General features: G+C 38.5%; 12 protein-coding genes across 32 annotated transcripts; 4 read left to right on the forward strand and 8 right to left on the reverse strand.

Moving 5' to 3' along the window:
• Positions 1-8,060: 8,060 nt before the first annotated feature.
• Positions 8,061-10,550, forward strand: LOC135626158 (cationic amino acid transporter 6, chloroplastic-like). Its single transcript, XM_065131261.1, has 5 exons — positions 8,061-8,463; positions 8,547-8,769; positions 9,066-9,396; positions 9,519-9,750; positions 9,970-10,550. The coding sequence occupies exons 1-5, from the start codon at positions 8,073-8,075 to the stop codon at positions 10,548-10,550; spliced, it is 1,758 nt and encodes a 585-aa protein (XP_064987333.1). The 5' UTR covers positions 8,061-8,072.
• Positions 9,906-18,290, reverse strand: LOC135626159 (trihelix transcription factor ENAP2-like). 16 transcript variants are annotated; one of them, XR_010492281.1, is made up of 6 exons: positions 16,999-18,290; positions 14,731-14,866; positions 14,084-14,184; positions 11,412-11,529; positions 10,889-10,974; positions 9,906-10,622 (listed from the first exon to the last, which is right to left on the reverse strand). XR_010492281.1 is itself a non-coding variant. In XM_065131262.1 (2 exons), the coding sequence occupies exon 1, from the start codon at positions 18,122-18,124 to the stop codon at positions 17,003-17,005; it is 1,122 nt and encodes a 373-aa protein (XP_064987334.1). In that variant the 5' UTR covers positions 18,125-18,290; the 3' UTR covers positions 14,466-14,866; positions 16,999-17,002. The 16 variants fall into 16 exon arrangements, 2 of the variants coding, with proteins under 2 accessions (XP_064987334.1, XP_064987335.1); XR_010492282.1 differs by having other exon boundaries at positions 10,889-10,982; XR_010492279.1 differs by having other exon boundaries at positions 10,889-11,256.
• Positions 18,291-20,716: 2,426 nt separating this feature from the next.
• LOC135627659 (uncharacterized) lies at positions 20,717-67,480 on the forward strand. 4 transcript variants are annotated; one of them, XM_065133802.1, is made up of 36 exons: positions 20,717-20,952; positions 21,036-21,099; positions 21,176-21,270; positions 21,356-21,843; positions 21,972-22,179; positions 22,261-22,605; positions 23,155-23,308; positions 23,421-23,558; positions 27,298-27,379; positions 28,768-29,033; positions 29,143-29,256; positions 29,805-30,058; positions 34,397-34,439; positions 34,536-34,630; positions 34,715-34,870; positions 37,320-37,457; positions 37,588-37,830; positions 37,965-38,089; positions 42,200-42,320; positions 43,252-43,416; positions 46,930-47,077; positions 47,189-47,289; positions 51,308-51,457; positions 52,887-52,934; positions 53,047-53,154; positions 58,615-58,689; positions 60,188-60,238; positions 60,306-60,452; positions 60,538-60,668; positions 61,584-61,671; positions 61,857-61,916; positions 61,989-62,238; positions 65,028-65,179; positions 65,281-65,351; positions 66,834-66,990; positions 67,077-67,480. In XM_065133802.1, the coding sequence occupies exons 1-36, from the start codon at positions 20,758-20,760 to the stop codon at positions 67,245-67,247; spliced, it is 5,397 nt and encodes a 1,798-aa protein (XP_064989874.1). In that variant the 5' UTR covers positions 20,717-20,757; the 3' UTR covers positions 67,248-67,480. The 4 variants fall into 4 exon arrangements, with proteins under 4 accessions (XP_064989874.1, XP_064989872.1, XP_064989873.1 ...); XM_065133800.1 differs by having other exon boundaries at positions 34,397-34,630; XM_065133801.1 differs by lacking the exon at positions 52,887-52,934 and having other exon boundaries at positions 34,397-34,630.
• A 713-nt stretch (positions 67,481-68,193) lies between these two features.
• Positions 68,194-75,082, reverse strand: LOC103970040 (RNA-binding KH domain-containing protein PEPPER). Its single transcript, XM_009383671.3, has 6 exons — positions 74,572-75,082; positions 73,188-73,446; positions 69,858-70,006; positions 69,506-69,760; positions 68,720-68,914; positions 68,194-68,630 (listed from the first exon to the last, which is right to left on the reverse strand). Exons 1-6 carry the CDS (start codon positions 74,974-74,976, stop codon positions 68,439-68,441), a joined length of 1,455 nt encoding a protein of 484 aa, XP_009381946.2. The 5' UTR covers positions 74,977-75,082; the 3' UTR covers positions 68,194-68,438.
• A 3,031-nt stretch (positions 75,083-78,113) lies between these two features.
• On the reverse strand, positions 78,114-85,472 carry LOC135626581 (protein ORANGE, chloroplastic-like). The gene is made up of 8 exons (XM_065131996.1): positions 85,110-85,472; positions 83,792-83,906; positions 82,878-82,994; positions 82,707-82,793; positions 80,841-80,917; positions 79,755-79,882; positions 78,802-78,938; positions 78,114-78,357 (listed from the first exon to the last, which is right to left on the reverse strand). The coding sequence occupies exons 1-8, from the start codon at positions 85,328-85,330 to the stop codon at positions 78,280-78,282; spliced, it is 960 nt and encodes a 319-aa protein (XP_064988068.1). The 5' UTR covers positions 85,331-85,472; the 3' UTR covers positions 78,114-78,279.
• A 1,506-nt stretch (positions 85,473-86,978) lies between these two features.
• Positions 86,979-90,997, reverse strand: LOC103970043 (replication factor C subunit 3-like). Its single transcript, XM_009383673.3, has 11 exons — positions 90,353-90,997; positions 89,791-89,901; positions 89,682-89,714; positions 89,336-89,504; positions 88,982-89,160; positions 88,749-88,885; positions 88,020-88,115; positions 87,822-87,891; positions 87,615-87,695; positions 87,415-87,517; positions 86,979-87,288 (listed from the first exon to the last, which is right to left on the reverse strand). Exons 1-11 carry the CDS (start codon positions 90,992-90,994, stop codon positions 87,224-87,226), a joined length of 1,686 nt encoding a protein of 561 aa, XP_009381948.2. The 5' UTR covers positions 90,995-90,997; the 3' UTR covers positions 86,979-87,223.
• An 8,182-nt stretch (positions 90,998-99,179) lies between these two features.
• Positions 99,180-102,346, forward strand: LOC135584682 (transcription factor bHLH96-like). 2 transcript variants are annotated; one of them, XM_009383675.3, is made up of 3 exons: positions 99,182-100,189; positions 100,650-101,114; positions 102,105-102,346. In XM_009383675.3, the coding sequence occupies exons 1-3, from the start codon at positions 99,791-99,793 to the stop codon at positions 102,207-102,209; spliced, it is 969 nt and encodes a 322-aa protein (XP_009381950.2). In that variant the 5' UTR covers positions 99,182-99,790; the 3' UTR covers positions 102,210-102,346. The 2 variants fall into 2 exon arrangements, with proteins under 2 accessions (XP_064989841.1, XP_009381950.2); XM_065133769.1 differs by lacking the exon at positions 102,105-102,346 and having other exon boundaries at positions 99,180-100,189; positions 100,650-101,282.
• Positions 102,347-104,524: 2,178 nt separating this feature from the next.
• On the reverse strand, positions 104,525-108,581 carry LOC135626259 (pentatricopeptide repeat-containing protein At5g16640, mitochondrial-like). The gene is made up of 4 exons (XM_065131447.1): positions 108,553-108,581; positions 105,653-108,457; positions 105,498-105,569; positions 104,525-104,888 (listed from the first exon to the last, which is right to left on the reverse strand). Exons 1-2 carry the CDS (start codon positions 108,579-108,581, stop codon positions 105,781-105,783), a joined length of 2,706 nt encoding a protein of 901 aa, XP_064987519.1. The 3' UTR covers positions 104,525-104,888; positions 105,498-105,569; positions 105,653-105,780.
• A 636-nt stretch (positions 108,582-109,217) lies between these two features.
• Positions 109,218-114,372, reverse strand: LOC103970045 (uncharacterized protein At2g38710). Its single transcript, XM_009383676.3, has 5 exons — positions 114,055-114,372; positions 111,190-111,309; positions 110,237-110,351; positions 109,971-110,064; positions 109,218-109,666 (listed from the first exon to the last, which is right to left on the reverse strand). Exons 1-5 carry the CDS (start codon positions 114,156-114,158, stop codon positions 109,464-109,466), a joined length of 636 nt encoding a protein of 211 aa, XP_009381951.2. The 5' UTR covers positions 114,159-114,372; the 3' UTR covers positions 109,218-109,463.
• A 1,572-nt stretch (positions 114,373-115,944) lies between these two features.
• Positions 115,945-125,868, reverse strand: LOC135627660 (uncharacterized). 2 transcript variants are annotated; one of them, XM_065133805.1, is made up of 6 exons: positions 125,362-125,868; positions 119,155-119,417; positions 118,240-118,357; positions 117,823-118,031; positions 116,539-117,076; positions 115,945-116,362 (listed from the first exon to the last, which is right to left on the reverse strand). In XM_065133805.1, exons 1-5 carry the CDS (start codon positions 125,740-125,742, stop codon positions 116,623-116,625), a joined length of 1,425 nt encoding a protein of 474 aa, XP_064989877.1. In that variant the 5' UTR covers positions 125,743-125,868; the 3' UTR covers positions 115,945-116,362; positions 116,539-116,622. The 2 variants fall into 2 exon arrangements, with proteins under 2 accessions (XP_064989877.1, XP_064989876.1); XM_065133804.1 differs by having other exon boundaries at positions 115,945-116,378.
• A 5,823-nt stretch (positions 125,869-131,691) lies between these two features.
• On the reverse strand, positions 131,692-132,861 carry LOC103970817 (transcription factor MYB30). The gene is made up of 3 exons (XM_009384745.3): positions 132,611-132,861; positions 132,391-132,520; positions 131,692-132,303 (listed from the first exon to the last, which is right to left on the reverse strand). Exons 1-3 carry the CDS (start codon positions 132,741-132,743, stop codon positions 131,865-131,867), a joined length of 702 nt encoding a protein of 233 aa, XP_009383020.2. The 5' UTR covers positions 132,744-132,861; the 3' UTR covers positions 131,692-131,864.
• Positions 132,862-137,297: 4,436 nt separating this feature from the next.
• LOC135627169 (cytochrome P450 709B1-like) lies at positions 137,298-139,310 on the forward strand. Its single transcript, XM_065133167.1, is given in 6 exon segments — positions 137,298-137,342; positions 137,344-137,491; positions 137,593-137,816; positions 137,900-138,150; positions 138,220-138,580; positions 138,674-139,310. Coding segments are annotated over 6 exon segments (1,461 nt in total). The 3' UTR covers positions 139,106-139,310.
• The last annotated feature ends 2,683 nt before the right edge of the window (positions 139,311-141,993 follow it).

The following is a 141,993-nucleotide window of genomic DNA, read 5'->3' on the forward strand; positions in this document are numbered from 1 at the left end:
TAAGTCATCACCATCATTACAAGATGAGTATGATTCGATGATATACCCTCGAGGGACTCGATTAAATATATCATGTCCTCAGGTCATCGGTAATGTCTCTATGTCGTAGGAAAGATCTCAAATCACAATATAGGTGGGTCTCGAGGGACTTGACTAACTCAACCTACATCGAGAATCAATTTCTTCCTATAATTATGGAAGGCCACGTGGGTCAATCTAATTGTCTCATACTTACCGACTTAATATTATCATGGGAGAGGTTTTGATTTGGTCTCCTAAAAATGACGTGTCACACACATATATATATCTACATTGCATGCAAATATATATAAATATATAGTAGGTATACAAACATCCACGTATCACACATAAGCAATCACACCAAATGATCATTGACCATAGCCTAATGTGATCGAGCCGGAGCTAGTGGACTCAATCACTCACAAAAGAATATGAGAATCTGTGTGCATTAGTGCATTTCCATGTCCTATGATCATCCATCTCCTCCTCATCGGTCCTATCTACACCTCGACACATCTCCATATGTAATGATCATCCGCTTTAGTCTCTTGGATCCCGTTGGCATCTCTATACTCTCGTCAAGTAATTATGACATAATTACATGCACGCAAGTCCAATAACAATAATCACATGAACGAGAGAGAAAGATGAGGCTCGTAAGTCCTAATAATAATAATAATCACACATACACATCACACATCATACATCACATGACATGTACATCATACATCATCCGTCTACATCACATGTGTACAATATATAGGACTACTAATATCATCTAGTGATACTAAAACTCTCTAAGAAAATATCGTAGTCTTTCACACAGATATATCAATACGGTGATTTTGCATGTTTAGCTTTAGAATCTATTTATTTTCAAGTTGAAAGAAAAATGGGAGCAAGCAATGAACTACAAACTATTGAAAAAGAAAGTTAGTATATTTGGCCGAGGAGAAGTAATAGATTCAAATAAAGTGTACAAATCAAAGTTTATTACTGATTTAGTTGCAAAGGTATGCTCAAATTTTAAGTATCAATTTTTCAAAAACTTTTTCCCCAACGGCTTACAATTTATTCAATATTAGCATTAGTCACCTAGAAAAAAATCATAGGTTTATCGATTTGATATTAAATCAGTCTTTTTGACTAGAAGATAAAGTATATAAATTAGACAAATCATTATACAGCTGAGAGCATGTAATAGTAGAATTGAGAGCATGTAATAGTAGAATTAACAAGTACATTCTTCAACATAATTTTTAAAAAAAGTTTAAATGAGCTAACTTTATATATAAAATCTCAAGATATGAAAATTTTTATTATTTGTTTATATGTGGATGATATGATTTATACTAAAAATTCATTAGATATGCTTGTGGAATAAAAAAATATATATGATGATAGAATTTGAAATAACTGATCTAGGGCTTTTTTTTTTTTTTGGGAATGAAATTCATTAGATATGCACATGGAATTACTTTGTGCCAAGAAAAATATGCTAAAGATTTATTTAAAAAGTTTCATATGACAATTTATAAGCTAGTGAATACTCTAATGAATACAAATGATAAACGTATGCTTGTAATTCAAGGCCACATAATGTATTATGTTTGTAATTAGTTTGTTATCTAAATTTATGTACAACCCTAGCAAGTAACACTTTGGAGTAACTAAAAGAGTTCTTAGACACATAAGGAAACTATCAATTATGGCGCTTTAGGATTTATGCTCAACCTTGCTCAAGTGTGATTTCATATACAAAAAAAAAAAAAAAAAAATGTATTGTTCTCTCAAGTTGGAAGGCAAAATATGTTGTGGCTACAAATACATGTCAAATAATTAGATCTCCAAGAAACAAAAGGTGGACCTACTAAAATTTACTACGATAACAAATCTACTATTACAATGATAAAGAATTATGTCTTCTACGAGCATACTAAACATATCGAAGCTTAATTTTATTTTATTCATGAACCGATCGATAAAGAATAAATTTAAATGGACTATCAACATCTTTACATAGACTTTCATAAAAAAAAAAAATTGTTTTTTTGGAAGACAACTTCAAGTTATAAATATTTTGAATTAAGAAGGTGTGATAAGATTAATTCAAATAATTAGGATTCTATGAAATAAAATATAAAAAATTAGATTATAATAAATAGATATTTATTCTTTATCTTTTGGGTAATATAAATCGATGCTTTTGGGATATGATAGCTTTTTTTATTATTTCAAAAAATTATATTTTATTTTTTGATTAATATAAATAAATATCTTTCCATTAATCGAAAATACTGTAAGATACTCTCTTTAACATTTTCACTGTAGTGACGAAGAAAGTCAAGACTGTGTCTGCTCTCTCTCTCTCTCGTTCTCTTTGGGTCTGTCAGTCCCTTATGCCCACCCACATCGCGCTCTCTCTTTCACCCCCAAAAAACCACGTAAAATCTTGTCGAGTTTTCGCCCTTAAAAAAGTGCGTCAGCTTTTCCGGTGGCTCCAAAGAGTTGCTGCTGCTGCTGCTGCTGCTGCTGCATTATTTTCAATTACAAATCCTGTGGGGCTCATGCTTTAAACTTGCACCCCCTATGGTGCATCTTTCCTACCTAGCATCCAAGCAAAATATTCCTACCATCTTTATGATCCTTCTCGAGGAAGTTGTGTCGAGCTAGGAAGATCTTTATTCTCCCTTGTGCTTATAACTATGTTGATGCCTTTCGAGTCTTTGACCAAGGAAACCTCTCTCAGCCTCTATTTCAATTCCCCTCCCGTGACAAATTGCGTCAATGGCGGCCAACTTAAATGCCTTTTGTTCTGTCTGCGAAGAAAAATGATGCCATGCACTTAAAGAAATCAAAAGCAGGAGGGAGAACAATGTAGTGACACAGTAACAATACAAATCAAAAGAGGTTGAGAAACTGAGGAAATCGGTAGGCTTAGACTCCTCCTCCATTTTAATTACTAGTGTGATATTAGGATGTTCTACTTTATGGTAGAACTGATCCATCTGTCTAAAGAATAAACATACTCACTTAGATTCACAAAACTCAAATTGGTATGCACGCATGCCTTGCAATGAATGCTTGGTCATGGAGGTGCAAACCAGCAGTGGTGTGAACTAGCTAGGGCTCTTAGGCCCCTCCCCCAACCCCATTTCACCATCATCATAAAGATTGGCTGTGATCCATAGCACATGCCGCCGGTTGGGGTTGCTGCTTTTTGGAGCTGCTAATCTATCTATAGTACACGCTAGTTGAGTTGCTGCTTTTGTTGAGGTGCTCGGGCATTGGTAAGGCTTACTTTTGTGATGGCAGACCCATCTCACATTTATCAATGGTAGCCATCAATATTGTCACCCATGATTTTGTTCAGATCAATTTTGTCTTTTGGCTTTTTGTCTTCTATCTTCTTCGGTAGGCCTGAAATGGGCACCACATCAGCAAAGTTTTGCTCCTAATTACGTTACGTGGATTTTAGACGATAAGGAAGTAACAAAAGTGAACGACGACCATACTAGGATATTATTAGATATAATCAATCCTTTGTTTTATCATAAATGTGACAGACAGGCAGGCAGGTAACTTTGTGCCTGTGTTTGATGATCCAGACTATCTCAGAAAACTCTGTCGCCTGCATGCATGCAAACCAAAGACGAAGTGATTATTAGCCTGGGTCTTCCATCTCACGTTTCATTCGAGTATAAAAGTATCACTCCAAGGAACTTTTGTTACGATCACACAAGAGATAGGTTGTCAAAAATAGAGTAGATGTTGTTGCATGCAGATGGGGAGGAGTCTTTTGCCCTAGTGGAATCCTTGACCTAAACTTCTTCTGCATGTTGTGAGAGGAGATAGTTAAGGTAGTGATGATGCTAGAGAGGTTGGTCTCCATGTAGTGAAAATTTATTTTTGCTTGCGGATCAGTCATACTATACCAACACAGGAACTGATTCTGCCACCAATAGAAACTCTAACTCTAGGTGATTGATGGGACGTAACATAAACCAGAAATCCATACATGTGTTGTACCTTTACCAGGTGAAAGTGGATAGTATCAGAAATATATACAAATGCATCATATCTCATCATTTGGCTTGAGCTTTTAGATAGATAGATAACCAAGAGTTAAATATTTAACAATAGCAAGGTACTGTGGAACTTGCCATATATTGAGAACAGATAAGCAGAACACAGAAAGATTAGGATGAGGATTGACTGACTCTTCTTTCTTGGGTGAGCTTTCCATCCGCATGAGAGGGCCTGAGAACTAAGCCACCCTTCTTAATCAAAGCAGGGAATAATGCTGGTTCTTTTTCCATGTGATGCCAAGAAAATAGCCTATCATGAGGAGGAGCATGATAAGATTTTTGAGTATTAATAATATAATGCATCTGCTCTTCCTTGGAAAAAGGAACTAACAAAGTCTCCTTTATGCATGATACTGAAATAAAGAATTATATAAGAGAAAGCATATCGATCAAAGCTTCTTTAGAGATTTGCAAGTCTTAAAGTCAACCCATTTTTATCACCGATAAACTAGAAAGAATGCTGCTGATGGCCAAGATGAGCCGAGCCACTCAAGCCACCCGAACGGTCCGGCAAAGTTGTAAGGATTTCGAGAGGCTTTTGGCTCTCTGTTTCCTATGTTTATGATGATCACCATGATTATGATCGTGAATAACTTACAAAATATACATATGATTTTTATGGATTTATAAAATTTACAATAAAGTTCTTAAAATTTTATTACGATGAATTTTAAAGAAAAAAACTATATCCAACACTAATTATAATTATACTGAGGGTGTCTTAGTGAATTTCCTATGTTAAGCATAGGATTACATCACGGATTTGTATTATGTTTCTATTTTTTCAAATTTATAATGATCTGATAAATATATTAGTTATTTACAAGATAAATATATCTGATATATATTATTTATTGATGATATTATCTTAGTTAGTTAGTTGATGAGAATCTAAGTTGAATTAATTATAAACATGGGATATGAAGACAATCTTTAGAAACTAAAATTGAATATATATAAGATATAATTTTAACAATATTAAGAATAGATACAAGAAATTCCTTTTAAGTAAAAATTTTAGGTATCATAGATCAACTATTCAACAAGATCAAGAGATCAATAAAGATATTATCTATAGAGTAAAAATGGATATCATCACATATCTTTTAAATTAAAAAAAATTATAAGATAATTATGAGATCATCAACGCTTTATAGATCTAAGTGTTGATTGTTAAGAAGAAATAGCATATGCAAAAAATTTATATTATTGAGATAAAAATGGTGAGATGGATGTTTTGAGTTATTTAAAAATATAAAAAAAAAATATTTTTATTCATGAACAACTATGTCTCGCTTAGACGGTGGATAAGATAAGGGAGAATCATTCAAAATAATAGTATAAACATATATTTATGAGACTTATTAGAAGATGATGTAAAATAATTAATATTAATAATAAAAAAAATCATAACAAAAATTTAAATACTTTAAGCTTAACAAAATATATGACTATTAACAAATCTCAATAACAACAAAAAAGATCTTGGAGTTCATGTTCAGCTCGAGTAAATATTATGCCATTTTGGTTTTGGTTTCAGATTGACAAAGGCCATGCACGGGTAGAAAAAGCTTTTGGATTTGGCTTTATTCCATGTGCAGTAAGAAAGAAAGAAGGCAAATCCCCCCTATCATGTGTGTTTACCTACTATTGTGAAGTTTGTCGGAAAGAAAGAACGGTCGTCCTAAGTTGATCCTCTTCGGACCTCACATCGACACAAGTCTCATGCATTCGACATTCTTTTTCGAGAATGATCACCATCACCGAAAAGGTTTAGGTAAATCAGTTTATATGCCTCCCTAAAATTCCTAGAAGTGTAGTTAGTACCTTTGTTCTTGCCAACAGCATTGAGGTGCTGCAGTGTCTCTTGAGCCTCTCTTTGGCTTGTCTTCTCATAAAGCAGCAACCCATGACTAAAAAGAGGGGCACACAATGCCATGGATACTGTTGCAGTATTCCTTGGAAAGACTGGGACGGGATAGCTTCGAGTAGAATCCACTTTTTGGGCCATCAAAAGTCCCCACTCTAACATGTAATTCACCAATCATATCCACGAGAATCCACTCTTGCACTTGCTTTGTTCCATCCATCTAATGATACCCTCATGCTGATATGTTCCATATTCCTTCTCGAAAGCTGGTGTAGTTAAAACAAGGCGTTGCTTGTTGAACTACACAATTAGTTTGCAAGTTAATCGAGATTAAATTAGCTTATCTAGCTAGCCAGAACCATAATCGACAGTTCACTGATCCAAACGTTACCTTTCTTTCTCATGGTTGCCTGCACTTTAGCACATGACGTGGAGGTTTCGAGAGCATAACATGGTCCATGACATGTACAGAAAAAACAAACAAAGGCAAAGCCAAAGCCAAAGCCATGGTATTAGGGGTGCTAAAACATTGTGAGATATGATGATGCTGTGAGAAGATAGTAGTGGTTTGCTTATCTAGATAGATAGATGATGCTTCAGAGTTGGGTGAAGGTAAAAGATAATAATGATCATAAATCATAAGGGTGCCATCAACTATGTGGATTAATTAGCATAATATTGTATTGACCACTGTCCGGCACACCAATGTTTGACATTTGACTAGCTATCTCTCTTTGCATAATACATATGGTCAAACAAATGGTTTAAGAGAGTAAGATGGCATCTTAAAAGTGTTAAACAAAAGCTTAGAACCAACCGCTATCTTGTCACATTATCTAGGAAAGATCATGCTTGCTGATAAGTGACGACGCACCATTAATCAATCGTCTTCCACCTTGACTCTCGATAACAAGTTTCAGAGACTATTACCGAGAACAGCCATGCTTTTATGTCTTCCAAATACACATTATTTTACACACCTTTCCCTCCTTGATTAGCCGCTTTAGCTGTTAAGGAAAATAAATTAGTATTGGGAAAAGTTTCTCTCTGCATCTTCACAAGGAAGATTGTGTATACTGACTGATATCATGTGGAGATAGATAGATCGATCGATGTAAAAACTCAATTGTTTATGTTGGTGATATTATCTTTAGATGACAGGCTTTTTGCTGCACATGAAGGAAGGTTACTTTCATCTGCATCTATCTATCTTGCTGCTATGCACAATATCCCCAGTCCAGCTTGATCTTATCACTAACCTGGATGACTCTACTTTCATTCTAAGGGAGTGAGTGCCTATACTGGAAGTAACTAGATGTTAGTATATATTCTTATTCTTATTGGTAACTAGATCTCACTTTTCTCTTTGTCTTTCCTTTTGAGAGAAACATTGAGAGAGAAAAGCACCTAGGAAGGAGTTGCCTGTGCCAAATTCCTTTGTTTTTTAACTCCACTTGTTTGATTAGGCTTTCTTTATAACCTCTTGCATCATCTCTCCACCATTAGTTTGCTGTAGCTGACCCGGTCCGATGGATATTATTAACATGCTTCCTTTTTGACTTGTAAACAATCAACAGTGGTGAGTTCAAAGAGAAGGAGTAAGAGAAGTCAATTCTTAGCAGTACCTGAAAACAGGAAAGGCAGGTCTAGTAAAACCTAAGACTGGCTGTGCCAACAATAATGGATAAGAATTGGATCGATATGTATTTCAGATATGAACCAAGAGTAACGACTAAGGATATTGACAACGGGAGGATAACTTGGAAGATTCAAGCAAAAAAGGAGGAGGAGGAGGAGGAGGAGGAGGAGAAAAGAACAAGAATAAAACAATATAGGATAGGATAGGAAAGGAAAGGAAAGGAAAGGAACCTGAGGTAGGGGCGCTTGCGATTGCCTTAAAGCCAAAGGACAACAATTTGTAGTCGTTCCACGAGAAATCTAAGGGTGACGAACAAATGCCATCCAAATCTCGGGGACACTCAAGATTCCATCATTGCTAAGGGTAAAATCTGAGTTCATAACGAGTTGTTTTATTTCAGATATCCTCCCACGCTCATGTATAAAGCCCTGCAGAGAAAGCCTCCATCGCAAGCATGGCCACCGCCCCTCTTGCACGCCCCCACCACCTCTCCTTCTCCACCATCCTCCACTCCCTCTCCCAAACACCTCACAGACTCCGAAAGAGAATGTTCGTCACATGGAGCCCGGACCAGGAGATGAACCAGGTGAGGCAAAGATCTGGAGCGGACATGAAGAGGAAGCTGGAGTGGTACGATCTCGTGGCACTGGGCGTGGCAGGAATGCTCGGCGCCGGAGTCTTTGTGACCACCGGGCGCGTCGCCCACAAGGTCTCGGGACCAGCCGTCTTCATCTCTTACATCGTCGCCGGCGTATCGGCCCTTCTCTCTTCCATGTGTTACACTGAGTTCTCCGTCGAGATGCCCGTCGCTGGCGGCGCTTTTAGTTATCTAAGAGTGACATTTGGTACAATACGAAACATCTGTTTTCAATTAGCACCGAGTAGCTTTTAGATTTGCGCTTGCTTTTGCTGAGTGATATATATCCAGGAGAATTCGTGGGCTACTTCGGAGGAGCAAACATACTGATGGAGTATGTGCTGTCGAACGCGGCGGTGGCCAGAACCTTTACGGAGTACTTGAGTCACGCATTCGGCGTGGATGATCCCAAGTCGTGGAGGGTACAAGTGGATGGCTTGGCACAAGGCTACAATGCACTAGATTTCCCTGCTGTTGCTCTTATTATTCTCATCACCCTATGCTTGTGCCACAGGTATGCATCGTTTCCTTTTGTCACATATGGCCGTAGTTCTTTTCCTGCTTTGGTTCTTCTACTTCTTCTTCTTCTTCTTCAGCTCTTCTCTTCTTATCCTTTCTCTCGGTGACTCCAGCACTTGGGTCTTCTGTTTGCTTATGAGATAGTGGGAGTTCACTCAAGAGGTTTTGTTTCCTTATGCAGATTAACATGGTCTTGTTTGTGTGTGTATGTCAAGGTCTATAGTTCATGTCATACTATGTACTGTTATCGTTCTGATATCGCTGTTTCTTATGCTGCTGGAGTGTTAACAGTACAAAGGAGAGCTCCATTGTGAACGTTGTAATGACGGTGTTTCACGTGATCTTTTTCGGGGTCGTCATCGTCGCATGTTTCGCAAACGGCAATCCCAAGAACCTGATTGAGCCCAAAGGCTTGGCTCCGTTCGGTGCTCGTGGTGTTCTTGATGGGGCGGCCATAGTATACGTCAGCTATATCGGCTATGATTCCGTGTCGACCATGGCAGAAGAGATCAGAAACCCCTCGAAGAGCCTTCCCATAGGTATTGCCGGCTCCGTGCTCATCGTCTCCGCGCTTTACTGCTTGATGGCCCTGGCTTTGTGCTCCATGATTCCATATGATGAGGTGCGGGTGTTCTCTCTATCGATCTATCAATCTCTCTCTCTCTCTCTCTCTCTCGATATATATATATATATATATATATATATACACACATGACGCCAAGCTTGTTCTTCTGCTTAACGTAGATATTGGACGACGCTTCCTTCTCTTCGGCCTTCAAGAACATGGTAGGCTGGAGATGGATGGGCAACGTTGTGGGAGTGGGGGCAAGCTTGGGCATCGTGGCGTCGCTGCTCGTTGCCATGCTGGGCCAGGCGAGGTACTTGTGCGTCGTCGGCAGGGCTCGTCTCGTGCCATTCTGGTTGGCCAAAGTCCATCCTTCCACTGGAACTCCCATCAACGCCACCATCTTCTTGGGTAAGTGGCGCCATATATTTCCTACTCATTTAACCTACCTAAAGACTCACTTCATGGCTTCCGCTGTCCCCAGAAAAAGTGCCATGAACACCGAGGACACTTCCACTTAGAAACATAAGAAACTATTTATTCCAGTCATTCTCTCTCTCTCTCTCTCTAATCTATGTCATGTCAATATAATATATATGTATATAAGAAGATTTCTCCTTCATAATGCAGGGATATGTACAGCGTCCATCGCACTCTTCACGGACCTCGAAATAGTAATCGAGATGATATCGATCGGAACGCTGCTAGTATTCTACCTGGTGGCCGGCGCACTCATCTACCGACGCTACGTGAAGCTCGGCGTCAGCGGCGGCATCAGCAGTCCCCTCCCCACTCTCCTCTTCCTTCTGCTGCTCACGTCGACTTCGATTGGCTTTTCCCTTTCATGGAAGCTCAACGGCGGGTACTGGTGGGGACTAGCAATGTTCGGCACGGCCGCCATCGCCATCACCGGGATCTTCCACCGCAAAGTCCCATGCAACCGCAGCACGGCGGAGTGGTCGGTTCCGCTGATGCCGTGGCCGGCGGCTGCCTCCATCTTCCTCAGCGTGTTCCTCATGGCTAGCCTCAAGAAGAGGTCCTTCCTGAGGTTTGTCTTGTGGAGCTGCTTCATCACCTTGTTCTATGCGCTGTATGGCGTTCACTCCACGTTCCACGCGGAGGAGATGGAGATGGAAAGGGGGGCTTCCGAGGGCAACCATGGCGAACCATCTCCGCCGCAGCAGGGAAAGCTGGAGGTACAGGGGCCGTAGCGCGCCAGTGTTGTTGACCTCTGTTGCCCTTTTGGGGTGGCTCAAATGCCATGCCATGCCATGCCAAGCAACCTTTATAGGAAAAGACAATCAATTTTTAAAAGGTCAATGAGGAGGACAATAACAACAAAAATGCATGCTTTCTAAAAACCATCTCCACATTGTTTCCACAGTAATCCATTAATCATCATTGTCTTGGTTTGACATCTATCTATTCATCCTATGAGAGTTAATAGCCATCAATACTCAACAGAGGTTATTACCACACCAAGGATAAACCATGAAAGAACACAATACTCCACCAAACCTCAGAACAGAAGCACGAAATAAGATTGTACCTAATTCTCATGCAGAACACATTTTTGTTGGATTGTGCGGCTTTTCATGTTGGGAATACTCTCAAAACATGTCTCCAGAAAAAGATCTGCATTGCTTGAATAGATGGAAGATAAAAGCATGTAAATCTACATTAAAGTTTTCAAGCGATTGAACGAGCAAAAACAACTAAATCACTTTCATGCTACAGCAATTGAACGACGGTCCCAATTTTCCTCCAGGACCATGGAATCATTTGAATTTGACAAGGACCACCATGCATTGGCCACGAAAGAATAAAAAAGAAAAAAAAGCCAAGCATCAAGGAGGAAATTTCCACTTCCAACTGGATGTGCACGAGTAAGTCAATGGGATGCCATGCTTTCAGTATCTGTAATCACAGGTGATGATCCAACTATAGCAATCAATGAATCTATTGCCTGGACCACTGACTGCCTCAGCAGGTGGTCCTCAAAGCAAGAAATGTCAAACAGAATAACCAAATGGCTGTGCTCAGAGTAAAAGTCATCAAGTTAGATAGCTTACATTAAGTTTCCATGTGGACTTCCCATTGGATGTCCAGAATCTGAATTGGCAACCAAGTCGAATGATTGTTCGACCGTCATGGAACCCATCATCACTTGCTCCAGTTCTGTGGCAGGACCTGAATAGAAATACAACAGAAAAGCAAGATCCAGAGAAGATCATCATTAAGGACATGAAGGGAACAAATCATCATCTAAATTCTGAATGCCAACAAGATTCTTTTTAGCAGCTAAAAGCACTTGGATCCACCTCAACTTGGCATCCACTTCCTAAGTCTCTGATAAAGCAACACCCTGAAACAAGAGCAATCCAGCTTTTGAATAAGCCAGAAAGAACATCTGAGGTCTCTTGACTTCCCAGATTACCCAGACATAAACAGGAGTAGTATTTTCAGAAACAAAAAGATGTAGGTTTCCCAAGACTAACAGCAGAACATGATGATCACTGCTACAGCAATCTTAGATTTAGAGAAACAAATAAACAATGAAACGGTAACTCATAATTTGGTTCAAGTGAGCAAATTGATGGCCCTGACTACTACACTTCAGCTAATGAAGCCCAACAAGACATACAGAAAGTTGTATTAGGTACTCAAACTGGTATCTTTTAGCTGGCTTAACAATGAAACCACCTTCTCATGAAAATCAAAGTAACAACCACCACAGTGTGCATCTAAGTGCATTATATTTCCTTAACCCAAAAGGGGCAATGTGACTCATCTAGCAACAAATACTAACAAACGAGATAAAAACAAATATTAACAAATGAGATAACTCTGGCAAAGCTGAGAAGAGGGCTCTCAGACAAATTGGCAGTTGGTGTCTCATGTCAATAAGAGTTGATATCTTCAAAATAAGAATCATGAAACAATCATGCATATACCCCAAAAAGAAGCTACAGATTCCTCTCCAGATAAAGTACCAATATTTTCAGCTTTCTTATTATGCACTGATCTCCCTTTTACTTTAAGTACACTTCTATACTCTTCATTTCAGACAGCCCTGCACAAGTTTCTTGGCACAGCCATGTTCGGAAGGAACAAAACAAAAATATGCAATCTTGAATCAGAAACTTTCTAATTGACACCCATGAAGCCCAAGTAGTAATAGAGGAACGTTACCATCACTTACAAATTACTGTAAAACTGCATTATCCAACAATGTATTATTTGCAGATATCCTTAATGGCAAACTCTTTTACATAATATAGACATCATCCTTTGTATTCCCTTACAACCCAAGGTGTTCCTTTCTCTGCTAGCGATGCACGAATGCTATTACTTTATAGTATATAACTAAAAGCTGTACGAAGAACCTAGTTGGTGAAATCTTCTTAAGTATACCATAAGCCTTCACTAACAACAAGAAGACCAGCCACAAGGATGAATGTTCCAACAATAGGTCATAAGTTAATTTCTAAGAGTGAAGCTTCCACTTAAATTAATCGACTTATCTATCTGTCGGTCTTCACAAGACTAATCAGAACAAATGAAATTAGTCACAACAAAAAGTGGGCCTTGCTTGCCAGCCTTTAATTATAACAGCATCAATCTGGTCCATCTTCATAAGAATGAAATGTTTCATTTTAATTGGCAACTGATAAATATATAAGAAAATGTTATGAGATCTGTATTGACCGAATTAGTATAAGATCAAGACATATAAGTGCTCCAATTATGTTATAACCTGTGATCAATCCATAGAGGCCAATAGAAAATTAATAGACATTAGAAAGAAGCGAATGCTCAAACATCATCGACTAACTTTTCTTACACAAACATTAAGTTGAGAAACAAATCCACCTCAAATATTCAGCAGTAGTAGGCTTCTATCATGTGTTAGCAATCACAAGACTATCTTTAATAATTAAATTAATTCAATTAAATAGACTCATCTTTAGCAGTCATGTTATCACTATCAATCCACTGCCTACCAAAAATGATGTTGAATATTCTCATCCAAACCAATCATTTGATTCTAGAATGCTTAATGAGTTATCTAAGGCCCTAGAAAACAACATAAAGTTTTGGTGCCTTGCCCTGATATGCAATGCACCATGTAACTAGAACTTCTTCTATTTTGCTGACAAAGCAGTTAGCATGTCAGAATCTTTAAGCCTTAGTGGCAGTTTGTTCACAAACCCAAATTATATGATCCTCCATTATGGTTCATGATGATTGCACTGCACAACATATTACTAGGATTTAATCCATTTTGTTGGTCCAAGATCCAAATAACAAATTTTAGTTCTTCCTAGACAAATTGTACTCACTGAACTGGACTCCTTCAGTTGCACCAAGACATTATGTAACATCCAATTTTTAAGATCTTAGACATTCCAACAAGTCATTAATGCATAAATTTATATTTATGCAAGAGCCAATAACAAAGATAGAAACAACATACAGAGGTGAATAGAATAAATGCTCTGCAAACTTCTGTTGCACATTTATCATTGAAAAGTTTGGACATGGACATATATGCATACCTGCATATCATGACATTTATAAAATTTCAGTTTGAGGATGAAGGTGTCAATATCTCCAGAGATGGATGTGCAATTTTAACAATTCATATGAATAAATTTGCACATACCAAGAAACATAACAATGCAAGGGAGACAGAGTACTCCAGAAAATAAGTCATATATTGTTAAATATATAGCTCAATTACCTGGCAACGTGCTAATGGAGCTTTAACAACAATAGCTTTTCCTCGGTTAAAAGGTTGCATATGGCTAGACAGCCACTTTAATAACTTGATCCAAAAAATATCTGAGTGACACCAGTGTTGCTATAAGTGCAATATACTTGCATAATATTGCATGATGTGCATGTAAAAGTTGTAGAGTTTCTTTCTCTAACAAGATTTAAGGTGTGTTATAATCAACAAGAGGATCAAGATCAGATGAAAGAAAAGCATGAGGAACACATCCAGCATATAGCATTTTTTATAAATTAGAGGCATGCATAATTTACATACACTATATACAGAGATTGGCACTTGAACATGTATGTTCAAACTTAAAACATCAAAAGAAGTTCCATCTCAAGACTCAGCAGAAGTCTTCTTGGAAGAGAGACATTCACATAGAAAACAACAGATTAGCAACAGATGAAATATTGTGTCCACATCTCTTCCAACATTGGTGTACAAGAATCAATTTATTATAAACATCAAATTAATATCAAATCTCTAAAGACTTTAAAAACGTCTCCAGATTTTCAATGACAGAAATCATGTCCTCAAACCTTTAATGAGATTCAACATCATTAACATGTTTACTACTGTAGTAGGGAATCTAATTTGATATATCATACCTACGAACCTTGCATCCAAAGAATATGTGATTTCCTTACACCGTTAAATAAATAAAGAAACAACAGCTCAGCTGGCAGACTGCATCAACATATCTCAATCATGGATGTGGATTCCCCTTTCTGATATGAATGGAACCTGGTTTTCATAATGAGATTATTAAGCATAATGCACTTTGTCCTTGATAACGGAACCAACTGTCAGACATACTCTAAGATATCCAGTGTATGCATTCATTACCTCCTAAATCTAGATATAACTTTCAAAATAAAGAAAAGCAAACAATAGACATTCATTACATTTTTGAAAATCTACATGTAGCTTTCAAGATAAAGAAAAGCCAAAATATAGTACAATCGCGTAACAATTTTTTCTATAGCAAAGATAACAGTTTTGAATAGTAAATCACCTCGAATTATTCCTCTAAAAAATTCCAACTCAAGTGTGAATATGCTTATGAACTTGAAATGCAAACTTAAATTGTTCAAGAGTTGAGAAAAAAGAACCGAAACAATTGAAGATAAAGCTTATTTTTCATTAATGGAAGGCACTAGTATGCTTACATATTCCCCCACCTGCATGTAATCACCTATTTATTATTCAGTTATGGGAAGATTATTCTTCAACTACTAATATCTCCCTCAATTTTCTTTCGATATTTTCCAAGTCTCTCCTTTTCTTTTGTTATTTATCATATTCAGCTCTACATCTATGTAGAAAGTGATAAAGCAAAAGCTAGGTTGGGCTTCCAAGGAAAAAAAAACTTTTTCCTCCTAGTGTGACGTTTTCAAGTAAAAGATCATTTAAGCACTGACCAAACACCAGTAAAAGAAGCAGAGATAAATGTCTGCATTAACCCATTGGTTAAAGTTGTCCTTTCCATAAAGTAAATTGCTCACTTTTGGGCATTCTGAGGCCACATATGTATTCCATGCTTCTTACAACATTGCTTTGGAATCTTATACACCTTACAATATTTTTCATAAATATCACAAAGAAAATCTGTCTCAAATAAGATATCACAAAAAAAGTCCAAATTTCAGAGAGATTGAAGAGGCGAGGCCATCAACGAAAGAAAGAATTGCTGAAGGAAGGACACATGTTTTATGGTAAAGCAAGATCCTAAAATAGAAAATATGAGTAACAGACATCAACTAGGTTATTCTTCAAAGAAGCTAGCAAAACAGAACATGCAGAACAGAGTAAAACCATTCATTGAAGTTTGAGCAATTCTTAATTCAAAAAGAAATGATAACAAAGTCTCCTCTTCATTTACTGATGGTTAATGCTTTTAAGAGAGTTCAAAAGAGGATGCAGCATTTAAAAGTTATAATAGATGTGTTCCCTTGCATGCATAAATCTTAATATAGTTGATGAAAGTGAAAACACAAGGGTGGGCAAATCAAATAAAGCAGAAAGTGCAGCTGCTAAAGTTCATAAGAAGAAGCATCAGCTTCTGAAATGCCAAGATAATTTCTTTCTTAATACATCTCCACGGTTCAAAGTTCTGGAAATGTGAAGACAACTTAGTTGCTGCTATAAAGCAGAGATAAGGTAATATAATAAAATCCACTGGCTTTTGAAAGGCCAAGATATTTGCTTTATTAATACATTTCATCTGTATAAAGCAGAGTCTGGAAATGTGAGGAGAATTTACTTGCTACTCACTCAACTAAATTCCTGCAAGAGAAAATAGATAAAAGAAAAAGGACAGTAAGGTAACACTGCCACTCTCATTCAACTAAACAGTAGAAGCATGATAAAGAAGCTGTAACATTCCTACATTTATATATTCAACATCAATCTGGCTTCAATCATTCAGCTCAGAAATTATTCTTCAATTCAGGATAATTTTGTTTGTATTCTTTGAGTCAAGATAAATTATTGTGATGCCATGATGAACCAAATGATAGAAAAGCAAGGAGACCATCACATGCTGTTAACAGTGATTCACTTCTGAAATGCACAAGAGAAAAGCGAGAGGCTCAGGAACTTGTTGTAGAAGCTTTCCAAAGCCAAAATAGACAAGTTTATCAAATGCCAGCTCAAAACGAACCAAACTAACACTAGTTTACCTTTACTATCTCTACATAAGAAAGGAAAAGCAGAAAAGAGAGAGTGGACACTCAAGCCATAGTTTAAAACGTCGTTTCATGACCCGAAAGCAAATAACAGCACACGAAGAAAAGCCCACAAGTCACGCTGTTCCTACATCAGGCATCCTAAGCTAAATAGAAGAAACAAGTCAGAAGCAAAGAAGGTGAGAGGACCTTGTCAATCCTCGGCCGACACCTTCGCCCGCTTCTTCCCGGAGAGACCCTTCAAGAACGCATCGAGGATGCGGCGCTGTGAGTCGAGGATAAGCTCCGTGCGCTTCAGCTCCATCTCCATCCTCTCCTCCTCTATCTCCCGCGCCATCTCCATCTTCCTTTGTTCCATCCTCAGGCACCCGTCACCCAGCATTCTCAGCGCCGACACCATTTCCCTGACCGCACTCGACTCCATCTCCAACCTCCTCCTCCTCCTCCTCCTCCTCCTCCTCCTCCTCATCTTCTTCTCCATCTTGCGCCGCATCTCCTCCTTCACGGGCCCCACGCCGCTGAAACCCTTGAAGAAGCGGGTGGTGGCGGCGTTAGGGTTCGGCGCGACCCTGTCGTCAGCTCTATAGACCTTGGACCGGACTGCCTTGGGGATCGTGAATCTGAGCTCACCGATCGCGCAGCCGCCGTTGGTCATGAGGTGGTGGAGACTTTGGGTGTTGCTCCCGCCGCCAGCGCCGCGGTGCTCGAAGTCGTCATTCTCTTCGTCATCGGAGGAGGGCGGGTGGGGCGGGACCGAGGATTGGCAGGCGGACGGTCGGTGGGGTTCGCCTACTTCTACGCTGCCACCGTGCTCCGTGGCGTGCATCTTGCGGAAGTAGACCCAGGAGGAGGGAGGGAGGGAGGTGTCGAACTGGAGGGACTTGCGGCGCTCGCTGCGGTAGCGCTTGCGGAGCTTCTCGACCTTGTGGCGGCACTGTATGTAGGTCTTGGGCGGGGAGGGGCCGGAGGGGCAGCGATCGGCGACGTCGTCGGCGACCTCCTGCCAGTGGGAGGCGCGGAGGTTGCCGCGACGCAAGGCGTACCACTTGTCACGGTAGGCGCCGATGAGGGCAAGGATCTCCTCGTGGGTCCATATGGGGGCGGCCAGCCGGCGGGTGGCGGAGGAGGAGGGCAGCGGTGGCGGGAGAGACGCCGGTAGGGGAAGCAGGGAAGCGGATCTTTCCGGCGAGGGGGACGGTGACGGAGAAGGTGACTGACAGCGGGACGCCGCCGCCTCTGCTGCAGCGGAGGCGGCAAGCACTGCGGGGGAGGGTGGGTCCTTCTTAGGGGAGGAAGCGTCGGCGGAGAAGGCCATCACGGAAGAGGAAGTGGCGGAGGTGGCGGTCGCCAGAAAGGAGGGGTGGTGGTAGGCGGAAGGGAACAATGGTGTTTTGTTTGGTTATGAGTCGGGGCACCATCCTGAGGTGGGCGGCGCGCTCGCTAAAGATACTACTAGTGCACCACTCCCAAAGTTAGCAAGGTCTTAGTCTTACGGGTGTGCTCGAGCGTGGGCATGGCAACAAACCCTGTTGGCGCTTTATGAGCATTCGATCCTTGGAAAAGACTAATGGTATGTGTTTTAATTTTAATAGTTATTACTAAGATGTTCTAATTTGATTGTGATAGAAGATCTGTCTTTTCCATTACAATTCTCTCCCTAAAAACTCTCATTCGAATATTTTTAGATTAATAATAAATGCTCTGATTTCACTTAGTTATGCTATCATAATAACATTTATCTTATATTGTATTTATTAAAAATTAGGTATAAAATAAATAAATAAATGATGCATGTTGATTTAGATCATCTCTCTGTCGAGAAGATGGTTAGTAAAGGGTGAAAAACAAAGATGGTAAAATATTCTCAATAAGATGGATGATTGTAAGTTAATCATCTCTCAGTCACATCACTCAACTTTGTCCGGCATGCATCGAGTTTGATGTTTGAAGTTATGCATCAGATGACTACTTCATAAAATTATTTCTGTGTTTCATTGAAAGTATCTAAATTATCTAGAAAACTGAATACTTCATTCAGAAAAGGATATCATAAGTATTTTAAACTCAATGACATTCGAAATTAATAATACAAAATTATAAAGATTTATTCATTTAATACTATACATGCTTCGATGACACTTTAAATGGTTTACCAACGTGACGGTAAGTCATATAGTGATTCAGTGAGGGCTGCACAAAACTAAACGAGGATACGATGATGAACTACTTATTATTGAGACTCTACAATATTTTTGTTAAAGGTGATAATAACCGACAGGAATATGGGGACAACCACCTCCAAGGACGTTAGTGTCCACTATGTTATGGCTCCGTTGCTCCACCGGTTACTAAGGCTCAACAAATGACTTTATTGATAACAAATGTGATAGGCATTAGTGAGAAAGAGAACATCAACATTAGCAATTTCTCATCACCAAGGCTCAACGGGTGACCATCGTCACGTTGACTAACATGAAGACGAGCGATCACAGTGACCAATTGGCGATGGCTCGATTGCCTCGTTGATTACTAAGGCTTAATGCTCAATCAATTACTATGACGATGATGACCAACGGAAATGTTGATGTACTATTGGTAAGAAAGCGACGAGTAACTCTTATCTCATTTTCAACTACGACTACGATCGCCACGATGATAGGATGGAGGTTGACGACGATGGCACCACTATCGAGGCTCAACAGGACACATTCCTTTACTATTTGACAATGACAACTTTTTAGCACTTTCGCTAGAGCTAAGGCTCGTGCTAGGTTAGGTTAAAACATAGTCCTTGTTAGCAATGACAAGGAAGATCGCCATGATGACAAAATTCTTATTAGCTATGACAAGAAAGACCGTGATGACCACCGCTAGCAAGAACGGTGGCAATGATGATTTTTTTGATATTATCGTTGCATTGATCCGATGGGATAGCATAGATAATTAAAAAATAATAATAATATATGATTTAATAGAAAATAAATCAAATCCCTATATCTTGATTAAATTGATGTTATTACGTTCATGTCAAGCAAATTAATTTAACAAAAAAAAGGTTAATGGTTATTTTTTAATTTTATAATAGATATTTTGATCTAATATAAAAAGCCATTTCATCAAAATTAAATATGAAAATATCATATGATAAAACCCTGGGCTTCTTTTAGGTAAATTATTCTTTTTTATTTTTCACTTTTACCAATAGAATCTAACCTCGTCAAATCTATGTTTTTTTACCGTAACATCATGGATTACTCTATAATAAAATATAAATCTTGTGGTGCTTTTTCCGTAGAAGCATCAAGAAGAATAAACACACTCTATACCGTCTCGCGGAGGTGAGATGATCATATGATCCTTTAAATCTCTACGGTTGAGTTCTCGGACCATGAAAGCTTTCGTTAGAGCATTCCAATGAAAACGTTTAATCATGTGACAAATCTAACGAGACATTTGCTCGAACGATTCTAATAGACACATCGAAGGTATTAAGTAGAAACATCATTCCATGTTGGCCGACAAATATAATCAAAGAGTAAAATATATGTGTGTATCACTTTGTATAAAAGGTGTATATTGGTTGCCTCTTAAAAAAAAAAAACAATGAAAGGTATATGTTATCGTTTTTAATTTTAAAAGAATAAATAAATATATTAAAAACCATTAAAATAAGTTTATGTTATAACCTACGGCTTATTTACTACGCATAATATTATATTCTAAAATCATATAATCGAACTTTGTATATAAATGTACTAAAATAGTTTTAAAAATATAATTTTTTTTGTAATTTTGTATACTAAATTTTTGAACTTTCTTTATTAAAGTTTACTTTATAAAATAAATTTTAAAGATACAAAATTCACTTGAATTGGTTCGTTTGCGTTAGGGTTTTACTATCTTTCCCCAAGAAAAGCGGAAGAAGAATAACGGTCCACCAAGAAACCTATGGAGGAGCAAGAGACCCAGCAGCAAGTTTCGTCGCCCGCCGTCTCCGCCCACATCACTTCGCTCCTCAAGAGCCTCGCCGTCGTCCCCTCCGCCGCCGCCCCCGCGATCATCGATTGCGTCCTCGTCTCCTCCTCTTTTTCCCCTTCGGCCCTCTTCTCCTTACTCCTCGAATCATTCGCAGGCGCCGCGGAGGTGAGACAAACCGAATCAATCTATCAATTACTTCTTCTTTTCGTCGACAGATGCCGTTCTCGGCTGATCTTTTGTTATCTCAGCCGCTTCAATCGAATTACATCTTGTCGTACACGAGTTCTCTTTGCCATCTGATCAAGAAAACCCGTAAGTTTAAGGCTTCTCACGGTGCTGCTATTGTTGTTCTCCGATCGTTTCTTGAAATCGTTATTCCCTTTTTCAGGGTTTCAAGATGGTTCAATGCGACAGCTTATATGGAGAGTTTTCTTACCTCTTCTCAAATCTATCAATTCGGATGACTCCGAGTTGTTCAACCAGGTATTCAGGATGCTGCTTATTAGATGCCAATGAATTTATTTTCTCTTTTCCTGCTAGTTCCTATAATGTGTTCGTTTTACGGCAGGTTAATGGTTTGTTCTGTGACCTTGTGTCCGAGATTCAGTCATGGGATCTTTTGGGAGCCACGTTGGTGCCATTTTGTCTGAGATCTTTGGGACTTATCATCGGAATGCCTCAAAATGAAGATTTGGCAGCTTATAAATGGACAACGAGTGATGTCGTAGTCGAACAAGGTTCAGACGACATCGCTTTAGGAGTTTTACCCTTGCGAATTGTATCACATATCTTGATGTCACTACTAGAGTCTGCAATGACATGCAGGGAGGAGATCCAAAGTGTTGGACAAACCTTGATTAATGGGGGTGACTCTTTAGAATGTTTTATCAATAAACTAACATGGGACTTGTCCAGATTAGCACTTGGAGTGCTTATGCAGGGTTCAGAATGTCGCTCTTGTGCTATGCACTTGCTCCTTCCGGTTGTTTTTAGCTCGCTCAGTAAGCTGTCTCTGGTTACAATTCAGGTGCAAGGGTCACAATATAGCGTTTCAAGGTAGGAGGCCAACTTTTTTTTTTTCTTTCTGTGCTGTAGTTACATTTTAGTTTCATAACATAGTTTTAACCTTTTATTGTCATGCTAAGATGTATTAGGCCATTGACACAATTAGATTGAGTTTCCAGGGCTTGTTTTTCTGAAGATCTATGGAACTGCTGCTCATCTTTGTTTACTCTTGGACATCTAGAGCGGCTGGATGCATTTAGCATACTTTCTTTATATTTCTCTAGATTTTATGAGATAGAAGATTTCGAGCTATCAGTTGATAAAACCACTTATGCATTAAATATAATAGCCAAAAAGGAATTTTGGGAGGAAATTCGCAGGGGATTGGTAACATTTTCTGCTATTTTTGTCTTGTTGCAAGCATTTATATTCTTTGAACTGTCCTTACATTTTCTTGATTCCTGGCAGGTGGATAAGGATGCTTTTGTAAGAAAGCAAGCACTTTATATTCTGAAAATAATGTTAAGACACTATTCCTTTCTTGAAGGCCAATATGGTGGATGTTGCTCTGGTAATTCAGTAATGGTAGTAGAGAATAACAAGATAAATTTGAGTCGTGCAACTCCTAGTGCTAGTGTGACAAAACGAGAGAAATGGGCTGATACAGAGGCTAGATCCTTAGGTGTAGGAGAACTGTGCCATTTGGGGTATCAGGATTTAGATAGTCACGGCAGGTGGAAGGTCTTTATACTCCTTTATGAAATGCTTGAAGAGTATGGAACACACTTAGTCGAGGCAGCTTGGAGTCACCAGGTATACTTGCATTTTTTATTTGCATTTGACCTTTCTCTCCAAGTCAAGGACATCAACTATCTGTACTACCAGCTTCAGCAAATTATTAGGCATAGTTGATCTTTCTTGTTCTGATGAATTATAAAATGCAGTCATGACAGATGAATGCACATTGAATATTTTAATAGTCAATATATCTCAAGAAATCTTTTCAATAATCTAGCACACTTTAGAATTTGCTTTAGGCAAGTTATCTCTGTTGTTAATTAGTAAAACACTTGCTGCATTTGGTTTGATACAAAGTAACCAGTTATTGTATACAAAAAAAATACAGATATCTATGTAGATAAGTCTGAGAACTGGTTATTACACTTTTATGATTTATTCATTTATTTGCATATGAAGGTAAAAGAAGGATATTGCTTGAAGTTATTTCTTCCAGTGACTTATGAATTTTGTATCAGCATTATAGGCTATATATAGCATCCAAAATTCTTACCTTCTCTTGGTTGTACATGCATAAGCACATTGTTGTTTTAGGTGGTTTCAAGAATTGGTTGTTCCTTTCAGGTGTCTTTGTTGTTTCAGTCTAGACTACTTATTAGTTCGTCTTCAAAATTGTTTTCTTGTGAAGTCTATGAATCCCAGATGGAAAATCTAGAAGCAATTTTCAGTTGGCTAGCAGTACTCTGGGAGCGTGGTTTTTGTCATGAAAACCCTCAAGGTTACTGCTACATTTTCTTGAACTCTATAATGTATAACCTGTTCTCTGAAATCTAGCCATTATTACTGCCCAACCGAACTTTACACTTTTCATTTTTTTCTTTTGTTTTCAGTCCGAAGTCTAATTATGGACTCATTCTTGTGCATCGATTGGGAGAATCTTGGAACCTATGCACAAAAAATTCCTACAAGCTTTGTACTTGGACCCCTTACACAAGCTCTGAATGATGTCGTGCACCACAAAGACTTTGGTTAGTCTTATAGTTGGATTAGCTGAATATAATAGATAATTGTATTATCCACTTGTAAAACAACTTGTAAGTTATGGTTGTTTTTTATATACATTGTTGTTATAATACATTATCTTAATCTCATTGCTCTTTTGTTATTCATTGTTTTCATGGCTCATTCTTTGCATGGCACTTTAATTGGATATACCACCATAAATATATTTAGTATTTTATATATTGTGCGTAAATAATTAAGCTATAATCAGTGAAGTCATTAAGCATTCACCTAGGCACTCGAGCAAAGCGAGACATGACCCAAGCTCCTAAAGATGACCCAAGTGAGGTACTTGAGCTTGGGTGCTGCCTAGGCAAGCGCCTAGGTTGCCTATGCGAAACTGATCAATTATTAGGATTGGATCAAATTCTGGCTCGACTTAGGTTCAATCCATTTGGTCTGATTTGATCAAGTACAGAAACCCTAAATCTAAATGCCCCTCTTGCCACTCGCATAACAACCCCCTTCCCCCTTTTGTTTGCATCAAAACCCATGTCATGACTGATGAACAGTGAACGCCTCTCCTCCCTGTCAACAACCAACAATCAACAGCCCTCGAGGGCTAACAGTACCTCTCTCTCTCTCTCTCTCTCTCTCTCTCTCTCTTTCTCCCCTTTCTCCTCTTCTTCCTTTCCCAATGGTTGCTGTCGTAGGCAACACCCGCTGCCTCCTGTCTCCCTTCTTTAGCCGCCCTCTCAGGCAGTGCCTACTGCCTGCCTTCTCCCTTCCCAAGTCACAGCTGCCATTGCCCCCACCCCTCTTCTCCCTTCCCTGGCCGCCACCATCCCCTGGCCCCTTCCCTCTCCTCTCTGCCTCTATGCAGCAACGTAGCTCTCCCCATCCCTCTCCTCTTCTTCCTTCTCCATGCCTAGTGCCTTTGACAACACCGGTTCTGATGCTCAAACTTGTTTGCTCCACCCACCACACCCATATCGACAAGACATGCCATGGTTACTGGAATGGAAGGTGCCCAACTTGATCAAAACGACTAGATCATTGGAAATTGATCGATACTTTGTCAAATTTGGCTGATTTGGTTTGATCGCTGATGATTTAACTGACTCCTAACCAACCGATAGGAAGGGAAAAAGAAAGAGGTGTACATTGATTCCAGTTAGAGAAGACAAAAAGAAGAGGCAAAAAGGGAGAAAAATGCCTCTGTTTCCATGCTGTTGTTGTCTTATTAGCATCACTGCTATGCCGTTGTCATGGCATGTCATCACCATTGCCACTTTGTCTTGGCCACACCGCTCCACCCAACCTTGGTCTCATGTGCACCTGCATGTGGGATACAAAGATTGTATTTGCATCCCAGATTTGAAATCCTAGTTAACGAATGGGTATGGTTTCCTTCCATGAGCCCCAAGATTGTATGTGAATCCCAGATTTGAAATCTTAGTTAAAGAATTGGTATAATTTCCTACAATGAGCTTGCTAAATATTTTACATTGTAATTGCTCTGATCTTGGTTGTTCACTTGTGAGAAGATCAGAGGAGAGAGAGAGGAGAAGAGGAAAAATAAAGAAAAAAATTGGGGAGAAAAATAAAAAAAGAAATAGGTAAGAATTTAACAAACTGAAACTTTTAATATAATTATTTGTTCATTTAGCAATGAAGCCATTATCTTAAACATAGTTCTATAGATAATTAAATTCTTACAAAAATAGAAGATAGTTTTAAATCTTAGATTTTTTTAAAATACTAGATACATAATGATAATATTTTGAGATGACACTTAACTAGTCAACCATATAGATCTTAAATACAATACTTCAAATTCATATCCCCATGTCCTTATACTTTCTTTTATGTTGTATCATTTCCGTAATTAGAGCAATGGCCATGTGATGGGAAGGTTTGGTCAGTACCCAATGTTCCATACCTAGGCGAAAGCAAAATGGTGACTAGCATGGATAATTTTTTATTACATTGTGAAAAATACTGTGCTGTTTGTGAATTTCTTGATATTTACTATAATTTATCTATAGTGGTGCTCATAATTGCTAAGTTGATTTAATAATTATTGAAGTCAGTCACTTTGAGTTTCATTTCATCTATGCTGTTATTATTAGTATCATAAAATGAAAGTATAAGTTACAATAATGCCCAAATGAGAACCTTCTAATCAAGTCTTTGAAATTTGTGATATTTAGCACTGAATCAGTATGACTCTTTTAGTTGAAAGAACTGCTAAAACAGTCAGTAATAAATGTGTCTTATTAGCATTAAGCCATTAACAATCTATAAACTTATTTAATTTAATGGCTGATGATCGGTGGAGTGTAAAGCTAATGAAGAGGAGAGATGCAGTGGCGAAGAAGAGCACTGAAGCCCCTTTGAATTCAAAGGCAACAAAATCCAAAATCAGAGCGGAGTAGAGGAAGATGCTATCGTGAAGAGGAGGCGGCAGTTGGAGAGGGGTGCTATAACACATGATAGGGGAACTGAGAATAGGATGTCTGGTGAGTGCAATGGGGGCTTTGTGATGTCAACTATCAGGTGGAGAGCTTGCGATTCAGTGGCGAAGCATGAGGTGGAAGAAAGTGGGGGGCGGGCTACTGATAACAAGTTGTCGACCTTGCCTTGCCCCACTTGAGTGCCTAGGGTAGTTCGAGTACTCATTAACTTCATTGGATTGCAAAACACAAAAAGCTAGGTTATAGCATTGTTGACCATGTCCTTGCTATTTGTGCATCCAAAGTAACAAACTTTATACAAAGATCATTTTGATGGTCAATGATTTCAATTTTGATCGGTGCTGTATGAACTTAGTGGTAGTTTTAGTTATTGGTAATTTTAGTTACTAGTTTGACCGACCACCAAGACATAGACCATGCCAATTTGGATCGATTCATACCCTGTGTAGGTGTACCATTCAGTATAGTTGGTTTACCAATCTTATCGATAGGAATTTTTCTATTATCGATCGGTATCAACACCAATCAATAATGGTTGGATTTGGGCCAAATGACCCAATTCAACAGTTGGACTTTGGATGGGGGGTAGTTGGGACTTGGGAGTATATTTAAACACCCCCTCACTCATTTTTCCTCTTTCACCGTTGGTCATCAAGTCATGTCGTTCATCTTGGTGGAAGGAGCACCACAAGGGTCTCGATAGTGGACTTGTACCGGTCCTAGTCTGAGCATGCATATCTCTTTGTTTTCCATCTCATTTAGTATTCTGTAGACCTAATTCATTTAATAATCATCTAATTTGATTCGTCAGGGAAGGTCTCCTGTAAGCTAGACATGAAGGCTTCAGTGACATCGAAGTTAAATCGATTAACAATGCAATAGCAAGTCTCAACTCTCCATCAAAGAAAGTCTCAGTTTGTAGATGAGGGATTTTCAATAATCTATGTCTCATTTTTCCAAAAGATCTTGATTTGATTGTATATAACCATAAATGGGAAGAAATTAGAATCAAATAAGTTTCTTTAGAATTTTGGATTATTTTATTATATTTACCGAAATTAAGTACCAGTGGACAGACACTTGGTACACCAATATGGACTGGTACTGTACTGATCGCCCCATTAACCAGTGCATTGGTACCATTGAGATTGCATACCTTACTAATGATTATAATGATAGCTATGACATCCACCATGACAAATAATGATGGTACTTGCACTATATTCTTAACAGTTTCTTCTGCTTACGTATAACTTGAATGTTTAAACTTTTGTTTACTTTATTGCAGGTATAAAGGGAGTGTACACTTCAAAGACAATAGAACATGGTATGAAATTCTACCATGAATTTTCACGTCAGTGGACATTGAGGTGACTATTTGTTTCCTTGTTGAAGATATATCTATAGATAAAAGTATATATGGTGCTTATGATATTGCCTTGCCAACTGAGCTGTTTGTTAGTTCTGAGTGCGTGGATTGCTCATTGTCCTTGCTGTTGTTACTCGAGTTATATTCTTTAATGGTTTATGCACATCAAATTTTCTTTTTGATTGTGAATGTTGAAAAAATGTAATTCAGGTACTTACTAAGCCACCCAAGGACCAGCAGGCTTGGTGGCTCGAGTATCTGCTCCATATAGAATTTGCTTCTTTTGCAAACCAACTACAACGACCACTAGTTGCAAGTTGCAACACCACTGAAGTTATGTTTACTCTTAGGATCCAATCTTAAAAACTCATTTTTTTAAAAAGCATACTTGTATTGGCAGTATCAATGATTGAGAGTTAAAACCCAGTTATAAATGTGGGATAGTAATTGGCAAAGCTCAGAATTAGTGTAAGATTGATTAGTGCCGACTGCAATGACTTGTGCTTGATCTGAACCAGGTCAGGACCTAACTAATCACGGTTGAGATTAGTTGAGAACTAGTCAAAAGTGGCCTACTCAGAAGTGGCCTAGAATTAACCAGTCTACTTCACTTGTTTGGAACTGGTATAGAATCAATGGACTAGTTGGATATGGGCACATTCTGCTTTGTTTTAGTCATAGATGAGCCGGCATCTTCTGGGAGCTGAGGGCTTTAGTATTGGACTCACATTGTAGATATGCCTCTGTGAACCATGTCAAATATGCACATGCATTTGAGGTTGTTATTAGCTGACCTGGGCATCCCTTTCTTCTATGGCGGATGTGTTTGCTGATGTTGCTGGGACCATCACAACTATGTAGGTAGGCTACATAACTCCTCTACAATGAGAATCAGTGAAAGTTCAAAAATATGCATGTTGACATAAACATTGTTGATACTTGAATGTGCAGCAGGCCTCCATGTTGTTGCACTTGTGCATTGAGATGCATCATTTGCTTGTCATTGCCCGGTGGTTGTTTCTTGCTCAGGTTGATTTGGTTAGTCAAACAACTTTTATGACTCTTTTATTGGTTGAGAGTTCTTTTTGCGATGTGGGTTGCTCCTATGGAAAAAAAAAAAAGAATGAAGGTGTAGAACTTGGTCATCAATTATTATTTTATAACTAACATCAATTTCACTATGAGATACAATTATGTCACCTTTAATTGCTTAGTCGAGGAAGGTGATAAGGGTTTCGGTCATGTCAGTTTTCATTTTCATTGTGCATTTGTGAATGCTGTCATTTGCCTTATGCTTTAAGTTAACCATTTTAATATTTTCTGTGCTCTTTTGTACTTATGAAATTACTTGCAGATCTGACTACTGATATTTCTTTTATTTTATTACAGTGACCGTGCTGCATTTGTTCGGATTTTGGCATCTGTTTTGTTATCTGATTCATTTGGACGAGCTGGGCTAATGGCTCTTGCCTTGTGTATGGCTTCAGCTGCTTGTCATTCTGATACACACAGTGGAAGTCAAGTATGTTCGGATGCAGAACTAAAATCTACTCAAAGTAGGTTTTTGCCCTGCAGTTCTGCTGATTTGTTGGACTCTCTGGGAATTATTATTGAGAGGAGTAAACAACATTTCAATCCAAACTATCGTCTTAAAGGTCTGCGATCCTACATAGCTTAATGTCAGTGTTGAATTAGATGTTATAGATTTAAGAGAATATTTATAGAGCCATAATATTTATATATTTTTCTTGCTTTGTTGTTCAGTTTGTGCACATGTTCTAAAAGCTGCATCATCGCTGATAAACATTGTGGAGGTTCAACTTGATCTGCTGCTGCATTTTATATCAACAGTGCCTCGAGAGTTCACTGATCATGCTGGTACAAGTTTTCATCAACTTGGAATTGTATATTTATGCTGTAACTAGTTGTCTAGTTCTTCTTTAAGGTCATTAAATTAAGTATTCAAATTCATATTTGTGGTTTATTTAGTTTTGTGTTTGTTGACATGTCCAGAATTCAATTTCTTGTTCCTAAAATTTGGTTATATTTACCATTTTTGTTTCTTTGTTCAATGTTGTTTGTTCATAATCATATCCTTTTTTGAAGATAATTTCTTGGGACATACATTATACATCCATTGAGAGAAGACCATGTTGGTGCTTTATGTAAACCTTTGTTTTTCCAGGCCTTTTGCTTTGATCCTTTGGTGTTGTCTTCTTGTTTTCTTGAATCTTAGATTCATTTTCTTTGTAAAGCTCATACCTATTTACCCTGGCTGTTCTGTTCTTGTTCATGGTGGTTATCAGTTACATGGTGCACTTTGTTGTTATGGTTGGTTCCATTTTTCTCTTTGCATCCATTCATAGGGATCTTATCTAGGTTGCTGGGTCCTTTTACAGGGTACTTAAGTTTTTTTTTTCATGTAGGATCCCTAAGAGTGATGGTGCGACAATGGCTTATGCAATCTGGTGGTACCAACTTACAATCTAGTGATGCCCATTTACATGTTCTGAATAATCTTATCAACTTTCCTTCAAGCTTCATCATGCAGACACAGACATCTGCCTCAGTTGCTTTTGACGATGAAGATGTAGATTTATGGGGAAGAGAGGCACAAAGGTGGGCAAGAGTGCTTTTCCTTGTAATCACAGAGGAGAAACATATGGAAGCTGTATTCATGGTTTGCTTTCTTTCTTGACATTTTTGACTAGTCTATAATTATTCTGGTTTCTTTTGTGCATCTAAATACTTTTTTCATTAATAAATATATTGGAAGTTTCAATTATCTACTCTGTTCCTTGCTTTTTTTGTAATTTCTTGTGATATATCATGTTATTCAGTTTCATATTTTGTGAGGAAGACAACATGTCTTAGCATACTGCAGTTACTTTTGATTCTGTTATTACCACAAGGAATTTGTTACAACTATGCTGGTAACAATTCCCAAAAGGGTTTTCAATATCATTAGTTTTATGATCATAGTTCTTATTCTTATCTATCTTTCAAAAGCATAGGAAATTCGATCATTTTCTAGGCCCAAGCCAAGATGAAGCAATGGATACAATCTTTGTTACTTGAGAGCAACTGAGCAAGAATAAAAAGTCCAGTTGGATGAATCCATATTGACTAGAAAGCCAGTAACCTTATCGGATTGGGTTGTTGCTTGGTATGTTACCGAGTGATAAGCTTACCACAGTTTCCATATCATGTTTTAAAATTTTTTGACAGATTTTGATAGCTATCTTCGTATTTTATTTTTTAGCTTTCCTCGTATGCACCTCCTCTCTATTCCTTTCGTTCACTCTTTATATCTTTTGCATCCTCCCCATTGCCTCATCGCCATTACTCTGTTGCCTCGTCATTGTTCTATTGTGTCACTGCCCTAGCTCCACATTCTTGTTGCTATCACCACTCCACTGTCTTGTTGCTTCACTAGTTTTGCTTCGTTTTCTCACCACTTCATTTCTGCCATCACCTTAGCACTTTGCTATGGCTGCTCCGCCACCTCACATATGTTGCTCGCTATGTTGCCAGGTTATCGCGGACGACTTCGCCTCGATCCTTTGTTATGCCTCTTTCACACCCTTCTCCATGTCAACTCGTCTTCCTCAGCCTCCTCTGCTCCTCCACCTTATCCTCGCTCGTCATCGGTTCTCTTTTTCCTCTTCTCTCTTCTCTTATTCTCTTTGTTTGGAAGGTACCAATCCATGCTGTGTATCAATATGTTGGTCGGTCATACTAGTTTCATGCTGGTCTAGTTATTTACCAGTAGGACATTACACCAAAATTTTAGACTTTGCTTAAGAACATATAATATTTTTATTTTATTTTTGGTATTAGATATTCAACTATGAATTGTAGTCTTTATTGTCTTGAAGAACTTGCTTATTGGAGCAACCAGCTTCTTTAGTTTTGACCATGGTTTAAAAAACTGTCCATACCAATCATTACTAGCTGGTATTTATGTCCTACCATCAACCGGGACATGGTTCACCTTGTTCGAGCTGTTATAGGCTGTATTGTCTGATAAGTTTGCCATACCTGGCTTACATGGTGGTAAAATCAAAACTGAAGGTATCAAGCAGTTAGCTCCGCTGCTATTATCTTTCTCTTCTAAATTTGTGATAACTATCACAATTGTCAATTCTTTTTCTCCTCCCTCTTTCTGTTGCTCTGCCTCTTTTTCTCTCTTTAGCTCTTTCTTCTCCTTTGCCTCCTTGCTATGTCACCACTGCATCCTCGTCTTCCTCTTCTTTTTCTTTGTCCTCCTTTTCCCCTCTTCTCTTTCTCTTTTGTTCAATTCTACTCTCCGTCCATAGCTAGATTCCTACCAGTTGGCAGTTGGCACAGGGGAATTACCCTAACTGCATGGTCTACACAAGGACTATATGGTATCAGATTGAGATTTGGAACCTTAGTTTTAATTGTCTATAACATGACCTTTTTTGAAGGTATAATTTGTTGAATCAACTATCAAGAGTGTTTGATGTGTGAACCTTTTAAGCAGATTCCTACTACCCATAGCTAGATTCCTAGCAGTTAGCAGTTGGCAGTTGGCATGGGGGCATTACCGTTACTGCACTGGTCTACCCAAGAACCATATTGGTACCAGATTGAGATTTGAAACCTTAATTTTGATTGTCTATGACATGAACTTTTCGAAGGTATAACACTATAACTTGTTGCATCAACTATCAAGAGTGTTGGATGTGAGAGCCTCTTAGGCTATGATATTGGTCTTGACAGCATACTGATGGTTTGACATTTGTAATGACTAAAATTGGATCACTTTTAGGTTACCAGTAGTGTTGGTTATGATTGCAAAATGCTTGAAATACAGTTTAATTTCATGTTGGGGTGGTTTGGTGCAGTTGCTCTGTTGGCACTTCTTTTGGACCCGCACGAGGTTCATGATGTTGGCCAAGATCTCCTTTTCTCCTAGGTTTCACCAAATGATCATGGGATTGCATCCTTATCAGTCCTAGTCCCTAGTTTATGGTATGATAATGGAATTTTATGATTTTTTTAATCCTTCATCATCCCGAACATTTCATTTTAGTTGCTACCATCTTAGATCACTGCAAGCATATTAGGGAAAGCCAAGAAATTTGAAGAGCAATTTAATGGACACATTCATTATTTATAATAAAGAGGAGGAGGTTGACGGATAACAGGAATCCGATCTTGCCAAGGCCCAAGAGTATATGAGAATCCAATTTAGTAAGCAGTGGGTGTTTTCTGCTGTCTATATTATATGGGTTGTCAATCTTTAGAAGCATGAGACTGTTTATGAATAGATCGCCTTTAGGAAATATTATTTTCTTCTCTCTGAAATTTTAATCAGGATAATACTTTTCATATAAATGAAAAATTGACATATAGGGTTATGATTTTTTTTGCTTTTTTCATGTGCTGTATGAGCCACACTCATGTCCATATTCAATATGAGAAGAACATAAATATTTGATTGATAGTGGGTTGGGTGATATTTATTGTTTTCTACAATGTGACTTCATTCTATGATCCCATGGTGCCAATTTAGCAAGAAGTTCTTGCAATCGTTTCCCATTAATTTTACTTGTACAACTTAAGTATTCATCTTCAATTTTCTCGTTGAGCTTTCTAACTTCATGCTGGGTCCAGTGATTTAAAAAGCGCTAGGCGCCATAAGGCGCCAAGGTCCAAAAACGCCCGAGGCGCTAGGCGCTCGCCCGAGCGAAGCGAGGCGCTAAAATATAAAAATATAAAATATAATTAATAAATATAATTATTTAAAATTTTAAATAAAAATATAAAAATATATAATATAATTAATAAATATAATCACATTAACAGTATAAATCTGCTGACGGAGAAACGAGGAAGCAGCGGCGAGCGACGGCAGCAGCGACGGCGAGCGGCGGCAGCAGCGGCGGCAGCGGTGAGCGGCGGCAGCGGCAGCAGCAGCAGCGGCGAGCGGCGACAGCGGCGAGCGGCGACAGCGGCAGCGGGAAAGGGAAAGGGAGCGGAAGGCGCGAGCAGCGGGAGGGCTCGCGGGAGGCGAGAGGGCTCGCGGGAGGCGCGAGCAGCGGGAGGGCTCGAGGGAGGCGCGAGTAGCGGGAAGGCTCGCGGGAGGGCTCGCAGGAGACGCGAGCAGCGAGAGGGCTCGCAGGAGGCGCGAGCAGCGAGAGGGCTCGCGGGATGCACGAGCAGCGGGAAGGCTCGCGGGAGGCGCGAGCAGCGACAGCGAGCGACGAGATCGCGATCGGGATCGGCAGCGGCAGCAGGTTAGGGTTGGGGTTATATCGGTTTAGTTGGTTCGATTGAACCAACTAACAACCGAACCAGGACCGAACCAGACCTAAAATTCTGGTTCGGTTTACCCAGGCGCTCGCCCGAAGCGCCCAGCGCCTGGGCTCGGGCGAGCGCCTAGGCGGCGCCTGATTGAAGCGCGCCGCCTGGGACATTAGCGAGGCGCTCGGGCCTCGCCTCGCCTCGCCCGAGCGCCTAGGCGAGCACCCGAGCGCCTTTTGCAATCACTGGCTGGGTCTGATGCTGGTTTTATTTATGGCAATAATTTGTATTTCTGAACTGTTACTAGTTGACAGCATATGTATAGCTATCAATTATTATAGATTCTTTCCTTTGCTTTTCTTGCATAAGAGCTTCAAAAATATAGGTTTATATATGATACTCTTGGTTTTTCCTTGTTTGATGCTGAAAGCAATATGGATTTCTATTTGTTTATTGTTACAAGAGGCATCGGCTTGTGTTCACAAGACATTAATCTATTATCCCCTGCCATCAGAAATAGTTTCATAGTTCATTGCTCCCGTTGCATCTTAACTTCTAGAAACTTTGTTGAGATCCCCCATTTGGATCCTGCTCCTGAACTTGAGCTACAACTATTCTCCTACTACATGCAATTTGTCACTATGATTTTGGTATATGCTGTTTGATTTCGGTTGTCATCTGACAATAAACATAGGAACATCGGTAGATTGATAGTCTGTGAGGTGCTTACCTTTGATTCTTGCAGTTTCTACAAAAGTCAAGCAGTTGTCTTTGCAAACGGGACTCATGTAAGGAATGGGTTCCTATCAAGTTTCTTATTCTCATTTTTGCCTTGGTTGAAGAGCTTCAAGTTGGACGTAGTGACACTGGGTATTCCTCCACAGCTAGATTTCAAATAGATTCTGGAATATCGGATCATTTCTCTTCATTGTTGATTTTCATATATGACAAATCCACTGAAACATTTCTTCCTTTATTGGTAAAGTTGCCAAGCCTCCAGTCAGTAGTTTTCTTATCTTATCTTTGGATTCTAATGGAAGGTGCTTTGTAAATTGTTTTGTAGGAAGAACTTGTCTCTTATGCTAAGTTAGTATCACCAACATTCTGGTCACATCCTGTCGTGAAAGACATGCAATTACCTTTCTCTGTCAAAGGGAAGCTTGGAGGTCCAAGTCAGAGGCGATTACCATCTGCAATGATTTCTAGGGTTCTGCAAGCTGTAAGTGTTTTTGGATACATTTGGTTGCGATCCTTGTACTATGATATACTTAGACATTGATGCCTGTTGAATAATGGAAATGGCTACATGATCCTTGGTGGTGACCGATCAGCCTATGGGCCTAGGTGGAATGCTTATTCAGCTAAGCTAGTACAAAGTGATATGTATACCAATGACATATACTAATATTATGATAAATTTTTTTGTTTATAATGATATCACATAATACTATACACAAAGGTATTATCTTTGGATCAGTTCATATGAATACATAAAATAATACAATATTTTGTTGGTAATGGCATTATAAGAGGTTGAAATGTACATGAGGGAACTTGAGGGCAACTAACAATATTGACAAAATTGGTCTTTTCTTATGTAGAATGTAAGTTGTCTAGAGGAGCAGATATATTTAGAATCTCATCAAAATAAACACTAGCATATGCTAGATAATTATCTGATTGTATTTATGGTTTAGTGTACAGGTGTAGTATTTTGATATTTCTAGAAGGCTATGGCATAGCAAATGAAAACATATTATAATATATATGACACTATCTATTTGTTCAATTTGACTGGATGCATTCAATGTAAGGTAATACTAATAGCAACTAGGGGATTGCCTGGGAGAAAAAAAAACCTTTACCCCTTCTATGCTTAGGCATAAGTAATGATCAATATTGCTACCTACTAGCTGAATAACCTGTACAGAGTGGCTTCCGTTAATGCTCAAGACGAAGATACCATTACCAACACTTATGCCTGTCCATTGCTTCCTAATTTCTAGATATGTAAATTATTGGGGCATCAAGGTCACACCACTTTCAGGTGATAGTGTCCTTGCCATTGCACCACGAACAGCTCTGACTTATCTAGTACTTTGAGCTACTACAACTTGTTATTTTTGGCAACAAGATACCAAGTAAAGATAAACTATTATATATGAATTTAGTTGTTTATTATTGAGAACTTGGATTTACATATTTTGAGTCATCAGTAAGTCTCTATATACAAGTCATTTGTTGAACATATTATGTTTGGATCATTATAATGGTATCAACGAAAGATATCTTTAGGCTCTTAAGAGAGCTAAGATTTTTCACGACGTATTTACTCATGCATATTGAGATTGCAGTCTTTGGGGTTTATCTACATTTACATTGAGATTTTTCAAGTAGTATTTTATGCTAAATATAGTACCATCATGAAGATGGTAGGATTTACCAAGGGAAGATTGTGATGATGGGGAAATTTAAAAAAATCCATATAATTTCTTTGGTCACCTATTACTAATAATTTGTGCTTAGGAGTTTTCTTCATGTTTGGAAGCCAGTTTCGACAAGTGACATGAACCTGAGGTTATAGGTGGTACTATATTTAGCATGATGGTACTATATTTAGCATAAAATACTAAATATAGTACCATGAACCTGAGGTTATAGGTGGTGGGGGTTTTCCATGTACACTTTGACCTTTCACCGTCCAAAGAAATGGAGAGTATTGTATGACATAAATAGAGTGAACTGCAAGATCTTATTTTGCCGGAAAGATCTGCTGTAAAGCATTCCTGGATGGATACATTTTGATTGTAAAATAGCAAGAACAAACAAGGAGAAAAGAAACAAGAAAGAAAGGAAAAGAGAAGAGAAGAGAAGAGAACAAAAGAGAAGAGAAAGAAACTGGAAGAAAGACAAGAGATATCTAAATAGATTAAATTTATTCAATAAATCTTATTAGTTTAAAATAAAATAAGAAGTTGTCAAATGAATTGTAAACTAATTCTTAAAATATAATATTATTAGCTAAAAGATAAAAAATATATGACTATTTTTATCTATGTATTTTTGTTATACTAAACTTTATTTCCATACCTATATTTTTGATTTGGACTCTTAATTTATAAGACCTCATCCCTATTTTTAAGAGACGACCACTTTGGACCCGTGATCTGTGTGTCGCACATGATCTTTTGTACCTAAGTCTAAGTAAAGCATTGTCACCCCTACATTTAGTTAGTGAAGGCATCTTAGTTCATAGACCATTGCTGTAGTCAAGCAAGGCATACTGAGAAACACCACAGCAGCTTCTAATTAAAAATTTGTATGGACTCATGCTCTTCTTTCTTAGGCTACTTCAAACTTTTGGCCTAGGCTATCAAACTTATGCACTCTGTGAAATTTATATTTTTTTAGATTGAAGGAATATGTGACATGGATGATTTTCTAGAACAGCTTAATGTGTGGACCTCTTTACTATTCAAGGGACTATAGCTGATGATGAGCATATGTAGTTCTGGTGTCATTTATTTATTTTTATCTGCCTTTCTGTTGGTGCTTGTACTTGTATCCTGCATGTGTTTTTATATTATCTCAAATAACATAATTTCATATTATACTTGCATACTAATTCTTTTTAGCTGCTTTTGATCTTGTTGCTTCTGTATGAACAGATTTTCTCTATCAGGACCGTTGCTTCTATTTCAACATGGTGTAATGATATGGCAAGAGGCAAAATTTCTGATTCTTCATTTATTTTTTTATGGAACTTTTCTTGGAAAGCTATCCGGTCTTCTACATATGACTCAGAGGCATGTTCACTTGCATGCAGAATATTTGTTTGACATTTAAAAATATTAATTGAATTTTACCCACTAACCTTTCTGGAAGGTGGTGCTCACTGATTACGAACATTACATTGAAATTCTTCTCCAAATGTAGGCTGGAGCAGAAATTTGTTTAGCTATGTATGAAGCATTGGCAAGCGTCTTCAAAGCCTTTTCTACCACTTTCACTAATTCCCATTTGGATTTTGTGATGGAATATAACAAGACATGGTTGCCAAATGGGGAAGTGACACATTTGTTAGATCCTTTGGTTCTTACCTTCCTCCACAATACTAACAATCTGCTTGCTAATTGTCAATTGACACGAAGCCGGCGAGCAGTTTTAATGAATTGGAAGGTTGGTCTGTGTTTTCTTTTGTTTGTATGCAACTTTATAATATTTTATCTTTTCTTATATCTTATGCAAACATTTATAGTTTCTTATGACATATTGGGCATTCTGAGTGGGATCTTACTGATTCTTTGATTTAGTGGGTTTGCCTAGACTCTCTGCTGTCAATTCCTCTTAATGTCATTTCAAAGGGTCACTTAAAGTCTGCAGACTCCTTATTTTCTGATTCAACTCTCAGAAGTGTATTTGTTGATATTGTGGAAAGGTAATGCTTCAGCTTACTCGTACATGTTTGCTGGAAATTGTCATTCTTTGTGAACACATTTGCAAAAGTTAATGCAGACTTCTTAAGTGGTCTGCTTGATCATCTAAACTAGAGTATTCTTTTTCTTGTTTGCATTTTTTTTCTTGATCAGATTAGTCTAGTATCTGGTACATATATCTTAATCTTGTTGGAGCATGTATTTTGAAAATTTCAACAATAGATTAGTTATATCAGTAGATGGAGCCGATCAATGAAACTGATGACTATATGTATTAGCATTAGCATTTCTAGTAGCAGTTCAACATCATATGTTTTTAGCTTCATTTCATTGGTTTCCTTGAATTAGATCTTATATCAGGTTTCAAGAATGTATGCCTCTGTACCATGGTGAAGTCTAGGGAGAACACCTACTCTGTTATGTATCATATGACCTGCCAGTATGAGGTCCCACAGTTCTTTTACTTATTGAATGTGGTTATTGAGTAGATTGTCCCAACTTTTAGGATCTTTTTAAGTTTATTATACTCTTCAATGGTGAATTTATTTTTCAAGTTTTTGATTCAACTATCTTGAATTGATATTCAAGATTTCATTTAATCATGCTGTCAAAATAATTGAAGTCTTGGGTTGAATTATAGTAGCATGCGGCCAATTGGGAAGACAACTAGGTGTGCCAACCCAAGCAAGTCCTAAAGGCATTAATACTCTCCAAGTCTTAAGGGCGTTAAGACTCTCCAAGTCCTAAAAGAAGACTCTTGGGTATCTCTCTACCTATAAAACCAAGGGGGCGTAGCACTTTTTAACAATCCCAAAACCAGCCAGCCTAAGGAAGTCTTCCAATCGAGAGCAAAAGTAGAAAAAAATAGAGGAGGTGTTACCTAGTTCTTTCGGTTGCAACCCCTTTTCCTCGAGTTTCAGCAGCTGAAGTTCTTCATTGAAGCTTCGTCCAGTTGTAAGAAGTCTTTTATTGCTCTAATTTTGTTGCTTAGCCCCTTGTAGTTGGCACTTCAATTTACAAGGAATAGAGGTTTCTTTTGATTTTATGCTTGTTCCCTAGCGATATCTTTCTCCTTTGCCAAAACTTTCCATTCAAGAGGTGGTATTGGATTGATGAATTGTTGAACTTAAACCCCATACAGATTAGGCGGTATCAGAGCAACGATCTGATACAAGCAATAGAGGTTTCTTTTGGTTTTATGCTTGTTCCCTGGCGATATCTTTCTCCTCTACCAAAACTTTCCATCCAAGAGGTGGTATCGGATTAACGGATTGTTGAACTTGAACCCCATACGGATTAGTGGTATCAGATCAATAATCTTATGGTTGGTGCCCACGAGACAAGGATACGAAAAGTCGGGTGAAGTGCTACAAGAGTTGGAGTTTGAGCTGCACTCACCAGGAGGAAAGACCATCGATGGGATGGCGGCCAACACCCCGATAACCTTGGTCGACCTTACTATTTAGATGACTGTATTAACCCAGCAAGTGGAGATCATGATAGGTTGGATGCAAGTCTAAGCTAACCCTTCGACAACCAACAATTAAGCATAGAACATCGTAGCAAAAGAGCAATACGCAACAGCGAAGAGGTTGCTGTCAAATAGAATATTGCAACAAGAACTTGAACTTTTCGACTCGAGGCTTGCATCGACATATCCTCCTATGGCAGCTCAATCAACGCTGACGTATTAGACATAGAGAGATCAACTTGACACTTACCTTGATCTATATGATTACAATAGTGAGAATAAGGTAATGCTTGTGTGACTAAAGTTGACGAGATATGTGCTCACATGGTTGAAAGCCTATCTTTGAACCAATGACGATGAAGACGTGTATGGATACAATTCAAAAGGCTCATACGAGAATAATTCTATCTTATAGGGTATCTCGAATAAAGACGGAGGAAGTGACATTACTTACACTATGGGACCAAATCGTGCAAGAGTACACACCACTGAGTTTCGACCACAAGTAGGGTGTTCGGAATATCCCTCGACGATCACGATGGAGATGACATACACCACCGGCCTCCATACCCAAATTAATATAGAACCGAGTCTCTTTAAAAGCTACGATAGCATGACAACAAGCGTGATGGTAGTGACCATCGAGAAAAGAATCACATCTGTAGCGAGAAGTCATGGAATAGGCCAAAAGGAGCCATTCGAAGGTCCAAGAGAATCTTATTGCTTAGCCCCTTATTGCTGACACTTTAATTTACAATCAATAGAGATTGTTTCTTTTCGGTTTTATGCTTTTATTCTTAACAGTGATTTAAATAGGCGCTCGGGTGCTTGCCTAAGCGCTCGGGTGAGACGAGGTGAGACTCGAGCGCCTCGTGTGCACACCAGGCGACGCGCTTCAATGAGGCGCTACCTGGGCGCTCGCTCGAATGCAGCCGTTGGGCATTTCGGGCGAGCGCTCGATTCAATTAGGTGACCCGAGCCGGTTTAAGGCTGGTTCGGTTTATAGTTTCTTACCTCAAAAGTCATGCTTCACACTAGCGCGACCCTAAGGAACCCTAGCGCTGCTTCTGCCTCCGCCACCAACGCTTTTTGTCGTTGCCTTTGTCGTAAATGCAGCGGACCGAGCCTTCCTTTGTTGTTGATGGACGAGTCCAACGACCCCCGTAGCTTCCTTCCACTATCGAGGGAGAGTACTGCAGATTCCTTCGCCATCGAAGGACGCCCTTTGGAGCATCCATCGTTGTTGTCCGTAGCTTTTGCCGTTGTCACTGTCCACAACTTTCGCCGCTATCACTACTACTGTTTGCAGCTTCCCTCGTTGTTGCTGCAACTATCTGCAGCTTCCGTTGTTGTCGTTTAGAATGCTACCGCAACTATCTTAAACTAATCCTTCTACTATCTCCCTCTGTTACTTTTAACATTTTTTTCTCCCCCCTCTAACTTTAAGTAATATACTATTAATAGTATATTTTTTAATTTAATATCATATTTTAATTTAAATAATTATATTTTTTTAATTATATTATATATTTTTTATATTTTAATATTTTAGAGAATATTTTTTTCTCCTCGTCTAACTTAAGTAATATACTATTAATAGTATATTTTTAATTTAATATCATATTTTTATTTAAATAATTATATTTTTATTATATTTATATATTTTAATATTTTAGAGAATATTTTTTCTCCTCGTCTAACTTAAGTAATATACTATTAATAGTATATTTTTAATTTAATATCAGATTTTTATTTAAATAATTATATTTTTATTATATTTATATATTTTAATATTTCAGGGCGCCTCGCTTTGCTTAGGCGAGCGCCTAGCTGCTTGGGCGTTTTGGGACCTTGGCACCTTTTGGCACCTAACGCTTTTTAAATCATTGGTTCTCAAGCAATATTTTTCTCATCCATCAAAACTTTTCATCCGAGAGATGGTATTGGATCGATAGATTATCAAACCCAAACCCCATACGGATCACTTGCTATGCACCGCCTGAAACGGTTTGGTTCATATGCCAATAGTTGAAAGACCAGTACATACCGCTCATTTCGTAATGCATCGGGTAGTTTAACAAACATTGCTTTGAATTATTCGTACCCTTATCATATATGTGTTGGTATGATATTTCTAGTGTACTTTTGGTTAAATGTTGAATATTTTATCTTTAAAGACTTATTATGAAGACAGGATCACAAAGGGTTTCTTCATGAAAGAACTGAGTTATTCTTAAATGTTGTAACTTTTTATTATGGACGAGATGGATATATGATTATATAGTTATTTTTTATTGTTCATATTTCAATATCAAAATAGTAATATTAAAATAATAATCTTCCTTTATAAATATCATAAGAAATAACCACATATGTTATCACTGTGCATCTACACCAATCTTTACTGTATAAATACATTGAAATATAGTGGAATTTTTTTTTTAATTGATGTGTCCTTGTCTTATTTTATCTTATTTTACATGATTTGCTCCATTGACATCTTGTATCCTTATCCATGTTTCGTAATATATTGAATGCAATGATACTCCCTAAGCAAATTTTATGTTGTTCAACAATCTCAAATGTCTTGGATGTGCTAGAATAAATTCAGTTCTTCTCTGCTGTCTTTGTTTGTATGCAGCCTTGAAAATGCTGGTGAAAGTTCTGTGTTACCTATGTTGAAATCTGTGAGGTTGGTTTTGGGACTTCTATGTTCCAATATGATGCCTCCAATTATCACCCCCCATGGAGTCACTAGTGAGGTATTTTTTTCAACTATTTAATTCTGCAGATTTTTTTCCTTGAATTATTCATATGCCTTCTATACAGCTAATGTGAAATTGCTTGTTAAAGAATTTCATGCTAGAGGCTGTTTATGTTACATAAACTACGAATAGAATATTCCACCAAAGTGTCATGCTCTAGCGAAAAGAAGAAGATAAAGAGTGTGTGTATGTATATATATATATATATATATATATTGAGGATAATGCTTTTTTTATTTTGTTTAGAATGATGAGCAAAACCCCGTTGGATTCCAATCGAACTTCCTAAATAGGCATGATGTTAATGTATTTGTGGTCACAGATTAACAAGGGAAGGAAATAGGGAATCATTAATAGGCTGGGCCGATCCATTCAAGGTATACATTAATTTCCTTTCCTTGTTCCCTGCTAGAGCCAGCATAGTTTTGTTATTTCCATTTTATAGTTGGTTTTTAAGGGTTGGCAAATACTTGATCCTATGCTACAAATAGCAGTACAGTGCAATCATCACCTTAATGTTGTTTGTCTTGGGGTTCCTCTCCGAGTCTTAATCCTTGGATCTAGGCCCACATCATCTGAACCATGTGAGGGCGCATTGGATATCACAGCTTCCCGAAGCCCCTGTGAAAAGCTGTCTCGGACTTATCTCAATTTGTATTTAATGTTCTAGTTTCTCTCATTGAGTTGGCTAGCTGCTTGAGTTTGAAGTCAGGGACCTTGCATCTGAGGTTTAACTGTTTGAAAACTGCTTGGATTTCCATAACTGTAATCTTGTAGAAAATACAATGGACCATTTGAATTGGTATTGTTTCTTTGTCAAGTACTGCTGCTAGTTTGATTGGCAGTAATTTTAGATTAGTGGATGATCTATGAGGAATGTGATAGGGAACTGCTAGGTCTACTAATTGCCACTTGCTTCTTTGTGCAGATGATGCTGCAGTTGGCTCAGTCTTCCTGGATATTACACATCAATTGCAACAAGCGTAGGGTTGCACCTATTGCTGCACTTATATCTGCTGTCTTGCATGAGTCATTGTTCGGTGACTTGAGCATGCATGAGATGGACGACAATAACCCTGGCCCTATAAAGTGGGTTAGTGTTATTTTGTTCTGAATTTTTGGGCACTTTAAAATTTTATTTTTTTAAATAATATATTCTTGAGTTTCTACCTATAACAAGGATTCGATGAAGAACCATATCTTGCATAAATGTTTATGGGTCATGCATATTAAAATTCCATGGATACAATGATACATTTACTGATAACATCATAGAACATGTCGGCGGTTGGCTTCTTTTGTTGTTGTGCAGTAACTGCAAGTTTTCTTTATTGTTTCTATTAGCTCTGAAGAAACTGATACTGGAAATATGAAGTTTGCATAAATTTTGAACATTGATATAGAATGCATACTCAACTAATTTCAGGCTCTTAAAATTTATTAATTATTCAGTAAGTTTCAACTAGCCTTGTCCACCTCCACTTGTCAATGAAGCAGAATCCTTTTTTGTGGAGAAACTAATTTTATATTATGTCACTATGCCTACTAGAATTCCAAAAGAGACAATTCATGGTAATTTGGATTTCAAGGATCTCTATTTGTTAATCTAGATGATCATCTGATCATATTGCAGGTAGGGATCATGATTTTCAATTTGCATTTGGAATTCTTTTGCTACTTTATGCACTTTTGTCTAAAGTATTCACCTAGAAATCTTGCTTTCTTATATTCAGATGTCACTACTTTCCTGCTTATGATAATCCAAGCTATATTTCTGCTCTTTTCGTCTCTGATTGCTCCTTTGTCGAGCATGGCCTATCTATTTATTTTAAGTTTCCTCTTATGATAAGAATTGTAAGGAACTAATCAAAGTAAAGATATGGTAGTTACTAGTTACTTTGACTGGGACAAATTTTCTTAGTCAAAACTCAAAAGAACTTTCATGTGATGAACTTCAAGTTCTAAAGCAATCTTTTGCTGATTCGGGTTAGAAGAAAGGATTAATTCATGGTGATGATATGACCAGTGAGTGTTGCACTATTCTTTGAACTGTTTCTGTCATCATTTTTTCTGGTGTTTTTTGCAGGGATCTGATTCATTAACAGTATTGACAATATGTTGAATTATTTATCTTTTTGATGAAAATTTTAAATGTGTTGAATTTATTGAGATGCCGATAACATATCATTTAAATGATGCTTTTGAATTATATTGATGATTGAACTTGAACTTCATCCGCTTCGTAACGTGACATTGATAAAAAACTTTATGATCATGCTTTATAATGTTCTCAGGAATTTCTAAGTGGTCTATTTTGAAATTTCTTAACTGATTTGGCATGTGTTAAATTTATTGAGAACCTGATCCAATTCAAATGGTGCTTCTGGATTATATTTACGATTGAACTTGAACATCAGCTGCCTCTTGACATGAATATGGTAAAAACCTTTATCATCATGTCTTATAATGTTCTCTGGAATTTCTAAGTGATCTTTTTTGAAATTTCATAAATGATTTGACTTCTGTTGTTGGATTTATTTCATAGATTTTCTGATATGATGGCTATGCTTTTAAAGGCTATTTGTTTTTGTGTGCGGCAAAATTTAACTTCACATGTTGTGGTTGTGTATTGTAACCAAGGTCTGCAATACTGAATGATACCACCCGTACCGGGCGGTACGTATTGGTCCATTAGCAGACCGGTACACTGGTCACCTGCTACCGAGCGGTACCGTCAATTGAGGCGTTATTGTCGTCGATTGAGGCATTATCGTTGACAGTGATCGAGGGAGAAGGGGAAGAAAGAAATAGGAAAAAAAGGGAGAACCTGGAGATCGCCGCTCTCCTCGTTTGTTGACGACTTCTCATCCGCGCGCAAGAGAAGAGGCATTGGTGTCGCGGGGTGGAGAGGCGAAGATTTTATTTTATTTTTCTTCTCTTCTCGGGCGATGTCACCTGAAATTTTTTTTTATTTGCGACGTCGTCGAGGCAACGTCGCCCAAGAAGGGAGGCAATGTTGCAATTTTTTTTAATCTGCGACGTCGCCTGAGAACGTAGGCGATGTCACCCGAGAAGTGACGTCGCATTTTTTTATCTGCGATGTCGCTCGAGAAAAGAGGTGACGTCGCTCTGCATAGAGGTAAACCGAGCGGTTTACCTATATATATATATATAATTTATAATTATATATATATATATATATACCGAGCAGTTAATCGAAATATACTGCTCGGTATGCAGTACCATATCGTACCGAATAAGTCTCGAAATTTTGATACGGTACGAAATTTCAATCCTTGATTGTAACCATTGTCCTACCTCATAATTGTTTCATCCTTTAGTCCTGTCTTTCTGTCTATTGTCTATAAATAATTTGCGTTTCCACCTCTATAATTTTTATGGATTTTCCTCTGTCTTTTCACTATTGTCCTGAATGTTTTGATTGAGATTTTCTTTGTGATAACTGCTGCAGCTAATGTTATAGCAGGACAGTATCATCTGGGATACTATAAACTTAGACTTCGTTCTTCTTCTTCTTAGTTCTTTCCTTGATGATCGGCGTTATGTTTTCTTTTTTTATTGGAATGACTTAATAAGGTTGTCATGTCATGAAGTGGTTTCCGTTTTCCTTTAAATCACTTCTAGATCATGTTAAATAAATCCAATGCTTTGTCCCCTTTGTCTTATCCTGAGTTTGCCGTATCTTTGTGGGCACTGCTATAACTCTGGTTTCTGAATACAGTCCTTTTTTCATTGACTTGATTGCATTCGTTAATTTGGCTGGTAGTGTCATATTCAAGACCTCAACATTTCACCACATTACATATAAGTTTTTTTACATATTTAACATATTCTTGTCTCTTCCAGTGTCCATAAAATAAAAGAGATGAAGATTCCTAGTAGGTGAGACTACACATGCTTACAGTTAGAAATCATATATATACACACAATTAAACATGAGACATCAAAAAGACGAAGATATCTATAGACAGGATGTCCACCTGGATATGTTACTTATCATGGTGTTTCTTAAATATTTCTTAACAATCGTAGCTCTACCTTCTTCCTTCATGATTTTCTGCAATTCATGGGTTTGAAATCTCAAATTCTGATGGTGCAACATGGCGTGATGCCTGAAACATGCTTTAGATACATGTAGGGAAGGTTTACAACCTAGCAATGGTGACCATCTATTAAACATTTAGTTTAAGTATCATTGTATAAGAGATGGTATATATATTTCTTATCAGATATTAATAGATGACACCAGAATAGCAGGCAATCATTGTTGTTTTTCCCTGTAGTTACATTTCTTGATATGAAAATTGTAATACAAGAAGTTTGGCAATGGTTATTGTTAGTGGCTTGATGACATCAAAAACTAATTTTGGGCATACGATAAGTGGCTTAATTACTGTTCCTCTATTTGCTTATATGAGGTCAATTACCAATTTATGGTTCTAGTTTAGTGTATAAGTAGGGAAGTTCTCTCCTGACCTTGACTCCAAGTTTCATGTTTCTCCTCATCATCTGTGTTGCTATGACTTATGAGACTTATGTTACAACAAAACTGATGCAGTTAATCCTATGTTATGACTTCTTACAGTTCATTGAGAAACTTCTTGATGACGGCAAAAGAAGTCCTCGGACTATTCGACTTGCAGCTTTACACTTAACGGGGTTGTGGCTCTTGTATCCTGCAACAATTAAATATTACATAAAAGAGTTGAAGTCACTGACATTATATGGCTCCGGTGCACTTTCTTTTTCCAAATTTCCAGCTATCAATCATTATCTGACTTGTCCTATGATACAAGTTAAGCAAATCTCCTTCTCGACCTTCTAAATCCCTTTCTTTTCTTCAGTGGCTTTTGATGAAGATTTTGAAGCAGAGCTATCAGAGAATCATGAAGCTCAAATTGAGGTTTCATTGCTTGCTCGAAGTCCTGATCATGAATTCACAGAGGTATTCCAAAAGGCATAATCTGGAGATTGTTTGCATTGTCATAATTATGCAGGTCTTTAAATAATATTTTACTTGTGGATAGGTGCCAACTTGAGGTTCTTATGCTCATTTTTAGGATTAATATGATGTGAAAGTTAAAGGTCCTTGTGAACTTTGATTACTAGCAAGATATTTTTACGCTGTGTGTGCCTTTGTAACCTTTTACTAGCACTTGATTTTTTTCTTGATTTGATGCTATTCTATTTCTAATGTTTCATCAACTTTGTTCTAATAAACTTGGAAGAAAGAGAGTTATAGAATATGGGTGAAGTTAAAAAAATGAAAAGGAAAATATGTTCAATTGTGATCCACCAAGACTTCAGAACCTTGTGTTTCACTTCTATATATATATATATATTTATATATATATATATATTTATATATGTATGTATGTATGTATGTATATTTATTTATTTATATTATATTGTGGTGATGGCAAATGACATATGAGATACATCTGACATGGCCATCACATATGCTAGCACGAATACCTTTTCAAGCCCTGGACAAAGATCCAAATGTCATGACTAGACCTTTTGGATCACTAACCCATTAACTTGATAAGTTTGAAATAACATGACTCAATGCTTAAGCCAAACTAATGATAGTAAGCTCATCTATCCTATAAACCAGCACAGTCAATCTCCGACTTCAGATGTGGGGCTCAATTATATGTCGCAATCTCCCTCGAACTAGTTAGCAATATGGTTCTTAGCTAGCTAGCTATTATATTGATATATGTAACTATCTTATTATCCTTTGTTTACCATATTAAATTTTTGATATATTCAAGGTTTCACAAACCAGCCATATCACTTGGTATAATCTGGTTTTAACCAGTCTGTTAGGAATTTGCTTACAAAGCTGGTGATTTCATCCAATTTGATACGGGGTTTAAGTTGGTAAAGAGATCGATTCCAAATAGTGTTGGGTATTAAAATTGTTTTTTTTTAGTTTATGATATCTGTTACAACTCTCAGACACTTTTACGTACAAAAAAATACCCAGGACTCAAAGAGGAAGAAGTAGAAGAGGTGCTGGTGGAGAGAGAGGAAGAAAGATGAGGCGGCAGTGGAGGTAGAAAAGGAAGGAGGAGAAAGAGTAAGTGGAGGAGGAGAAACTGCAATCCTTGCTTATCCTCTTTCTCCCTCTATCTCTCTCTCTCTCTGAGCCTCTCTCTATTTCTATTTCTCTCTTTTCCTTCTCCTTTATGTCACCGTCGCTTCATTATTATTGCATTGTCGCTGTCTATTCTTCCCTACCACCTCATCCTTCGTTTGCTGGTACCTGTTGCCACCTCTTTGTCTTCTTCCTCCTCCCCTGTCTCCTTTGAGTCCTCCTACTCTATCTCCCCTAGCTGGACCCATAGTGGTCAACATAGGTTAATACTAACACATGCAACATCCAATCATACTAGTGCACTTAACGATCAGTATCAGTTTGGGACCAAAACTTTAAATCTTGGATGTAGTATGGTGTTTCTTTGGATCATTGAGTACAAGATTCTCTGCAACTTGTCATATTTTATGCATTTAATTTGCTATCCATTATCTATAACAATTTCAGAACCTGCATTACATTAGCTCCATAGTTTGTCACAGTATGAGCCAATGCTAAATACTCGTCATCAGTTCTCAAGTTACCCAAAATTCTAGATATTTGTGGAAGTCTTGTTTAACGTTTTAAATACCCAACATAGCATCCGATACGATCTGGTATTTACTGGTTTGACAGGGAGTCAACATGCAGATCACACAATTGCACGGTCTGATTTGTAACATTGTGCTAATTGGTACACTCCCTATTTTGTGTGTACTAGTCAGAATATTTCTGGTACACACAAGCGTGCTAGTCTTTTGTTTTTTTTCTCATAAGCAGGTTGGCTGTTGAATTACAAGAAGGCTGTTTACTGTTTTGACTACTTTCTAAATGTTGTTTACAGTTCTAAAAGCTTCTTCTTTCCCTATCTTCCTCCTCTTCTCCTCTTTTTTTTTTTTGTCCTCCATATCATCTAGCCTATAGTCATAAATCGGAGTTATAAATTGGTGGTGTCAGACAAAAACTTGAAACCTTGGTCTTGTTTTGTTAGTTCAGTACTCTTTTAAGCAAGCTTTTAAAAGTCGATTAGTATCAGTTATGACAATCAGTTAGACCAGTGCATTATCTATTTATCGGACAATACACCAATATATTATTGATAGTTACCAACTTGTACAATCCAGTACCAGCCATTGGACTGGTAAAATATGGGCCATTACATACCGGTTTGACCAGTTTTTGATGCCTTGCTTTTAAGTCTGGATGAAGGCTAACCTTCTTGATGTAATATGGATAAATGGAAATTGACATTGAAATTCTATATACTGCAAGTTCTTTGATTCCTTGCTTTTTTGTGTCTATATTATAGGCTGTCTTCTTGATGTAATAGATCAACATAGTTTGAAATTGAATTTGTGTAGAAAATGAATGTAAAACGTCTTCTTTTTCTTCTGAAAAAGGTGCAAGATCCTTGTGGAGCAGTCCATTTGACATTCTATTCTTATTCTTTTTATGATTGTGTTATTTTTATCTTCCTATTTCTTGTTTACTTCTTTCCTTTTAAACTCCCTCTAAATTTTAATTACATTTTCTTCAAATCTTCCTTAACTTCTCCATAGGTTTTTCAGCCAAATTAGCCCTGAATTATACCCAACTGACCATAAACAAGAACAAGATTTTGTTGTTTTTGTACTTCGACTGTGGACATGCAGCACCGTTGTTGGTATCCAATCATCTAGTGTTTAACAAAAATCTCTAGAACAGTTCATATTGCCTCACTAACTTGTCATGACTTGGGTCTGATGGGTTAACTGGCCTATCAACTTCATTTAGTCCAAACCACTGACCAAAATGCTTAACTTCTCCATAGGTTTTTCAGCCAAATTAGCCCTAAATTATACCCAACTGACCATAAACAAGAACCAGATTTTGTTGTTTTTATACTTCGACTGTGGACATGCAGCACTATTGTTGGTATCCAATCATCTAGTGTTTAACAAAAATCTCTAGAACGGTTCATATTGCCTCACTAACTTGTTATGACCCGGGTCTGATAATTTTATTTGGTCCAAACCACTGACCAAAATGCTTAAGCTGAAATTGATAGTAGTATACTCATCAGACCCTTATAAGCCAATCTTAATCTTGCCCACTTTCGATGTGGGACTAATCAGGGGTGTTACAATCACCCCCACTCAAAGGCTTGATGTCCTCGTCAAAGCCCAACATAACCCAGATCGGGCCCTAGCATAGTGCATGTAAGGCATAGCCCAGTGGTGGCTCCACGCCGTGACGAGTCCTCTGACTCCGTCTACGGGTAGCCCTTTCCTACTCGAGCCCCCTCACCATATCCAAATGTTAGGTCGGCTCTGATACAAAATGTCATGACCCGAGCTTGATAGGCTAACTGGCTTATCAACTTCGTTTGGTCTAAACCACTGACCAAAATGCTTAAGCTGAAGTTGATAGTAGTACACTCATCAGATCCTTATAAGCCAATCTTAATCTTGCTCACTTTCGATGTGGGACTAATAAGGGGTGTTACAGTAACTTCTTGGTATACATCGTTATTGTAGATCACATTATGGTGATGTGCTCCTACCTTCAGAGTTCATCATTTTTGCCATCTAGGCAACTTCTGAAAATATAACCAAAGTAGCCTCCATTATTCATCTTGGTAATTCCTTCAATGACTAGCATACACCATATTTTTATTTCTTATGGTAACTTAAAGGGATGACATTGAGATTGTGCAGAAGTTCCAGCTTTTTGCACCTTTATGTTCCTTTTTTATAGCTTCATGTTGCTTTCTTACTGTTTCTTTAACATGCCTCAATTTCATATTATTAGGTCTCTCTTATTTCATAGTTTTCTTAAGCCTATTTAATATGTCAGCTTACATATATTGACATGTTCTATTTGATTGTGCGACACTCTACAGGTGTTTATCAATACAGAGATGTATGCTCGTGCTTCTGTTGCTGCTCTCTTTTACAAACTTGCAAATTTTAATTCTATGAGAGAAGAAAGGGAACAAAAAGATGCTGTTTTAAGTGGCAAAATGTTTTTACTGGAACTGCTCGATTCTGTGGTATGGAATATGAGACTAGCATAGAATAGAGGTTGTTGGAATTTGGATGAGTTGTATCTTGATATTATCTTCATTTTCTGTGCACATACTTGATAAGTAATATCATGTTCATAATCATTCTTTTCCTTAATGTTATTGTACTCCTATAATTGGTATGCTTAGGTGCAATAATTTGTTAGGAGTTTGCTTAATTTGTCTAGATGGTGGGTCTTACTGTTTTAATTGATTCCTCAAATCTGCATAGATGTGGGCTTCCTGCCATAGTGAATGATTTCTTCAACTTGTTAATCATTTCTTTTGAGTGAAAAATTTAATCTTTCAAAATTCAGGACATCTTGTTTGTTGAGCTTCTAAGTTCTATTCTTTTGTTGTCTAGTATCAGATTATCATTGTTCAACTTTTCCTATAATTTCTATACCTCTTTATAGTACGCTTATCTTATATTTTGAATTGAATTGATTAGTTCTATGCGAAGGAAGATTTTATCGAAGTAACAAATAAATTGTAAAAGACTCGAACAATTTCTCAAACTTTCACCTTACGAACTATACTTGGCAAGTCTCAGTTGGTCTAAGCAATCATGAAATCAACAATTGTCATGCTGATTGGCCTGTATCATTTTGTACAGGTTGATATGCATGGTGCTGGAGAGCATTGGCATGTGTCATACAACACACCTACATTTTGATAAAGTAAAGTTTTGGTCGAAGCGACGTGCAACATGCCCCCATGTCTAGAGACAAGAATGTTTGCTTAAAACATTAAGCCACTCCATAGCATGCTCAACCCTGCTATGGTTCACAGATATTATGTTATGCATTACATTTTTCTATAGAAAAGAATTGTTCACCAAACTTGAATAACACAAACTTCAATAACATTTTATAAATATATATGTTTTAAAATTGTAATTTTTTTTGTGATGTTCAAGAATTTATTTTGATTTAATTACTTTGAATTCTGAAGTAAAAAAAAAGCTTCATTAACATAATTTAGCATTAATGTTTTGAGGATGCCATGGTGTAAACATATATTTCAAATTGTCCGTAGATGACACATCATGATAGATCATAGTTATCTACAACAGAAGCCACCAATCTGGAATTCTACTTAATGTGATTATCCAACTTTCTTGGTTGTCTGGCTAACCGTGGTACATGCATACACACACAGAGCAATTGTTGTTGCATGGTCTAGATTTTGTTGCTTTCTTGTTAGATTGGAAAACAAAATATCTCTAAGTTGACCAGACTTTCTGGTATGAACTATCATACAAGCATGTGTAGTTATTATTTTCTTATTTCTTATTCATGTTATGAGGAAAGTGATAATTAAATTCTTTTAGTCCATCAAACTAATTTTAGCTTGTGCAAGTTCATACTTCTAGCAAACTTGGCATGACATGTAGATGGCCTTTCATTCTTTACAGGCTAATGAGAAAGATCTTGCAAAAGAGCTTTACAAGAAGTATAGTGGTGTGCGTATTTGTTTTCATCTTCTTTTGGTTTGTTTAACCTTTTTTACCTTAGTTGGTAGGTAGTTAGCATTATATCTCACAATTTTTTTGACATAATCTATTCTTTTATCAGGTCCATAGGCAAAAAGTCCGTGCTTGGCAAATGATTTGTATACTTTCACATTTTGTTGAGGATGATATTGTTGGGAAAGTTACATCCAACCTTCACATTTGCCTCTATGTAAGATGGTCTATCTCTTATGTACAACAGATGTAATTACTCCCCCAATGCTCTAGGCTTTTTTGTTCGTGATTTTCTGACTCATTTGTTAATGATAATATGCTGATATAGTCTTTCAATTATTTAATTCAAGCTTTTATAGAAAGCTAGCATAAGATATAAGCAAAATCTCATGTCGTGAATTGTGAATATGTAATACTTGATAGTACTACTTGTATACATTCTAGACACATTTTGGATATTGATACCAGACTGACCATCCATGGCTTGACTGGTGTGGGTTCAGTCCATGCCAGTGTATCAATACATGGTATGCTGGAATGTATCACAGGGGGGTTTGGGTTAAAAAGGGAGAATAGGAGACGGAGGAGGTAGAGGATGACGATGCGGCATGGAGGAGAAGAGGACACAAAGGAGGAGGAGGAATATGGTCTGGCAACGGGAGTTGGGCAGATCAGCAGCACAGTGGGAAAGTGGTGTGTGTCACGGACACTTGTGACTCGCATCCTGTTATTTAACTCTAAGCTGCAGTCTGTAGGTTATATAAAAGAACACACTAAAAGGCAGTCTTCATCATGATTACTGCCCAGATTGATAAACAGTAGTCGGTATAGACTAATTGAGTGAAATTGAGTTTTGTGTTCATCATCTACTAACATTCTTTTAAGGTGTCTAATGTTGATGTAAAACAAATAAATATATGTGAGATAAGTGGAAATATACTTTGTGGGATCTTCTTTAGTAGTTCTTGTTTCTCTTGAATGCTTTTATTTCTTTTTTGAGTCAAAAGTCGAAAGAATGTTGATTTATTTCATTAAATTCATGATGTTCCTGAATTTTGATCTTTGCTGATGAGCCAATTGGATATTTCATTATTGGTTTGATGTTTGATGTTTTTTCTTTAAAGCATTAAATATAAGTAATGACCAGTGATTGCAAAAGGCGCTCGGGCGAGGCGAGGCGAGGCCCGAGCGCCTCGCTAATGTCCCAGGCGGCGCGCTTCAATCAGGCGCCGCCTAGGCGCTCGCCCGAGCCCAGGCGCTGGGCGCTTCGGGCGAGCGCCTGGGTAAACCGAACCAGAATTTTAGGTCTGGTTCGGTCCTGGTTCGGTTGTTAGTTGGTTCAATCGAACCAACTAAACCGATATAACCCCAACCCTAACCTGCTGCCGCTGCCGATCCCGATCGCGATCTCGTCGCTCGCGATCACCGCTGTCGCTGCTCCCGCTGCCGCTGCTCGCCGCTGTTGCTGCTCGCGCCTCCCGCGAGCCTTCCCGCTGCTCGTGCCTCCCGCGAGCCCTCTCGCTGCTCGCGCCTCCTGCGAGCCCTCTCGCTGCTCGCGTCTCCTGCGAGCCCTCCCGCTGCTCGCGCCTCCCTCGAGCCCTCCCGCTGCTCGCGCCTCCCGCGAGCCCTCTCGCCTCCCGCGAGCCCTCCCGCTGCTCGCGCCTCCCTCGAGGCCTCCCGCTGCTCGCGCCTTCCGCTCCCTTTCTCTTTCCCGCTGCCGCTGTCGCCGCTCGCCGCTGCTGCCGCTCGCCGCTGCTGCTGCTGCCGCTGCCGCCGCTCGCCGTCGCTGCTGTCGTTGCTCGCCGCTGCTTTCTCGTTTCTCCGTCAGCAGATTTATACTGTTAATGTGATTATATTTATTAATTATATTATATATTTTTATATTTTTATTTAAAATTTTAAATAATTATATTTATTAATTATATTTTATATTTTTATATTTTAGCGCCTCGCTTCGCTCGGGCGAGCGCCTGGGCGAGCGCCTAGCGCCTCGGGCGTTTTTGGACCTTGGCGCCTTTTGGCGCCTAGCGCTTTTTAAATCACTGGTAATGACAATAAAATGGTGATATCCTCTTCCTGCATTAAAAGTTGGTGTTATTTTTTTATACTTTTTCAGAATTAGGCTTTTTAACCTTTTCTTGATAAATTTAGGGTGTCATTGTCTATCATTATTCATCACTACATCTCTCTTCACAAGCTAAACAAGTGTTATGAGTTTTTCATATTATTTCTTATGAATTATTGTGCATTCTTGTATTCATGTTATGCACATTAACTTTCATGATTGTCATATTATCTTTATATCATGTCATATGATTAATGACATGTGCATTACCTAGATATTCATGGAATCATATTAGGTACCATCTAACGAAGGTTCTGTAAGTGATAAAGAAACATGATAAGCGTAGCTTTAATTTCTCTTCAATTATAAATTGTACTTAAGACCCTTTATATATTTTGTAACTTAATCTTGGGTCAAATTTTTGTTAGGACTACTATGGCTAGGATTGTGTTGTTCATTGGTATATGTCAAAAGGTTTATCGATAAGTCAATTTCACTCTATACAATCTAAAGATTTGACTTGGATTTTGATCACAAGTTTGACTCCTTGGCCCAAATAAAAGCCAATCTAATCTAATCGATCGAATCTGTTTATTACCCAATTTGAACCTTAAGTTTTATGTACTTTTATCCAGGGATCATTGTTTCGCACAGACCTGTACTAAATTGGTGGCACGTACGGGTTCGAGCATTGATCGATATGCAGACCCACCTTGGTTTGGTCCGTCACATAAGAGACGTGGGAAACCCTAATTCCCACTTCTCACGTGAGTGTCACAGCTTGTGAGCATCGCCTCCTCCTCTGCAGGGTTCGCGAGCACCCCCTCCACCTTCGTAGGGCTCGCGAGCGTTGCCTCCAATGGTGCGATCGATGCTTCTCATGCAGGCGGCTGTTGGACCGAGGTATGATTGTGACCTTAGTACACACCTCCATGTCTCTGATAAGTCTTTCTCCTCTTGCTCTTCCTCTTCCTCCCTCCACCGCTTCCTCTTCTTCCCTCTTTTTTCCTCCCTCCACCATCCCTTCTTCTTCCTCAATTTTTTTTCTCTCTGAAACATCGGTACTTACCAGTGTACCGTGTGTTGGGACACCGCTACAAATCAGTATGTATTGGCTCGATGAATCTTTGAGTCAGGTCTAATACCCAATTTGGCTAACCTTGCTTTTATCTGTACTAAATGACAAGGTTCGTAATTTTGTATCGTACTGGCGTATGGAGCTTTGCATGATACGGTACGAGTGTCTTGCTCGGTACACACACACACACACACACACACACATATATATATATATATAAATCTAAAAAAATATAAAAGATAAAAAAGGAGGCGTATGCTTCCTCGGCGATGTCACCTCCTTTTCTTCTCGTCCCATTAGACGAGGAGAAGAACGCGGTATTCTCCTCATCTACGACGTTCGATGAATCGTCCAATACGGGGTTGGATTAACGGTACCGCCCGGTATGTGTGGTATCATTCGGTATTGTAATCCTTGCTACATTATATATATATATATATATATATATATATATATCAATTAATATTTATTGGTCCAACCAAGGATTGATTTTGGACCACATGGGTTGTCACCAATTAGTATTAATTTTCTATTATTATTTTTGTGCAATAGGCAATACTGATTTGATAAATTGTTGAAGCCAATATCAGATGACAATTCAATACCTTGATATCTATTTTAGATATCTATAATTCCTTCAAAAAGATATCCGAGTAGTTTTTTATTCTGAACTTTAATTAATATCAGACTTTCCCACCTTGGTTCTAGAGATTGTTCCATGTCACAATCAAGCAATGAAGTGCGATCAATGGTAGACATGGATTTTGATGACAAGAGTTAAGCGCTAGGTGCTCGCCTGAGCGAACCGATGAGCTAAAATATAAAAATATATAATATAATTAATAAATATAATTATTTTAAATAAAAATATGATATTAAATTAGGAAAATCTTGCAAAATCACGATATCAGTCTCAAAATCCAAAAAAAAAATAATAATAATTTTATATAAATACAAATTAACAGTATTAAAATTAAAATAATATATTATTAATCTAATACATAAAAATACTGTTACTAGTATACAGTTAGCAGTAAATTGTTAATATATTGTTAACAATATACTATCGAAGTGAGAAGAGTGCAAGAGGAAGACCAAGGCTACTGATTGAGAGTAGCGGTAGCAGTGAGCAATGACAGCGGGAGTAGCGACAGTGGCAACGACAGTGGTAGCAACGAGCAACGGAAGCGGGAGCAGCAAGCGACGACAGTGGCACCGACAGCGGGAGCGACGACAGTGGCAACGGTAGCAGCAAGCAACGACAGCGGGAGCTGCGATATCTGCAGCAGTGAGCAGTGGCAGCGAGAGCGGTGAGCAGGGTTAGGGTTGGGATGTCGCGAGCAGGGTGCTTTAGTTGTTTCAAGTGAACCAACTAACCGAACCAGACCTAAAACGTTGGTTCGGTCGCCTGGTTTAACTCGGGCGCTCGCCCGAAGCGCCTGATGCCTGAGCTCAGGCGAGCACCCAAGCGGCGCCTCTTTGAAGCGCATCGACTGGAAATGAAGCGAGGTGCTTGGGTGTTGCCTCGCCTCGCCCGAGCGCCTATTGAAATCACTGATGAGCAATGATTATAACAAAGGTACCAGCTTAGATGCTATGTGCTATGCAAATCTTTGAAAGGCAGCTTGGAATGGATGATTTGCATTCCAAGAATGAAATTTATGTATTTTCATGAATTTTGTATTGGGTGAAAGTGGTCATCATGCGAACTCCATTGACATCCTTGCTTCTCTCTTTCCGCTGCTTATTTCTCTCATTACATCCTCCAGCTGATTATAGTTATCCTGTTCTAAGTAATTGATTGGATCTAATGATTCATGACGATGTTGACAAGGCATGTAATGAAAATTTTATGGTCCTGCCCAAAAGCTGATCCAACTTGAGTTTCCTTGTTTCAGTTGTCACACATTTGAGCTCAATTTAAATGCTCAAAATGTCATTGCTTCTTGTCGGTAAGGGCATAATAGGTGGTGATGAGGATGATTGTTGATTTGCATTTTGGATAAGACAAATGATAGAGATGAGCAAAACGGGCCATGATGAAAAGTGGGTTGGACTGAAGTGTTTATTATTTCTTTCTGTTGCAAACGATAAGCAGTGAAGATGGGTTCAAACCCTATGGCCTTGCTCTCAACACTCAAATTCTTTATTGAGGTGCTGATTTTCACAAGAGATTCAGTGTGTTTTGTGCTGATGGTTGTCATGATGAGAGAAGATAAGAGCATAGGTGGAGAAGAGTGTAGTCATGGGTAGTTCTTGAACCAAATGAACGCATTGGACTGCAGATGGTTCAACCTTCCAAGTCTATAATTTCTGACATAGGCCTGTTCTAATCACATGGTTTGGATGGGTTGACCAATTCATGTATATGTTTTAAATTGTTAATGCTGACTTCTATTTGATTATGGACCCTATCTCATGTACTGGTAGCTAGAGAATGTGAAGCTATGTGAATGCATGTTTCTACTCATTTCTTCTCAATAAGAACAATAATTCTCTTAATCATCGCCTAACAATGCCTTTTTTTCTTGCAGAGAAACAACCTACCTGCCGTGAGACAGTATTTGGAAACTTTTGCAACACAAATTTATTTAAAATTTCCATCTCTGGTATGAATCTTGCATGTGTTTCAACTAATGCCTTCGAAGTGAAAATTATGATTATCATATTAAGAAAAAACATATGTATTGGAAACTCTACTCTGCTATGCGTATAGTAAGTTTTAAATTATTTTGTTTATTTTTCTGTATATAATAAATTTTAGGTCATTTTTGTTTTGGGACATGTGGATTATGGCTGTATAATATTGATAGACTGGCACGTGATCAACACAACTGAAGTACAATGCTTTTGTAATATTTTATGATGGTATGACACAGTTTTCAGTTTCATTATTCTTAAGTGCTGTCATTAAAATCTTTGACCTCTTTATGTATGTTATACAAGTTGGTACTTGATGTATCTTATTCTACAACTGTGACCTTTTGGTTCATTTGCAGTTTTCTTTATTGTTGTTTTGTCTCCTCTTTCAAGAAGATTTTATTTCTACAAATTCAATAGGTTGGCAGTTCGTTTAAGTTTATTCATGGAGTTTTGGCTATCACAACAAACATTTTATATAATTTTCTGATTGAGTGAAAATATCTTTGCCTTGGTGTGACTATCTTTCTTTTTAATTTTTCTACACTTTTTCTGCCTTCTCTTCTATTTGGTTGATTAATTCTGTGTTTCAAACTGTAGTAGTAAGTTGCTTTGATGGAATTTGATGATTGGATACTCTTGTTTGTAGTAAGATAACCCGTACATCTTCTCTTGATGTTTTTCTTTGTTCCAAATAACTGTGGTTACTACTATATTAGCCTTTCTTTCCAACAAGACTCATCCAGTAGGTATCCTGGCCTCATTTAACCATATATCATCTATGTGACCTGCCATATATCATGTCTGTGATTCTTCTTTGTTTTCTTCTTCTTTTTCTTATAAAACCCTTGGTCAAATATTCTTAAATGCCTTCTGATGAACTATAGACTAGAACTGTGTTCATATGACTTAAAGTATCAGCTGTTTTGCTTGTGATCTACAAGCACTTCCGCTGTATTTTTATGTCTAATTATCTCGACAGTCATAACATGTTTGCGCAAAAGAGAAATGCAGGTTTTAGGTAGAAATTTGGGACTCCTCTATTAAGATGGTGCAACATAGTTCTATTATTGTTAGACAGTTTCCAATTACAGACTAGTACATTGCTTCCTTCCTTCTCGGTCTTAATTGAGTCTTTTATCTAAGCAATGCACATAAAACAAATTTCTTCTTTGATATTTAGTGAAACTCTTAAAATTTGAAGTTATCATTTTAATTGTTTATATCAACTTTTATTTCTAAATAGGATGCTTACAGCTATTAATTGCCAAAGATATCTGGTTTTCTCTTATTATTCAAAAAAAAAAATTATTTTCTCTTTCTGATGTGCTCTTTTTCCATCCACATGGTTGGTAAGTTCCAGAATGTATACGCTTGAGGGGAAAAATATGTGATATATTTTTTTATCATATAAAATAAAAAATGATTGACCTTTAGGAACTTGTGTCCTTTCAATAATTCTTGCAGGTTGCAGAGCAATTAGTTCCTATTTTTCGCAATTATAATATGCGGTCACAGGTAAATGTTATCACTACATGATGTAAAATTCTGTCTTACTATTACTAAGAGTGCCTTTTCCATGCAGGCACTTTCTTCATATGTATTCATAGCAGCTAATGTGATTCTTCATGAAAGCGAGTTGGCTGTTCAAAGAAAACATTTAAATGAATTACTTCCTCCAATAATTCCATTATTAACATCTCATCATCACAGTTTACGTGGTTTTACTCAGGTGCAATTGTGTTCTTTTACCAAACATTCAAGTATTATGGTTTTTAATTGTGTTAATCTTCATGGGTCTTCATCTGCTTTTTCAGCTACTAGTTTTCCATGTACTCTGCAAACTGTGGCCTACTATGATTATTAATGGTTCAGACGTTGCATCCTTGGAGAAGAAGTGCTTTGAGGAATTGAAATCATATTTAGCAGAAAATATCGACTGTTCTAGGTAACCTTTCACGTTTTTGCCTAATTTAAGTTTGTTGTGTCCTCTTACGCTCCCGTATGAATTGAACATCTAAGTTTGTTCAAATCCATAGAATCTCTCTCTCTCATCAGCTGGAACCATGCTACTATTGCAACCATAGTAATGATACTTCTATCCGTATGAATTGAACATCTAAGTTTGTTCAAATCCATAGAATCTCTCTCTCTCATCAGCTGGAACCATGCTACTGTTGCAACCATAGCAAATATTCTCAACCAGATTATCTCTGTCATTGCTAAACACACCTTCCTTTTGACAACTTGGCCAAGTTCATCTCAACAGAGTTGCTAGATTCTTGGGTCACTAAACTTGAGGCATTGGAGTTCCTAATTTTTTGTCTATTTTGATGCCACCTGTTTACTCAACCCTGGAGATACTTCCAAGACAGCAGGTGGTAGTGCAGCGATGGGTGCCAAGTTTTATAATTTGTGTAACCCACTATGTTGTCCTCTCAACATTCTTTCTTCTCTATTAGGTAGAAACCATGCACTTGGTTTCACCTCCTTGGTGAATAACAACAGTAGTCATTATCTTCCAATCCAAAGTAAGATTGTGGCATGACCTATTTGACGAGGTGTTCAGAATGGTATTTCAACGTTGAGATTGCTAATATATTTGGCAACTTAATATCTCTTGTAAAACTTTATTTAGTTGTTGATTTTTCAAATTTGGAGTGTTAAGATACCAGTGTTGTCAATGTTTTTGTTTCTATGTTTAGATTTTACCTTACTTGAATTGCAAGTAGCTATTGTAGTACATGGGGAGACCAATTATAACAACATTGTGAAGCTCATTTTTCTTTTAACATATTTGTTCATGGGCGTATGGTCATTTCTGTTAATTTTTCATTCATGATTTGTTGTATCTTTCTTTCAGGCTAAGGGCATCAATGGAAGGCTTGTTTAATGGTTTTGATCCTAGGTCATCTGCAACTCCTACGGGTGTTTTTGATGTTCAGAAAGAGGTTAAATATATTAAACTACCTAGACAGTTCCCTTTTTTCTCTTATAAAACCTTGCATTTGTCATCTCTAGTTTCTGCAGTTAGCTACATATGTCATATGTCACAACTTTTATTATTTAAAAAATTATTTTCTTTGGAGAAGCTGCATTCTTTTGGAAGACTTGAAGTCTTGGGCTTTTGATGTAGGGATCTGAATTTGAATGCGTGCCTGTTTCACTGATGGAACAAGTCATGGACTTTTTAAATGTAAGCACTACCAACATTTATCTCTTGTTTTATAATGTAGTTGAGACTTTGAGCTCTAAACCCTAAATACAGGGTGTGAGGGAGGATCTAAGGTACTCCATCGCAAAGGATTCCATGATCATTAAGAATGAGAGCTTGACAAATAATGGTAAGGGCATGGCAAAAAGACCTGATGGCAATGCTGAGGAACCCCATGCTACTCTGAAGGACATCAATTTGGATTTTCAGAAGAAAATTACACTGCCCAAAGAAGCGAGGTCACCCATTGATGCTAGTAATGTAATTACTACAAGTGATGTTGAGTTTCCAAAACTAATCTCTGGTGAGTTGCTGCATGATGATGGCTTTTTTCCCTTAATTAGATTGATATGATCAAATTACTTATTCCACTAACTTCCGCTGGCCTTTTGAAGTTTTGACTAGTCATAGTGCAACTGATTGTTAGGGTTGTCTTGTCCTAGAAATAAGTGCTAAACAAAACCATAAATTATGAAATAATGAACAATGAAAATGCAAACCTAAAATTCAAAGCTTTACTAGCTAGTCTAACTATGTTTTGTAACAAGATATATATTCAATTATGAATCACAGTTTTCAGAAATGAAATATGGAAATTGAGCTAAAATTAAAATAGTTGAATGTGTGACTTGGATAAGTTGCTACCTTGTTGCCTTGTCTACGGCATTCGACGAAGAAGGCAGCAAAGACGTCGTAGGCCGCAGATGTCTCTAGCCTTCGGCGAAGAACGCAGCGAAGAAGGCCACAAAGTCGCAAATGAGGCAATGATGGAGACTGCCTCTTCTGTTGCTCTAGCCGCCACCTCCCTTGATTCCCGCGCCTCCAAATCCTCCACTTTACGACTCTCCTTGTTGTTACCTCCTGGATCGGGATCGTCAAGGGAGGGCGGCGTCGGATCGGGATTGAGAAAGTGCGTGGAAACAAGTTTGCAACGAGGTTCTCTCGATTCTCTCTCTTCTTCGAGTGCCCTCTCTTTCTTCCTTCTTTGATGCTTCTCGCTCAGCCTTGTCGTAGCCAGGTTGATACCGCCTGGTAGCAGGTGGTAATGGGCGGTCCGCGTACTGGTTCACAAGCGGACCAGTACGTACCGCTCCGTACGGGCAGCACGATTCGAAATCGCAAACATTGCCTAACATAACCCTCAATTTTGGTAATTATTGTAAAATTTTACAAAAATAATAAGTGTTATTAATTATCTTAGAATCATGACCAAGCGGTTTAGGGAAAGTTTGAATTGACTACATTACACTCAAATTGAACTACATATTTAAAAAACTTCAATTTTGAGAGTTAATTATCATAAAATCCTCAAAAAAGAAAAAAATAAGTATTAATCATCCTAGAACCATGTCCTAGTGGCTTTATGGAAGTTTGGATTGATTCAGTGACCAAGTTAAACTCGAGATTGAACTGTGTAACACTCATAGCTCAAAAAATTTTAAATTTTGATAATTAATTATTATAAATTTTAAAAAATAAAAATGGTATTAATCATCTTAAAATCATGTTCTAGTTCTGTTAAAGTTTGGGTTAGTTTAGTGGAAGTTGATGTTGTCAAACTCTAAATTGAACTAAGTTATGCTCTATCACAGAATCTATCCAAAAAGTTTTTAATTTTGATAATTAAATTTCATAAAATCTTCAAAAAATAGAAAAATAGTAATAATTATATTAGCATCATGATTAGGAAGTTTCATTGAAGTTTGACTTGCTTTGGTTAAGGTTGACCTAATTACACTTGATGACATTACCTATACAAATTTTTTTTAATTTTGATAAATAAATTTCATAAAATTCTCTAGAAATAATAAAAATAGTACTAATCATATTAACATCATGGCTAGATAGTTTCGTGGAAGTTTAGATTGATTTGGTTGAAGTAATTCAATTACACTGGATTACAATATTTATCCAAAAAAAATTAAAATTTGATAATTAAATTTCATAAAATCCTCCAAAAATTATAAACGTTGTATAAATCATCTTAGCACCATGAACAAATAATTTCATGGAAGTTTCAGTTAATTTGGTTAAAATTGACCAAGTTATACTCTAAATTGAATTAAGTTACAGCCATTCATAAACCTATTCAAAAGATAGAAGCTATGCCAAGGAATCAAATAGAAATCAGTTTCTGTGAAAGCTGAGGAGGGTTCGCTAGGCTTCGCCAAGGAAGCTACGTCGAGAAGACCTCAATGAGGAAGTGCCTTCATTGAGAATGCTTCTTCGAGTCCTTGCATCGGCGAGGACTTCAGTCCGATGATGGTTCAGGGGACATGAGAATTCTTCAATTTCCATGTGGCCAGTTTAGGCTTAAAATCCATGCTTCCTCTGAGGTCAGCCTTTTTCTGATACTAGTAATTATCTTGTTGGATTAGTTTGTTTGTATTGCTGGTCAGTATTATATGAGGATATTATGAAAAACCTAATGACAAATGACAATGCCAAGCTGTTGTGTTCATGAAGACAACAGCTCGGGATCTGCTGTATTAGGTGAGGTTTTATGGGTCAGAAGTTGCTGAGAAATTGTCTTATTTTTCCAAAGCTGAATTGAACCATTTGATGTGGCCCAACCTGACACTTCAAATTATGGAGGTTGGATTTTAGTTAGAAATTTGACTTGCTGGCATGTTTGGTTGAGTTCAAAGCAATTAAAATTTCATAAATTTTGTGCTTCATCTAATCAGTTTTGACATGTTCTATTTCTCTGATCGGTCATATCAGGAAACTGTGATCTACAAACTGGGTTGGGTTTGGTTGACTTTTTGTAAGTGGAGGATATCCTGAACTTTTCTCACTATTTGATTGAGATTTTTGGAAGCGGAGGTCATCCTAAAGATGCCACTTATAAATGTTGTATTACCAAGTTAGTGGTGGTAAACTTGTCCAGCTGATTAGACATAATAGACCTCTGCAATGCTGCCATTTTAAAGTAAACCTAATTATTCAGTCACTTCATATATTGAATGTTCTTTTTTTTTTTCGTATTTGTACATGTGTACGTCCAAGTGTGGAATCAGTATTGACCAAGATAGCACATTTGTTCAACTTGAATATGTGCTCATATTTGACTCTCAATGTTGTGTAATTCAGATCTTGAAAAGGAAGACCAGCTTTTTGGCTCAGTGTTGCAAGCAAGGAATCGAGCTTTGGACACAATAAGGCAAAAGCAACAACAATTTATTCTTGTAGCGTCATTGATTGACCGTATACCTAATCTTGCTGGATTAGCAAGAACTTGTGAGGTAAACCAGAAAAATAGACAAAAAGTAATTCCTTATGAATTTGTTTACTACACGTAGTGTACTCTCTTAAACGAATCCTCAATGACTATGATGTACTCTAGGTTTTCAAAGCAGCTGGTTTGGCCATTGCTGATGCTAGCATTTTGCAGGACAAACAGTTCCAGCTTATCAGGTTGGTTTCCTTTTCTATTTCAACAGTAGTTGCACAAGTCAAAAGTTGTGTAGATTGTAGAAGGCTGTCAAGCTCTGGAACTATATTGAGATCCAGCACTATTTGTCAGTTATCTTTTGCAGAAATTCCAGGATGATATGCCCTAATCTTCTACACAGATTTAGGATTTAGGATAGAAGTTTGTCTATTAAAATGTAGCTAAGCATGGGATCATCGTATTCACTTCTGATATTAGGATGAATGAATCAGCTTAGTGACTTTTCATGATTCCTCAATCTGTTGTCTTCAGAAGTCAAAGAATACTTGAAAAGGTTGCTCAACAGTTGCATCTACTTAAACATGTTGATTAACAATGGGGCTATTAGCCACTTATAGAAATCCATTGTCTTCTGTGGTGTTTCAATAGATCAGACTACTAAACTTGGGCCTTGTTATGTTTAAACCTCATTTTCAGGTTTGATACTTTATGCTATGCTTTCCATTCAGAAAAATATTTTCAACTGACAGCATTGGAACTGGATATTTAAAGTTTTAGGCTTCGTTTCAGCATAACAAAGTTCAACAATGATAACTCGTTATTCTAGATGTCACGAATGTTGTGCTTGCTACAGCTATTATTGCCTTCTTTGAGATGTGAGACCATGTTTATCTAGAACATTATGATGAAATTTCAATACTCGATTGATGGAACAAACGGTGTGATTTCTCATTGTGACTGTCTTGCCTGTCTTGCTTGTTTTTCTCTTTCATATGTTAAATAACAAGGAGAAACATTCCTTTGTTCATTTTAGAAGACATTCTGCTACCCACAAGTTACAGTTTTTAAGAGTAGGATTTACAAGTATTTTAGGTTTAGGAACTCGGTAGGACCAATCTTCAGTCCTCGTATTAATTTTAAGTTTTTAACTCAATTTAAATTCATAATTAGAATTGGCTTAATGGTTATTATGACTGATATTGTTTAATGTCGAATTAATTTTTTCCTTGTTTTGAAGAACATATGTGCATTTGGAATTTGGAAATTTAACAAATCGACCATTATTTTGTCTGCTCCATTAAAAATGTCTTTTTTAGGGGAAATTTGTATAACAATATTTGGTGCTTATTTATGCTTTATTTTTAGATGAACTGAAAATGGATGAAAACAGCTGTTTGATGTCTGATTTATAGTTGAGTCCAAACCCATAAGAAAGAGAACAAGACTGACGGTGGATGATAATTTTCCTTTTCCTTTCTTAGTTTTACTCAAATTTTCTCGTCTTTTTAGTATGGAGAAAATTAATAAATGCTTAACTTGACCTAAAACCACCAAAAGTTTCAAAATCTTTCTGTACAGCCATAAGATGAAACCTTTACCTAACTCTATGATGGAAACTTCAAGTCATGTTTTCTGCTAATTCCTCACGATTTAGATGTTTCAGGCATTCATGAAATAGTGCATTTCATTTAGATTATAATGCCTTGGCAAACCTTCTATTTTAGTGTGACAGCTGGGAAATGGGTGCCAATTATTGAGGTTCCAGTTTGCAGTATAAAAGTTTTCTTGGAGAACAAAAGGCAAGAGGGCTTTTCCATATTGGGTCTCGAGCAGACAGCAAATAGCAAACGTCTAGATCAGTATTCCTTTCCGACCAAAACAGTATGTATTAAATATGCTGCAAATAATCCCACTGTAATTTAGCCAAAGAATGAATGCGAAAAACACCTTGCTTCACTTGTTTGCAGGTTCTGGTCTTGGGCAGAGAGAAGGAAGGTATTCCTGTTGACATTATCCATGTCTTAGATGGTTGTGTTGAGATACCTCAACTGGGGGTTATCAGATCACTCAATGTTCACGTCAGTGGTGCCATAGCGCTGTGGGAATATACAAGGCAACAAAGACAAAATCTATCATAATGTTTATGAAACAACTCGATTGATTTAAATGAAGCTGCAATTTTTGTACCATGCCAAACTGTACTATATGTACTTATGTATAAGAAGGCTATATAATATTGTGGTATGTACTCTTGTATTTGTTGTATTGAGCTTACTGTATGGATTACTCTTGTATTTGTTGTATTGAGCTTACTGGTATAAGCGGGCCAGTGCTAATCGTTATAGTGAGTGATACATGTTTGGATGTTTGACATGAGTTTGCCTTTGCTTCACAAAGCTATATGTAGCACCGACACATGCACGACAAATTTGACCAAATTGGAAGGTGAAGAACCCATTTTTGTGATTTGGAATTTATTTATCTGATTTGAGGATGCAATACACTGTTTGTTTTAACGTGAATCAGGTGGATCAGATTCTTGAGTCAACCGTGTGGTTGTGGACTAGGCAAATGTGATCAAGAATGCTGCGCTCTGATGGGGATACTATGCTGTACGTGGAGATTAATTGTATCAGTCGTTCCTCTTAACAGTTATGCAAGTAGTTTCAAAAGCCTCTCGATTCAGTCGCTCCTTCCTTTCTCACTCTTCGACCGACCGAGCATCTCATATATTTATTCTCTGGAAATAAGCCTCTCAATTCAGTAGCACCATCTTGTACCTTGAGTGACGTCAATTACTTTTGTTTTCTTAATAAAACTTCATGCTCTGATTTCTACAGGCAAAACTATTCACACCGATGGATTCAATATTGTCGGCTTCTAGTGGCATATTTGGTTGGCACGATCCGACGACGACTCACTGTTTGCCAGCAACAATTGCCTGACATCCATCATTCGGCATTTTGATCCCACAGTCCTCATCAATGTCGACGTCGCTCTTTAACGCCATCCCACACCGTCGAAGCTAAGTGGATGGATAAAAAGGATGGAATGTCAGAAGTAAAATTACTAATAGCAGAATGGTACCACATAATTAGCAGTTCTTCGCTGAAATTAATGTTGCCAAAACAGTATCGTTATCCGACAGCCTTAACACAGACTAGCAGGGAGGATATTACTTTAATCGGTTAAGAATCAGAAGCTCCAACAAATTCGCTCCTTAATCTGACTTCCCAAGTAACATAAAAGAGTCTTTGTGCAGGTGTGGTTGGCATCCCGCTCTGCTTCTCCAAAAGCAGGATATCAACCATGGAGTTGAGTGCCTCTTCTTAGAGCCTATACCCGCCATATCCCCCTCCCCCTCCCAGTCCGGAGGAACGATATCCACTACCGTAGGATTGCGATGCATGAGATGAGGACCGATAAGCTGGGCTGGCCAACTGCGAGTAACTTGACCTCAAGCCTGTATCAAGCCCCTCGTAGCTGCTCGACAGAGGTTCTCTGCGCCCCGCAATAAATTCCTGTGACCAAGAAAAGCAAAGTAGATTAAGGTTGGTGGTTAGTAGCTGTCTTGCTAGAAAAAGGGGATGGGATTTGTCACCCAAGCTACCTGAATGAGCTGTTGAGCAAGATGAACCTGTGAGGTCGTGCCTTTAACTTCAACAGTTATCTCATCAGGCAAACCTCTCGTCTCCTGAACAGTAATAAATGCTCCGCTACTGCGCCGAATGTATGCTATATTGCCCCCTCCAAGCCCAATAATATCCTCTGCATGCATAAGTGGAATCTGCATTTTGTGTGTGACCTGAACCACAAAGCAGCTCACCCAATGAATCAGCTCTAGGCAGTACCATAGTTGCGTATATAACAAATACAAAATGGCTCCAATCAGATAACTTCTACAGCTCTATAGCACAAATTTTTTTTTGCATGAGTAAAAAGGAAGACTAAAAAAAAAAAAATCATATAACCCAGTAGGATAGCTTCTTTAAAGGAAATTTTAGCTACAAGTAGCATAAGAGAAAAGGAAATTTGACAATCCACAAGCTTCGATGATCTCAGCACTATTAGCTATGAAATCAATAGGTTACTCCTTATAAGACAAAAGGTTTACAGTTAATATATCTCAACAGAGCCTTTAAATCAACAAGTTATTTAGCCTAGGATACTTACAACTTATCTACAATGCCTACAGAAAATTAAGGTGCAAACACCATGTGTTCTCAAAGATTTATTTAAAAAACATGAGGCATGCTTGGTATATCCTTGGTCATGTTTTACAACTATCAAGGATCATGAATATAAAAAAAAGAAATCGTTTACAAAGCATGCAAGAACATGGAAATAATTTTAAAACCTCGTATAGATTGCAAAGAACCTGTGCAGGATCAAGTACCTCTAAAGCACTGCCAGAGCGCCCTAGTGCTGAAGAACGTAAACCAGGGACAGCAGGATCCTGTCCATATAATGCGAGTCCACTACGTGGTATTTGTGAATCTAATTGAGGTTCGTGGTCATAAAAATAAGAGTCGTGCTTCAGAGGAAGCCCATAATCATTGCATATTGAAGATTGTTGCACAGTGTGGCTCAAGGACCGTGTGTTCTCACCCCATGCATCTACTGATCGATCTTGCATAACAGGTGCATTATACTGAAAGAACAAAGGGAATTTGATATTACCAAAATCTACTTGGCATAGCCCACAATGTAACTTAAGTTGGATTCAAGCATTTAAAGAAAAGTCTTACACTCTTCTCAAACAAAGGAAGTACACTGTGATCTACCAAAAACTTCCGGAGATGTTGAATAACTGCTTCAAGGGCTTTGAGGACTTTAATTGGTTCACCCTGTATTTCTACAGTTCTTTCATCTGGAGCAGCATAGAGTGGCAACTCACCTAGGAAACAGAAGAGTTAGCTGCCATGTGGTTTAAGAACATTGCACTCTAATGGGAAAAAAAATGTGATCTGGTCGATGCACGAAATCCAAAATGCCAAAGATGAATGAAAAAAGGTCGCTACATGTAAAGTTGCAAGCTTAATGCATACGCATAAGTCATCCATGAACCAGAAGCTACTTAATAGTTTGCTAAATGGGTGAAAGAGCATAATCAGTTAAAATGCATATGTTTAAGTCATTCATGAACTAGAAGCTACTTAATAGCTTGCTAAATGGGTGAAAGAGCATAATCAGTTAAAATTGGGGCACAACCTACATAAAATTATTATAGCATGCCTCTAACAAACAAATCATAAGAAAAAAAAAAAAGGAATGTTAGTGTCGCAATCTAAGCTAAATATAAAGAGAAGCTGACAACTGAACATGGGACTTAATGTGTTTTATTAATCAGCTCGAGTTCTAGACAAGTATGCAAGTTACATGTTATGTTATTGCATGTTCAACTTCAGCTAAAAATGTTGTGTTAACAAAAGATGCATTTACTATTTGCACTTGTTAGTTATATAATTTCAAATATCTGCATGAACATAAGTAGCTCTCTTTTGTAATTCTACGAACAATAAAGTAAAAAATAATAAATTACCTATAAGACTACTTAATGTGGTAAAGACTTGCACTTATCCATGGAAAAAATGACATTAGCTTCCTCTGTATAATCTTTATGGTATGCATATAGATAGAGACGAAGCATGTATGCATTAACACAATGTTTGTATCCTTGTACAAATGTAATTATGCAGTTCTACCCTGACAAAGAAAAATAAAAACAAACAGGTTATTATCCTACTATTACAAGGATAGCAGAGAGAATAATACAGTAGATTGGATCTGATATATCCTTCAATCATAGTTGATGGGGACCAACTTCACCATTAAAGGAGGCATCTTCTTCCCACGTCACCCTGTCACCCAGCGGTTTCTCTGTCATAACTTGGGTTTTAGCACAACATGACATATGGCCCCACAGAAAACTCACCCTCCAAGGAAAGAACATTTATAAAAAAAGATAACCAGATACATAATAATTTCATCTCTCTCCATAAGCATTAAAGAAGTCCTACTGGATATCAACCCTTCCCTCTATATAACCCCTTTCGTTGATATCAATCCTGGAGGAAAAATGGCAAGTATGACCAATAGGCACTTTGCACAAACCTAGGCGCCGAAGCGAGGCAAGACGAGGCCCGAGTGCCTCGATTTGGGTTTGGGTAGGCATCTTCAACTTGGCAGGGTTCAGGTGCACGCCTGAGCCCAAGCGTTGGCTGCTCAGACGAGCCCCTAAACTAGATCAGTCAGATCCGAACCCAAAATGAACCATATTAGTCTAATCTGAACCCAAATTTCTTATTCGGGTTCCGTCCAATAACCCCCACACCCATGCCCCCACCTCTCACGGTGCGCTTTCCCCCCCCCACACAACTCTGGAACCCTAGATCAGTGATCCTTTCCCTCCCTGCATGTGCAAAGGTGGTCGATGATTCATCTCTCCTCTTCCAACAGTATGCCTCCCCTCTTTCGATGCTCTCTCTCTCTCTCTTTGGTGCACCTCTCTCTCCACCAAGCCTCCCTAATTACCCACCCCACCCCCCTCCCCTCTACTTCCCTCCTGCTGTTATGCTACCTATTTCTCCTCCTCCGCAACCACCCTCAAACAAGCCTCCTCCCATAGCCCCCCCCTCCCCTCCCTCCCGTTGTCACACTCCATCTTTACTCCACCTCCGCCAACCCCAACTGGGCTTTCCCGATAGCCCCCTTCCCTCCCATTGTCATGCTCCATCATCCCACCCAACCCCCCCACTCCCCTCTTCTCTCTTTTTTCTATTGTTCTTGCTTTTTCTCCTTCTCTGCCCCTTTCTAAGCCTCCCTGACAGGAACAAAAATAAAAAGGAAAAAAAGAAAAACCACCCCTTTCCTCTTTCTCCTCCTCTTCACTCCTCATCTCTTTGCTTCTTTCTCTGACAACCCCCCCTATTTCTCAACAACCTCAGCTTCTTTCTCTCTTCAACAGTGCCCATTAGGCCTCCACCCAAACTTCATGGCAATATTAATTATTGTTAATAATAGCTGTTGTATTGTTTAAAAGATTGAATTTGTCATTGCCATTGTTATCACTACTTTATCAATTATTTAAATGAATGTAATTCAATGTTATAGTGATGATATTCTTTTAATATGAATATATGAAACTTATGTATTATCTTTCTCCTTAATTATATGTTTTATAATTTTAATATTGGCAAGCACCTCGTTTCATTAGTGAGCACCTAGCGCCTCGACTGTTATGGAACCTTAAAGCCTAGCACCTTTAACAACACCAACGCATAGTTTGCAAATGAAGTCCCTAGTCAGATCCTAGAACTCAGCAAATAGGACAACTAGATCTGACCACAACATTATTAAATCTTGATATTTGATATAACATTTTTAACTACAAAAAATGATCACAAGTCAGATTTAGAGCTGACGATAAGATCATCATACGAATACAACTATTAAACTTCAATATCCTAATAAAATAGGAGTAGAATAAAGGTTATGGTTACGTATGATATATGCCATTTATCTCAAAAACACTAGCCTAAGATGTCATAACAGTTCAAACTTTTAAAGCCATGCCATGGCATCCTTCATGATAAGTTAATGGTTCGCTAAGGGCAATTACAAATAATTAGCCGAACTTAAAAAGAGATGGGGCCCGTTACAGTGACTTAATTGCTGGTAAGTGATGTTGACCTTGTGGAAGTCAAGGCAAGAAGAAAATGTAGGAAAAAGAGATAAGACAAAAGTATGAGATGGAAGTTTGACCTTAGGATTAGAGACGTGGAGCTACTAAAGCTTCAGGTCAAAATTCCATATAATATTATTTCGATTGATCAGTCATTAAGGTCTAGTCCAGATGGATTGTGACATTTTGAACATTTCCCTAATACCAGATTTCCACCACATGCCTAAAAGTGTGATGTCATTCAAGTACATTAATGTGACATGACACATCTTATTCTTCCAAAGAGATGAAAGACTTGAGTGGCAAATTTATCATGTATTCTATGTGGCAAAAACTCCTAGATGACACATTAAGTAAAATATTGGAACCAAAGATGATTCATAAAAGCACATACTTCCTGTTAGCACCCGTACAGTGGCATTGCTACTCTCCTGAATTGTCCTGATCGCTTCACCTTTCTTTCCAATCAAATTCACAGCTTGTGATGCAGCCACCAACAACCGAACTGAACATGTACCAGGTGCAGCAGATCCCAAATTTGTGCCATCAGCTGCGATATCTGAAATACCATTAACACGTTTGAATATTCTCACCACAGCATCCATAGCAGGAGATATCTCAGCTTCTGGTTCTTCTTTTCCAGATATCAGAACCTGAACATGAGAAATAAAAGCATGCCACTTACTTTCCAGCAATCAATGGCAACATGAAAAATAATGACCAAATAACCAATACAAGTATATAATCCTAGAAAAAAACATAGATATTAAACAATAAACATTTTTAAACTAAAATGAAGTCCAAAACTTTATCAAAATTCACAGCTGCTGTTCTCCATTATTTGAAGAGATTTGGCTTTCACAACACTCAAACTACTTCTGCAGTGCTCCATGGAGTTTGTGAGAAATGAACATTTTTCAGGCAGAGGAAATACTTGATACAAAAAGGTATCAGATTTAAGAACAACATCCTATAGGTATTAAGATGTATCATTTCTAATGAAAATGGAAGGAGCTCCATGATTTCTCAACAACGTACTGATAGATAAACATCAATATATGAAGTCTCTTTCTTTAGAAGAGCTGTCTAGGTCTAAGGCAAATAGTTGTAATATGCCTATACTGCCCAGTGTACCAATTTAAACTCCTTGTTCTATACAAAGCCCTGCCTCATATGATCAATCCACTAACAATGTGATGACATTGAATCTTGCATTTTGTTAGCAATCTTATAATAATAGCTCAAATTTAAGCTATTTCTCAGGATAGGTTTGATGTTAATAATTATATTTTGTACAGAAATGCAACTATAATACCAATGATGTACACGCAAATACATTATGTATGTAGAGGACAGAGGAGCCAGACTTGGAAGTTCTTGACCTCCATGTATGTCTACCTCCAGGCCACCAAGGACTACATACTAATATTATGGCCACGTAAAATAGTTCAAGTCAAGAAGCAAGAAGCATGATTCTGCATCTTGTTTACCCCTGCATCGTAAGCAAATAATCAGGAGCATCTATCTTAACTGGTTGCAAGACACTGAACCATCAAAACTAACTTGAGGTTCGTACCTCCAACGATCGGCTTGTAAATCTCCCGATCAATCCGAGAAAAAACCATGCGATCATTCACGCCTAGAACCATCAAAACTAACTTGAGGTTCTTGGAAAAATCTAAGGAGTTAAAAGACTCTAGAATAACAAAACCATAGATCAAAAGAAAGAAAACATCGCCCAAAGAAACCCTAAATTGAAAGGGGGAACAAGAACTAACAATGCGATCATTCACGCCGATAGGCCCTTCAAGAATCCGAACGCGAGCCTTGGTCTCCTCACAGAGCTTTTTGATAAGCTCCCCCTTGCGGCCAATGATGCTCCCCACCTTCAGCAAGGGCACGATGAGGCGGAACACGTTGTCGCCTGGCCACCCCGGCCACTTCTTGACCTCCAGACCGCCGCCCCCTTGGACCGAAGCGCCCGCCTCAGGAGGAGCCTCGTCTCGCGCTGCCTCCTCCTCAGCGGCGGCTTCCGCTGCCTCCTCGGCGCCGACGTCGGCGTCGGCGTCGTTCTGCTCGGTCTCGACCTCGGCAGTGGGTGAGGAAGGGGCCTCGGCCATGGGCTCGGCATCGGCTGCGGCTGGGGTTTCGTTTACGGCGGTGTAGTCAGGCACCGCCGCCATAGTTGGAAGTAAGAGGGATCGGCGGAGTAAGGGTTCTTCAAGCGGCGGGTAGAGACGTTGTTGTTGCGTTGTTCGATCTCTGCGCAAGAGAGGCCAACCGTGTCCAACCTTAATAGAACGGGTCGGATTCGCGGCGGGGAGGCGTTGTTGTCGAGTTGTTCGATCTCTGCGCAAGAGAGGCCAACCGTGTCCAACCTTAATGGAACGGGTCGGATTCGCGGCGGGGAGGCGTTGTTGTCGAGTTGTTCGATCTCGGTGCAAGCAGCATTCGCACGTGTAGGGCAGGTCCGAGCACGTGAGACGAAGAGAACGGGTCGGATTCGCGGCATGGAAAGGTTAAGGTGTGATAAGTAAGATGTTTCATTTTCAACGGTGGTCAATTCAATATATTGTGAAAGATGTTCATATTCTTGTTATTATTTTTTATTTATATTCCTAAAAAATAAATCCACTCTAATACTTAATAAATTAAATAGATGTACTAAGATATGAAAGCTTGCTGTAATAACTTTTTCATTGTTTCATGTACTAGTATACTTCACTTGAGAAAAAAAATAATATTTCATTCTACTCAAAATATACGTTATGTATGTGGTCTCGAAGCGGAGAATACATAAGTGTCAATTAATATATTTTTTTGCTTATTTATCAAATTTTCTATGATAAATTTAATAATTAGATTGATCTAAGAATAACTTAGGTTCCTCCCTTTATGCAACTAAAAACATAAACAAAACATCACATAAAAATAAAATCTCATATTTTTTATAAAAAAAAGTTCTAAATATTTAAGAGTTGTTACGTAAGGAGATTTGTTATCCCTATAAAATTCTAAATCCTATATATGTATTATTACCTAAGAAGATCATATATCCCTATAAAATCCTAAATCTTTAAGAGTATATGAAAGAGGTCAACGATCCTCCTCTCTGATCAACATGATAGATGCGGCGTAAACATTCTTCATATTATTATATGATCTTCCTTTCCATGTGCATCATGTGATCAAGAAGGGGTCAGTCAGTCCTTCTTGTTGTCCACACACGCCAAATTAAGGTTGTCGACTAAGGAGGAGTCAGTCCTTGTTGTCCACACGCGCCAAATTAAGGCTGTCGACTAAGGAGGAGAGGGAGGGAAAAGAATAAGATGTGGCAACCAAAAAGGTCTAGCCTATGTCTCTTTACTTCCCTCATATTTAAAGAGGTCCTTATCAATTTAACCCTAATTGATCCTACCCTATTGGGTATTTTATCTCCATCAAACTAACCAAACCTCTTGGATTAGTAGATCTCTACACAATAATCTTATCTATAAAATCTAATAATTCAAGGGTTTATTAGATATCCAATAAGATAAGGGTTCCAACGGATATCTCATATTTGAATCTATAAGTATGTAACCCTCTAGGCTCAATATCGAGCTAGCCATGAATCATACCTTTCAGAACTCTTTCTGACTCAGTGAATTATTATCTCCATAATAATTCACTCGACTCATCAACTACAGACGTACTATGCCACTACGTCGTACTCCCTAAACGATATATGAGAATCTAATCCATCGGACCAATTTATCTTTAATTATTGTGTATATATAATATCTACCCGAGTCTCACTCTAATCGGATTCTCCAATAAATTTTTTTCTCTCAATTTTGAATGACCTTAGCTAGGGATTTGCTTAATCAAGAATACATAGGATATTTATTTTATGATACTGAGACCAGATGATCCTCTATTGACATTCAATTGCCCTCGTAAGATTGGTTACCACTCTCGATGATCGACTATATTAGATCTGGAACCTCTAGACCTATAAGTCTGATATTAAAGAGCAGAACACTCGTACAAGATATCCTTGGTATCTTAAGTCCAAGGACCAGACTAGTGATATCCTTGGTATCTCCATACCATATTAAATAACAGAGCACTCATACAGGTGAGATATCATTAATCATCTAACATTTTCAAATGAGCACTTGCATTGTATCCATAGTATCTCTACACGGGCAACTATCAAACTAGTTACCTCCATTATATAGACAGGTATATAGTATACCAGTCTATCTCGTTATCTCGATGTCCATCTTGAATAACCTACGATCGAGATTATTTAAAAGTCTGTATTTAAAGATGATCGAGATTATTTAAAAGTCTGTATTTAAAAATGAATCGATCTCATTATCGTGATCTCGTCACGATATGATTCTCATTACATATATCCATAAATATCACAATAAAAATGTAACAAAAAATTAAAAAATACCATCATATAGATAGATTATGCTATATATTAACGGTAGAAAGTTAAAAAATATCTAGATAGGTTATGCTATATATTAACGCGTGACCTTTTCGATCAGCATGTAAGATTAAGCCTTTTCGATCTGGCTTTTTCAGTCAGCATGGACTCACCTTTATCGATTAAGATGCGAGGTTTATGCCTTGTTACTTATAAAAAAAAAAAAGGTTTATGCCTTGTTTAAGTCAGCTTGGAAGGTGCTTCAGATCATATGTAAAAAATTAAAGATGATGGATCAACTAACATAACGTACCCATCTCTCTTTTTTTTTTTTTTGGTTCTTTCATTCTCTCCGATCTCTAATTAACCTTTGGTGCCTTCCCCTCCTCTCACTACTAAGATTCAGAGGTGAAATAGTGGGCTAAAGATAGCAAAAGGGGTTTGGTTTGCTGCCTGCCCCTAACGAAAGACTAAGGGGTGATCGGATCGAGGTGAAATTGAAATTGGCATGTAGAACAAACAAGAATGTAGATGCCATCTTCATATTGATATAGACCTCTTCTGGATAAAGAAAATGTTCCCTGAGATGGGTGAATAGGAAAGAAAGTTGTTAAATGGAGGAGACACACCTCTTCCTTCTTTCTTTGATTAAAATCTCCTGAGCTTTACGTGCTTGCTTTCCCCATAGGGAAAAGAGAGACAACTCAACGACGTATCTATCTTTCAGAATCCCCTCCCTCCCCAACCTCCTCTTTTAGTAAACGCCATCGTGCAAACAGTAGCACACACGGCATGGGAATCAATCCCCTTCCCAACCTCTTTCAGTAAACGCTATCATGCAGCTGCTTTTGGAGGTCTCATTCAGTAGCACACACGACATGCGATGCTCAGATCCTGTGTATAAATCTACCTTCCTTGATTGGAGCCCAGTGTCATTATTGGAGGAGGAGTTCAGATTATATCAACGAACAAGGCAGACGTTTTCAAGAGCAATTGCAATAGGAGGGAAATACTAGAATGGTAGGATATATACAACTTTGCTAGAGCTGAAAAGATAAGACATTTAATCGAATGGATCGATCCGTGGGTCATGCTCACTGGCCATAGCCATCCCTGTGCAGAGGCACGTCGGACACATAACCTGCAATGAAGACAAAAAGTATGAGTTCCCATAACTGTCGAAAGTTAGAAGCCAGATTGATGAACAATGAGGAATGCTTCCTAAATGAATCGCTATCACAGATTGAATGTGCATGCTTTAAATCACAGCAGTAGATCGTTATGCCACGACTAGAAAAGATTGTTGGCTGATCGCATTCTATATACTATGCATACCATATCATCAGTCAGGATTTATACCAAATGACATACATCTCACAGACAATCCTATGCTTAGGAAGGCTTATACTTCAAAGAATTATTTATTAGATAATGTGGTCTCATAACTGTACTAAACAGGCACAAAGAGAAATATATTCATATTTCTGGTAGTTTGTTAGTTGCAAAATCGGTGAATTATATTGGTTCATAGACTGCACACTGCCAGATCCACAAAACTACCGATATTTGGATGGTCATATCTCACCTTCCCTGAACCTGAACAATTTGAGCACCTATCTGTTCTAGGTGGTGATAAAGGATGATCACTGCCACTGATAGTGGCAACAGGCTCAGTCAAGACAAGAGTTCCTGTACTTGAACAGCGAGCACAAGCCAGATATCCTGCATGTGATATGAACAAAATTATCATACATTAGCAAGTGTGTTAGAGAATCACACAGATATGAAAGCTGTATTTCTAGGATATGGAAGCTATTTTCCCATGGAAATTGTATTCCTGTAATATGGAAACCCTATATCTGTATGACTGTATTCCTACTTGGAATATAGCTGTGTTCCTATATAATTATATTCATAAAGAGTTGTATTCCTAATTTAAATCGGGTTGTCCTCTAGGATTTACATATATAGTTCTATTCCTAATATATTAAGAAAGTTGTAGATTCTTAACATAATATGATAATTGTATTTTACTTCTTTGGGATTTAGATCCTTGTAAATTTGCAAGTTCATTCATGATGAATGAATACATGTAGACTTGTACAACTCTTGACAATGGATATCTCGACCCTTGAGTCGAGAGCCAATGAAGAATGTAATTACTCATTCTACAAAGTGAAATATAGGAAGATTTGAATAACAGCCTTTCAGAAAAAAAAAAAAAAAATCAATGCAAAATCATAACTAGGCACCCTCAATCCTTACATTTAAATGTAGCTTGTTCAGTTATGCTAAATGAAAAGTCATTTGATTTTAGTATTGTTAAAGATGCATGCGCTAAAAGTTGCCAAGGTTCCAAAACATCTGAGGCGCTCTCTAGTAGAAAAAGGATAACAAAATATAGCTTTAACATTACAAAAGAACAATAAGAGATGATTCATATTTACAATAATAATAAATAAATAAATTATATGTAATAAATGATATAAATTAATAAAATTTTCAATGCATGTAAAAGCTAAGGATCTTGAAGATTACCTGTTCCTAAACAATATTTGCACCGCTTCTGCTCCTGTTGTTTGACATTGTTGATCTCAACCACCATTAAAGCTGAGATAACTCCTACTGCGCCACCTGAGAAGGATGCTACTATTGGATCAACCTGACTGCAAATCATTAAATAAAAATCCAGTAAGAGATAAATATACAACCTAAAAAGATGGGCAAAGAAAGTGTATACTTGCATATATGGATTATCATAATTTGCTCAGGCAAAAAAAATATATGCTGATTAAAGATTATTCATGGCAAGAAGAGACTAGGAGAAAAAGATATAGAAAAGATATTTCTATTGCATATCAAGAAACAATCAACACATCCATATCCTAAAGTTTTTGTTGTGTGTTAGAGACAGATTGGCATATTTCAAGAACATATCAAATAATAGAGGGAATGCCCCCACAACATCCTGTAGTAAACAACAATTAAAGTATATTTATAACACATTGAAAAATAAATCTATCCAAGTAACTGATAAAGCTCATCCAGCATGTTTCAAAAGATGATTTAATATAATGATAGTATGAACATGAACATTAAACTAATCACTAGACAGCCTATTATATCATAAACATAATATACCATTTTATCAAGATTACTGCATTTTCTGAAGTGGCACGCTTTATTGTGCTTTAAGTTTTGACTTTGAGGCTTATTACTTGACCAGAACAAGTTGGAAGTACTGTTCTACTTCGGTTCTAAAACTCCTGAATATGAACAATGACAGGAGTAGGAGAAAAGCATATTTGGCCTTTTTATCGCTATTGAAAGAAAGAGGTTTGATGTTAAGATCAGATATAACAGGATTACAGACCACGATAGTAAACTTGATTGCTTCAATGTTGGAGGTGCTTGCTTTCCTTGGAACCAATTCCAAGATAAATACATATAAGAAGTCCAATTCAATAAGAAATCACTTGTCTATGCCACTTCTATGGCAAAAAATATTCATATTAATGGTAACTCATAGTTCTCAACATTCTCAAAGGAACTCACGTGACATACCTAAGCCAACCCAGTATAATTCACCTTTTATATCAAGTGTATTCACAGCTTAGACCGTACCTTAGTTGCATTGGCAAATGCATACTTCGTATAAAATCTGCATAAGATGTCCCCCCTAATCCCAACTTGAGCTCCAGCTGGCAAGGTGTTAAAAGTAAAAAAAAAAAGTTACTAACATGATGTATTCTTATAACAGAAATAAAAGAATAAGACTATGGTGCAATTCATAACATAGAAAGAAACTTGAGGCAAAATCTGGCATCAAGAAACTTTAGTTCCATTAAGGCACCCTATGACTGGTAAATAGTGCCTAGTGGTGACCCAGATTACCTATATTGAACTCTGTCTTGTATCCTGTAGCAAATTGCAGTACAGGCCAAGTTCAGAGTATAACTACAAAGGTCAGATTCCCCTTCCGCAAATAGCTTTTAATTCATGGACGGTCCATGTCTATCGAAGTCACATTCTCCGATCACACTACAATGAGGATTGTTGTTATAACACCTCGATTAATCCTACATCAGAAGTGGGCAAGACTAAGATTGACTTATAAAAATCCAATGTGTACAACTATCAATTTCAGCTTAAGTATTTTGATCAGTAATTTAGGTCAAACAAAGTTGATAGACCAGTTAGTCCATCAACTTGATATGGGTATGCTGAGCCTTGACGAGGACGTTCAAGCCTTTGAGTAGGAAAAATTATAATACCGATTAATCCCACATCAGAAGTGGGCAAGATTAATATTGGCTTATAAAGCTCTGATGAGTGTACTACTATCAACTTTAGCTTAAGCTAGGTTGATATACTAGTTAGCCCATCAGGCCCGGGTCATGATAATTATACAATCAAGCTTTAGTTGAAACATGTTAAAACACTTATAGGTTCTTGTTTGGTCCACTATTTATAAGGGCTTTATGGGAAAGAGTGCATTTCTAAAAGTGAAATATTACTCTAATTGCATGAAACACTAGTATGATTTCTGCTTGTATGCTTCAAGATTAATGAGAAGCCGATATTAGTTATGACAAACTGATTGTGTCTTCTAAAGATGTTTCAGCTCGACTAACTCAAAAACACTAATAATTGGAACAGCCTTCATAACAAAATTTAGCCCATATATTTTATTAGTTAGTTCCTAAGGATCTTATAACTCATATTGTGACTTGTTAAGAAATTAGAAGGCCCATATTTGAGGCTGCTATAGTTTTTTGTCACTAGAAACAGCTTAACCATGAAGAATTTTTGCCCAAGGAAAACATATATGGAAAGGGAGAAACTTTCAACATGAGTAAGATATTTAACAGAAAACCTGGTAGAGTGGATGAAGCACAAAGATAAATTGGTTAAATGTTTTGCTTGCAGAAGTGTGGTACCCAGAGCATATTTTTATGAATCTTTACATGTATTCTGTGGATGTAGGTACGCATCGTACACGCAACATATGTATCTGAAATGTATGTGAAATTGCAAGTGGAAAAAACGTAACTGAGAGGTGCATTACCTTTTCCTCCAATCACACAAATCAGAATCAAGCTAATCTACAGAAATAACCAATATGATGCAACAAACTTTTGTTTGTATGGACAAGTGAAACAACTAGTCACAATTGTCAAAAGCTTTAAGATCTTGGGTTGCTGTAAAATTTTCATGACTGAAGTCCTTTGTCAGAACAGCCTCAGTAGTTCCAAGTTTCCCTAACAAACAACTATTTTGGCGTGCTTCATCACTGAGGGGTTCTTGAAGATTATCTAGAATCAGATAATGTATTGGTGTTTATTTACAGTTTTGCACACTTTTCCATTCAAGAATGAACAAATAATTGATAGCAGATAATTTTTACAAGTAGAGTATATCAAGCACCTTCTTTCTACTTCCCAAACTTGAAAATCAACCGTAACAACAGGTATCTGAGAGAAGACTTACAGTTGGTGCAAGAAGGCCACCAAAGATAATAATTCCCCCAATAAGAGAGAAACATGTAGCATAGTACATCTTTAGATTTGAAGGAGTCTGACACCAATACAGTAATAAAAAATGCGTAGTTAATCATGGAAGTAGATATTGTATAGACCAAAATGTAGCAGAAAGACTTACCAGGGGAGGCAGAAAAGGTATGAAAGATGGAAAGTCAGGAAGTTCATTTTCTCGTCTTTCACCGAAGATTCCTTGTTCGGCACTTTTTATTCTCTGTTGTATTCGTAGTCTGCGAACCTATAGATCAAAGGGAAATGATGAAGAAAACCCTCAAATGAATGAACTGATTAACAATCATAATTTCATAGTATATAGTTGATGTCTCCATCATTTTGGTTTGAATATCAGCTGGTGCTTCAAGTTTTAACTACTCCATAAGCAGCAAAAAATCCTGACAATAAAGCTTGGGAGATACATAAGGACATGCTAATCTGTATTTTCCACCAGGAGAGAATGATGGAGAACCATCTAGGTTTACAAAGACTCTTAGAAGAGTTTATCAATTGGCTGGCCTAGAAACTCTAAGAGTTGTATGGAACAATGAAGTCTTTTAGTCTTTCTAGGTGCTAACCTTCGATCACTATTTTTGTATTAAGTGCACTCTTGCATTAAGTACACTCTTTTTCTTCTCAACTTTAATAAGTTGTTTTATAGCTATTTAGGTTTCTTAGAAGTTATATTTTGATGTCTAAACAGCACACAAGTTCCCTGGGAATCATTACATTTATTGATTGTACTAAGGTTCCTAACCCCCTATAAATAGTGTAATTTGTCAATGGACGAAACAGTTCAGGTTTGAATGAAAAACACTTGCATCTTCTATCTTCTAGTCTCTTACTCTCCTCTCTAATCTCACTCCTCTCTTACTCTCTCTTTTCTCTACTTCTATACTTTGTGCTACATCAAATCAAGAGACAATCATGAAGCTACTCCTGACAGTATGAACCATAAACTATGAAAATCTAATAGGATCTTCCAAATGTGGCACAACTAATTTGACTTCACACATGCTGATTAGATCAACAATGACTCACCTCCTCCATGTGCAAAAAGATCTTATTGCGACGACTTCTAATGTTATCTTGAATTTCTTGCAATTCCATTTTTGCAAAATCCTGAACTGTTTCAGGTCCTTCAATTATACAAAAGCTACATTTGTGAATAAATAGAAAAATAGATTAGCATAAGAAAAATAAGGACATACATGAACTGCAACAGGTTGACGATTACTCAGATTGAGAGATGCTTTAGGATATGGCTAACAGAGAGGACAAATAATGAAAAAGGCATTGTTTTACATTATATGCAGCACTTTATCATATTTAACATCAAGGAGAAATTGAATGCATATAATGACATATGTAGATATGATTGTACAGCATGGGTAATATTAAAAGCACCAAGCTACTAAAACACGTATCAAAGTGCTAAAAACTAAGAATTCTGGGCATCCTGCTACACAATCAAAACTAGTGTTCCTACAGAATTTCATCTCATTTAATTTTGGGGAAACTGAATTGACAGACAATAATGAAAGTTCAAGATAATTAATATTTTCCTTAAGCCACCAGAAGAGGTAGCATGTATATCAAAACTTGCAACCAGAATTATGAGACTACATCTTGTGAGCATGGAACCTCAAGAATAGGTCACCACATTTACTTGAGCATCCTTGTATATGATTGCAACGACGTGGTGCAATATTCTTCAAGAAAGTGACGTCTATTTGTAATGAATATCTTTTTCATCATAATAGAGATGATTGACCATGATAATTCTTCGCCACATGGTTTCTAGAGCATCCTTGTACATCACTGCAACGCCTTGTTGCCAATGAATATCTTTTTAGTGACAATGGAGATTTTGACATGACAGGTCTTCTACTTCCCATGAATCCCTCTTTTCTCCAACTTGTTCCCTAAAAATGTGTTGCCTAACTATACAGTGTAGTTAACCCTGAAAAAAAAAGGTATAATAGATTTTGTGCAATCACGTCTTCCTTTCTAGGCCTTCTCCGATGGCAAAAATAAATAAATAAATAAATAAATAAAACAGAGGAACTTGACGTTCTCAACAAGCAATTGCACTAAATAAGTAAATATAACAGATTTAGAAGGAATTCATCAAGTACGACAACACCGGAGACACTAGGCTGCACTAAAAGAGAACATGAACTTCAAATCATTCAGCAAATAACACAAACCACCACATCTTTAGAAACCAAACAGGCTTTCTTCGGCTTCTCATGCTCATCACACCGGATTTACCAACAACCCAACCAAGTCGATGCAAGTCGCGACAACGATCTCAGCCCAACCTAAACTCAATTAGACAGAGATTCGAAAATAGTACCCGGAGGGGTTTTTCTCGGCGGAATCACTAGCGGCGGCCGTGTCGACCGAGGATGAAGAAGAGGAAGCGGCAGCGTCCGCGTCCGCGTCCCTCGCAGCCATCGGCCTCCATTTCAAGATCGCCGGCGGCTGCGGCCCTCCGATCCTCGTAGCGGGAGTAAATCTCCAGCTCGGATGGCGAGGGATGGGGGGCAGAGTCAGTATTCGATCCGAGCACAGCATCCTTTTGGGGTTCTAATTCTTGTTGGCAAAAGGGTTAAAATAAGACCAAGAATTCGATCTAATCATCTCCTCTATCTTCTCGGAGAGTCGGAGAGGTGTGGAAGCGAGAAGTGGCGACACGGAGCAAAATGTGGTGGGAAAAAACTACAATATTCTCGTCCTCTATAATTAATTACTTGTATCCGAATTTGCTCCAATAAATTAAATTAAATTTAACTTACTTATAATTATAACATAACCGATAGAGAATATGGGAAGAGGGGAGATAAAGAGAGGTCGAGAAAACCCTATTCCATTTTAATTTTTTTAAATTTAAATTAAAAATATTATTATTTATGTATGTATGTATGTATGTATGTATGTATGTATGTATAACAACGTTAAATAATTGAAGCATTATATTTTTGTTATTATTATTATTATTATTATTATTATTATTATTATTATTATTATCGTTCGATATATTCATATAAAACGAAAATATGGTAAATATTTTTAGTATTATAAAGTTGAAGCTCTATCTAATACTAGTATCTATAGATTGGATGGTCCCTTTTTAAGTACGTTCAATATTGAAATATGCAATAAAAGGGAAAAAAAAATCTTGTGAGAATAAGAAAATTAGATTGAGATAAAATAATGGAAGAGAACAAATATATTATATTTTCATTGTTATTTTTATACCAAACTAATTTGGAATGTGTAATTATTTATTGGGCAGGTATTTATAAAATGTTTAAAATATAAATATTTGAAGGAGTATATATATTATTTATTTATTTTTATGGATGATTAAGAAAAACTCTTTTTTGAAGTGTCGAAAGAATATGTTATTAATATCTTGATAAGCCTGATGTGGTTCAGATCCGTATGATTATTTGTTTTTGAGATGGAAGCATTAAACTTGTAAGGTACCTCTACATACATAAATATCGAGATCTAAAGAGATTTTTCAATTGATCCTTTCAATGTTCAAGTTAGTATCCGCATAAGTGCGGATGACAGTAATAAAAAAAGGTTATGTTTTACGATATAGAAGAGATATAATAATCAAAAACTTTTATACTTTTATACATGATATAGAAGAGATATAATATTCCGTAAAAAATTTACTAGCAGACAGCTTCTAACCACCTCCTTAAACCTATTATACTTGCAAGGGTGCACTGATCTAACTCACTGGATTGGTCGAGTTCAAGTTAAAACTTATAGCACTAACTTTTAACCTATACTTTTCTTTCTCCTCATCTCTACCTCTCTCCTTCCTCTTCTCATAAGACATACATACAGTAAAGTGTTCAAAGAGGAGACTCACGTAGGAATGGTCATTTGTACTCCACCAACTGAAGCTTTTAATTTTGATTATGTTTGAAATATTATCTCATGTATACGACCGGCACATTGTAATATTAGCTTCTTGATTTTTAGCAAGATTTTTTATGTGAACATGTTTCTTGATATATGTATACAATGGAACTAAAATACACCTATCAACATTGTAATTCTCACAATATTAACTTCAATCATGTTGATATTTTATGTAATAAAAGAATTATAAAAATTATCTTATGACCTATTTATATGATTTTTTCCAATTATTTTAATTGGATAGAATTTTGATGAATGTATGCCATGTTACACCTACTGATTGTGTATATTTCCAACCAATATATCCATGCACATCCCTACCTTTACAAAAAGGAATTGTTAGGCTGACTGTTTTATGAGTGTGGCATCGACAAAGTACTCAAAATTACACATGATGTGCTGCTTGTAAAATCATCTACTGGGAAATAATCCATTTCCTTTCACCACGTTGAATATGGTCTACTATATAGACACAAATGTAATATGTCTAGAAATAGTAGGACTGCTTGCTATTCACTGCTAGTTTTAGGGTCCCTCTACCCTCTTTGTGGCGGCTGATTTGTACAGGCTCATGAACTTGGCTATAAATTCTGTCAAGAAACAACAAATTTGATTAGGTCATGCAAAATATCTTAAAATTGGTAAGCACTAGGGCAACAGAACCATGTATACCTTCGATTATTTAATATACTAATAAAATAAAAGAAAACTCGTACCTTCGATCCTCATAAAATAGCGTACGTTCCTTTTCAAGTCACTTGGTTCAGGATGTTCCAACGATGTATGCTTGATGGCATCCAAGAAGCTCATGTTATCCCACTGAATAACAGCAAGAGACTTAAAATCATATTATGCATTCCAAGAAAAGGCAAACACAAGAATCATCTTGGTTCCCAAAGCAAGTAACTATGCTTACATTTTTATATTCCCGATACAAGTCGTCTATCTTGGCTTGGAGTTGATCGTCCAAATGCTCCTTGAGTTCAACTATAAGTGTCTGCAACAACAATGAGACCGATAGTATTTAGATGATTGAATTGTCAATTTTGTCAGATAAGAAAATATTGCTGTTGATTACTGAAGCATCCAAACAAACCATGTTGAGGAAAAAGAAAAATCATACAGTAAATATAAAATCTGGCGATACATCATACTCGATAAGATTCTTAAGCTTTCCACGGATTATATACAATCTGTCCAACAAAATGCACCATCAATTTCCTCCGCATACTCCAAGGCCAAAATTCTCAACAACAAGCATCAGTTCTCAGAGTTCTAAAAAGAAAGAACACGGATGCTCCGACAAACAACAAGTGCTTACTGTTTAGGGCTTTGCTCGTCAACAATACTTTTGGCTATGCTAGCTATATCATCTTCCCATCCAGTTAGGATATCCTGGTTTTCTTTGAGAGAATAACTGTGATTAAGCAGACAGATTAAAATATATAAATGGTTAATTTATAATACCTAGAATAGCTTGCTTATTTTAGAAGGAAAAACAACTCCAATAAAGACAATTTAATTTGCTAGCGAAATAGAACTAAACTAAATATCAGGTCACTTAGTACTTACAGAGGTGATGTATGCATGAATGTCAATAGTTTTATTCGTTATTTCCTTAAAAAAAGAAGGAAAAAATATTTACTATTCCTATACAATTGCAAGAGAAGCAAAAAGTTCAATTGCTATATGAATAGAAGGTGAACAACTAAACAACTCACCTTCCATAATGAATCCCAAATATTGTATAACTTTTCTATTCAATTTTCTGTCACAAGTCTCAATTAGACCAAAATTGATCCTTAATCTATTTCATTGAAATTTTCATGTTCTATTTTGTCTTCTTCATGTCGCATTTAGAAATCAGCTACTTAACTGCAATATCGCATAAGGTTCAGTTGCAAATATCTTACAACCCCATCATGCTAAGAGGATTAAGAATTATGAAACAAGTATGATCTTAAACTCGACGAATATAGAATTATACTATAAAGAGGCTACAACAGCTTATATACAATCTGAAAATGCAAACAAACAGCTACTTGTATACTTTGAGTTCCAAGATGCTTCAAAAGAACGTATTGCTTGTCGAAGATTATGCTTTGAGTTCTCAGCAAATCTCTTGGCCATGTGGTGTGGCAAATCTATGGATTCTTGCCTTGCAATAAACTCAAGAACTTCAATAATCTGAAAAGAGGTCATTAATTTCATTGTCTGTAACATTTGTAATTAAACAAAACATTGATCACCTCTTCTAATGAGAAGATAGATGCAACAGGTAACCTCATTGTCTGATGGTGGTCGAAGCTTTACGATCTTGCAAATAGGTTTGATGATCTGAAGCTTTGACGTATCTGAACAGCAGAAAAAAATCTTATTGCAACCCTTGTACTTTTCCATGAGCCAACAGACATAATGTTGAGCATCTGTTGAAAGCTTGTCAGCCTCATGGAGAACCACCACTGCAGGACTAAAGATATCTTAGAGAATAGGCATGACATGGAAACCAAAAAAATAGCTAATATCACCTATAAGAAAATACTATCACTTTACATTTTAAATAGAGAATGCCGATCCCAATTCAAACCTAATAAGTGATTATACATCAGATATTCAGGATTTAGAGATGATATGTACCTCTGACATTTGTATGATCACAGTTGTCGTATCTATCTGATGGTATATATGATTCATGTATCAAAGATATTATGACATGTTTCTCGTACCCATGCAAATCAGATAGGTTGACCTCAACATGTTGGGAAGATCTCCTCATGATAACTTCAATATTTGTAATGAATTCTCCCTAGAGATGAAATCCACAATTACTTCTCATGCCAAACTCTGCCTCTAAGAGTTCTATAGTCTGTGATTCTTAAAACAGGAATCTCTCCATTATGGTCTTTGAATTTATCATAATTGGTGAATATGCTTTGGTCATGAAAAAAGCAACAGGGTAATGTAAAAAAAAAAAAAAAGGTACCTTCAGCTCAAACTTTTTCAGCTCGGTTTTCATCTGCAAAAAGGAATTGTCCAATTTTATACAGAAGATTAAAAAATGACATGATTGCTGTTAAGGAAATGATCTTTACCTCTAAATTCTCAGGTCCAAAGGCATCTCTCAATGTTGCTAAAACCATAGTTTTCTTCCCGACCCCTGGAGGGCCTTCAAATATTAAATGGCTGAATTGGGGTGCATTAACCTACAAAATAAAACAAAAAAAAGAAGAAATTTTTATATCTAATTGAAGTTATGTTAAAAGTTAAAAAAAAAAAAAAAAGTATAAACGTGGCTTGATATGCACCTAGAGCTTAGGAACTTGAGGATCAGTTTAGGTTACACTTTGGTAAGCACAAGTCTATTTCAAAGGCAGGAAAAAGAAATTATTATGCAACAAGATTATAAGATTAATTTCATGGGGATCGATCAATTTGTATTTTTTGTCTCTGTTTATAAACTGAAGATGAAAATGACGGTATAACGTCACTATAACCTACTACAATGACATTGACATCTTTCCCTGGTTTTGATCCCACCTCTGTGTCTCAGGAACAAGGTGGATTCAGATGATGAAGAATTGTTAGAGTAGCTGGGCCTTCTCCTGTTATTATAGGTTTGTTATATGATACAACAACAAATAGAACAAATCGTACCATCTGGCGGAGTTCCATAGCCTGGTCTCTGTTACAGATGAACTCGTTTAGAGCACTTGGTCGGTACTTGTTTGCCCAAACATATGCCTTCTCCTCAAAAACCCCAGTGCTCACCGCATCCTTCGAATTGGTGGTGCTGCCCTTCTTCTCTACGGCGGTGATGATTGCATCAGCAGCAGCCGGCGCCGTAACAGCGACAGGTGATAGGTGGACCGGAACCGGTTCGCTCTCCCTCGAGGGCTTGCTCGTCGGAGAGGTAGAGGTAATCTCCCCCCTCGATCCACCCTCCTCACCACGAGTCGAGGACTGGGAAATCTGAGACCCACCAGGATGACCCGCGGGAGGGGACCCGAGCGACGACGTGGCCGTGGCGGCGCCGTCCGGAAGGGTCTTGCGGCGGCCAGGGCTGAAACCGAGGCTCGGGAGGAAGGGACGGAGAAGGCCCTGGCTATGGCGGAGGGGTTCCTCGGCAAGGAAGGAGGAGTGGGCGGCGGAGGAATCGGGTGCCGTAGATCCTGCGTCGTCAGAGGTAGAGACAGCGGGTTCGGAGGAGGAACGGCGGAAGGAAGCGAAGGGGCCCTTCATAGTGGCGATGGCGTTGAAGAGAAGAGTAGAGGAGGAGGAGGCGCCGTTAAACGGCATCGCCGTTGGGTCGGGGGAGGCGGGAGGGGGCTTTTGAAGGCGAGGGGATTTGCTTCTGCCTCGAACAATTACCACATTTTCTACCCGCCATAGACCACCCGCCTCATTTGCCGTTGGTGACCGGGGAAGAAAGGTGGAGTCGTGACGGAGCCCACCGACTTTCCGGAGGTAAATTTGGGTAGGCTTACGAAATAGTGTGCGTTTCTATTTTGGCGTGATGCGAGATGATCAAGAGGAGGTGGCGAAGGGCACGATGTTGGCTTGACGCGAGATCCGAGATGAACCAGGTGGATGATCCGCCAGGGCGTCTTGAACTGGTATCCTCTAATTGTCGCGTCCCAGCCGTCTGATTTTGTCGGCCCCGCTGAACTTCTCCGGAGCCCATATCCAACTGGACACATGAACGGTTGAGATTGGCCTTGGAAGTTTCAAGTATTGAACAGGATCCTACTTCGAAGAGATGGGGAACTGGAGGACCCGTTTCGGGTGAGGATACGACGACGTTTGCAGCTTCCGCGTCGTATATGTACACACATATTTCACCCAAGTTAGAAATTATTATATTTATCTTTTTAAAATCGATCTCCTAAATTTATTATTATTTGATTATTTAAACAATAGAGATTATTTAAAATTTAATGTCACAAAGAAACTTAATGTTCATTATAAAATATAATATCTTAAGTTATTCTAATATATTATATATTTTAAATTCAAACTAATAATTGATAATCACAATTAATATTGATTAATGTATACATACGTAGTATATTATATTATATTAAAATATACATTGAAAGTGACCATAGCTCTTTTGTCCTTAAAACGAGATATCTCCATTCTTACCTATTGGGATATTCTTGATTTTTTTTACTTGAAATAATATAATGGGCGTGTCGTTGTCATCATCATAGTTTATTAAAACGTTAAGGTAATCTTGTGATCAATTGATTGATCGAGTTATCAATAATAATAATTTATTTTTTTTCCAGTCCAACCTATGCATTGGTGTTAGTTGAACAAATTCTTATTCAATTTTGTACCTGCAATACCAACTTAAATTAGGATATCAAGACTCGTGATTAAGAACTTATGCTCGAAGTCAATTTTATAACTTAACCCAAAATATTAATAATGGAAGGTATTTTTTAATTAATGATCTAGCTTCGTACATTAAAATATATATAATAATAATTCTTGGTACAATATCGATCATTTCGACTCGATGCCCAAACTCATAGCTTAAAGTTCATCCTTTGGTACGTTGATCAATCCTCTGGTCCGACGTCCAATCTCTAACATGATGTTTTTTTGATCCAACGTTTGATTCTCTTGGTTCAATGATTTGTCTTTCGATGGTTCAAGTCCATGATCGAAGTTTCTCTTGCATCGCTTATCTCAAATGTTTATTAGTTCATAAACTTATCAATTTCGTCATCCAAATAGGGATTCAATGATTGTTTCTTTTTACTGATGACTAAAGGGAAGGTTTATCTAAATGTATCAACATCTACGTTTATAACTTTTATTCGACCTATGTATTATATCTTGATAATAATTGAATATTATTTTATAAAAATTAAAATAACTGAATGTTTAGGCTTCAAATAATAATCTCAATAAGATCAAATTTATTTTAATTTAAATTCAAAATTAACATTGAAAGGATATATGCTTTGGAGTTCAAGTTCATCGTAACTTTTAAAAAATGACATATAGATAAGAAAAGTCTTGCTAAGACCGGTCATCAATCGATTATCATCATAAAGGAGATTATTGAATCTCAAATTTTGATGATAAAATTAATTAATAAATTATTAAATTAATATGCTTTTGAGATAAGTAATGTAGAAAATACTTCGATTATACACTCAAACTACCAAAGAGACAAATATCGAACCATAGGATTGGTCAATATACTAAAGAACGAACTTCGCACTAAAAATTCAAACATTATGTCAAAAGGAATAGATATCATATTGAAAGATCAAATATCATGGTGAAGATGATATATCGAAGGAGTAAGCAATATACTAGAGATAACATGATGTGTCGGAGGTTTGGTCGAAGTATCGTAAGATTGAAAAATATGTTGAAAGTTTTGATGTTGTGTTAGATAAAATTATTGAGTCAAGATTGAAGTATTCTATAGTGAATTGGAGTCATTATTGAGCCATATTAAAGCTCAAGCTGGTAACAGCCTTTGGGCTTAGGCTTGGATCGTAATTAGGCCCATTAGAAGGCTAAACACATAGCTTAAAGGTGGCTTGGGCGACAACACAAAAGGTGTTGTTAACCTTATCGACAATAGTATCATTTAGATTTTGATGATACGATTGCGAAAGTCTTATATCGTATTGGATTTTAATTGCTTTCGTTAGTAGTATCGGTGTTAGTATAAGTACAATTCAAATCATGAAAATGTTAAGAATTTAAATTTTGATTTCATTCTTGAAGCTTTTTGGGTCTATAAATATCCCACTTCCATTTAGCTAATGAAGCATCAATTCTTGATGTTTCAAAGTATTTTAAGCACTCATTTAAAGCATCAATTTGGTTGTAATACTAAAGTGTAAGAGATGAGAGATCTTTCTCTCCTTCGCCTTGAAAAAGAGAAAATTGTAAGGAATCATTGACCTTTACTCATTAGAAAAAGAAAAAAAAATCGTTAATGACAGTTGAAAGTTTATAGAAAAATGGAATAAAAAAAAGTGAACGTAGATGGAAAAAATTGAACAACTATAAAATTAATTAATTGATCTCTTTTTACTCATATGACTAGATATTTTGTACTCATATCTCAATCCATATGATCGAGTATGATTTAGCTTTACGATCCACCCCAAACTAAAAACCGAGTGCAAGAGGAGGTCGTAAAGAGGAAAAGGAAGAGCCTTCCCCACCTATTATTCACCTCCTCCCCCTTTTCCTTCCCTCATCATTAATTTGATTGCTGTTGGATTGTACAGATTCCAAACTCCACACCCATCTCACCCTGTAAGTTCTCCAATTTATTTTTTCCCACTCACTCTTTCTTTCCCTCTTTCCCATTCTTCACACACACACACACACACACACACACTCCAGAAGAATTCTGGAGCTTTATGTTGGTGCCTATTGAAACGGAAGCTGTACTTTTGATTCGACTGCTTTCTGAGCTCACCCTCGAGGACTCGCAGTGATAATGGTTTGGGGGGTGCAAGAAGGTAAAATTTGAACATAAATTCTCACAGGAAGAACAGGTCTTTTCCTTGGGTTTTGCTGTGTTGATTTTCTTGTTGGGATTTACAAGGGAAGAGGGGAAGGAAGTACCCATTTTTTCGCCAGTGTGGAGTGACAAGTGAGCTCTCGTTCATGTTCATGAGCCATTCTGGATCTTCGCCCTCATGTTTCTATCGTCAGTAAAAAGTAGAGTGGTCTAATAATGATGTCCTTCTTGTACTCGTCGTCAATTTCCTCTCCAAGCTTTGCTTGCCTTGACTTGGATGTTCTCGGTTTGGAACCGATGGAGCATTACGTCTTTCTTTCTGTTTGTTGTCTGCCTCTCGCATAGTCTGAGCTTTGTGAGATATTACGAATCGAATGTAATTGACATCTGTGGTTCGTTTTACCAAACAAGGCTTGTGTGCTATTTTAGTTTCTGTTAGTCCTCAGAACAAAGGAGATTAGTTTCAGTATTCAGGATAAATTTATATTTCCAAAATAGAAAATCCCAAATACAACGAAAAAAATGGTTTTTTATTTAATTAAAAAACAGAAAAAAAAATTGTTTATATTATATTATTATTTTTATTTTTCATTATAAACTAAAAGGAATAAGATTTGTATAGACTATATGATGTATGATTTTTTTTTAAGAAGCTAACTCACTTAATTATAAATATCATATATGACATCCATTCGACCAAGTTATCAAAGAATCACCATATCATTTTGCAGATATTTTATTTACGATGGGTTAGATCTTTTATCAAAATCCGGGAGAGTAGAACAAGCTAAGCTTTATAGTGTCAGCACAAAATAATCTGAATTGAGCATTAAAAAAAATAAAGAGGTTGTGATTCACACGAATGCGAAGAGAAAATAAAATTCAGCATTGTGCTTTCTTACAAATGTGTTTTACATACGTCTTTTACATACGAATATTCGTCATATTCGTGTAAAACACAAACGTCTTTTACTGTGTTCTTCAGCGTTATATTCTGCAAATAATTTGAAGAGAAATTTAATCCACACCATGTTTATGTTTGGGCTGCTTGTGAAGACACTTGAACAGCCTTTGTGATACCTAAAATTCATAAAATTGTACAAGATGATATATATATATATATATATATATATAACTTCTATTTTTCATGACCATCAGATTTGAGGTCTCTGTTAAAGTATATGTCTATACATAATTACTTTATATAATTTCCTGTTTACAAATCTATTTTATCTTTAAATTTCCTTCTCAAAGAAAAAAAGGATATAAATTATAGTGAGTGAGAGAGAGAGAGAGAGAGAGAGAGAATTATTTATTGCCCAACGTACTTTCCCAAATCAACATCTGCAACGCCCAATGCACGAATTATACGATGTTCTGAAGCGAGGATGCCAAGCAGCTGGCGATGCCGTGAGTTACAGCTAGCGAATAGTATTCTTACGTTGATAGCCTGTACGGTGCATGGGAGCGATATCATTCAGGCGTCCGTACCCTTGGAGCCCCAGATCGTACTCCATATTATTAGATCGATGTTTGTATATAGCGGCTGCTTCCTAATGGTGTGGGATGCATCCATCTGTAAAGCCCATCCTTCAATCATCTGCGTGAGTGTGAGGACAAGGACTCGAGGAGGATGGGAATCCAATTCCAGGGCGCCCACGGTAATTCCTATTCGTGGATCGGATCCCAGTTGCAGTGCCAAAGCTTCGCTCTTCAGCAGTCCCAGCAAGAAGCACGCTCGCGAAGCTCAGCAAGAACCAAACCAGATGCCTTCATCATCTCGATTCAGATATGAGCGCCCGTGAGCACTTAATATGCATCTGCGTTAGCTGATGCTATATTCCAGATTTTTTGGCTGCTAGCAATTTACTGCATCGCGCAGTTCAGCTCATCACGGAGTCACCAGGATTATGAACGTACCGATTCAAGTGGCACACTCAAGCAGTGTGAAGAACTAAAACGCTTTCCCGATTCCATCTCCAGATGAACACAAAGAAGCTGGAGCGCCTAAGAAGGTAGACATCGTTCCCAGTAGGTACAGTATCGATCTATGGACAAGTGTCTAGAATGAACAGGGAAAGAGAAGAGGGTTGGAATAGGGGATGGCCTTCCGGGCAACTTCTCTCTCCTACGTACACCATTCACATGTATCGACTTTGTTGGGGCGTGTGGTCGACATATGAGCTGCCATCTGCATGTAATCAGTCATTGTAGCGCATGCAAACCATTCAATTGCTTTGATATGTTCTATCCACGACAAAATGTATTTTTTGCATGCGGTTTGTAGTTGTATATCCCAGCGATTTACAACCGCAGCAAAATCTACTCAAGGGAGAGAGGGGAGAGTGGAGAGCAGTTCTCACAGGAATAAAACATGCATGGCGGCAGCAGAAAACAGCGGCCACAAAGACGCATCAGTAAAGTCCAAAACATGGCAACCATCAATGTCTGATTAAGTACGTGAGTCTTCGTTGGCGTGTCTTGGTCCGGGCATCTTCATGTTATGGTGTCAAAGGTTACATCCTTATCAACAGCTGCAGCTGCTCTAGGGACTGCTTGCACTCGTTACGGTATGTATTATTGCACGTCCTCGTTGCAGGAAGAATGGGTCCATTGTGACTAAGTACGACGGCTTCAATACTTGTCATATAAACCACTGTTTGTTTCTGGTTCACCTAAGATCATTTAGCTCTTCCTCACTGGTAATACGGTCGAAGAAGAGACCAAACCAATTTAAAGCATTGGGTTGGAGAGTTGGATGGGAAGTCACCAAGTGTACTCGACGATTGTTTTCAGCTATACCTTGTGACGTCCATGCAATAGATAACCAAACCCTTTAACTGAGTCTGCCAGCAAGATATTGGATGGGCCATTCGTTTCTTTGTTGATGTTTACCTTTTCACGTAAATTTCTTCCTAATGTAGAGTTAGTTGTACATGCATGCATGTTTGACTTGCAATCACGAGACAGCTGCACTTGCAATGCATGGGGAAATATACGTAAGAGATGCTCTCTCTCGTTCGCATCTTAGAAATTACATCAATGATCGCGTCATTTTCGCGTTTTAAGTATCATCATCGTAAAGGATAATTATGACGAATCATAACAAAGTCAATTTGCTGACTGATGAACAAGTTTTAGAAGAGAACTTAATGTTGTCTTTATATATTAGGGTTTTTCTTGTCTAAAGGAGTATGATGGTATCATTGGTCAAAAGATCATTAAAATATAAGAAAGAAATATGTCGAATCCGTAATAGTTTCCCAAGTATCGTGAAGAACAGTGACGAGACCTCAATAGTGTCTACGGATCAGATGACTCGTCTTAAAAGTGTTGTTGATGCTCCCAACACGATGACAATCTCTCCCGAATTGTTATATGTTGCACGTTACTCCAGACAAAGCACGAATATGGAGAGAGAGAGAGAGAGAGAGAGAGATGGACGTGGTTTCCGAGGTGGTCTTCACATGGATTCCCTGACACGGTTGGAACGTGGCCCAAGGCTGGCTAATTTCCTCCCTCCTCTGCTGCTGATGTCTCTCTGCTACGACCTTCAGCTCCTCACAGCACCACCCCATCTGGAAAACTGAGACCTCCATGTCGTATGTATGTATGGTTGTCCTTGCCTTTTGCACCCACCACTGCTCATCGTCCATAGTATAATGTATCCCTCCCCGCCTAGCTATCTTCTCCTCCTCTATTTGATCTTTAAAATTCTTTTCCTGGCTCGGTCCATGAGTTACCTGCTTCGTTTCATGATGTACGTGTCTCACATGTGCGGACATCCCACGCTCCTCGGCAACTCCCAGGGGCTACCATCTCAGTTCGTAAGGCTCTCGTTTTGTGGGAATACTGGAGAAGGAAGTACTAGAGACCTTCTTCCGAGTCGTTTTGATCTACCAAACAACCCTCCTATACATGCTCCTTCTTCGATAGCTGAAGCCAAAGCTTCAACATTGTGCTTCCTAATACGTATGTTTAACCTAATACTTGCAGTGGGTTTGTGAGCACTGATATAGACTTGTTTGTCTCACTCTCATCATGTAGCTGTAGGAGCCATACACCTTTATCTTTCTGCTACAGATCTACAATGTTAATTGTCATTTGTAAATGATGACCGCTTGATCAAGAGCTGAACTTCCATTCGAGTGGCTGCAGGTCAAGCTTCAACCTGATAAGAGCTAGTTGAATTTTCCTCTATATTTGACTTTTATCTCAGCTAACTAGTCCTGCTCAGTTCTTGGCCTAGCTAGTCTGAAGTTTCTGAAACTATCCATCAGACTTTTCATGTCGAAATGAAGGAAAAAGAGTTGGAAATGAGGCGAATAAAAAAAGTTCATGGACTCTCTGAAATGACCACAACATATAGGCAAAACTATAGCTTACCGTGAAGTTGTTGACTGAATGCTTGATATATATCAATCAGGATTCTTCTCAAGGAATTCTTTGGGCAGTAGCAGAGCATGTGTACACATGTAATAATTGCTAGCTATAAACTAGAATGCTACTTGGGTTTGGTTAAGAAAGTGTTACTTCTTTGTTGTTTTCTCCCTTCTCTACTTATTGGGAGACAGCAAAGCCGTGTACGTTATCATGCTTGCATAGATAGTGTCATCATTATATTAGAAGCTTAGGGTTAATAATGGATAAAGCTGGCGCCAGCATAGGGGTTTGAGCATATGATCCCCAATTCTACGTGCGGAATCTCACAGCCCTAAAAGGCCAAAACCATCACCATCTAATGGGCGTTATTATACTCGAATGACCACTTAATAGCAATCAGTCTTATCTATTCAGAGTAAACTCGTGTGTTACGTAGTTACATCGGGCCACGAGAAGCACCCACTGGTGGAGAACAGAACAACTCGAACACCTTGTGATGGTTGCATGCGTATGGCATAAAGATGACCTGTGTGTACTATTTGGCTCCCTCTCTTCTACTTATCCCTTCGGTGGAAATAGTGGACGCTGCGGTGTATGATGCAGAAGCAAAGGTTGTAACGTGGATGGCGTCTATGGATCCTCTATGATCATCCCCCGTCCGTCGCCCATGTGTTCCTCTTTCCTGTTATGTTCTTCCTGCCAAAGATTTCTACTGCGGTTAATGCTTAGGCAATTACCAGCCGGTTTTGGTTGGCTATGTGCTTGTTCTCATCCGTCCTCTGTGGGCTCCTTGGGTCAAGACATCGGTTGACAGTGTCTGTGGATTTATGTGTGTGTGTGTGTGTGAGAGAGAGAGAGAGAGAGAGAGAGAGCGAGGCAGACTGCTGCTCTTTCCCTCACTTTTTGAAGAGAAAGGCTCTCGGTCTTTCCTGACCCCTCACGTGTAACCTTTCCCTTCCCTCCGTTTCAACAACGCTGAGGGATCTGAAACAAAAGTTGGGCCTTGGTGTTAAATAGCTTGTTGTGTTTTGTGACCTTTGAGAACTCTCTTTGAGCTACCCAGCTAGCTCTTGGGAGCCGGAAGTGTTGGTTAAATAGCCTGAATACTTGCGCAAGCGGAGTGGAAGCCTGAGGTGAAAAATTAGGGTAGAAAGCACTAACAAACACACACAAACACCAACGTCAGAAAGGAAGCGAGGAGCACCATGACACTGGAAGCGTTAGCTTCTGCTGAGCTTTCCAGCTTCCTCATCTATGACACCATCACGGCCTCCCCACTCCTTCACCACGCTGAACCCTCCTCGAGCTCAAGCTTCCTCTTCCGCAGTGCCGGCGGCGAAGACGCAGTGGGCTCCCTTGGCATCGGTCCTTCCCGTTCTGGATTGGTGGGTGGCATCCCCGCGGCCAAGGAGGAACCGAGGCCTGAGGCGGCAGCAGTAGGACAGGGAAAGAGGAAGCGGCGAAGGACGAGGACATGCAAGAACAAGGAGGAAGCAGAGAACCAAAGGATGACCCACATTGCCGTCGAGCGCAACCGCCGCCGCCAGATGAACGAGCACCTCGCAGTGCTGCGCTCGCTCATGCCGGAGTCCTACATCCAAAGGGTTTGACTCTCATCCATCTCCTGCTTCTCTTCTCTTCATTGGCGTGCTTGAATTCTTCCTGGTCGTCCTGTAGATGCTCTGGAGTGCGAGTTTGTCTGTCCTCGTGTGGTTAAAGAAAGAAAGTACAAGGCCAATTTACTCAGATAAAGATGGTTAAATCAACCATGAACTAGATTTCTGTCTGTCTGCCTGCATAAGCTTCTTTCTTTGTAGATGATATGCATGGCTTGGGTAAACTGTTTTAGGTCAATATCATCTTCCAAGATTAGTTTGCGAGTGATGGATGGTTGAGGAGACAGTTCGCTTGTTTTCACTCATAACAAACAAAGGTCCGCTTGGTGTATTAATGTGATATGACTGCTTCCCAATTCCAGAGCTTAGCTTGTTCATCAGTGCTCATTCACACGCAAGGATCAAAAGTCGGTCAACATTGGTTTTGGTTTTGGTCTTGGTCTTGTAGGGCGACCAAGCCTCCGTTGTTGGAGGAGCTATCGACTTTGTCAAGGAGCTAGAGCAGCTTCTCCAGTCGCTGGAAGCACAAAAGAGAACACTGCAGCAACAGGCGGGGAAACCGGAGAGGAGTTCATACATCGGGGAAGCTGGAAGCAGCAGCAGCAGCAGCAGCGGTAGCAACAGCGACGTGGTCGATTCCCCTCCCTTTGCCCAGTTCTTCTCCTTCCCGCAATACAGTTGGTGCCACACCACCCAGGGCCAGGACCACCCTCCCTCGGAGAACCAGCTGCCGGCGTTGGCCGACATCGAGGTGACACTGATCGAGACTCACGCCAACGTCCGAATCCTTTCGCCGAAGAGGCCCGGCCAGCTGTTCAAGATGGTGGCTGGGCTTCACAACCTTAGCCTCACAATCCTTCACCTCAACGTCACTGCCCTCGACTCCATGGTGCTCTACTCTCTCAGCGTCAAGGTGCGTCCCCAGTGCTCTTGGATTAACTATGATCTGATTAGGAAAGTAAGCCTCAAATATTCTCCAGCATTTACTTTCTTCTGTTCATGGGCAAATGTCATTGGCAACCTCCAGCAAGGGATCCTTTTGCTGTACCTGCACCATTTGTTTAACCCCCTTGGGGGCTGAAGTTTCCAATGCTCTCTTCTAAGCCCAAGAACTCCAGCCAGCATTGCTAGAGAACATGTCAAGTTTTTGGGTTTCTGTAAAGAAATAGAATTCATATTAGATACACACAGTCACAAGGGAAAAATGAAAACAAAAAAGAGAGGAAGAGGAAGGGGGGTACTCCTTAGGCCTTGAGGGACTAATCACCAATTTGATGATGTCCCTCTTGTGGCCTTTTAACACATGGAATAACTCGAAGACGTAGGCAAAACCCAAACCTAATGATCATTCTCTTGCTCACCATTTTGTTTGCTCTTCTTGTTCTCCGTGTGGTACTCCTCCCTTGCTGTAGCTTCAAAATTTCCCCATCACCATTGGAAAGGGAGAGGAAAAAGCTGCTGGCTTGTGATCTAAAACCCTTTACCTGTGTCCACCTTTCTGAAGGTTCCCTGTGTAATTTGTCAGAACCCTTTCTTCTGCGTTGGAATGGAACTCCGGAGCCCAGCTTGGCCCCTTGGATGTGACATGGTAGAACTCCTCTCAGTGCAGGGGAATCCTCGAGGAGAATAACATCATTAGACATGCATCATTGCTGCCTCTCCACCTCACCTCTCACTGTTGAGCAAAATTCCAACGTGCTAGATAGATCTTCTTCACTCTTAAAAGTGTAAATAGTTAAGCAGAAGTTGCACTCCCTCATGCCCAATTTATATGTTGCTTTGCAGAAGTGGACTTTAGAAGAAGAAAGTCATGTGGTTTGACTTTGGAGAACTGATTAGTGATGTGTGAAAGTTTGGATTGATTTCCTGCTCATGCTTTTTTATGTTGGGTGATCGATTGCAGGTGGAGGAGGGATGCAGTCTGACTGCTGTTGATGACATTGCAGCTGCCATCCACCATTTGCTTTCTCTGATCGAAGCTGAGGTGACTGCCCTAGCTCATCACTAGGGCAAATCAATAACGGGTCCTGGTCCACTCTTTGAGTTTTCCAAATCCTCTACAAGAGCGGTATTAGCTGTTAACCACTTCTGCATGTAAAGCTATAAGATCTGATGCCTTCCTTAACTGTTCTCACACTCTCTCTCTCTCTCTCTCTCTCGTGCATCAGTGGATTTGGCCCATAGGCTTCGAACAAGCACTCTGACCATATGTAAATCTCACTAAGCCATAAAACCATCAATCCCATGAGAAGGCACGATGCAAATAGGCACTCCGTTTACATAAATATATATGATGAGAACAAGGGGGTATGGATATATATGATGTCTATCATTATATAAATATCATATACCTCCCTCTAGAAAGAAAGACAGGCTAGAGATTCATAAGATAGAGTCATATGTTCACTCCAAGATTCTCTACCATGCATTTTAAGATGTATATATGACATCCCCTTTGATAACCTCATATAAGTTAAAGCTCAAAGTCCAATACAAATGCGTCCTCGAAGAAAATAAAATATATAGAAGACAAGCTATCTATGGGTATTTAGGCTCATATGACTAATAATCCGGAGGTTTTCATATCCTCTGCTTTAATGGTATGGTGGTACTATGATCCCCTATTAACTCTCTCTTGGTAAAAAAAAATTCACCGATTAAAAACTAAGATACTTCTCTAAGAGATCAAGGTTTGTCAAATAATTTTTTTCTTTTTTTGGAATTTGTGTCTTCAAGATTGGATTGTTCATGCTATTGTACCAAATATCTATACTCTTGACTAGTGAGAGAGATCATGAGTTAGTTGTTCAAGATATTCTCAACCTGCTCCCGAATGGTAAGCATAGAGAGAACTATGAAACTAAGGGTACTAGCACCGAAGAAAAGGAATGGTCTCACTTTCACTATTATGTGCTAGAGAATATCTCCAATTTGAACTCTATAAGTTTATGGTAGAGTGATAAATCCTCTACATCATTACTACTACCGACCTAACCATCAACTTCATACTAGTCTAAGACAACACAGGGAGTCAAAGGCCTAACTACTACATCAGTCACATCTTAAGTGGAACCAAGGAGCGATACTCATCTATATAATGACTAACATTTGCACTAGTACTCACACGAGAAAACTCTGTCCCTACTTTCAGATGCACATTATATAAGTCATCACCAACCATCCACGTCGTCAAGTTTTATCTCGATTTGACGTCTCTAAACAACTACTCAAATGATCTATTGAGCTAAAAGAGTTTGATATACAATATATACCAAGAACTACCGTAAAAGCCTAAACTCTAGCAGACTTCATCTTGAAATCGACTCTCCTACCTAAAGACGACGACTATGCTCCCACAGCATAGATAATATTCATAGATAATTTAGTCACATTCGATAGAGACGATGTTGACATCGTTTTAAAGGGCTCGAACCAATAGATATATACGAGGTGACAAAATACCTCGTCCAGGTATAAAGTTTAGCTCATGCATGCTTGCTGGCTGCTTAGAGGTTGCTATACTTGTTATTAGCGTAAAAAAAAAACCTTATCAGCAAGGTTACTCTTCTTGTGCATTAGTCGTTGATTTACTTGGCTCGTTTTTCTTCTTGTTGTCATCAGTCGTTCACACATTATTTTGGGACATACATATAAAGGGATTTTAGCTGGCCAGAAGGCTAATCATGAATGCTTGTTTTGTGTGCTATATGATTGAAGCTTGATCAACAAAGCTGACACCTAAGTCACCTTCTTGTGTACGTACGCGGCCTGTGCTGTAACACCCCCCCCACTGTCTGTTGATGTCGCATAAATCCTCTTAAGATCGTCTCGTCACACGATTTGGGCATTTCAGCTGAGGTTACAGTGTCGTCCACCGTTTGCCTACTTTGTTCATGTCTACCAAGTCGTCTTTTGTTTGTGATCTTAGTAGATAAAGGTTTTGCTTGTGAAGTGAATTTTGACTGCGACTTTTGATTCCCAGAAGAAAGCTTTTACAAGTAAATATGGTCTCCCAACATCGAAGCCTGTTGTAACTTTCAGATGTGGCGACAATGTCACACAGTAGAAGACTTGGCAAGCCAGGGTTCAAAATTCCTATGAATTTTTAAGCCATCAATCACACATCGGGAACACATATTATAATATAATATTATTATATTATAATATTTTAGAAGGGTTTTCTTATACTTTGTGTTGTATATTATACCATATTTGTCGGATATTTAAAAGAATTTTCTAGCATGTGATGTTTCAAGCACCATATTGAGCAACATAATTTTATTTTTTTAAATAAACATGTACACATACATACATATTTGTAAAATAAAAAGATAAATTAAGAAAAGAACATTCTTTCTCTCTCTCTCTCTCTCTCTCTCTCTCTCTCTCTCTCCACAACATAAATATCGTATCTTAGCAACTTTCTCTGCATACCAAAAAAAATAAACACAACAGCACATATTTTGGTTGGTAACCCTCCGTGATCATGTGATTTCTCACCGCCAGCCATAGAGGTTTGGAGTGCTTTTCTACCTGCTCTATTTGCTTCTGCTTTGTTCCAAATTAGAACCCATCTGTTCTACTCCCAGTCAAAGTTCCACCTTCGAGAGGTTCAGCAGCAATGGCGCCAAAATAGAGCAGTCTAGAGTGGTTTGATGATGCTGCCGCGGATGGAGAAATGCTCGCTCTGTCATGTAAACAGAACATCAGAGATATCATCACTCTTTTAATTATAAGAAACAATCAGTAATGATGAAGTCAATGCAGTTAGTAGATTTGGATTAAGCTTAAGGTGGTAATTGTCATGCTTATCTCCCAAGCAAAATGCAGGCATTTCAGTTTGTAATGATCCGATATTAAGCTAGCAAGTAGTATTCTCTTACCATGCTTATGATAATAGTAAATTAAGGTATCAGGTAGGATAGATAGGCTAAAGCTAACCGACTGATTGTAAGCTGAAGTATAGTGAAGTTATAGGACAATGTATGCTGAGACTGGATAAGATAAGTCATTGTATTGAATCTCGATTTGACAACATAATACCGGAAACTTATTTGAAATTACTAGGTCATAAGTGGCCCAAAATGAGGCAAATAACTAGCTAAAAGACAATGCGGTGTACAGTGCTACAATATGTTTTGTGAATGTATGAATACAATTGTCAAGGTACATTTCTATGGAGCGAATATTTATGAGATAAGATCAGATCAAGCATGCCTCAGTTCAAAAAGAAAAAAAGACAAGTAGAAAGTTCATAGCTTATATCATAATGATACAAGGATGAACAGTAACAGACCTTGATGAAAATGGAAGCCAGTGATTAAGCAGAAGCTTTTCTCCAACCAGCTTAATCCTCAATTGAAAGGACCTTCAGACCAAAGGAATGAGTGTAACTCCAAATGAAATCACAGAAATGTTAGATGTGATACAGAACAAATTAATAGCGTATACCTGCGTAGCAGGTCATATGTCAGCTTAATGAAGACCGAAAAAAAAGTCGCTAGGGAGATCCTCTGCATGTGTTTGTGTTTCACTTGTTAAACATAATGATCAATGGGATTCAAGTGCTTCATCTTTCTTTACAAACCAAGTCCAGTCCCTCGTTTGTTCATTAAGATCTTAAGGATTTTCATGGCCTTTGGAAATCCCTTTCTTCCACCCTTTTCCATCTTACGTTTGAAAAGCTTGTACGAAATTGCATCCGGTTCAAACCCTTCGATCTCCATCTTGACAAGTATTAATAAAACATCCCACAATCTGCCCATTCGAAATGCAGCACCCAAAATAGTGTTATAGTAAGAGATATTTGGCATTACACCAGACTCCAGCATCCAGGGCTCCAAACACACAGCAGCGCTAATACTACCTTTCCTGCAGAGGCCATAGCTTAAGGATCCATATGTTGTGGCATCAGGCAGCAAACCCTCGCGATACATATCAGTCAACAAGCACTTCATGGAGGAATAGTCAGCTTTCCTAATCGAAGCATGTATGAGAATATTATACGAAGTGGTATCTGGGAATGTCTTCATGCTCTTAAACTCATGAAACATTCTATATGCATGTGCCAGGAACCCTTTCTTGCAAAGGCTGTGCAGAAGTACATTACAGGTGATTGTACTGGGAAGATGCCCGTGTAAGATCATATATTTAACAAGCCTAAAGCTTTCTGATAATCTGCCAGCCTTAGAGAAGTACTGCATCAAACATGTCATGCCAACAATATCAAGATTGAAACCTTCAACATCCATTCTGGTTAGAACCCTTCGGATCATGGATGAGTCTCCCTGTTTGCAAGCTGCAGACAGGATGGTATTGAAAGAAACCAAGTCTGGTCCATTTCCACCCCGAGCAAAACTGTCTAGAAACTCTAATGCCTCATCAGTGTTTTTCCCCTTACATAGTCCCTTCAGAATAATGTTACACGTAAAAGTAGTTGGAGTGAACCCCTTCTCAGTCATACTCTCAGCCATATCTAGCACCTTTTTCACATTGTTGTTGCAGCATAAACTATGAAAGTAGATATTCCAAGTGACAACATCCACAGTTTGATTTCCCACCAAAATTATTTTTTGCAGAAGATCTATTGAATTTTCTACAAGCCCAGCTCTCAATAAACCACCAGCTAGAGCACACCAAGAGAACTGATCAAGTAGGTAACCTTTCTCTTCCATGATTTGAATGAAGTTATGGGCTTCTGTTATTGCATTGTGGCCACAGAGTGCATGGAGTAGCACATTACATGTGACTAAATCAGGAGGGCATCCTTCTTTATCCATCGTCTCAAGAATACCAAATGCCTCCTTTAACTTCCCATCTCTGCAGAGGTTCTTAATAAGTATAGTGTATGTGACAACCGTAGGCATGCATCCTTCACTCCGCATCAGCTTCAGAAAACAATATGCTTCATTCCACAACCCTTGCTTGCTAAATCCAAGAATCACAGCCGTATAGGAGTATATGTTTGGACTGAATCCCTTCTTTCTCAGACAATAAAAGAGTGACAAAGCCATATCGCTCCGATAGGACTTGCTTAAGTAAAAAAGAATTGAATTGCAGGCATAGACATTTGGGACAAAACCCTTTCCCAATAGTATCGAGAAAGCTTGATAAGCTTGACAAATTTTGTTGCTTCTGATGAGGTTAATTATCAAGTTACTCACATCTTGTAACGTTGGCAAATAGTTTAAATTCAACATGAGCCTTAATACTTGCAGAGAAAGTTCGAGGCTACCCGAATCTAATGATTTCTTCATCAGTTTCCTCAATGACATGAAAGACGGAACAAACCTATGGCTCCACATTTCTTCAAGCACATAGAAGGCATCTTCAAAATAGCCTAATGCGCACAATCCATTGAAGAGTATGTTGAACGTCCAAACGTTCGGACACGGTCCAAATCTTTTCATCTCTGCAAAAAGATTCGCCAACGCGTCTACAGAAACATGACCTGATCTGAGATAGCGGTAGAGAAGTCCATTGTAATCAAGAATACTGGGTACGAGGAGCCGCAGAAAATTGAGAGAATCCGTCAAGTTCCCGGCTTTGGCACATTCTTGCATTCGCCCTCGTACCCACGCTCGAGTGAACTCCCAGCGCTCTCGGTTGGAGCTACCTTCACAGCCAAGACGAGGCGCATCCTCGGGAAGAGCCCAGAAGCACGGAAGGGGCGAACGAAATCTTGGATATCGAGGTGAAGGGAGCGTATAAAAAACCGAGTCGAAGCTTTCTTCGGGAAGATCAAGGGCTTCACTGGTGGAAAAACAGGGCAAGCCCGGGATTCCGCGCGGAAGGCGCAATCTTTTGCGGATTGAGGTCGAACTGCGTCCGGAAACGGCCAGAGAGCAGTTATTCATGGAGTTCTTAAAAGGATAAGAAGATGGCAACAGATCCGGACTTGAAAGGACGCAGCAGTTCTCTACATCCGCCTTTGCATCTGACGGTGCTCGAAGGTGTCCGCCGGCAGATACAGGCTCAGTGGTGAGTGCCAAGAGAAGCACCCGAAGGAGAAACCAAACAGAACCGAGCCGCGCAAGACCTTCCGAGATAACCGGGAGTAAGAAGCTGGCTCTAAGGAGAGGTCGCGGCGGACGGTAGACGTCTGAGACTGGATGGTGGCCGCGTAGGCGTGGGAGTGGCGTAGAGAGACCAGAGGGTCGTGGCGGAGGCGGCGAAAGCGCGGAGAGGGAGGGGCGGGCGCTGGTAGTCCTATTAAGTTGAGCCAATTTGATGAGTTGGACCCTCTCACTTAAGTTGCTGCAACATTCGATGAAAGAACTCAAACATTTTGGGCCCAAGCGGTTGCCTAATCAGCTGCCGTGGACCGCAAAACGCTTCGAGCCCGGTCTCACTAGCGATTAGCCAGCCGGTTGGGCCCCATTAGGGCGGCTGCTGGTCCGTCCAACCACCCACCAACACGTTCAACGTGATTTCCTTTGTTTTTTTTACTTTGGAAAAAGTATACGTGTACGGTCGACGAGTAAGTTGGCACAATTGATTCAGCGTAAGTTCATTGATGTGCTGTGCTTCTTCCCGACCACGTCACATGGGTGGCTCGATCAGAAGCGATCTTGTCGAAGGGATCTGATTCAAGATGATTGATTGAGTAGACGGTCTCGGATCTTCCTAGTTGTGAAGCGATCTTGTCGAAGGGATCTGAATCAAGATGATTGATTGAGTAGACGGTCTCGGATCTTCCTTCTGGGATAAGTCGTACAAATGTTCGTGAGAGATGATCTATCTCCTAGTTGCGCGACAAGGTCATCTCTTGTTCATCGACGAACTCGATGTCTCTTGAGTTCTCACCGGCATCAGCATAGCATGTAGTTGTTCAATTTGAACTTTTTTATTATACTTATATTGATAATAATAATAATAATAATAATAATAATAATAATAATAATAATAATAATAAATAGAAGGATAGCATCCTGAATCATACATAAAAAAAATATATAATAGGATAGTACAGTGTAATCGATGCAAATCAATGTCATTTATATCTATATCTCAGACAAAAGCAAAGCAACAATTATTAGTTAATCCATGTATATATACCACGTGGCATTACTGAGCCATGAAATGAAGTTTCAAGATCACTGTCTCGATATCCTCCTTTTTCTTTTTTTGTCTTTTTCTTTTATGGAATGAGTCCGAGAAAACATACAGTAGGAATGGCAAATAATCCCCACCCGACCAAGTTTAATTAGGGAGGGTCTAATGGTACCTTTTGCAGCTCCATCAGTGCAGCTGCTGAGGTGAATCAATAGTTGGGTTTGGCCCCGTTAATTGCAGGGGCTGCCCCTCTGATCGTCTTGACATAGGAGGCATAGTCACTGTAATGCATGGTGTAGAGGGTGCTCCGGTAGCGGGTAACATGAAGTCCCTTGCGGAGTGACTCATTTATCGCACCGTGGAAACCTGCTTTCCTCATCAGTGAATCAATCGTTTCTATCTTCGTCCAACCTGTGGCTCCCCCGAAGAAAGAAAAAGAAAAGCACAATAAGCTTCATGACGTCATTTAGAAATTTGACTCATCATCAGATCAAATGATATTATGGTGAAATTTCCATGAAAACTAAAAGATGCAGGCATGGTGAAATTTTTACTTCAAGCACCTCTTCTTACCAATAGAGGCACCATGTCTTAGTTTTCTGGTTTCACGAGGTAAGGTAACAAAGGATAACATGACCAACTTGGCCAAACTCTGGAGCCTTGACAGTAAGTTTTAATTGACTCAGAGTAGAAGAAATTAAGATAAGAGCTGTACCTTCCTGGGCAGCAATCTCAGGCAAGTATGTCGCACTGAGCCTCATGTTGTAATTAGGGTCAGCAAATTCAATTATTAAGCCATGCTCCCCAATCTGCAAGATAGAACAATTATCGCAGCAGCTGCTAGTGTAAGAGATCAAGAAACTATATTCATTAATCTAGAAACTGTTAAGTACTTAGTCTAGATGGATGGAAAAGGAAAATTTTGCATGCGCATGTGATTACTGTGATAAAAAAGTTTAACATAGAAGAAGACAAGCAAACCTCCCAGTCAAGGTAGTCGAGAGCAGATTCATAGTCGGTCAGTACAGACACTGTACATTCCAAATATGGCAATTCCTTAGCTTGTATTGGAGGAAAACGATGGTCCCTCAAAGCACTGCATCAAGATAAACAATATATTAGCTATCAGATATCAGCAAAGCATTGAAGAGAGCAAAAATTTTTTCCTTGCTAGTGCAACTCTTTTATTAGAGTTAGTACCTTTTATAAACTTTCTTTCCAATTTTCTTAGAGCCCATAAGCTATCTCATATGAATTATCCAGTAAAGCATGTCGGGCATATCATGGATTGTCTGTTTACCTGGCCAGTTAAAATCAATAATTTCTTGTGCAAAATCTAAAGCCGGAACTTGCTCAAACTTTAGATTGTTTTTTCAAAAATCAAAATCAAAATCAAAAGGAGAAAGATTGTGGTTTCCAATATCATTAGCCAGTTTGATTGCATCTGTAATATAATGGCAAAACATTTGCAACAGTACAACACAAGCTTTTCCCAGGTCGATTGATATATTATCTGTCATCCTCACAGCAATGAGACTAGCCAGACTATTGATAACTGTGTCAATCCAGACATTTTCTACTTTTTTAGCATGAAAGCAATTGTTTGTTTGATATCAAAATTTCTAAAATTTCAATAGCTCACAATTTCATCAATAGCTCGATATGAATGAATAATCTTTTACACGTAAGAAGAGCTAAAGTTTCTACGTAAATTACTCAGACCACGGACTGCATATCATAGTACAAAGCCCATATAGATGAATGATATCATCATATCCACATTTATATGTTGTAATTCAAAAGGTGCTAAATAGCAATCCTTCAAAATACTTCATAGCATACTCCTTTTATCTGCTTCCAGTGTACAATTGAGGTTCCGGTACTGCCACTCGAGATATATGAAACATCATACGGAACCAAACAATGGAAAATACCTGGTTAAAGCATAGTCCCTGAAACCCCTGATTATGCAGTGGGCTTCCAGAGTTCCAATACATCCACGCAAGTAAGGTTCCGCTCCATTGACTGCTTTCTTCCAAGTCACAAATAATGGGCTGAAATGAAAATTTAATCATGTGAGTTCATTTAAAAATTAAAATATTATCCAGTATTAGCCTATAAGAGATGTGATGCATATACATGTTTACTAACATGAACTTGATCATTGCAGTACACAATCAGGATCATACATCATTAGTAACTTGAAACCATTGAGGGGATCAATTTCATAGGATGCCCTAGTTAGTCAAAGGACACTTGCTAAAGAGTACAAGAAAATTGCATTCATAACGTAAGGATAAAATTGTGCAAAGTAGAAAGAACTGCAATCAGACATTGAACAAGGTAGTGGTGCAAACAGGCAAACAATATAACAAAAAAGCAAAGAACATAAGAATCACCAACAGAAAGGACAGTAAAAGTTGACACCACACACAGATGTAGAAGCATCAAATGTTTTATGTAACAGCTGGGTTTAGTCCCAGAACAATGTGGGAGAAGGTTTCTGATGATCTCACAAAAGTTTGATAGTCTACTACCGTTAACTTGGGTTTAAATATTTTGGGCCAGCAGTTTAGGCTCAATAAAATTAATGGGCTAGTTATTTTATCAAGACAGGTTGTAACATTTCAATAGTGACAAATGATATCAAGCAAAGTCCACAAACTCTCCGAATGAATCAGTTCAAAAAACAAACATAAAGGTCTTACTTGATCCAAAAAAGTTCAGCGCAAGGTCCTGGTTAAAATTTGGTTCTTTATGGTTATGGTAAGGGTTATGTAGATCCTACAAGGAGCAGAGATCTTAGTGAACTGGGATGGGAAAATTTGAAAGCACGTCCGATCCCTCTGTACATTTCAGCCACATAAGCAATGCATATTGAATGTTTAGATTTCTTATATCACAAGTGATGGCTATAGTCCAAGCCTGCAAATTTCTCTGGAGAACTAGCACTATCTCTTCGTGATGACCGAGTAGCTGCGCTCTCTTTTGTTAAAGATATGAGCCAAATGCATAAGGAACAGGAGATTTGTGCACCCTCTTAAGCATAAAAACTCTGCCATGCATATCATATACTGACAAGCAGCACAAAACTAAAGGGGTGGAAAACAAATTAGTGACTAGCATGGAATAACACAAGGAACTTCAGCTATTTGATAAAATCCGATCTACAAAAACCAAATTCAGAGAACAATCGCTTTCCAAAGCTCCAAAATGTATTGTGTCGATGTTTAACAACCAAAAATCCTTTACCAACGAGATAAAGGACCTCTAAATCAGGGATGAAAGAAACAAAGAGAAATCATTCTAAAGTGAAGAATATTGTGATTTGTCCACGGCTAATCCTTTCCTCATTGGACCCCTGACCACATCAAATACTAGCTCTAGTTTGATGTCATTTCTTACAAACCAACCCATCCCATTAAATTGATAGCCTATAAACAAACTTAATTATCATCTTACATCCGATGTGAGACTAAACTAGGCTACCATGTGGAGAGCATAGATTATCTAATAAGAACATATTTTCGGATATCTCTAACACAACAAAAAACTTGAATCATATAATTAGGATTGTTTAATAGGGGAAAAAGCAAAACATCTGAAAACAAAGATAATCTTTAGGCTGCAAGACATACTTCAAGTAGCATTTGTTTTACTACGGTAAGTGATAGTGTCTATTTCACTTAAAAGTGCTCTACCCTAAAAAAGAAAGTTTGTTTGACATCAGTACTTCATCTGAATGCACAACAGGGAAAAGAAAAAGGCAAAATCAGCAATAAATTCTGAAGTGGGAGAGAAAAATTCAAGGAAAAGGCTAGTGGAAGAAATATGATAGTAAAAGGCCACATGAGTCAAACATGGTCATACACAGTGGGGCATCAGTTCACTATGCTACAGTCTTAAGCAGTAGGCTATGATAGTAAAAGGAGAGTTAGGAGGCAGCAAATTTGTTGTGAGATAATTGCCCATTATATACCTTGCAGCTACAGAAATAACCCCTCTCTTCTCCCAAACCATATATTTTCGAGTATCGAACCAAGATAAGCAGATAACCATAATTCTAATTACAAAGTTCAGTATCTAATCAAATAGATTTTAGACTCCAGACAAACAAGACATATTTTAGACGAAAAGCCTTAAATCCCACATGAAAAATACCGGAAGAACTATATTTCCAGTGCGTCCACATATCTCAAACCAAAAGGGTTAAACAATTATATGAAGGTCCAAGAAGCAGCATAATTCCACCTCCGATATGAAGCCCTTTTTGGCTTGAGAAAAAGGGCATTAAATCCCTGCAAAGAGATTAATAGAAAGAGCACCATGGGGAGGATATTGGAATCCACAGCCTGCGGTACCATGTTAAGATTTTATCTGAAAGACAAAAGCTTCAGGTGTAGTAAGGACCGAAGGGGAGACCAAAGAGGAGTCGCAGTATATGGTATATATAGATCTAACCCAAACGGAAACCTCATCAGATACAACTACGATTGGAAGAAAAAAATGCAAACTTGACGAAGATCAAGATGCTGCCGCGATGGCCTTCAAAGAATACCCATGACTCATCATTCTTTCTTTTTTCTTCCTCCCGTATAGTTAAAGAGACATAGGATAAGAATCGAAGTGCATTTCTCGAGATCGAATCGAATCAAGCAAAGCAAATATTTGGATCAGTAACCAATTGCTCACATACTCAAAGAAGCAAGAAAGCTCAAAATCTAATACGGCCGACACAAAAAAGAGAACAATCCTTCGGTCGGAGCAATCTCGCATCATCAGAAGCTAACGATCCTTACTGCTGGCCTTCCTCGAACGCCGGGGGGGGCACGTGCTCGCTGTTGTAGTGGGCGACGAGGGTATCGAAGCAGTACACCGCCATTTCCCGACTGGCCGACACCATCTTGCAGGTCGGGGTGAAGGGGAGTCGAACCGTGCTGCGCGGTCCGCCGCCGGCGACAGGACCTCCTCCTCCGATGATGATCGGATCGGGCAACGGCGGTGACACCCTTTCCTCCTATCACTCTAGGGTTCCTTTCTTCTATCGTATCAAAGAAAAAAGGAGTAACTTTTTATGTCACCGTCGCCGAACAACAATGGAGAGACAGACACAAGAGAGCATAAAGAAGATGTCCTTTTTTATTATTGATAATCTCATGCCGATAACTCTTTAAAAAATAATAAAATATTATTTTATTTTCTTAATAATCTTCTATTTTATCTTCGCTGTGGATGTTGATCCCTAATATCATCATCATCATCATCATCAGCATCATCATCATCATCGATATCAACATCGCTTCATGCCATCCGACCTCACACGTTCCATCGATTTGAGATAATTTAAATTATTTATTTTTAAATAAAATTATAAATAATAATATCCCGATAAATATTTGGACCGGAGCTTCTGCATACATATTGAGTCAAATGATTTGGGGCATGTGGATAGTAAAAAAAGTCGATCTCTATGCGTGTGGAGAAAATGATCATACAATAATTTGAGAAGCATATTCGTCGCATTTGTCATATTGAACACCATTAAAAATGAGGACAGTTGATCTTCTTCATCCTCTCTCGTATATCTACAGGTTTTCAAGAATATATGATCTTATTAGGTTACATATCTTTTATATATGCGTAGTTTTCGTTTTTATGGGTTTTTGCGCATCAATCTTTGCACGATAACGAAAAACTATTTTCTATGAAAAATCTGATATTTTTGTTTTATATTCCTTCGTTGCAAATATGATGTTGTCCTAAGTTTCTCAACAGTGGTATCAGTACTAGGTTGTTCATCCAACGATTAGTTTTTAAACTGTGTGTTGTGTTGAATCGCATAGAATTATTTTTGCATAGTTACTGTAATTTTTTGTCGTGATTTCATATCTGAACTATACCCTTTTTCTCTATTAAAAGGTGTTTAGAGAGACCTTTTGACATCAAAATTATTGATGCAAAAGGAGGAGAAAGGGCAGTAACTATTGCTGCCCTATAGGTTGGCCAAAGGCTGCTTGCAGCCTTGGTCAAGAGCTGTAGAGGGTGCTCTCGACTTGGCCACCTACAGCAAATCGAGAGCTGCCATGTTGCTCTCGGCTTGGGCAAGGCAGAACCCCTACAGCCAAGGTTTCCTGATTACAAAGAGAACCCCTGGCGATTAAGGTTTTCTAGCAGCCTAGGAGACCCTAACGACTAGGATTCCTGGCTGTATGGGGCAAGCTGGCGACCAAGGTTTCTTAATCGCCTATGATGCCCTGCAACAAAGGTTTCCTGGTTGCAAAAGAATCCTTGACGACTAGGGTTTCCTAATCATATAAGACAACCTTGTAGCCTAAGATTCCTAATCGCAGGAGAGTCCCTAATGACTATGGTTTCTTAGCCGCATATACGACTTCCTATAATGTGAGACATTTTATCGTAAGATTTCCAAAATATTACATATAATTAATTAAATAATAATTAATTATTATTATCTAGAAATCATATACGATGATATGTATATTTAATTAATGTATAGATGATCAATATGATGTATATGAGTATTGTTATTATTATTATTATTGAGGTATATCAATCTACATTTTATTTAGATCAACGTGACAGACATCCATATAATGAAGCGATTCTACTGCAACATTAGTAACAGGTTCTTGACATAAATCAATGCGTGGAGTACCATTAACAGCAGCTTGTGGCATATGCATAGGAGCCTTAATTGTCATTAAGAGCCTCACTGATGTCTGAAACACAGTTGCACCAAACCAAATGGCTAAACCTTTTACCACATTTAGCAATAATCCCCCATCAGACGGATTCTGTCTGAGTTGGACAACATACAATTCTCTCGCACTAAATCTTTTTGCCCAGTTAAATAGTCTAGCCCGTATCTTTACACAATACTGGCAAAGAACCATCGAAATTGGAAGCTTGAAATCCATGGAACGTGTCATTACAGCATTTTAGATTATCCAGCGAGCATCCTCGAAAGGTGTCCTTGTCATGATCAATGGCTTTCCTTCTGGTTTCTCTATGTTCTTCCCAGCTTGATTCTGCAGCTAACACTCTTCTGTAAATAGCTAATGCAACCAAACCAGGAAGGGAGATCATCTACAAGTGCATCAAACTGCAAAGACATGAGATTGGGAAAAGGAACTCAATCACTAATAAATCCCAGCTGGATCTAGGCCTTGTTTGAAACTCAATCACTAATAAATCACTAATTGTTTCTTTTAATTGAAACAATTAGAAAGATACATGAACAAGAAAGCAAAAATCTATAGTACCTGAGTATGAATTTTTTTAATCATCCTGCGAGGTTTATAAAGTCGACCAAGTATTGTCTGATATGAACTGAAGTGGAAGATAAATCATAAGCTGGAGATATGATCCGGACTGACATCAGAGAGAGCATTTGAGCTCTCAAGATGAAAGGTGAAAGACTCTGCCAATCTGCAGGCATCTTGAACCCGAAGGCGAGTACCCTGCTGTCCAACCACGACTGCTGCTACACAAGAAGCCAGCATTCCCATACCTTTCAAATCTGAGGTCCCTCTAAGAATACCATACAATATGCCTGATGCATATGCATCACCTGCTCCACAAGTGTCCACCGGTATGCATGGAGATGGGGGTATGTAGATTGCTTCACCTTTTACACCAATAAATGAGCCTCGTGGACCATCCGTCACAGAGACCAGAGGTACAAAATGACTCAAGTACCTAGCAGCTGACATTGGGCTCTCTCTAGAAGAAAAGTCACAAAAGGCTCTTGCTTCATTGCTGTTGGCGAATACAATGTCTGTATAATTCCCTATGATTTCCCTAGAAAGATGAACTTGGAAGTGTAAGTTTGGATAAAAAATATCAGTGTGCAAAAAATACAGAAGCTCAGATGTCACAGCAAAAATTCACTCGTAAGACAGAAATCAAAGAACTAGATAAAGGTAGGCTTTATAACGGTGAAGGCAAAGGTGTATTAATGAATGGCAAAACAAATTTGACACAAGAAAATGACTCTGTTCCTTTTGCTAATTGCCTAGAAGTGGTTTATTATGCTAAAGAATTCAGTGAAAAAACAAAAACTAGAAAGGCATCACAAATGTTGGTTGATGACAAGATTAGGAGAATCATCTGTCATCACCAATGCATCCTAAGAACTCTAATATGCTTCATAAGATTAGCTAAAAACATAATTCCAGATGGCAAATCAATTTTTCTCAAAAATAATTGGTTCCCAAACTGGTAAAATCCCACCAAGAATTAGGAGAATAAAGATCAGGAAATGAAAAGAAAAAGAAAATAGAAAGAAATAGGTGCTTCTAATAACCAGAGAAAGAAAGGAACTGATGATAGAGAGCATTTGGATCCTCTGTAGATTGTGCAACTTGGATCATCCAAGGATAAATCAAGCATAAAAAGCACATCCATCTTAATGTTTCAATATGGTGGAAAGCTCGAAAAAATAGCAGGCCACATTTGTGCTAAATTGAGGTAGAATGATTTTGGAACCAAACCAAAATTCATAATGGAGCTCAAAATGAAGCCTTACAAAAGTTACAGGGGCTTACCAAAAATCATCATAACATCTCTCAATGCATGAAACATCAGATGCTGTCACAGCAACAAGTGCACCATTTTTACGAGCTTCCTCGCAGGCCTTTGCAATAGTTTTGATGGTATGGGGTAACTCAAATAGGTAACCCTCTATGACGAGTATATTTGTCTTTGAGACTATACCAGCCAAGTATTGATCATAATCAATGGTCGATGATGTTCCCTGGTAAAAGAAGGCAAACAGTAATGACAGTTAATGGACAATAATCGGAAACTAGGAAAAATGCAAAATAGAAGCCTGTTATGTCAGCTTTAGCAAAAGTGAAAGAGGAAGAAATTAACACCATCTAACCAAGACCTATTTTCTGCCCTGCTTTATAAATGTAAATATAAATGAAGACTTGTAGATATGAACTAAACAAGGATTTTACCTGATATGCAAGCATAGTACGTTGGGCATCTGGAGTTGTTAGAACTATAACTGTGCCAGTCGTACCATCCTTCACAGGTTTAGAAAGAAAATTAACGTTTGCACGACGTAGTTTTGCCCTAAAATTTATAACAAAACTTTATTGGTTACACCATAAATAACAGAAAAATTGTAAATTTTATGCGAAAATGGAAACTAAGGTTGATCTCTGAGTATCAGAAGACTGTACCAGAGGAGTGACAAAATGAAACACAAAAGAAAAAGTGCAACAATATAGAAAATTGTAATGACAACTTTTAGTAGTCAGTAATTCTATGAAGTCTATAAAAAGAGACTTGGAACCCACAAAGATATTTGTTTAGAACTAGACTTACTGATAAAATTCTTAATTGATGCAGATGAAAAGCATTCAGATAATTCAAACCTAGCAAATAGAAAGGCATAAATTGAAATTTTAGAATAACTTGAATAAAAAGAAGTAAATAATTATTGTTCCTGGAATTGCATCCACAATACGCCTATGATACACAGAATTTTCTTTTTCTGAAAGAAAATGTGAGAAAAACCACCTTATTTACATTTATCATTGGTAAATAAAAAAAAGGAATTACTTGCCTGAAATTCTCTCTCGAAAGTCAATACTCAAACCACAGCAAAACCAGGGAATAAATAGGATCACTATGAATGACTATAACCATGATGGAAGTCCTTCCTTCCACACAGTTTCCATCAAAATGAATGGAAAGGAACACCATAAACAAGCAATTTCATGCCTATTTATCTTCCAGAATGTTAAACTCATATTCCAATGTGATTTCCTATTATCAATTAAAAAGATTGGATCAAGTAACAGAGAAAAATTTTTGGTCTGTGGCACTATCTCAGACATTGATAACTAAAACTACATGAAGCTTACCTGTAAAACCCACCCAGTGGATCACTGCCCACACTGCCTGCCAGGGCAACATTCAAGTTCGGACCACTTACAAACCGGCTACCAAGTCTTGCCAAAGCCACAAGTGTATTAGAGAGAGAACCTCCTGCAGCAGCCTTGTAACTGCAACCATCCATAGCTCGCAAAACCCTGCCCCTCTCCTCATGATTAACAACCTTCCTAGTGCCTTTCTCTAACCCCAATCTCTCTAAGAATTCATCATGAACCATGCCGGAGAAGTCTACCTAGCAGAAGTTAAAAGGCAAATAAATGAGTAAAAACAACAACAGAGAGGACATAACATTCTAGACTCCGAAACATATAATCAACAAACAATCCAATACAATGAAAAGGCAACAATTACGGGAAACAAATTTTCTCTTACAAATGCAGCATAAAATAGTATTAGGAGCAATGTTTTTAATCTTATACCATACTGGTGTACCAAGATTTGCTCGGTACAGTATGGTTCCGACGTACCGAACTGTAACGGACAAACTTCTAAACAAGATGTTGGATGTAATGCTTATGTCTGTCCGTTGTCTTTTGGCATGTTCATGCCTTGTACAGCAGATAGAGGGGCGGCCGAAGGCTAAATAGTCCCATGTTAGTTGGGTTGGTGGCCTTTTTAGGCTTGTAAATAAAGGTTGTGTCAAGTGGACACGAGCGAGAGCTTTTCGGTCTGTAATGGACCATTTTACCCTTTGTTGTGCAACTATTCAGAGCTTGTAAAGTCTGTTTGTAACTTGCATTGTCTATGAAGTGTTTTTCGGACATGTTTGCTTGTGGATCCCGATTGAGGCGTTCTCTTTAACCCGTTCTCTCTTTTGTTGGTCCTAAGGGACAATGGGAGGCTTCGGGGAGGCTGACCTTTGCGGACGGACGCGCGAGGGTGCCGCACGCCTTAGGCAAAACCAGCTAAGGTCGTGACATTATGGTATCAGAGCGAGACAAGCACTCATAGAAACACTTGACATGCAAACGTGGGGGACCTAGCGGGGCTGCGTTGAGGGCAGTCAGCACACGCGCGACCGTTTGAGGGAAAACGGGCATGGAGATGTAGGGAAAAGAGTCGCTCAGAGGAGCGGGCATCTAACATTGGCATTTTGAGGAATGGCCAACCCTTCGCGCAAGAGGCACCACGAGAACAGGCAAGCTTGGAAGAATGCGGAGCGCACAAAGGCTGGGATGGCTGAGTTTGAGCCATGGCTCAACGTTGACAACTATACTTGATGGTGCTCTAGGCAAGCGAGGCGCTTGGCAAGAATGAGACCATCCAAGGTGGAATGAGTTGTTCAACGACCAAAAGAGTTATGCAAAGCTCACAGAGGTGAGGGGAATTGCTAACTCGAAGAATTTGGTACTCATGCATGGGCTTGTATGCGGACGATGGAATGTTCGTGGCCATCCCAAGGCGACCGAGACTCGGCGCCATGGAGCATTGAAACTTTCTCTTCGTCATGTGAAGGATACGTCCGGAGGAGGCTGAAGTGTGCAACGAGTTTAGCATGTTGCTAGGCCTTGAGGGGTGCGGCGGTGGCTGTATTGACGTGGAGGCGCAATCTAGCAAGTGCGTTTGCAAGAGGCAGAACAATGCACAGTTTGTTCAGCAGATCGGAGTAGTCCAAGGGGATGGGGGTCTCCGAAACGAAGAGAGATGTTGCTCCAACGGGACAGTTATCTAGGATGGATAAGTCTCGGCACTCCAGAGGGAGAATCATGTGAGACGGACTTCACATGTTGAGGAGGAGTACCTCACAAACAACAACTTCACGAAGCTCGATGGACTGAGCAAGCGGCGAGGAGTTGTCGCATGATCTCGCTCGAGAGAATGCATTGGTGGATGCATTGCGAGATCAAGTGGGGGAGCGACCTGAAGCAACTTAAATGAAGGCACACTTAGAGTCGATATGGAGATCGGACTCAAGGGAGGGCTGACCCGTGGAATGGAGGGCGCGAGGGCCACCATCGACTCAATGCAAAAACGAGGAGCGGAGAAACTTGGGTGTAACTTGGCGAAGTACCCAAGCCGCATGAAGGGAGCCAGCAGAGAAGTTGGAACATGGAGCAGAAGCACAGTGCTTTCCTTAGACAGAGGTCAAAGACATGAACTCTTGCAGAGGCAAGGGTAGGATCATGTTGTTCCATGGGTCCTTCATTCTGACGGAGTGGACTCATCTTGCATGGTGCCAAAGACGAAGGGAGCTCCTGGGCACATGCACCTTATCTCGGAGGAGCATTTGATGGAGGAACTAAGGCGACTCAATTTGCGGAGGCGAAGTTGGGTTCAGAAGGTCTTAGCGCGGGGCAAGAGGACGCAGAGGCGGGTACTCTTGAAGAATATGCCACAGTGTTGCCATTCAAGTTGCCATGAAGGAAGCAGTGCGCAGCGGAGAGTTTGCTGGTAGGGGTAGAGGCCCAGGATCCAGACAATGGTGCACAAACTACAGTGAAGTCGGTGGACTTCGGGAGCTACTAGGCGACGGACTGTCCTAGAGTGGTGCTTCATCTAGGTGTGACCCAAGAGTGGGTGGATGAAGGTCGATTGCCAAAGGAGTGAACAAAATCGAAGGTGGAGGAGACCCTGCGATGTATTGGCAGAGGCCACACATGGAGGGTTCACAATTCGAGTTTATTCCACAAAGATCAGAATGCAATGGAGATGTCACCAGGAGGCGACATGGTGCAGCGGATCGTGGTGGAACAGTTCGTGGCAATGCGACACACACGACATTGTCCCGTGAGGGATGAGATCATATGGAGGTATGATCGGGAGTTACTGGAAGCTCCACTTCGATGAACAACACGACGGCAAGAAGGGCTATGGATTCAAGGAGTGAAGGCCATGGTACCGCAGAGGCGGGTCTTCCGGGCGTGCATCGAATTTTGCATCGGATGAAAGCCTTGGTCATCAGCATATGGGGGCTGTGTTCCACCAAGGGAAAAGTTCGAATGCAAGTACCAGTGAGTTCCATGGGAGGGACTTGATCATGTAGAGGTATGATCGAAGCAGCTGGAGAGTTGGACTTCTCCAGAGCTCATATTCGCTTAAGGGAGCCCGACAAGTCAGAGGACAAGGTCGAGTAAGCGAACGTTGCTACCAAGGAAGCTAAGGAGAACAGAATCGGTGCAAACTCTACAACGTGATGGCAGAGGCCATGCATGGGAGTTGCAGTCTGTCTTTCCATCGACCAAACGGACTGCTTGGAGAACACAGAGGTGTTGAAGCAGGGGGTCGAAAGGGGCGAGGAAGCGACGATGAGTCCAGAGGGACTTAGCTACCCAAAAATCAAGCATCAGTTAGAATGGAGGTGGACTCAGAGGAGTGCCACGGAGACATCTCTACTGATTGTGAAGAAAAGGGATACAGAGGCGAGGCGACGGATAGTAGGGCCATGGGCATGGCAGCGCCATGGTACCGCAGAGGCGAGACTTCCGTGCAAGTCATTGATCCCTTGCTCTCACGGAGGGAGAGCGCTTGGTCGTGAAAGGGGCCGAGGAGGTGGAGCATGCAGAGGCAATCTCCAAGTACCGAGACAAGGCTGAAGGGCAGAGGCCAAGAAACTTCGTAAGACCGGTGTCAACAAGTTTCTCATCAAGATAGCCGTAAGTGAAGGACTTCGGGTCATGCAAGAGTGCACGACCAAGGAACGAAGCAGGCAGTACGCGGTGCTGTACCTTTGCTACTCAGTGGAGTAGGCGGCAGGGTTGATGGAGAAGACGGTACAATCCCAGAGGCGACCTCATCTATCAGAGAATTACTCTAAGTTGGGGTGAAAACTTCCTGCATTCCAGAAGTTCAATGGCTTTGAGAAGGTGAATCACAGTAGCTAACTCAACGCAAGGAGTGCAAACACTTCGAGTGCTTCAGAAGTGTGAGCAAAGAGCAGGCGAAGGCTAGTAACCAGCTCGATGCATGAAGTACAACCTCGAGGAGGCGGGCGAAGTCAAGTAACCTTTGCCTTCTCAACTCTTAAGAGAATGGGCGAAACCGAGTACCCCAGTTCTCTTATCTATCCAGCAGAGGAGCTCTGCACAAGTTCAAAGACCCTTCGAAGATAACGGAAGACAATAGTTGTCAAATCCTCACCAGCGGTGATCAGTGCTACTGAGAGTAGATTGTCCGCTTCATTTCCCAACGAAATGCCAATCGAAAGCGGAAGTGATGCGAACCTACTTGGATGTGACAACTAACTAAAAGAAGAGTCAATGAGCAGATTTTGTGGAGGAAGGACCCAAAACTTCATAAGTTTGCGAGGCGATGCTCGATAAAGCTCCAACAAGCATCCACCCAGTTCAAGCAACATGTGGAATTTTTGAGAAACTGGCGCAGTAAAGATGGTCTTTTCCTTCATCTGGCGGATCCGCAGGAATCAACAAGGATCAACACAACTCAGCCAACCCCCCACACCAGAGTCAGAGTCATTGGTGAATTGAAGCAGCATGGCGGATCAAAGGTTCGACTACTCAGAAACAGCAGCGGAGAGCATATGGGAGCCAGGAGGCGCATTGCAGCTGGAGCAGAAGATTGAAGACTCAGCAAAGGCGAAGAGTTGCAGTGTTCACAAAGGCTTCGACGAGGACGTCGAAGGGATAAGTGGGGGAGAATGTAACGGACAAACTTCTAAACAAGATGTTGGATGTAATGCTTATGTCTGTCCGTTGTCTTTTGGCATGTTCATGCCTTGTACAGCAGATAGAGGGGCGGCCGAAGGCTAAATAGTCCCATGTTAGTTGGGTTGGTGGCCTTTTTAGGCTTGTAAATAAAGGTTGTGTCAAGTGGACACGAGCGAGAGCTTTTCGGTCTGTAATGGACCATTTTACCCTTTGTTGTGCAACTATTCAGAGCTTGTAAAGTCTGTTTGTAACTTGCATTGTCTATGAAGTGTTTTTCGGACATGTTTGCTTGTGGATCCCGATTGAGGCGTTCTCTTTAACCCGTTCTCTCTTTTGTTGGTCCTAAGGGACAATGGGAGGCTTCGGGGAGGCTGACCTTTGCGGACGGACGCGCGAGGGTACCGCACGCCTTAGGCAAAACCAGCTAAGGTCGTGACAAAACGGTATGCCTAAAATAGGTATAAATCCCTCCAAAAATACCTTAAAAAAAAAGAGTTGCATGTTTTAGCTTAAATGATATTTAAATTTATAAAAAATGGAATAATTAGAAAATAGTTAACTAATGACTCAACATCAAAAGCTGAAATCTATGGTTCATCCTATCATAAACTGATTTTTCCTTAAAATTATCTCGCAATAATTCCTGCATGTTTTAGCTGAAAATGATATTTAAATTTATAAATCTGAAGTATTGGACAATGACTTGCATCATATTATCTTCCTGAAATCATTGTTAAGACAATTTTATGTCCTGTTTCTAGAATTTAAGCAGCTTTATGCTTTCATTTCAATTCAATGAGTTGCAGTAATCCTCTTTGAGACTCCATCAACACTTGCTCTACATCAAATTGCTACCAAAAAATCCTGGTTTAACAAGAAATTCTAACAATCAACGTCAAAAGCTGAAATCTATGGCACCGCCCGGTACAGATCGGTAATGGTCAAAATTTCGACCGTTACCATCCGGTACAGCCCCGTATAGTCCGATACGAGGCCAAAAACCTGATACCGCCCGGTAGTGGGCAGTTCGCGTGTCGGTCTACTGATGGACTGGTACTGATATGTACCGCCCGTGTCGAGCGGTATGGTACAAAATTAAAAACCTTGATTAAGAGTACGAAAATTGGATAGTTGACATTGACCTACAAACAAGGCTAAATGAGTTATATCTCCCAGTAGCTCCAAGGACATCAACGGACAAACATAATTAGAATCGTTAGGAGCACATAAGAAAACTAAGACACGGACAAAAATGAAAAGATTTCTAGTTATAGAAAACATGTGTTGTGAGTATATATTAACAAATATCAAATTGCATGCCAGAGAATGTTCTTCTCTTCCAACAAGACACTAAGAAAGGATCTTTCTGGTTTATGAGCATTCAGGGAGAAACAATCTTATAACCTGTTCTTATTATGTAATAGCCAACATGAAGGGTCAGATGCATCAATTCAAGGGACTAAAGACACGATCTTTTCATCAATAAACATAATAATCAAGGAATAGATAGTTTAAATGAGGGAAAAAAAACATGAAATCTTGGAAAGGGCACGAAAGGAGAAACGTGTATACCATGGCCTGGCCAAGGCCTAAGACATCCCATCTCTCGGCCGCGACAGAAGTCACTGACTCCTCATCTTCAACTTCCTTCTCGTGGTCGACGTCCTCCTCTATCTCCTCCTCGTCACCTTCGTCGTTCTCGCTGCAGGAACCCCTCTCCGCCTCGTGGCCAGCGAAAGAACGAAGAACCATGAGGCATGGACTGCGACAACTTCTGCTGCCAGCGAGAAGCCTGAGATTCGACTTCCTGTGTCTCCCAAATCCAAAAGCAATATCCTGGGATCTACATGTACGGCCGAGAGGAGAGGGAGGGAGGAAGAGAGAAAAGGAGGGATAGGCGTTAGAGAGGGGAGAGAAGCGGGCGTAGACGAGAGGACGAGAGGGGAGCGCCATTAGCCGCCGCCTGTGCTAGAACTGGGCAAGCGGAGAAGGCACCGCTAACGAGGGCAAAGGGAAAAAGGAAAGATGGTGGAGGCAACGAGGAAGGGCTCCGTGGAGGAAAGCCCATCACAATTCATCTATCCAACTTCATCTCAGCTACAACATATGTAGGACATACCAAACTCGTAGGGAAGCTTTTTTCTCTCAGCCGCATTTGATTGTCGATAGCATTAATTTATTAGACTAATATATCTTTATGATAAATGATACAAATAAAATACTTTTATAATATATTCATATCATCAAATCAATAATCGATTGTTGATCAGGAGAGTTGAACATTGTGCCGAGAAATATCATATCAAAAATTGAACATTGAGTCGAAGGATTAATCAACATGAGCAAACTTTATGCTAAATGTCTAGGCATCATATCAAAAGTTCGAATATTAGATGTCATAAAAAAATTAATATATCAATAAAATATATGATATATATGAAATGGTTGAATCTTAATATCAATGAGATTGATCTTCGTTAAACTTGAATTTAAGATAAACTTTTAAAAGGATATATTCTCTTGTTATTATTAAGTTTGAATTTTTTTTTATCATGGCATGTAGACTGAAAAAATCTTATTAAAACCCATCATCAATTAATTATCATCATAAAAAAAGATTATTAAAACCTAAATTTTGATGATAAAATTAATTGATAAATTTAATGAATTAATGGGCTTTTAAGATAAGTGATATATGAAATACTTCGATCATAGAATCAGACTACTAAATAGCCAAATGTTGAGTAAAAGAATCGAATGTTTTGTCGAAAGATTATCTTATCAAAAATTAAACATTAAATCGAAAGATTGGTTGATGTGCCAAGATAAAATATTATGTCGAAAGAAATATTGAATGATATATAGGAGAATATGATGATATGAGGTTTGGGCAAAAGTACCAAAACATCGAATTATACGTTGGATGAGTAGACAACATGTCAAAAGGTTTGAGGATATGCTAGATAAGTGATTGATGAGTCAAGGTCTTACTCCAATAAAAATAAGGAGTATATAGCTAATAAATAAAAAAAACAAACTATATATATATATATATATATATATATATATATATATATATATATATATATATATAGTTTGTTTTTTTATTTATTAGCTATATACTCCTTATTTTTATTGGAATTATAATATTGTATTTTGCTCATATCTCGAGCTTGAGTTGGAAAGCTACCTCACCCCCAGTGGACCACATCCTTTGACTATTATAGATGACACTTTTGAGTTATACATCTCAATTCTTCACAATAAATATATATATATATTAGCAAAACGTATATCTAAAGAGGGAGGAGGAGTTGTAGCCATCGGATAAGCACCAACATGTTCAAATTCATAAGAAAATGATCTCATTGGAAAATTTCATGCACCAATTCTTTGTATTCATTCAACTCATAGATTCATAAAACCATAATAATAATAATAATAATCTTATATTGATAATTTCTTTGAGAATATTTAGGTAACTCTACTTCAAGTTGAAAACCATGTAACATAATTTTCTTGATTATATACCTTTTTTAAATAATCCCACGTATCTTTATCACAATTATATGATCTCAAACTAAGTGTAATAATATAAAGCTTAGGATCCAACTAATTATTTTGGCATCAACAATAATTTGGATTTCGTAACTAAATGCCCCCACAAGTCTTTTTTTTTTTTTTTCCATTTACCAACATTCGAAATCGAAACTCTCAAGAAATTGAAATGATAGTAGATAAGATTTTCTTAAGAAAATCTCTCTACTCTGTTGAGGGGGGAAATCCTTCGTCCTAATATTATAAATAGGAGAATGGACATATTAATACATTCAAGTTTCTTCAATGATTCTAACATTAAACTCTGATTTTTCTAACGTTTTAAACATAAACTCGACGAGTATTTGAGACGAACGAAACTCGAGAGAAAAAATAATTTTTCCCATTCGATTCAATAGACAAGAAGATTTCTGATTTTTCTAACATTTTAAACACAAACTTAGACCAAGTACAGTACTTGCTTGAGATGAAGCACTAATTTGAATTAATCTCTTGATCAAGATTCGAAGATATAATTTGGAACTCAAGGCGACAGTAGTAGGATGATGGTTGAAATTTTAAGAAGATTTAGTATTATAATTACTAAGAATCTGCTAAGAATCTGGCCATTAGATTAGATTTGACAGCATAAATGCTTTGCTTGGTTTTGTTATCAGCAGGTTGCTGTAAAAGTGTTTTGGGACCAACCAAAGGATCAAAGCAAAGTATGTGTCTTAAATGACCACACCAAGGAAGAAACAATCGATGCATGTTCTCTTTATTCCGCTTAGCTTTCAAGCTACATTCGAATCTTCGCTGCCGCAAGCAAAGAAACTTAGCATTCCCTGTCCTATCTTCGATCGACGCCATGTTTTGTGTGACAAGAACAGATTCATTCTTTTCTTCCACTTGTGCTAATAATTTCTTCTTGACACACAACTTTGAAGAACTTCAAGTGATACAGATGGGAATGATCTTTTCCTTTCCTCCTTTTTCTCCTTCTTCTTCTTCTTCTTCTTCTTCTTCTTCTTCTTCTTCTTCTCAGTCTCGGTAGGTAGGTATTAGGGGAATGAATGGTTTCGTTCTAGTGATGAACTCGAGTTGAGTTCATGCAAACAGTAGTTGGATTTACTCCCCACTTCTTGTTCCATTACAGCAGTCAAACACTTAGCTTAGGTCTTACAAAAAGGATGCCGAAAGAAAGATTCAACTTTTCGTAACATCATTCCTTTCTTGTTTACAAGAAATATCTAGAAAATTCATGCTAGATAATAATAATATCCTAATTTCCTATATTATAATATCCTGAAAAGGAGTTGCATAATTTTCATATATTAATTTGGAGTAACCTCAATCTTTTAATCTGAAAATGGCATGAATTGAGGAAATCACAACACAAGTAGGACAAAAGTATAAGGGTTCAATGCGCCTATATATAAAGATCTCACACCACCTCCAATCCCATCTTCCTCCTCCACCCTCACAGCCACCTTCCATTACATGTCTTGCTTGGGTCTCAACAGGCAACTTCCATTACCCACCAAGAAGGCCTGGAGAAAACTCGCCTCCAAATTCCGGACCAAGCAGTTCAAGATCAGGCGTCCCAAGTCCCTCACCGCCATGCTCCGCCGGAGAACTCGGACGGCTTACCGCCAAGCCTGCGTCGACCACAACCACCGGTATTTCGCGCCGGTGTACGTGGAGAAGCCCTACATCCAGCCCATGCAGGCGCATGAGGAGGCGAACCACGAGGCCAAGGCGGCGTCGAAGAACAACACCACCACAAACGATCGTTCGCACCTGTTCGTGGGAGCTGCTTCTGCTTCATCTTCACAAGTGGTGGAGGAGATCGGTGGGGTGGATCTGCGGGCTGAGATGTTCATAAGGAAGTTTAAGGAGGAGAAGAAGCTGGAGAGGCAAAGGTCGGTCGAGGAATACCGGGAGATGCTGGCGAGAGGAGTTTAGTGATGTGCAGTTGGATCGATTAATAGAGCAGCTCGTATTCATTCTTCTTTGCACATCTCCATGTACTTGCTAAGATTCTGATCTGTATCATGCAGGTTGTGTGCAGTTCCTCCCAAAGTATGTAAAAGACCAGAAAACTTAGAATCTCACACATAGTTTTCTCTCCGATGGTTTTTCTTAGTCGGTCGTCATCTTGGTTTCGGTATGTTTCCTGTCGCTCCTGTAGGGATCCAACTGAAGCCAGCCCAATAGAACAGTAATCAAAGCAATGATGATATCTTTCTTGATTACAAGAATTGACAACTTTCATTTTCCACCTATCACAAAAACCAGAGTTGATCGTTAAACACCTACTAGTACATCCATGTGTATTGTCATAATTGTCCAACCTTCTATCAGTAGTCAGACAACATTAAGTCAAACTGTTCTATGAACTAGAGACACTCAATCATCATAATCGTCCGTCTAACATACAAAAGCAAAGGTAAAGGGAAAAGTAATAGTATCAACTACACTGTTGGAAAAATAACCTGCTCACTCCAGAAATAGGGTAGCGACGTGGACAATAATGCATCGACCAATGATGATGATGACGTCGGGGAGTCGATGGTCTCGCCTATACAATTTAAGAGTGGCGCATGGACTAAGGAGTAGTATTTTCATACATACCACCCATGATTCAAATAATATAGCTTGACGAGATATTGATCAAGTTTATGAATGAAAGGAAAAGAGAATGATAGTGGATGATTTTGAGTATATGTAATAAAGCTTACACGACGTAGACAAAAAGTGAAGCTCATTGTATTCACAGTGTCATATTATAGATAATCTTATGGCCAACAATAATACGGTGATAATTAGTCTTACTTTTCGAGCAATAATACAATGATCGATCTTACAATATAGAGAAGCAAATCAATAACAAAAGTAGAAGTTTTAACATTCTCTATACTCTACACTAGTACATACCACATTCATCCTTACCTCAAGAATAATATCGGACAAATATGGTTCTTGATGATCATACTACGATCATCACTACATTGTTGTACCAATGATGTATAATGTATCAGTATACTATGTCATGTGATCAATTTTATGATTGAGTTTGATAAACATATTATATTGATATATAGATACATAGGATCGAGGATCTTAATCAACTTACCGTGAAGTGTCATTGTTCTTTTTAGTGGTAGAACCAAGTATATTCGTCGATTGATTACTTAATTTATTCAAATCTTAAAATTTAAGTTATTCCAAAAATAATATAATAATTTAAATTATTTCTTTTTAGATAATTCAATATTAATGGAAGAACGATTCAGAATATTCCATAAAGTTATCCTCAAAGCCTAAAAAAGATATGTGTCACTATTCTTTCCTAATTTATATTATTTTTTACTAAAATTATACTAAATTCATATTTATTTTTAACTTCAAAAATATTAATCTAATTTTTTATTTTTAGTATTTTAAAAATTATTTTCAATGATTTTAGGTGTACCGTAAGTATGCCTCTATACGTATTATATTGATGCTTGATCGGTACATTGTACACACTCAAATTATAAACTATTTACATATATATATATATATATATATATATATATATATATATGATTTTTATCTTATTATGAAAAATATAAGGTTGATAACAAATATAATATCATAAACCTCTATTCAGAAGTCAAAGAAAAGTTTTTTTGATTTTCTTTTTTTGGTGAAATAAACACATGCTTAATGCTTTTCTACCTAGTCAAACATTGTAATTAGTAGCAAAGGTGAAAGGTAAATAGATTGCTGTCCAACAAAATGGAACATTAAAATCAGAAGTAGCCATTTCACATTTTGATTTACGAGATACCATTTTCTTTTTTTCATCTCAAGCACACAAAAAAAAAGAGAGCCAGAAACATACAAACAAGCGAAAGGAAACATCGGTCAACTTTTGATTTCTATTCTCATTATCAACAATGACCAAAATAAATTAATAATTAAAGAATTCACACATGGTGGCTGGAAAAGGGTATTCTTTTTAGTTTTTGTCGAAGCTGGAGTTCACATTTTGTTGAAAGTTGGAAAAGTTGGAAGCATTCAATTATTGCTCATATGAGACAAGATGTAAAATTGTTCCAAATAAACATCAAATTATTTGCATATCTGAATAATAAGGAGGAGGAGCAAGTTGTAATGTTCATTTCCAAGTAATATTCTTTGAGTATTAAAATCTTGAAAATATTTATTTACTTTTGTGCATGTGGGAATGAAGTCTGGAGTTGGTGTGCATATATATGTTAGTCAAAAGCAGGACACTTTTGATCAGCATCCCAATGTCAAACTTCATCATAAAAATAAGCTAAGCACTTTCATATTTCATGATGAATTTGTTCTTTGAATTATAGTGCATAGTGACGACAGAGTAGTGATCATATGCTTTATTTATTCTCTAAATGCTCATCTAGTAGATGATTTCTCTAGGATGATGCGAAATGAATTGACATTCTGCAAATAATCTCTCTCTCTCTTTAATCAATCTTTGGCATACAAACAACAAGCAAACAAAAATGTTAGACTACTCGAATGTCTGGAGGATTGATTTGTGGTGGCAAATTCTCTAAGAACTCAGCTTCCCTGACGAAGATATCTAACCAGAACTCCATGTCACAGCTGTTGGTCGAGCTGAACAAACTGAGAGTGTTGCTGGCCGCAGCTGCACGAGGGGCTTCCATCGCTGCGAATTCGTCAATCGACAATGCTTCCAACCAGAAGCTCTCATCGATGCCTTCAACCTTTTCCGACGAAAAGCCATCTTCTTCCTTCGGCGATGCCGGTTGCAGGTCCTCTTCTTGTTCGGATTCAGAACTGGCCTTGGCATTGCGCTTCATCTTTCTCTTTGATTCCTGTGTTGCTTCTTCCGGATTTGCTCTCTTCTTCAAGTGGGTGTGCCAGACGTTCTTGATCTCGTTGTCGGTTCGGCCCGGCAACCTCGCAGCTATCGCAGACCACCTGCCGACAAGAAGTTGAATCACAAGCTCTCATGTCGAAATGCATGAAAAAAGTCCTGATTTCAAGGAAGATTTGATTCGACCATACTTGTTTCCGAGCTCCCTATGCAGGCCTATGATCGCGTCTTCTTCCGCCTCGGTGAAGTTGCCTCGTTTGATGTCTGGTCTCAGGTAGTTCGTCCATCTCAGTCTGCAACTCTTCCCGCACCTCAACAGTCCTGAGGAATTAAGTCAGGAAGCCATTCAAAAACGCATTTGATTCCTCCTTCCAACTGGTAGAACACGACATGATGAACCTTACTGATTACCAGCTTGCTTGGGCAGAGCTCGCCAATTTGCGTGGCCATGTCTCTGGATGTAATCCATTAGAAGCTGGTCTTCTTCCGGACTCCATGGCCCCTTCTTCAGACCCACCTTCTGACAGCAGGGAGCTCTCACCATCTTGCCTCAGTTTTGCTCCTCTCTTCTTCTCTCCTTCTCTTCCTTCCCTTCGCATATCCTCCGGTGCACGAGGCCTCTCGAGCTCTATATATCAGGGCGGGCATCCACTTGCACCAACGTGGAATAACCAGTCCAAGGTGCCGTCACTTCACGTAGTTTCCAGGAATCAGAGAGATATCGATTGCTATGCATCTCTTTCTTGTTATACCATCTCATGAAATGGACCAAGTCAGATCGTCCATAAGAGCCAATGAGGAACAGTGTCCGAGAAGGGCAAGAGAAGAAGTCAACAAGAGCAGTAAATGGTGATTCTCCTTTGATATATAGCTATAAATGGTGATTCTCTTATGACATCTTCTTCTTCTTCTTCTTCTACAGCTTGTTTAATTAATTTTATTTATTTATTTCTTAAAAATTAAAAATAAATTTGTATTATTTTAAAACACAAGTACAACAATCACCTTTAGCATCAAAAATAATCAAAATCATTGGGGAACGCTCCCTTCCAAAAATTCATTCACCCCTTTTATTATTACCTTAGCAAAAAATTCACTAGTCAAATTGTTATATGATTCCCTTTCCTCAAGATATATATATGACTAGGATATTATAAACAAGATTTTGTAAGCTCCTCAGTCATTAATAAGTTGTATAAGAGAAGAGAAATCCAATTCTATTATGAGTCATTACACTCCCTTTCTTGCTAGCTATCAGAGCTTCCGAATCTTCTTTCACAGCTAAAACCTCGTTACATGTAATCGATCTCAGCTTGTTTAACTTGGACGTTTAAGCTCAGAACAGTTCAATCTTCAGGTGATCGGTGCTTGCATGAGGCCAAAGAGATGTAATATAATAAAGGGGTTCTTGGTGGTGTTACTTAAGCGAATGTTTCTTTCTGACCTTAAATGTTGGGAAACAGAAGCATGCAGAAAGATTCAGACATTTCTTCTATGAGATTGGCCTTGGAAGCACTGCTTCGAATTGCCTCATCTGAATGACCAAAACTCAAATTGATCTCTGTTTGAAAGGGAAAGGCTGCACATATTGACTCTCTTCACATCCTCATCGGTGAAAGATTGCGGCTTATAATGATCATTCAAGATCTTACTATGTTAATATTAGTCATTCAAAATTCTAGGGATCTCTCTTCCAATGTCGATGACCAAGGAACCCCTTGGTGCTGTAGGTCAATCTACGTTAAGATGGTGGTGTAGGATGGCATCTCACCTCTCCTTTCTTGGGCGAGAATCTTGGCTGGTGGCTTGATAATAGATCTCAAGTGTATTCCTTGATGCTTCTCTCTTTGAGAAGATTAAAGCGATGTCATCTGATGTGGATATGTCTAAGGTCAATCCATTATAGTTTAGTCTAGTCTAGGTGGTCAATTTTTGAGGCATCTCCTAACTTTGAAGGTCATTCCGACCATGACGGCTAAGATTTGGTATGTTTCTTGTCAGAGCCTCCGACCATGACGGCTAAGATTTTGTAAGTTTCTTATCCTCCGGCCATTATGGATACGACTAAGGGATTCTTTTTTTTTTTTTTTTATTCTCACGAGGATGCTATTAAGATCCTTATCGAAGGACCTTGGTTTATTAGATGTGAGCTTCTTAATTTATCACTATGAAGCCTAATTTTCAACCCTTACATAAAATTGTTCATTTTGAGTATTGAAATAATAAAGACCTATTCTCCATTGCTTATGTGTTCGCAGATCACTTAAGGTTAATTCTCTCTATCCTTTGAGAGGGGTAAATTTATTAGAATCTATGTTGAGGTTGATCTTTCGATCTCTTTGAAATAGGGCTTATGAATTAGTAACCACCCGGAAGACTTCCTCTAAGTAGCTTCTAATGAGAATTTATTAGTAGTCTATTTTTAGTATGGGTGTGTGGGGCATAGGATGTTAGTGTACTAATTAGTGAGGTGGGATTGGATTTTACTATTAAAGCTTTGCAAAATAACCCATTTGAAGGTGCAGCCACTAGTACCATGGATGGGAACCCCCTATCATTGAATTGAATGAATCGGATTTCTACGTACGAAACGGCTTTTGATATTTGACGAATACTTAAAATCACGCACGAGGAAACTAGCAGAGTTAAAGACTCGAAAGTTAATATTTTATTTTAATCAAACTTGACTTATAAAAAACCTACAATTAACTCTCTTGAGAAGTTGTTATTAATATATTATATATTGCTAAATTCCTAAAGTGCTTTGGTTGGATATTAATCCTCTTTGTAGTGTAATAGTAGCATGGATATTAGGCAAGGTGATCCAATATCGTCTTATTTATAATTGTATCACAACTATTGTCTTTCCTCTTGAATTAGGCTTGTGATCGGAATTTGATCATCTTTTTGCTTCAAGATGATATCATTTTTCATATTCCTAGATTTTATAAGCCTTTGACGCATCTTAAGGTTAACATTATAAACTATTCGGAAGGAAATTTACAACCAATTTTAAATCCAGGAGGACATATTTTCTTTTAAAGACTCCTTATGATCCTATCCTTCAACAGTTTACTGATCGGCTTATTAGTTCTTACCAAAGCTCATTTTTATCTCACGTGGGAAGGGTTGTTCTTATCAATTTGGTACTCGATGCCTAATCACTTGTTATATTTGCATGCATGGTCCGCAAAACATATGGGGGTGGAGAAGAAGAAGAAGAAGAAGAAGCAAATGCGAGTTGTGTACTGCTTATGACATGATTCAAAGTTAACGTTGTTGGAATGTCTGTGTTCTTGCTGATCTCTATCTTTCAGAATTGTCTGCCTTATTTTGTATGTATCTCCAGGATTGTAGATTGCCTTAGTTTCCCCCAGGGTCAAAGGATGTGCGCCCATTGATTGGATTGGCTCTCGTCTCTTTCGAAAACTTTGTAGAATCAAAAGTGGGTGGGTGACTCCAACAAAGGACAAAACATTAGTCCCTCTCATCTCTTTAGAAAACTTTTGTAGAATCAAAAGTGGGTGACTCCAACAAAGGACAAAACATTAGTCCACCCCACATGCAGGTCAGCTTCTCTCCACCAACATGAAGAACTTGGCACTTGGTTACATTATCGATGATTGAATTTATCAATTTTGAGCATGATTTGTTGTCCTGGACTTGGATTTCTCCTCGTGCAGCTTTCTCGGCTATTATATTCCCTCTATATCCAAAATCTAAGCTTACTTTGTTCGGTAGCAGCATTTGAAGTATTCTCTTTTGTTGCATGGAGAGAGTTGACTGATGACTGCACTTTGCTCCCAAGTCTAAAGCTTCCACATCAATGTTGAGTTGTTCCTTTTGTTGTTGTTGGGAAAAGCAGCGCACATCCTCATCCATTCAATGGTGGTGAAGACGAAAACATCTCAAGGTGGAAGTCTTAGCTAAGTTGCAGACGTTGCCAAACTCCAACTTGTTTACGGCACTGTGAACTATTAGCTGTATCTCTCTCTGATCGCATTATACGACAGATTAAAGAGCCACTAATCCAACCTTTTTGACCACCATGTCTTCTTCTTTTTCTTTGACTAATAGATTGGTGGTGTCATTAGTTAGATCTCTAGGAAGAATAAACCACTTTTAGCGAGATCTCAATCCAGATAAAAAGTCCCAATTGCAGGCACTCGAGATCGTCTCGGCCCACTCAGACATCACTGGCATCTTTAGATTTGGAAGTTTCATGCAATTAAGTTATCTTGATCGAGCACGAAAATACTGCGTGCTGCAGTGTTGCTAAAAACTCGATTCATCTAATGGGCAGCAATTAATGCTGATCACGAGAACTGAATTCTAAGCAGTTGCTGCTGCTTTGTTTCCTTAGACTAGAAAGAAGCGTGTCATCGAAATATGCAGCGATGTGGTGGTGATTACAGCTTTTTTGTTTTGTTTGAAGCTTCAATTTTGAAGGGTTACAAAACCAAGGAATCGTTGGAGTTTCCGATGTACAACATTCTCATCACACTCTTTCTTTCTCATGAACATCATCGTAGCCACCACCAAACGACAACATCGAGCAACATTGGCTCCACAAAGAAACGTCACAGTGTAGACCTGTGTGGAAGTTAAAGATTGTTGCTTAGATTAGCCAATCTTGCAGAAGCACCCAACAGCAACTCCTACTCTCAACAGTTCCAATCTAGACAAACTTATCATGGCTTGATGATGCACGATGGCCGGCCCTGCACAACCTCCACCATGGCTGGTTTCGTCACCCTTGTGGTGGATGCTTTTGTCCCTGTTTCTCTCTTACTCGACAAGTGTCAGTAGTTCCAAATGCATGCGTGCATTAGCCGTCTATTCACAAGCGTGCAGCCAATAGGCTGCAGTGCTCGATGAAGAAAAAGCCAACCAACCATCTTCGTTTCCATCATCGATGGTATCATCAGAGAAGTAGATGCGCTAGCTGCTCGATGTTTTCGTGGCATAAATAGGAGTGGATTCTCCACCTCCTTCTCAAGTCCTTGTTCTTGATGGAATATGATATTGGTCTGGTACTCTGTGCCGTGGTGGTGGTGTTCATCTCAATCTTGGTTTGGAGAGCGCTGGTGTACCTGACATGGAGGCCGTATGCGATAACGACAGCTTTCAGGAAGCAAGGAGTGGGAGGCCCTGCCTACAAGTTCTGGTCCGGATCAAGTGAGGAGATCAAAAGCATACAAAGGGAAGCAATGCAGCTGGTGTTGGAAAACCACTGTCATGATATCACGCTGCGTGTGCTGCCACAGTACCGCAAATGGATATCAGAATATGGTCTTAATTTCCGCTTAGCCTCTCTCTATCTTTTAACATGCCTATATTACAGACTCAATTTTTTTTATCTACATTACATGTTGATGTTGTTGTTTCCACAGGAGATGTATTTTTGTTCTGGTTTGGACCAAAGCCGAGTCTCTTCATCAGTGATCCGGAGATGGTCAAGCAAGTTCTTGCGAATAAGTTTGGATTCTACCCAAAGTCGGATGTTCCTTCCGCTATCTTGGCCCTGTTGGGCAAGGGATTGGTCCTGGTAGAAGGATCGGAATGGGCGAGGCATCGAAGGGTCGTCAACCCTGCTTTCACGATGGACAAGCTCAAGGTGAGTCTCCTGCAACCCTTCCACCGAATCGATGAAGATGATGCATCCTGGATAAGAATGGTTGTCTTGGATCTTCTTGGTAGCTGTTGACAAGAACGATGGCAGATTGCGCCAAATCGATGCTAGAAGGCTGGCATGATCTAGCAATGAAAGCAGCGGATGGGCGAGAAGAGATAGAGGTGGCCAAACAATTCCAAGAACTGACAGCAGACATAATCTCTCATACTGCATTCGGGAGCAGCTACGTGGACGGAAAGGAAGTCTTTTACGCACAGAAGCAGCTCCAGATGCTCGCCGCAGCATCTATTCTTGACGTCGAAATCCCTGGACACAGGTGACCTGCCTCGTTTCGAGGTTAAGCTATCACCAAGAATCTGACGCCGAGCCTGTCCTCTTTCTGCAGTTATCTTCCCACTCACAGGAATATAAACAAATGGAAGCTAGAGAGACGAGTGAAGAACACGCTTGTGCGCATCATACGGGGACGATTAGAGGCAAGCAACTCGAGATTCGGAAATGATCTTCTAGGTGTGATGATGGAAGCCAGCCAGAAACAGAGAGGCCAAACCATGAGCATGGATGAGATCATTGATGAGTGCAAGACCTTCTTCTTCGCAGGTCACGAGACCACCTCCCATCTCCTAACCTGGGCTATGTTCTTGCTGAGCACCAACCAGGACTGGCAAGAGCGGCTCAGGGAGGAGGTGTTGCAGGAATGTGGCGTCCAAACACCAAACGCGGACGTCCTGAACCACCTAAAACTGGTAAAGATCATATTCTCTCTCTCTCTCTCTCTCTCTCTCTCTCTCTCTCCCCATGTCGAGGCAGAAGTGAACCAGCCATGGCTCGTGCTGCAGGTCACCATGGTTCTCCTGGAAACCCTAAGACTCTACGGCCCAGTCGTTCAGATGGCGAGAAAGGCAGGAAAAGACATGATCCTTGGAAACATAAGCATACCGAAAGACACTGCGGTGATGATACCTGTACTGATGATTCACCGGAGCAAGGAGATCTGGGGAGAGGATGCAAACGAGTTCAATCCGCTCAGATTCGAGAATGGGATCTCCAAGGCCGCCTCGCATCCTAACGCGCTGCTCGCGTTCTCGATCGGGCCAAGAGCATGCATCGGCCAGAACTTCGCCATGTTGGAAGCCAAGACTGTGATGGCCATGATTCTGCAGCGATTCTCCTTCTCTCTATCACCCAAGTACGTGCATGCACCTGTGGAGTCGTTGACACTGCAGCCCCAGTATGGGCTTCCCATTGTCTTCACCCCCTTGCATGCCTGACACTGATATGTTTCTCCAGCTGAGAGAACAACATATCATCAGTGTAGTGCTAAGGTTCGGGTTTCGGAATGTTGAATTCCGAGGAATGATATTTAAATCCATGAGACGACAAGGTGATAAAGGTCAAGACATTAGTGGAACTACTATTTTATGCTCACTTTTCAAAGCCTATCTATACCTTCGTATATCTTTTCAGGAACTGTGATATTTTGATAATAGATAGAAGATCCTCCTCTGCATTTTTGGTAGCTTGTTGCATTTTATTTGGGGAAGATACTGTTTTTCTATGTATAAGTATTTACTGTATTAGTAAATATTTTAATATTTTATTATAAAATTTTGGGTTCAAATCTTATCTTTACTGCTTATCCTTTGTAAAGGATAAAAAAGAAAAATCATGTTAGAAGTTGACTTGAATCTAACTTGATTTTTTTTCTAACCAGCATCGGAACTTATGATCGAGTTAGACGTTCGAACCTTATAAAAACGACGTTGGAGATATTCTCAACAATGACTCTCTAATACTTGTTACACTCATTTATCATATTGTTTGTGCTATAATGGGTGCATAAAAGTCATTGATACTCGTTACAAGATATGGTTATATAAAGTTGAGATAGTGACAAAAAGTCACTTGAATGGCTCCCGTATAATTAGATGGCTCGATCGTATGTATCGAGAAGAGATATCGATCACACAATGAAAGTGTTGACGTACGGTGCCAATGAATTAGTCATGTTGCTTTCAAACATAACAAGTCAATTATAATTATTTTGGAGATAACACTTGCATAAGCAAAGGTATTACCAATTAAGTGTTATAAGTTCTCTTTTAACATTAGAATATTAATGTTATATTGACATGAAATATAAAATAATAATAATGATGGTACTGACAAAAATAGAGTAGTTGAGGTTGCTACAGATCTTAAATAATTTAGATTTATTTAGATGTTGGATCATAACAAGATGATAGGGGAAGAAAACAGTGTGTACAGTATAAACCCGGCATCAAGTACAGGACGCAACTATTGTTAGAAAAATCTCGGGAGAGGGAAGTCGAAGGACTTCAATAATTGCTATGCAAATCCTTGGAAATCATTGAAGCGGCTACCAATATCATAAACCAAAACATAACTAGTGTTCTGTTCCAAGAATATAGAACCTTGTTTGTGCACTGCTTTACAATAGCTTGTTCATCAGCGATGAGCTTGCCGCTGATGTAAGATGTGATGAGACATCAGTATCATCTTCCACTGATACATGTGCTTTATGATAGTTAGGCACTATATATATATATATATATATATATATAATTAGATTATGATTATGATTATAAATTAATTAAAAAATTAATTATGATAAAAAAAATTTAATAGATGATCTTGATCGGAGGTACTTTCTTAATTACTATCGTAGATCATTTGCTCTCGCCTATAAAACGATAAGATCTTCTAGAAAAAAAAAGTAATTATGTAGAAATTATAGATATTCTCTCATCTCTCATAGTTCATGATACATCGCTCGTAGGGATCCTACGAAGGATAGAAAGATAAAAAAAGATGAGTCTAGTTTATCTTTACAAATCGATATCGTTTTAACTTTCGGATCCGACGATAATACGCTTACAGATAAAACTTTTTGAGCATCAAAAGGAACACATTATATATTTGACCTATTATTGTTTAATTTTAGTTTCTAGGATTAAAGTTTTTAGCATAATCATAATTTTATAGTTACAATTGGTATCAAAGCTACACTTTGAAATTAAATACCTTAGATCGGTAAAGTATTTTAGATCTATTCTTGTACTTAGATCTTTTTGTTAGCACCATTGGCTTGTAAAAAAGTGTTATTCGGTTTTGATTTACGATGCTTAAATGATCTGTATGTATTGTCAATTTGCTTTTTTATCTAGTACATTATATTGCCTATTTGCAGGTGGTGTGATATTCTTTGTATTTGATTGATAGACCATTGTTGATAATTTTCTATCATCATAGTATTATTGAGGATTATGGCCTCCGGTGGTCGCTAGTCTAGCCCAGGCAATGGTTGCATATGCAACGAAAGCATGACTACCTACAGCTATGGCATTTGTTGGCCATGAACAACATCAATTGGATGTCATAGGCTATGATTCCCAGTAGTTGCATAACGAAAAAATGGAATGACGGTGGTGGCTAGCGGGTTATATCGCTAGTTAGCTATGGGCGACGACCACACCATGGATGGTAAAGCTACGTTGTTGGTTAAGGGAGAGACATATTGCCTTATTATGGGTTGTGGGCGGTGTCGTGATGGCCACAATCAACACGCAAGTCGTGCCATCACGGGTGACACGCAAGTAGCATATAGTCAATATAACACCGATGAGACTCGTGGACATGGGCAAGGTGGAACGCAACAACTAGCGAGAGAGGCCTTAGGGTTTTTAAAAGGTATTTTTATACCTCAAAAATTAGATAATTTCAATTTGTGTCCTTAAATTCAACTTTAATAATTTTGCACGTTAGAAATCACATATTTTTATTATATATCACAAATAAAATTATAGTTTTGCCTTTCAATAATTAATTTTTTTTACTTTTTTTTCAATTATAAAATTATCCAATATGATTTATTTTAATTAAAATTTTTTATCAGCCTTGATTATGATTATATTTTGACTACTTGATTGGATTTTGATTCAATCAATCAAGTTTTTGATCAAATTCATAAAAATTTAAATTTTATTCAATTTCTAACTTTAATCGATTTTAATTTTGATAGGCCTAATTAGGTGAATGGTTAGCCTAAATCTATGAGCCCAATTTAGGTAGCCTAATTCTAAACTTACTCAATTAACTATAAATTATAAATAGGGTTGACTAGTCTAAAGGATTTATA

Source organism: Musa acuminata, chromosome BXJ2-11 (assembly GCF_036884655.1).
Source record: "Musa acuminata AAA Group cultivar baxijiao chromosome BXJ2-11, Cavendish_Baxijiao_AAA, whole genome shotgun sequence".
In the NCBI taxonomy this organism is placed as follows: domain Eukaryota; kingdom Viridiplantae; phylum Streptophyta; class Magnoliopsida; order Zingiberales; family Musaceae; genus Musa; species Musa acuminata.

What these genes read in the sequence shown, in the direction of transcription:
- LOC135626158 (XM_065131261.1), top strand. Translation starts at nt 8,073, where the DNA reads ATGGCCACCGCCCCTCTTGCACGCCCCCACCACCTCTCCTTCTCCACC. An exon ending in TTATCTAAGAGTGACATTTG is followed by an intron (nt 8,464 to 8,546) that starts GTACAATACGAA and finishes ATATATATCCAG; the next exon opens with GAGAATTCGTGGGCTACTTC. An exon ending in CCATGATTCCATATGATGAG is followed by an intron (nt 9,397 to 9,518) that starts GTGCGGGTGTTC and finishes TGCTTAACGTAG; the next exon opens with ATATTGGACGACGCTTCCTT.
- LOC135626159 (XM_065131262.1), bottom strand. Translation starts at nt 18,124, where the DNA reads ATGGCCTTCTCCGCCGACGCTTCCTCCCCTAAGAAGGACCCACCCTCC.
- LOC135627659 (XM_065133800.1), top strand. Translation starts at nt 20,758, where the DNA reads ATGGAGGAGCAAGAGACCCAGCAGCAAGTTTCGTCGCCCGCCGTCTCC. An exon ending in CTTCTACATATGACTCAGAG is followed by an intron (nt 37,458 to 37,587) that starts GCATGTTCACTT and finishes CTCCAAATGTAG; the next exon opens with GCTGGAGCAGAAATTTGTTT. An exon ending in CCCATGGAGTCACTAGTGAG is followed by an intron (nt 42,321 to 43,251) that starts GTATTTTTTTCA and finishes TTCTTTGTGCAG; the next exon opens with ATGATGCTGCAGTTGGCTCA.
- LOC103970040 (XM_009383671.3), bottom strand. Translation starts at nt 74,976, where the DNA reads ATGGCGGCGGTGCCTGACTACACCGCCGTAAACGAAACCCCAGCCGCA. An exon ending in TCGGCGTGAATGATCGCATT is followed by an intron (nt 73,447 to 74,571) that starts GTTAGTTCTTGT and finishes TCTCATGTTCAG; the next exon opens with GTTCTGATATCTGGAAAAGA. An exon ending in TTGCTCAACAGCTCATTCAG is followed by an intron (nt 68,631 to 68,719) that starts GTAGCTTGGGTG and finishes TCTTGGTCACAG; the next exon opens with GAATTTATTGCGGGGCGCAG.
- LOC135626581 (XM_065131996.1), bottom strand. Translation starts at nt 85,330, where the DNA reads ATGCTGTGCTCGGATCGAATACTGACTCTGCCCCCCATCCCTCGCCAT. An exon ending in GCCGAGAAAAACCCCTCCGG is followed by an intron (nt 83,907 to 85,109) that starts GTACTATTTTCG and finishes TCACAAATGTAG; the next exon opens with CTTTTGTATAATTGAAGGAC. An exon ending in TCTTTTTGCACATGGAGGAG is followed by an intron (nt 82,995 to 83,791) that starts GTGAGTCATTGT and finishes TTTGATCTATAG; the next exon opens with GTTCGCAGACTACGAATACA.
- LOC103970043 (XM_009383673.3), bottom strand. Translation starts at nt 90,994, where the DNA reads ATGCCGTTTAACGGCGCCTCCTCCTCCTCTACTCTTCTCTTCAACGCC. An exon ending in TGATCATACAAATGTCAGAG is followed by an intron (nt 89,161 to 89,335) that starts GTACATATCATC and finishes TTAGTCCTGCAG; the next exon opens with TGGTGGTTCTCCATGAGGCT. An exon ending in TGTATCGGGAATATAAAAAT is followed by an intron (nt 87,518 to 87,614) that starts GTAAGCATAGTT and finishes GCTGTTATTCAG; the next exon opens with TGGGATAACATGAGCTTCTT.
- LOC135584682 (XM_065133769.1), top strand. Translation starts at nt 99,791, where the DNA reads ATGACACTGGAAGCGTTAGCTTCTGCTGAGCTTTCCAGCTTCCTCATC. An exon ending in CGGAGTCCTACATCCAAAGG is followed by an intron (nt 100,190 to 100,649) that starts GTTTGACTCTCA and finishes TTGGTCTTGTAG; the next exon opens with GGCGACCAAGCCTCCGTTGT.
- LOC135626259 (XM_065131447.1), bottom strand. Translation starts at nt 108,581, where the DNA reads ATGGGGCCCAACCGGCTGGCTAATCGCTA. An exon ending in AACCGGCTGGCTAATCGCTA is followed by an intron (nt 108,458 to 108,552) that starts GTGAGACCGGGC and finishes CGAATGTTGCAG; the next exon opens with CAACTTAAGTGAGAGGGTCC.
- LOC103970045 (XM_009383676.3), bottom strand. Translation starts at nt 114,158, where the DNA reads ATGGTGTCGGCCAGTCGGGAAATGGCGGTGTACTGCTTCGATACCCTC. An exon ending in TCGACTACCTTGACTGGGAG is followed by an intron (nt 110,065 to 110,236) that starts GTTTGCTTGTCT and finishes TCTATCTTGCAG; the next exon opens with ATTGGGGAGCATGGCTTAAT. An exon ending in TGAGATTGCTGCCCAGGAAG is followed by an intron (nt 109,667 to 109,970) that starts GTACAGCTCTTA and finishes GGGGAGCCACAG; the next exon opens with GTTGGACGAAGATAGAAACG.
- LOC135627660 (XM_065133805.1), bottom strand. Translation starts at nt 125,742, where the DNA reads ATGGCGCTCCCCTCTCGTCCTCTCGTCTACGCCCGCTTCTCTCCCCTC. An exon ending in CCACTGGGTGGGTTTTACAG is followed by an intron (nt 118,358 to 119,154) that starts GTAAGCTTCATG and finishes TATAAATTTTAG; the next exon opens with GGCAAAACTACGTCGTGCAA. An exon ending in GTACTATGCTTGCATATCAG is followed by an intron (nt 118,032 to 118,239) that starts GTAAAATCCTTG and finishes TTCTTTTACCAG; the next exon opens with GGAACATCATCGACCATTGA.
- LOC103970817 (XM_009384745.3), bottom strand. Translation starts at nt 132,743, where the DNA reads ATGGTGAGAGCTCCCTGCTGTCAGAAGGTGGGTCTGAAGAAGGGGCCA. An exon ending in AGCTCTGCCCAAGCAAGCTG is followed by an intron (nt 132,521 to 132,610) that starts GTAATCAGTAAG and finishes TTAATTCCTCAG; the next exon opens with GACTGTTGAGGTGCGGGAAG. An exon ending in CATAGGGAGCTCGGAAACAA is followed by an intron (nt 132,304 to 132,390) that starts GTATGGTCGAAT and finishes TCTTGTCGGCAG; the next exon opens with GTGGTCTGCGATAGCTGCGA.